Source organism: Salvelinus fontinalis, chromosome 33 (genome assembly GCF_029448725.1).
Source record: "Salvelinus fontinalis isolate EN_2023a chromosome 33, ASM2944872v1, whole genome shotgun sequence".
NCBI lineage: Eukaryota > Metazoa > Chordata > Actinopteri > Salmoniformes > Salmonidae > Salvelinus > Salvelinus fontinalis.
This window is the reverse complement of record NC_074697.1, coordinates 42,705,325-42,839,723: the sequence shown is the minus strand read 5'-3', so window position 1 is coordinate 42,839,723 and position 134,399 is coordinate 42,705,325. Positions and strand designations below refer to the sequence as shown.

Genomic DNA, 134,399 nt, shown 5'->3' with positions numbered 1-134,399 from the left:
CACATATTGAAGGAGAATGTGGGCTACTGTAGGAAGATCTGTAGTAATGAAACTATGGAAGAAATGTTATCGTATTATTTTATGTAGTAGAAAGCGATGAGTTAGAAGAAGCCTACATAACCAATACATAAAGTAAAATTTAACATCCATATATGGCCAGCTATGTAAACTTTAACATTGATTTATCCTGCAATACATGTCTTTTAATTGGTAATATACATTTTTGTCTTCTTAAGTAATCTAAAAGTAACGGAATATAATCAGATTACTTTACTGAGTTTGGGTAATCCAAAAGTTACGTAACTGATTACAATTTTGGACAGGTAACTTGTAACTGTAACGGATTACATTTAGAAAGTAACCTACCCAGCCCTGTGTATTAAGGGCTGTATATTGTCTAAAACATGCTCAGTATTTCACTGTGACACTGATGTTTTGAGGGAGGAGGACAGGGAGATTCCTGGGTCTCAGTCGCTCACTTGATAGACTCTAGGTTCTGTGCTCACTGCTCTCCTGACGTACTGCCAAACTCATGGCTGCCCTCCTGTGGCCTGGCGCTGACCACCTATAACACAAAACGACACACAGTCAAAGAACAGTCAGGCAGAATTACAACAGGTTAAAAATATTAGTCACCTTTTACCATATCATATTACGCTTGGTCTTAATAACCAATGTCTTACTTTATCAAGTGTAATTTTTTTACCTATATTGAACTAGGCAAGTGATTTCAGAACAAATTCTTATTTTCAATGACAGCCTAGGAACAGTGCGTTCACTGCCTTGTTCAGGGGCAGAACGACAGATTTTTACCTTGTCAGATCAGGGATTCGATCTTGCCAACTTTCGGTCACTAGTCCAACACTCTAACCACTAGGCTATCTGAATGTCTGTTGTGTTGTCATATGTAGACGCCAGAGTCAAAGATCAGGAATCCTATTGTGATTGCTCCTTAACCTGAATCAGGTGATAAGAGCGAGAGCCATAAGGATGTATAATGGTGCAGTTATTATTTAATTGAGCGTTTCCATGGAACAATCTAGATTACATATTAATTGTAGGAGGGAAGCCACCTGAATCTGACAAACAGTTCTCAATGTCTGAATTTGGTTGTTGTACTTTGACTTTTATGTTCAACGTATCACCAAAACGATTCTGAAATTCTAGACATTAACAAAAAATAACATGTTTATTTGTTTTACCAGGCGTCAGGATCAGTAGTTCGGAAGCCCTTTGCATATGGGTTACTGGCTATCTTCAGCTGGGTGATCTGAGAGAGTGAGTGAGTAAGTGAGAGAGAGAGAGAGAGATTTTTGATTTTAACAGGATCCCTATTAGCTGACGCCAATGGCGACAGCTAATCTTACTGGGGTCCGACACATAACGAAAAATACATTACAAATACTTAACAATTTACATACATTTGAAAACATTGGCATGTAGTGTGCGTGTGTGTGTGTGTGTGTGTGTGTGTGTGTGTGTGTGTATCTATCAGTTACACATACATGTCAGCATATACACACAAAAAACAAAAAAAAACAGGTATGAAACCAGGTGTGCTGTTCTCTTGCTCTGTATGAGATGGAAGGGAGATCCATGCACTCATGACTCTGTATAATACTGTATGTTTCCTTGAATTTGTTCTGGACCTGGGGACTGTGAAAAGACCCCTGGTGGCATGTCTGGTGGGGTAAGTGTGTGTGTCAGCGCTGTATATAAGTTGACAATGAAAACAGTTTGGAATTTCCAATACATTGTTTCTTATAAAAACTAGAAGTGATATGATCCGTCTTTCCTTAACTCTTACTATGCATGGCATGCATAGTATTGATATTAGCCCTCTGATTACAATGAAGAGCAAAATGTGCTTCTCTGTTCTGGGCCAGCTGCAGCTTAACTAGGTCCTTCTTTGCGGCACTTGACCATATGACTAGACAATAATCAAGATAAGATAAAACTAAAGCCTGCAGGATTTTCTTTGTGAGAAAAGCAGAGCATCTCTTTTTCACGGACAGACCTCTCCCCATCTTTACAACCATTGAATCAATATGTTTTGACCATGACAGTTTACAATCTAAGGTAAAACCAAACAATTTAGTCTACTCAACTTGCTCAACAGCCACACCATTCAGATTCATCTAGGTCTAGAACTTTGGGAATCATTTGTACCAAATACAATGCTCTTAGTTTCGCCCGGTTGCACTCACTTCTGTCATCATGAAGTGCTTTGAGAGACTAGTCAAGGATCATATCACCTCCACCCTACCTGATACCCTAGACCCACTCCAATTTGCTTACCGCCCCAATAGATCCACAGATGATGCAATCACCATCACAATGCACACGGCCCTATCCCATCTGGAAAAGAGAAATCCCTATGTAAGAATGCTGTTCATTGACTACAGCTCAGCATTTAACACCATAGTACCCTCCAAACTCATCATTAAGCTCGAGACCCTGGGTCTCGACCCCGCCCTGTGCAACTGGGTCCTGGACTTTCTGACAGGCCGCCCCCAGGTGGTGACGGTAGGAAACAACATCTCCACCCCGCTGATCCTCAACACTGGGGCCCCACAAGGGTGCATTCTCAGTCCTCTCCTGTACTCTCTGTTCACCCATGACTACGTGGCCATACACGCTTCCAACTCAATCATCAAGTTTGCAGACGACACTACAGTGGTAGGCTTGATTACCAACAACGACGACACGGCCTACAGGGAGGGGGTGAGGGTCCTCGGAGTGTGGTGTCAGGAAAATAACCTCTCACTCAATGTCAACAAAACAAAGAAGATGATCGTGGACTTCAGGAAACAGCAGAGGGAGCACGAACCCATCCACATCAATGGGACATTAGTGGAGAAGGTGGAAAGTTTTAAGTTCCTCTGCGTACACATCATGGACAAACTGAAATGGTCCACCCACACAGCCACTGTGGTGAAGAAGGCGCAATAGCGCCTCTTCAACCTCAGCAGGCTGAAGAAGTTTGGCTTGTCACCTAAAACACTCACAAACTTTTACAGGTGCACAATCGAGAGTATCCTGTCGGGCTGTATCACCGCCTGGTACGGCAACTGCACCGCCCTCAACCGCAAGGCTCTCCAGAGGGTAGTGCGGTCTCACCCGATGTCACAGGAAGGCCTAAAAGCTCATCAAGGACAACAACCACACAAGCCACTGCCTGTTCACCCTGCTATCATCCAGAAGGCGAGGTCAGTACAGGTGCATCAAAGCTGGGACCGAGAGACTGAAAAACAGCTTCTATCTCAAGGCCATCAGACTGTTAAACAGCCATCACTAAATCTCTGGCCATTTTAATAAATGGACTTAATAACGATATCACTAGTCAATTTAAATAACGCCACTTTAATAATGTTTACATATCCTACATTACTCATCTCATATGTATATACTGTTCTATACCATCTACTGCATCTTGCCTATGCCGCACAGCCATCGCTCATCCATATATTTATATGTACTTATTCTTATTCATCCGTTTACATTTGTGTATATAAGGTAGTTGTTGTGAATGTGTTAGATTACTTGTTAGATATTACTGCATTGTCAGAACTAGAAGAACAAGAATTTTGCTACACTCGCATGACCATCAGCTAACCATGTGCATGTGACCAATAAAATTTGATTCGATTCGATTTGATTGATTTGATTTTAGAGATGTTCAGGACCAGTTTATTACTGGCCACCCATTTTAAACTGACTGCAACTCTTTGTTTAGGGTTGCAGTGAATTCACTCGATGTGGTTGCTGACACGTATAGGGTTGAATCATCAGCGCACATGGTCACAGAGGCTTTGTTTAATGCCAGCGGAAAGTCATTGGTAAAAATGTTAAACACTTTACATGTTTCACATTAGAGAAGCTTCCATGAAAGAAAACCTCTTCGTGTTCTATTTGGTAAATAGCTCTGAATCCACGGTATGGCAGAGGTTGCAAAGCCATACCACAAACGTTATGGTCAATCATTTCAAAGGCTGCACTGAAATCTAACAGTACAGCTCCAACAATCTTCTTATTATCAATTTCTTTTAACCAGCAACCAGTCATTTGTGAGCACCCTTCTATATAAGCATACTGAAAGTCTGTTGTTAATTTGTTTACAGAGAAATAACATTGGATTTGGTCAAACACAGTATTTCCTACAGTTTGCTGAGAGCTGGCAGCAAGCTGATAGGTCGGCTGTTAGAACCAGTAAAGACCACTTTACCATTCTTTGGTTGCGGAATGACTTTGGTTTCCCTCCAGGCCTGAGGACAAACACTTTACTCTAGGCTCAGATTAAATATATGACAGATAGGAGGTTTGTCATTATTGCTTGATAGAAATTATTTTTCCACCTATCCCACACTTTTTCTCCACAATTTTGTGATATCCAATTAGTAGTTCCTTTGAAACACAACCCAACCAGGCTGCACTGCATCTTGACACAATTCCCACTTAACCTGGAAGCCAGCCAATGTGTCGGAGGAAACACTGTACACCTGGCAACCGTGTCAGCGTGCACTGCGCCCGGCCTGCCACAGGAGTCTCTAGTGCACGATGAGACAAGGACACCTCTGCCAGCCAAACCCTCCCCTAACCCGGACGACGCTGGGCTAATTGTACGCCGCCCCATGGGTCTCCCGATCGCGGCCAGCTGCGACAGAGCCTGGACTCATCCACAGGGATGAAGTCCATGAGCAGCACATACTCCACTGCAGGTTCCATCCCTGAGATACTCACCTGGAAGGTAGGGAACATCCTTCTACAAGGACCATGCAGGACACAGCAGCAACGCAGTGATTAGTTCAACCATAGTGAGTGTGTGTGTGTGTTTATGTGTGTGTGTGTGTGTGTGTGTGTGTGTGTGTGTGTGTCTGTGTCCATATGCGTCAACATGTTCCTACCTCCCAAGCCTTGGTGACGATCATCTCTGTGCCCAGCTGGTCAAACTGTTGACACAGCGTGTGCATCTCCAGCTGAACTGTGACACCCGTAACCTGGGGGGCTTTGGCACAGGTGACCTCAAAAAGCTTCTGCACAGCAGGGCAGCGTGAGGGCACACCTGTGAGACAACTGAGGAACTGGGGAGAAGAGGAGGAGAAAACACATGAAAAACAGGATTTCACAAGAAAAGAGGTAGGAACCATGAATTCAAACTAATGCAATGAAGCTCCAGTACCATCCATACTGTTCGTGTTACAGTCAGATTCTCCAGTGGTGGGCAACGCTTCAGATTTGTCCACTTTCAACTTCCCCCAGTTGGTTGTACTGCTCTGCTGTTCCACTGTTTACTGACCAGTCTGCTGTCCAATTTAGAGTAGCTCTTTGACCACAGCAAAGCTCCCTGATTTAGTCTCAGACCGTTAGCTGTCCTTGGAGAAGCAGAGTGTCTGTGTGGTTGAGGGTACCACTGACTGGGTCTGGGACAGAGGACTGGAACACCAAGCAGGCTTTCTACAGGCTTGGACACTCAAGGGACCCTGGATCCCACTTCATACATCACACTGTAATGAAGCCACGGACATGTAATAATCACACACACACACACACACACACACACACACACACACACACACACACACACACACACACACACACACACACACACACACACACACACACACACACACACACACACACACACACACACACACACACACACACACACATACACACACACACACACACATATAAACTCAGCAAAAAAAGAAACGTCCTCCCACTGTCAACTGCGTTTATTTTCAGCAAACTTAACATGTGTAAATACTTGTATGAACATAACAAGATTCAACAACTGAGACATAAACTGAACAAGTTCCACAGACGTGTGACTAACATAAATGGAATAATGTGTCCCTGAACAAAGGGGGGGATCAAAAGCAAAAGTAACAGTCAGTATCTGGTGTGGCCACCAGCTGCATTAAGTACTGCAGTGCATCTCCTCCTCATGGACTGCACCAGATTTGCCAGTTCTTGCTGTGAGATGTGACCCCACTCTTCTACAAAGGCACCTGCAGGTTCCCAGACATTTCCGGTGGGAATGGCCCTAACCCTCACCCTCCGATCCAACAGGTCCCAGACGTGCTAAATTGGATTGACATCCGGGCTCTTCGCTGGCCATGGCAGAACACTGACATTCCTGTCTTGCAGGAAATCACGCACAGATCGAGCAGTATGGCTGGTGGCATTGTCATGCTGGAGGGTCATGTCAGGATGAGCCTGCAGGAAGGGTACCACATGAGGGAGGAGGATGTCTTCCCTGTAACGCACAGCATTGAGATTGCCTGCAATGACAACAAGCTCAGTCCGATGATGTTGTGACACACCGCCCCAGACCATGACGGACTCTCCACCTCCAAATCGATCCCGCTCCAGAGTACAGGCCTCGGTGTAACGCTCATTCCTTTGACGATAAACGTGAATCCGACCATCACCCCTGGTGAGACAAAACCGCAACTCGTCAGTGAAGAGCACTTTTTGCCAGTCCTGTCTGGTCCAGCGACGGTGGGTTTGTGCCGATAGGCGACGCTGCTGCCGGTGATGTCTGGTGAGGACCTGCCTTACAACAGGCCTACAAGCCCTCAGTCCAGCCTCTCTCAGCCTATTGCGGACAGTCTAAGCACTGATGGAGGGATTGTGCATTCCTGGTGCAACTCGGGTAGTTGTTGTTGCCATCCTGTACCTGTCCCGCAGGTGTGATTGATGTTCGGATGTACCGATCATGTGCAGGTGTTGATACACGTGGTCTGCCACTGCGAGGACGATTAGCTGTCTGTCCTGTCTCCCTGTAGCTCTGTCTTAGGCGTCTCACAGTACGGACATTGCGATTTATTGCACTGGCCACATCTGCAGTCCTCATGCCTACTTGCAGCATGCCAAAGGCACATTCACACAGATGAGCAGGGACCCTGGACATCTTTCTTTTGGTGTTTTTCAGAGTCAGTACAAAGGCCTCTTTAGTGTCCTAAGTTTTCATAACTGTGACCTTAACTGCCTACCGTCTGTAAGCTATTAGTATCTTAACGACCGTTCCACAGGTGCATGTTCATTAATTGTTTATGGTTCATTGAACAAGCATGGGAAACAGTGTTTAAACACTTTACAATGAAGATCTGTGAAGTTATTTGGATTTTTAAGAATTATCTTTGATAGACAGGGCCCTGAAAAATAAATGCCATTTAGAAGACACTTTTCTCCCAAGCAACTCACATAATTAAAGACAAACCAAAAAACAATAAGAGGATCATGTTTCAAAACACATTACAAACAAACCACAACCAAATAGCAGCAGATACAAGTTTATAGTACAGTTAGTACAGGTTTATTATCAAAACTATTGCAATTTAGCAGTAGATAGCAGCAGATATGATTTCATAACACTGTTAGTGCAGATAACAGTACCCACAATCCTGACGTTGCAAACATCATGCTCTACCAACTGAGCCGTTGAAGGCCTCACCCATCACTACCCTCTTGCTTAATATCTAGTAATGTTACATGTGAAGGGACAGAAGTTGGTATTGGTGGAAGTCTACTCTACAGAGAACCAACTTATGTCTAGACGGCATGATTGTTAAACAACCTTATAACTCAAGAAGCATAAACTCATAATGTACAGTTTTTTTTTTACCAACAGCCCTACCCCCTCCTAGTGCTTCAGTGTGTGTGTGTGTGTGTGTGTGTGTGTGTGCGTGCACATACTCGGTGATGGGACGGTGTTAGCTCCCCATCAACACCATCTCTAACGAAATAATAAAAAAAAGTTAATATGTTTTTGTTTTGATCAGTTATCATTTTTAGATGAACCATTCTTTCAAACGAATGCGAAGAAACACTGTTACGGTGACATGATATCCGTGGAAGAGACATGTGTTTGTTTCATTGTCATAAGTCTATATTGCTTATGAAGTTACATTTTGAGAGAGGAGACTTTAAAGAAGAACGACATTATTTTGTGGTTTGAAATCCTGTCATCGAACACATATTGGTAGAACACATAAACCCAACATGGCTATTTTGTCACAGAGCGCCATGTTAGTTGTGAGAGCCACATGTAAAAGCTTGTTCTAAACAATCCAATACAAAGAAGTCAAACTCAGAGAATGAAATAGTATGAAACAGTATGGTGTTTATTGAGCTGTTTCGAAGCACACAGCTATCTTGAACAAGCAGAAACACAAGAATATTCACACTTGATGTTCATAGTACAGTCAAGATTGTGCAGGCCTAGGATTGTGCACACAGGCCCTGAACACAGTTCAAAACTGAATGTATGCAATAGTGTGTTAGTGTCTGCGCTTGCAGGTGCTTGAGCGCAAGTGGTGGTGGTTAGAGAGAGTAAGAGTGCTGCCATGTCGCTGCAGAGGAAGTGCATCAGTTTGGCATTCGCTTGGTACGTATGGTGCGTGAGTCAGTGTGAGTGAGAAGGGAGGGAGAGAGGGAGGGGTCCGGTTGAGGGCGCGTTTATGCCTTCATGGCCTGGCTGATGGTCTCGTAGAAAGCCATGAGCTTTTCCTTGGCCTGCTCGGCGGCGGGGCCCACCTGGCCCTTGAAGTCGTTGGTCAGGGGCATCACCTTCTCGCGCACCTCTCCAACAGCCTTGAACATCTGCTCCTTGTACTCCTCAGCGTAGGGGGCGGCCAGGGTCCTCAGCTCTTCCAGACGATCGGTCAGCTTGGCACGGATGGTCTCCACGATGGGCATGAGCTTGGCCTTGGTCTCTTCCACGTTGGTGGACACCTTGACGCGCATCTCCTCCACAACAGGCTCCATCTTAACCCTGAAGGCCTCCAGCTCGGTGCGTCGCTGCTCGACGATGTCCTTGATCAGGGGCTCCAGCTTCTTACGGTACTCTTCTATGTGCTTGTCCAGGACTTCCTTGAGCTCGGCGCGCTTGGGCGCCAGCTGGGAGCGCAGCTCCTCTACGTCCTTCATGACCTCAGCGCGCACGGCGGCGGTGGCATCAGTCAACTGAACGCCAATGGCCTCGCTGTAGGGGGCCAGGGACTGGGAGGCGGTCTGGGCATACTGCTGGAGGTTGTCAAGGCTCTGGGACAGCTGCACCCTGAGAGGAACACCAAGAAGAGGAGGGAGAGAGAGAGAGAGATTGTTTTAGTTATCTGTGGAGTTTGGGCACCATTGAAGATAGAGAAGATGAAATGCAACATGTTCTTACTTGTAATCTTTGTACTCTGTGTCATCCAGAAGGTCGATGGACCTCTGTGCGGTCTCCTTCACCTGAGACATGTACTCCATCATGGCTACCTTCACATGCTCCAGCTGAGAGGGAGCATCAGCCTGCATGGGAACAGCCTGGGTAGCTGGGAGAGGAGAGAGAGGGGAGAGGGTCAGACATTGGTTGGGCAACAGTGGTGAATGGCCCGGCACTTTAATGGAATTTGGTACGATTAAATTTGGAATTTTTCAATATACCAGAGCATGGGATACTAACCTGCGGCCAGCAGGATGGTGAGTGCAAGAGCCAGGAATTTCATGATGGTGGTCTGAGGGGGGAAAAGAGAACAGGTGATGAACAATGAGCAAGACAAGAATTCAAATAGTCACAATTGAAACTGTAAACCATGGGAAGTCAACATTGAATGGTTAAAAATAGATTTAGAGTTGAACAATACTTGAACGGTGTAACAAATCACTAATTGCAAAACACTCTAAATCAAACTTTAAATGTCACCAAAAGCAAACTAGACAATGATTCACTTGGAGAAGCACAAGGAGCAAACCCCCAAAGACACGCAACTCCAGGCTGCCCTCAATCAGTTTACGCTTTGCCATATGTCAGCCTATTGAAAGAACCTCTAATCTGGTCAGATTACACAGAGCTGGATAGAGTTATACTGTTCCTTCAACGAGATTAACCCTCAACTCCTACCACCTAATCCCCAATCCCTGCACTAAAACAGACACATCGCTGGAATACTGTGGCCCTAGACAGAGGTTACACTTAAGCAGTTGTTCAGAGTAATAAAGATGCACTGAAAGTTATTGGCATAGGAAGAAAATGAGCTTATCTTTTTTTCTAGGACATTTAATACAATTATTTCTCCATTGTTCCCTCGCATCTCTTTAGTAAATTATCGCAAACTGTCTGGAAGACGTATTGCTAAAGTGATAACTGCTGCCCAATGTATTTGTAACAGTTCATATCAAAGTGGTAATAAGCGTTCAAAATAAGAGGCAAACAAAGTTCGCAGGAAAGTTCTAGTCTGCCTTTCTCTCTGCTAGTTCCTCAGTCGTCCTCTGCGTATCCTTGGCCTCTAGCCCCAGCCCTTAGCTCTCCCAGTCGTTCTCTTACCTGGTGGGTGATTGGTCGTTATGAGACTGGGGAACAGGAGGGCCAGCTCTGTTTTTTTATAGGGCTGGAGCAGCAGGAGGGGGGAGAGGTGTGAGAGGTTGTGTGCCTCCGTGGAGGTGGACCTCACCCCCACACCATCTCACAGGGAGGAGCCGGGTACAATGGTCACCTGCAGAGTGCATTCAGGGGGAGTCAGCAAAGTGAAACGCTGTGGACACACACTAGTGTATGCGCACACACACACTCGCATGCACACACACTTGTCTGTGTGTGTATTATCATGGATAATCAAATGTTCTCGATCCTATTTTGTGTCTTTCTAAATGGCTATCTATTCTAATTGTGATATGATTTCATTTTCAGGTGAATAATTACAATCTCCACTCTGACTGTGCTCCCAATGCCACAATCAACTCAATCACCTTGCGATGGTAAAACATTCACACACAATACAACCACCATGTGCTCCATGATTGCCCGGGGCATTTGGCTTCCAGGACAATGGCCATTCTTGCCTGGCCTTGCTGGACTATCTGAGCTGCTATCTCCTGTGGCATTACCATGAGACATGAAAGGGCCGGAACAAGGGAGATGGGCCAGACAGCAGGGGAGAGAGAGGTGACAGAAGCACCCTGAGGATGCATTAGCATCTTGATGCTACCAAAGACCTTTCACCAAGGAGGAACATCTGCTAGGCTGAAGTTATCTTGTTCATTTATTCACAACATTGTTCACTAAGAAGAGAATGGATTATACATTGTTGGAGGGATTGGGGTTACCAAATGAGGGCCACATGAGATTTGTCCCCGATTCAGCAATGAGATTAAGCAAAAAGAAACATCCTCGTATATAACAAGATTCTAAAGAGGTCAAAAGTGACAGTTAAATACTGGGTTATCACTATTGGTTGGCCCCATTGTTTGATTTGTGGAGACCTACAGCATGTCAGAGGGTATATGTATCTCTTTCTTCATTTTTTATGTACAACTTATATACATCTGGTGGAACTTTGGGAACACAGTCAAAGAGAAGACAGTAAGTTGAATGCAATCAACCTAATAACATTCTGCTATCAATTCTGACTCCTTCTCTTGTGTGTTGACTGTTGCTTTGGAGCCTGTGTGGGGGTTGGACAGCGTTTGCTGGCTTGATTGAGATCACTGATAAGACACAAAGAGAGGACATCAGGTCCAGGGCCATAAACCCCAGTGTCATAGAGCATGTTGTAATTTCCAATGGGACACAGTGTTTCTATATTTGTATTTATTTATTTTATTTAACCTTTATTTAACTAGGCAAGTCAGTTAAGCCCGAATTCTTATTTACAATGACGGCCTAACCCGGCCAAACCCTAACCCAGACGACGCTGGGCCAATTGTGCGCCGCCCTATGGGGCTCCCAATCACGGCCGTTTGTGATACAGCACTGAGCATTAGACCGGTGCGCCACTCGGGAGCCCCGACTTGTGTGAGTGGGTGAGTGAGTGAGTGAGAGAGAGAGAGAGAGAGAGAGAGAGAGAGAGAGAGAGAGAGAGAGAGAGAGAGAGAGAAAGAGGGAGAGGGAGAGGGAGAGAGTGTGTGTGTGTGTTTGTATGTGTGTGCCGCATGTTCCATGGTGATTAATAGGTTAAAGGGTCAGTGTTGAGCTGTAACTTGTTCCGTCATCGACGGACTTTGTCAATGTGGCTCCATGTCAATCGGCGGAATTGGAATTTCCTTGGGATAGAGGGTTGAGTGTCTGTCATCATAGTGTTTGTGTGTTATTAGAAATCCATTGACATATTGTAAGCGAACTTGTATATAGTTTGACTATATATGGCTTCATTATTGTTTTTATTGTGTAACTATTTCCTTTCTATTTAGCAAACATTTGTCTCACTTTTTTAAGTCTACATTGTTGGAAATGGGCTCGTAAGTAAGCAATTCACTGTAAAGTCTACACCTGTCGTATTCTGTGCATGTGACCAATACATTTGACTTAATTTGAACTTCTAGTTTTCCTCACTGGATTAGTGAGCTCCGTAGAACTTGTTAATTTATTAATGGGACATCCTTGCAGACCCATGGGCTTGAGTTCTAGCTGAAATTTGAGCATTCTGTTGTATGAAAACTGTTAATGTAGAACATGAATTCTAAATAAATTTGACTGGCATTGTACAGCGCATTCGGAAAGTATTCAGACCCCTTGACTTTGTCCACATTTTGCTACCTTACAGCCTTGTTCTAAAATTGATGAAATTTAGTTTTTCCCTCATCAATCTACACACACTACCCCATAATGACAAAGCAAAAACAGGTTTGTAGACATTTTTGCAAATTATAATTTTTTTAAACCCAGACCGATCACATTTACATATGTATTCAAACCCTTTACTCAGTACTTTTTTGAAGCACCTTTGGCAGCGATTACAGCCTCAAGTCTTCTTGGGTATGATGCTACAAGCTTGGCACATCTGTATTTGGGCAGTTTCTCCCATTCTTCTCAGCAGATCCTCTCAAGCTGTGTCAGGTTGGATGGGGAGTGTCGCTGCACAGCCCTTTTCAGGTCTCTCCCGAGATGTTTGAACGGGTTCAAGTCCGGGCTCTGGCTGGGCCACTCAAGGACATTCAGAGACTTGTCCCAAAGCCACTTCTGCGTTGTCTTGGCTTTGTGCTTAGAGTCATTGTTCTGTTGGAAGGTTTTTATCAAGGATCTCTCTGTGCTTTGCTCCATTAATCTTTCCCTCGATCCTGACTAGTCTCCCAGTCCCTGCTGCTGAAAAACATCCCCACAGCATAGTAAAATTGTTCAAATCAAATCAAATGTTATTTGTGACATGTGCCAAATACAACAGGTGTAGCCCTTACAGTGAAATACTTACTTATAAGCCAATGTAAATAGTCCGGTGGCCATTTGATTACTTGAGTTGTTCAGCAGTCTTATGGGTTGGGGGTAGAAGCTGTTAAGGAGCCTTTAGGTCCTAAACTTGGCGCTCCGGTACCGCTTGCCATTCAGTAGCAGAGAGAACAGTCTATGACTTGGGTGACTGGAGTCTTTGACAATTTTTGGGGCCTTCCTCTGACACCGCCTAGTATGGATATAGTATAGGTCCTGAATGTCACGAAGCTTGGCCCCAGTGATGTACTGTGTCGTACACACTGCCCTCTGTAGCGTCTTACAGTCAGATGCCGAGCAGTAGCCTTACCAGGCGGTAATGCAACCGGTCAGGATGCTCTCGATGGTGCACCTGTAGAACTTTTTGAGGATCTGAGGACCCATGCCAAATCTATTCAGTCTCCTGAGGGGAAAAAGGTGTTGTCGTGCCCTCTTCACAACTGTCTTGGTGTGTTGGACCCGCTACATTTCAGTACCGTCGATGTTAATGGGGGCCTGTTCCCACGCTCAGCTCCTTTGTCTTGTTCACATTGAGAGAGAGGTTGTTGTCCTGGCACCAATCTGCCAGGTCTCTGACCTCCTCCCTATAGGCTGTCTCAGCGTTGTCGGCGATCAGGCCTATCACTGTTGAGTCGTCAGCAAACTTAATGATGGTGTTGGAATCGTGATTGCCCACGCAGTTGTAGGTGAACAGGGAGTACGGGAGGGGACTAAGCACGCATCCCTGAGGGGCCCCAGTGTTGAGGATCAACGTGGCAGATGTGTTGTTGCCTACCCTTACCACCTGAGGGCGGCCCTTCAGGAAGTCCAGGATCCAGTTGCAGAGGGAGGTGTTGAGTCCCAGCATCCTTAGCTTAGTGATGAGCTTTGGGGGCACTATGGTGTTGAAGTAGTCAATGAACAGCATTCTCATATAGTTTTGTCCAGGTGGGAAAGGGCAGTGTGGATTGCGATTGAGATTGTGTCATCTGTGGATCTGTTGGGGCAGTATGGAGTGGGTCTAGGGTTTCTGGCATGGTGATGTTGATGTGAGCCATGACCAGCTTTTCAAAGCACTTCATGGCTACCGACGTGAGTGCTACGGGGCGGTAATCATTTAGGCAGGTTACCTTCACTTCCTTGGGCACAGGGACTATGGTAGTCTGTTTGAAACATGTAGGTATTACAGACTTGGCCAGGGAGAGGTTGAAAATGTCAGTGAGGTCTTGCTCACATCGGCTACGGAGAACGTGATCACACAGTTGTCCGGAACAGCTGGTGCTCTCATGCATGCTTTAGTGTTGCTTGCCTAAAAGCGAGCATAAAAGGCATTTAGCTTGTCTGGTAGGCTCATGTCACTGGACAGCTCATGGCTGGGCTGGGTTTTCCTTTGTAGTCCGTAATAGTTTTTAAGCCATGCCACATCCGACGAGCGTCAGAGCCGGTGTAGTTAGGATTCAATCTTAGCGCTCCTACTTATGAATCTGATAGAGCACTTTCATGAAAATTAAGTATAATTAATAATACAATCCCCCCCCTGGGGAAAAAACGGTTGAATGAACATTATTTCCATGTCATTTCAACACAAATAATCAATGTGATTTTATTCAATCAATGTGGAAAACTTATTGGATTTAGCAAAAGTCATCAACGTAAGAGCATTTTGTCCTTTCACCTAACTTTTAACCTAAATCCAATGACATGGTGATTTTATGTTGTTGATTTCACATTGAATTCACGTTAGTTGACAAGTGAATCAAATGTAAATCAAACTAGACATTGAACTGACTAGACATTGGATGTCATCCCACTATTTCCCTCAAAACAACTCATAAGTATATAGAGAGATAGCTACTGCAGCACAGCTCCCCATGCAACATGCAATGTATTTCAACAGGGGCTGTCAAACAATGAAAAAAAAAATTGAGTTAATCGCAGGATTTGCTGTGATTAATCAAGATTAATCGCAAATTCAGAAATTGCACAAATTGAGCTATAATTGTTTTTTTAATTATACAAAAAGCGTTACAAGAATATTGATGTCTTGATTTTGTCCAAAAGTAACGGTTATCAAAGTTACGTAAATTGACATCAATGTCTTGACATCACTTTAACATCAATGTCAACTTGTTTTGACATCACATTGTTGTGATTGTTTTAGCTGTATAGATGTACTTTTAATGTTTTCAGTGTATTTTGAATGCTTTCAGACAATGCGATTAAGTCACAATAAAAAAAAATGTGTGCAAAAATTACAAAAAGTTAACTTGAGTTATCTGACTAACTCTGACAGCCCTATTTTCAACACAGTGTCATTGTTGAGTTGCATGGATTTACACTGCCTTGGACAATCATTACTCTCAGTACCTACTGTGCAATACAAAATCAGTGAGATTACTTTCATCTGCATGTAACGGTATATTTGAATGTGTTTCCTTCCCAACTTCTGTATTGTTAATTATTGTTATTTTATTTTATCTAGGCAAGTCAGTTAATTAAGAACAAATTCTTATTTACAATGACAGCCTACCGGGGAACAGTGGTTTAACTGCCTTGTTCAGGGGTAGAACGACATATTTTTACAATGTCAGCTCGGGGATTCGCTCTAACCACTATGTTACCAGCCAACCCCTGCCTAGGCATCTATTCTTTCTCAGCATATTCAAATGCCCTATTTCCTGTTCTCTTTTCTTATTTTTTCTGCATATTTTCACACTCCCGTGTCTTCTTCTACCCCCAACTCTCCCTCCTCCAATCTATTCTTCCTGGATCCCTCCCCCCTGTTGGTGCACTGAAACCCAATTGAGCTTTATGAGCGGCTGAAGACAGAGTGACTGATGGGGCCTGTCTCCTGTCCTGTCACCTGACCCAGCCTGCATGACTCCACCCAGGAAACTTGCCATTTGTTACCTGATATGAGATTAAATAAAAGAGGAAATAACAATATTAGTATCAAAACCTTCCCACGGGGCAAAAACTGGTTGAATTAACGTTGTTTCCACGTCATTTCAACAAAAAATTATCAATGTGATGACGTTGAATCAATGTGGGAAACTAATTGGATTTGCAAAAAAAGTAATCACTGTAAGGGATTTTTTTTTTTTTTTTTCACCCAATGTTTAACCTAAATCCAATGTCATGGTGACAGTTTTTGTTGATTTCACATTGAATTCACATTAGTTGACAACTTAACCAAATTGATATAATAAATGTATTAAACTAGTCTAAAGAAGGCCAGTTCTATTGCTTCTTTAATCATCACAACAGTTTTCAGCTGTGCTAACATAATTGCAAAAGGGTTTTCTAATGATCAATTAGCCTTTTACAATGATAAACTTGGATTAGATAACACAACGTGTCATTGGATGATTGCTGATAATGGGCCTCTGTACGTCTATGTAGATATTCAATAAAAAATCTGCAGTTAAAAATCTGCAGTTTCCAGCTACAATAGCCATTTACAACATTAACAATGTCTACACTGTATTGGGCTCGTAAGTAAGCATTTCACGGAAAAGTCTACACCTGTTGTATTCGGGAACAAGTGACCCATACATTTTATTTTAATTTACACAGATTTTTTAAAGTAATCTGTGACTTTTTCAATTCCTTGAAGTCTGAGTACTCGAGATAAAAGAACTCAAATGTATAAGCAAGAGATGTTGTGTGTTTAGCTGTGTAGATGTTATTATTTAAGTTCCAAGGCCTATGTTTGTGTACTAGTGCCTATCACTGCCGGGAATTAAGGGGTCATTCACCTAGAACCTCGGCCAAACCACCTACACATTATGTAAAAGAAAAGAAAGATAAAGCAGTGCCCAAAAAGGTGCTATCTAGAACCTTGAAGGGTTCTTCAGCTGTCTCCATAGGAGAACCCTATAAAGACCCCTTTTTAGTTGCAGGTAGAACCCCTTTTGTACAGAAGGTTCTACATGGAACCCAAAAGGGTTCTGCCTGGAAATAAAAATGGTTCTACCTGGAACCAAAAATGGTTCTCCTATGGGGACAGCTGAAGAACCCTTTTGGGAACCCTTTTTTCTAAGAATGTAGATGCCATCTATCCATTTTGGAAAGAATTCTGCAAACTTTGCCACAGATCTTACACAACTGTGACAATGACCATCAGTCAATTACCTTCAGATTTGGCGGCCACTAGATCAAGGATTTGCTGAAAATACTAGTGCCGGGATAGCGGAGGGTTAACATGAACAGAAACATATATGAATTTTTTTTTTTTTACAGCCATTTAAACAAATAAACATCTACACACAAACTGAACCAGCCATGCCAACTGGGTGTGAGGCTTTCATTCCATCAGAGTGATCTAGACTATTTCTAGATTTCAAGATCTTTATCTATTTCTCACAGCAGAGGACTGCAAAGCCAAGTATTGAATTACTGTGTAGATTGGACTACTGTGTAGAAATCTCATGTTCAAGTTCATGGAGGTCATGTTCAAAGACAGCGACAATAAGCATAATATTTCACGAAATTTGATTTGCTGTCTTGCACAAGCCCAATAAACAATTAGTTCCTTGATTTTTTATTCTGCAGTTTTAGGAGGATCCCACAGTAGAAATGGCTGGTGGGTGTTTTTTTTGCAGAGAAACTGGGCGATGATGCAGTGATGATGAGACACAGGAGTATCTTTCAGATTTTTATTAGGAGCAAAGCCAATGAACAAAGTCACTGCTCAGTGGCGAAAGCAGAGGATTTCTCTGACTGATTTGCTGCCACCCTATGGTAGATGTGTGTGTGGATTTATGGGCCAAACAAACTGCTTACACTGTAGCAATACCCTGCTTAAAAAAGCAGCATAGACCAGCATTAATTTCAATCTGGTCCATGCTGGTCAAATTGGTTATGATGCTGGTCAAGTTGGTCGGACCAGCATGGTCTAGCTGGTCAAGCTGGTCTTGGTTGGTCAAGCATATGCTGGTCTATGCTGTTTTTTTTACAGCAGGTATTGTTACAATGTTTTTGAAATCAGATAGATACTTTTAAACTATATCATTGTTAGGCTTGAGCCTACTGAAAAGGAAGCCTCAATTAATGGATTCAGAAAAGACAAACCAATCTATAGTGTTGCAATGCAGGATATAATTACAGTAAAAAAGCCATAATTTTGGTGAATAATTAATGGTGGCTAAAACCGAACTGAGTACATATATACCTTTTGGTTGCTGTCAATAACATCACTTTGCCCACAATAAAGCAGGATACATTCGTCAAGGAACCAGTTCATTGAGAAGACGTTTTATGACAACCGTTTGACACCTCCTCATACTGGAAGGCTCCTAATTTTGTTGATGTCATGTGGAAGTGGCTCTGCAATACTTTATTAATTGCATGCAAAATTGGAGTCTTCAATTTGACCTAATTTGACCTGTGTTTAAGGGAGAAACACTGACGCTACCTCACTCTCCAACCAAGGTGCATGAATTGAGGAGCAAACTGAAGTGAAGCAGAACTAACTCTTGGAAGACAGTGGAAGTGGAGAAAGGTAGGGCTTTACAGAAAGAGAAAATACATTTTAGAGTTGCCTCCTATGGGCTCAGGGACCAATTACAGAGGAAAAAACAAAACAAAACCTGATGTGATTGGTTCAATTGCAGAAACCCGACGAATCATTTTTGACAGACTGATCGTGGTTACATGTATTTTGCTAAATGTATTCATGTAAATTGTCTGCGAAATGCATTCACGTTTCCAATGAGAATGTGGACATATGAAAGCACTGCCATATTGAACTATGTGTGTTACCTGCTAAAGGGATTATACTGTACTAGCTGTGAATTACAGTACTGTAAATAATTTGTTGGGCAGTGATTAGGTCCAATGAGAGGTGTCCTCTGCATCACTTTTGTCCAATCTACCGCGATATGTCTGAGTGGTAGGTGGGTGCTACATGGTTGCTAGGGGTGTTGGAACCGGAAACGGACCAAAGCGTCTGTGGACGCTCCATCAGCGGATTCTGTTTTGATATGTTGTTGTTTAGCTAGCAGACCCAGTGAAACCATTCTACTCTTTTGTAATGGAAAATGTCGATAATAATCGCGCTTGACTGATCTTTCCCTTGCTGGGATAGGATAATAACTTGTAGTTAGGTAGGTAAATCGTACGTTTTTTGTACAAATTGAAGTTTCTATCTAATATGCCAATGTTAGCGAATTAACTAGTTACTGTAACGTTTTCCTCTGAGATGTGGCGCCACCCCGCATTGGTCTGTCACTGGAAACCTACGGTTAACCAGCTAACGTTACTGTAGCTAGCTATGAAACCATGTTAACAACATTATGGGAGTTATTATTCTAATTTAATGGCCAACTAATGTAGCTAGCTCGTTAGCTAACTGACGTAGCTAAAGCCGCGAAGATAGTTTTAACTACAGTAGCTACGTTAGTTAACTAGTTCGTTTTTGAAAAGGTTTCCTCTTTTAACTGTGGTAAAGGTTTGATCATTGTGGCTAGTTACACTTAGCTAGCTAGCCAACTAGCTACGCGGATAGAGTTTGCATGACTTAATAGCATATATGTATATGACTGTACACAGAGGTTAAATCGTACGTTTTTTGTACAAATTTAAGTTTCTATCTAATGTGCCAGAGGTCCCATATGGGGTTTGTTTTGTAGTGATGCATGCGCTACTTAAAATACAATAGAATATAGTTACAATTTTGAAATGGCATCTACGACATTACTATTTTCCCCTCTAAGTAACCATGACAGCAGCTGCTGCTCTGCAGATTGGAGACCAGCTGATCCTGGAAGAGGACTACGATGAGAACTATATCCCCTCTCAACAAGGTAGAGCAGAAGGATACAGAAGGGGCAGTATGGCTCCCTTTCTAGTTGACAGATCAGTAGACTGTAAGCTACATTGCTGAAACAACTACACGAGCATGGTGCAAAGTGTTGTAGTGGGTATCAAACACATAGGCACATCTCAAAACCAAGCAATGCTCTGTTTTACATAGATAAGCCACATATGACACATTCACTAACTTATTTTGGTTGTGTGAGAAGTCATGTAATGTTATCTGGAGATTTTCTTCACTGCTTCTTCCCCTCCCCTGTCAGAGATCCATGAGTACGCACGAGAGATTGGCATTGATCCCAATCGGGAGCCCGAGCTCCTATGGCTGGCCAGAGAGGGCATTGTTGCCCCACTGCCTCCCGAATGGAAACCCTGGTAAGCAGGCAGGCAGGCATCTGCCACTGTGCCAGAGATGGAGTCCGAACCTGGTGGTATTGGTCAGTAACATCCAATCAAGTGAATTTGAAACCGAACACAAATATTCTCACCTGTGTATGGATGGTCAACACATTTGTAGATGGGGGATGCTTTTTGTGCTCCCCCAAAATTGACTTCCATAAATGCATGTTTTTTTAATTGCAGTAAAACAGTACTTTAAATGTAATTTTTAACAGTACTTTTTTGATAGTGATTCATTCACCACAAATGACTACTGACTGGTCACAATGTCACCCTTCTCTTGCATGGATCAGTTTTGTCTCGGTCGTGGTCTCGATACACAGTATTTTTTACTGTGATCTGAGTTTGAAGACGCCTGACATTGACTCCATCTCTGGCCCCTAGTAGTGTGTCAACACTGGTAGACTTCCCAGTATTCCCAGACAACATATGTTCACTGGTCTCTTCTCCCTTCTCTGAGTTCTGAGGTGCTGAAGTGACTCTCCCCCCTCTCGCAGTCAAGATGTGACGGGGGACGTGTACTACTTCAACTTCTCCTCGGGCCAGTCCACCTGGGACCACCCATGTGACGAGCAATACCGCAGCCTGGTAAATCAGGAGCGAGAACGAGCCGGCACCCAGCCACACGGGTCCCCCACCACCGCCGCTAAAAAGGAGAAGAAAAATAAAAAAGACAAGAAGGAGAAAAAGAAGAAGGCAAAAGACCAAGAGCTCCTGAAGCCACCGGGAGTGAGTGGGCGTTGTTATGTTCTGAAATACACCAAGCGCATGAAGTGACTCACAGATGTTTCAGAACACTGCAGTGCTGTTGTGTGTAGATGTATTGGTCTGGAAATAACTTCAACTCTAAATAATGTCAAAGAAGCACGGCTATTCCGCTTAGTCACTGAGGCGTAGCAGAAAATAGAAAGGAAACAAAGTACAAAGATGAGGCGTTTAGAGTGGCTTGGCTGAACCAATACATTCTTATTTTATATTGTCTTGGTCATCAACACAATAGTCACATACTTATGCTTGGTTGCTTCATGCCCCCCAGTTGCTAAGTGATACAGTTATACCGATATAGTGATTATCGTAGTGATTATAGAGTTATAAGTCATTGTCCTAAGTCATTCTCCATTTCCTATGTGTATCCTTTCTTAGCAGTCTGTAAACAAAGGGGAAAGGCCTGCATTGAAGGAGAGCCAGACAGAAACACCCCTGGGAACAGTGAAAGGTTCCCTGGTAGGGGGTTCAAACTGACATGGGGGGTTAGCACCATACAATGAGGAATGAGACAGGGCAGTGGGGTTTGGCCTAGGGCCCACTGATGAAACACAGAGTCAAGCTGATGCAGTTAGTCATGGTAGTCTCGAGAGGGGAGCAGAGGGCTTTGTCACTGAGGAGGTGGTGGAATGGAGGGAGGCAGCAGAAGAGGGCAGGGAGAGCAGTAGTGATTTCAGCGACAAGGTGGTCTGTTTAGAAGTGGAGGTAGAGGAAGGAAAGGCTATTGAACCCCAAATGCCTTCATATGGTCATTCTACACCTGGGGCAGTGATGACGGAAACATATGAGGGAAGAGAAGGCCAAGCAGAAGGGAAAGATCATCCTAGGAGTTCACTTACTTGATGCTAGGGACTGTGAGCAGGGCCTCGTCCCCTACCTGGCCCCTCTCTGTCTCTCCCCTGGCCCCATGTCCCCCTACCTACCTCTCAGCCGAGAGACGGGATGGGAGAGAGCATGCCCGATCCAGCAGGGCAGTGCAGGGATTCTGCAGGTAGGACCACAGATTACAGACAGGAAATGGTAAGACAGCCTCAGAGCGTAAAGGAACTTGTAATTATAGGAGAAGGATTGGTAGAAGCAGGTGAATGATAGGAGCAGTATACCAGTTTCGATAAGATCCTTGAATATCATGATGATTACTATTAACCTGAACCCTCTCTACACAACATATTTGTTCACGTGTGTCTCTCTCTGTCTCTCAGCCATTAAGCTTGACCTTTGGGCCCCTGCAGGCCCCGTTGGGGAGCCTGGGGAGCCTTGCTCCTCTACGGGGTTTTGATGGCCCGGCCTTGAGGGGGTCCCTGAGCAGCTCTGGAGGGCTGGAGCCCCTGAAGACTCCCCTTGGGGTAAGAGTTTTCACCTTGATGAAAAATGATGATAGTTCATTACCTTATGTACTGTATTACCCTTATTCTTATGGTGTGCTGTTGAAAGTCTCTAACCTTTTATCTCTCACTCTCTGTCTCTCCTCCTTCCTTCCCTCCCCTAAGGGTCCTCTCTCAAGCCTCGGGTCCAGTCTACTGGGAGGGCGACAGGAGGAGCGTGTGGCTTTCTCTCCGCCTGGGTTCGAGGATGAAGAGGATAACATCTCAGAGGATGAGCAGCCGGTATGACTTTCAACTGGCAAAGTGCATACCTATCCTTTCTGGGCACTGTGAAACAGAATATTTGGAGAATAGAAGTGTCTAATTTGTGGAGTATAAGTTAGATGTATGACTGTGATGCTGTTTGCAGAGTCGTCGTGGCTCGACCAGACTGCTACAGAACCTGCACCTGGACTTGGATGCGTTGGGAGGAGGGCTGCAGTATGAGGTACACTTCCTTTTTCACAATGCACAACAACACCATGTCTATTTTATGGCATAGCCCCTTTAGGACTTTTCACCTACTTTCAACTCTGTCAGTGTATGATACCAATGCAGATAAGCACAGTCCCATGTCATTATTACATTAGAAAACCTCTCTGTATAATGGATTTAGGCTCTGCCGTGTGTGTTGTATGGCTAACAGGACAGCGAGGCCAGTGGACTGGCCCCACCAGAGGAAAAGACAGAAGCAGAGCTACAGGACCTGGCCCTGTCTGGAGAGCACAGCCCTGAGTCCCCCTCTCAGCAGGTAACTCACACACTACTGATGTGGCTCAATCTATTGCTTCTCTCCCTGTCTCTTTCTCTCTTTTCATCCCACTGTCAATCCTGTGGTGTATGTTAGTTTTAGGACTTTCTAGTAGTTTAAACCCTACAGTGCATTCGGAAAGTGTTCAGACCCCTTGACTTTTTCCACATTTTGTTACGTTACAACCTTATTTAAAAATGTATGACATTTTTTCCCCCTCATCAATCTATACACAATACCCCATAATGACAAAGTTAAAACACTTAAAAAAAAATCATTTTTGCAAATGTATACATTTTTTAAAACACTAAATACCTTATTTACATAAGTATTCAGACCCTTTGCTATGAGACTCGAAATTGAGCTCAGGTGCATCCTGTTTCCATTGATCATCCTTGAGCTGTTTCTACAACTTGATTGGAGTCCACCTGTGGTAAATTCAATTGATTGGACATGATTTGGAAAGGCACCTGTCTATATAAGATTTCCATGTTTTTTTTTTATATAAATTTGCTAACATTTCTAAAAACCTGATTTTGCTTTGTCATTATGGGGTATTGTGTATAGATTGATGAGATGATAAAAAAAACGATTTAATCAATTTTAGAACAAGGCTGTAACGTAACAAAATGTGGAAAAGTCAAGGGGTCTGAATACTTTCCGAATGCACTGTATACTTAGATCCGATAACATAGTCATGGGTTTGTTCAATATATCTATCTGAAGAGAGATCACAAGATGCAGACCTAGATAGAACTGCTCTTGTTTACTAGATTGCCTTTAACCAAAATCAACACTTTGAGGGATGGGAAGTGTAAGCTATCGTTGGGAAAATGTGTAGGCCTATTCATTCATTCAGACATAACATCTTTGTCATTTATCAACTCTCATAAGTGTGTGTGTGTGTGTGACTTTAAACATGTGTTTCGGTTCTTGTGTGTCTATCTCTTCCTGGTTGTCTAGCTGCTGTGTCAGTGGGAGCTGTGCTATGGTCACGGCTGCCACTGTTTCTTTCTGTTAGTCCTCTTGTCCTCATACTGTCACTGTTATTGCTTTGCCATCTGAGTCTTTCATTTGATCACTCTACGTTGGTGTTATAGGTCTTTCTGTGTGTGTGTGTGTTTAACTGTGCACTTCCTGTGATTTTGTCACACTTCTCTGTGTTTGTTGTTGACATGACTGTTCTCTTTCGATGAGCTCTACCTACGGAATGCGTGAGTGGTTTGCATGCTGCTCAGGTCCCTGTGTCTTCTCCTTGTCATATTATCCCCAACCCCTCCCCCTACTTTCTTTATTTTTGTGTTTGTGTCTATGCACGTCTTCCCTCTCTTTCTCTCTGGTGGCCACCATCCTCCCCTTCCAACCAAGGACTCCCTTCGTGGACGCCACCTCCTCTCCTCCCCACCACACGGAGGCAGCAGGGACTGCAGTAGTGCTGCTGGGGTCTGCCCCCCTACCCCAGACCCCCAGCCTGGTAAAACTAGAGACAGTGGAGAGGAGGAAGAAGATTATGAGGAGGGGTGGGGAGAGGACAGAGAGAGTGTGGCTGGGGAGGGAGGAGGTGAAGAGGAGAACCAGAGAGAAGTAGGGCAAGCGAGTGAGAAGAAGAAAGAAGAGGAGGGGGAGGGCAAGGACGTTGAGGCTGAGGTCAGTGAGGAGGTAGAGTGTGAAGCAAAGTTGGAGGAGGGAGAGGAGGAAAGTGATGAGGTCATAAAGAGGTGTGTAAAAAGTGAGGATGGGGAGGAAGACGAGACTGGTGACGTAGTTGAGGAAAATGTCAACAAAAATGAGGAAGAAGGAGGAAGTGATGAAATGATGGAGAGATATCTTGGAGAGCAAGAAGAGCGTGATGAGGTAGTAGAGCGGTGTGTTACAAATGAAGAACTAGAGGTAGGTCATGACAAACAGGTGGAGGACTGCAATGAGCTAGTTGAGAGCAGTGTTAAAAGTGAAGAAGAACCAAAAGCAGATGAGAGAGACACTAAAAGTGAGGAAGCAGGAGAGGAAAAAGAGTGGGAACAGGAGGAAGAGAGTGATGAGGTAGTAGAGAGATATATGAAAGAGATGGAGGGAGGAGATGTAGAGGAAAGTGAGCTAGTGGGCGAGAGATATTTCAAAAGGAAGCATGTGGAAAGGAAGGAAGAGACTGTCAGAGACAGTGTAGAGGAGGAAGATGAGGCAAAGGGAGATGATGAAGTGGTTGAGACGTGGTTGAAAGAGGAGGCTGAGGAGGGGGAGAGGGAGGTGGTGGAGAGGTGTGTGAAAAGTGTTGAAGAGGAGGGTAAAGAGGAGGCTGAGGAGGGAGAGAGTGAAGTGGTGGAGAGGTCTGTGAAAAGTGAGGAAGAGGTGGAAGATGAGGGTAAAGAGGAGGCTGAGGAGGGGGAGAGGGAGGTGGTGGAGAGGTGTGTGAAAAGTGTTGAAGAGGAGGGTAAAGAGGAGGCTGAGGAGGGAGAGAGTGAAGTGGTGGAGAGGTGTGTGAAAAGTGTTGAAGAGGAGGGTAAAGAGGAGGCTGAGGAGGGAGAGAGTGAAGTGGTGGAGAGGTGTGTGAAAAGTGTTGAAGAGGAGGGTAAAGAGGAGGCTGAGGAGGGAGAGAGTGAAGTGGTGGAGAGGTGTGTGAAAAGTGAGGAAGGGGAGGAAAGTGATAAAGTCTTCGAGAGATGCTCGCTGAGTGAAAAACAGGCTAGGGAAGGAGAGGAGAGCAGTGAGGAGGAGGTGGAGGGGTGCGTCAAAAGCGAACGAAAAGAAAAGGAAGGAGACAGACTTGAAGAAGACCGTGATGAGGTGGTGGAAAACTGCATTCAGATCGTGCAAGCCTCACCGAAACCCAAAACATCCACAAGCTCAGAGGAAGTAATCGAGAGACTCGAGCAACAAACGGTCCAAGCTAAGTCACTGGGGAAGAAGAAGTTAGCAGACCTTAAACGAAGTGACAAAATGGAGGTGTATGTGGGGAAGAAGAAGAATGTGCCCAAACAAAGCCCTCTACCAGCAGAGGTAGGGGTTTGGTGTGCTTTGACCATGTCGTGGCCCCTGCCCTGTGTGCTCCCCCTCTGCATGCACCTCCGCCCCTCTCTCAGCCACTCCCTGAGGGGCTGTGTTGGCTCAAGTCCCAACCCTGGTGAATCCAGCCCCCCATGGTCTCCCTCACATCACATTGGTGTCTTTGGTAATATGTGTATATGCAGTCAGCTCTGAGGACTGGATTGGAACATTCTGGTCCCCTTGTTGCCAGTTTTGCCTCCATCCCTCCTCTAGAGCTGAGCACTGCAGCCCCATCCTATCAACCAGCCCCCTAGGCGGCCCCATCCTCTCAGACAACCCCATCCTCTCAGGCAGCCCCATTCCCCCAAGGCAGCCCCATCCACTCAGACAGCCCCCAAGGCAGCCCCATCCGCTCAGACAGCCCCCAAGGCAGCCCCATCCGCTCAGACAGCCCCCAAGGCAGCCCCATCCGCTCAGACAGCCCCCAAGGCAGCCCCATCCGCTCAGACAGCCCCCAAGGCAGCCCCATCCGCTCAGACAGCCCCCAAGGCAGCCCCATCCGCTCAGCCAGCCCCCAAGGCAGCTCCATCCGCTCAGCCAGCCCCCAAGGCAGCCCCATTCTCTCAGCCAGCCCCATCCTCTCAGCCAGACCTCGAGGCGGCCCCATCCTCTCACCAGCCCCCAAGGCAGCCCCATCCTCGTATACAGCCCCCAAGGCAGCCGGTCCTCTCAATCCAAAATTGCAGTACTGTAGCCTGTGTTTCTCTGTCTATACTGCCTGCTTGACCAGCCCTGTGCTTGTGTGGTAGAGTCTCACTATTTGCCTCTTGTCTGCCCAAGCTTTGCTGATCAAACCAATGGGATGGCTGCTCTGTGCTGTTGACTAGTGTATTGTCCCTTTTCTGCTGTACTTGCTTTGTCCTGCTACGAGAGCCTTCATAATCGCTGTGTGTCGCTGAGAATGGCAGTATGCATCCATGTTTTCTATCTGTCTGTATGTGAGTGCATGTGTGTGTCTGTGTGTGTGTGTACGGTGTTGAGGTGATACGGTGGCACTATGCTTCATGTCAGTGACTGAGTGTGTTTACATCAGCAGTCGGAGGCCAGCGAGCACATGGAGGTGGCATCCTCCTCCACTGAGGACCTCAAGGTACTTTATTATGGATTAAGATCATGTCCCAGTAGATAGGCCTGTAGAATAGAGGCTTTATAATGTGACATTTAAACAGATATTATCAAGGGGTATGTTGAGTAAAGGCAAACAATGTTGTGTTCCATTTTCCCTTTAGTCTGGTTTTGGCTCCAAGTTGTCAGAGAAAGTCCTGGACCTGAAGGATCTCTTCCCTGCTGTTATTCCACTCCTGCAGGTACCACGCTCTCTCCATCTCTTCCTCACCTTTCTTTTTCTCCCTCGCTCGCCCCTCTTCACCTCCTTCCTCCTCAGCTACACTCTCTCTCCTCAGTCACAGTGGTTCTCTGGCTGTAGAGTCTGTAGGCACTGTTTGTACCGTTGTTTTATTTTGAGAGTGAACACTCACATCATGCCATGTAGAGTTATGTTAGCCTTTGCTATTCACCTTTTTAAAAAGTCTGTATTTTCCCCAGGACAAAGTGGGGATGGTGAAAGTCAGTGCGGAGGAGGAGAAGGAACGGAGGAAGAGGGCAGAAGCTGCAGAGAGGTTGGCAGACAAGCCTTTCTGATAAATGCCCATATTTCAGTGAAATGTCCTCTCTGAACTCACACACGTTGTGATACAAGCATATTGTCAGTCATTGGTGCAGTGGTCTGTTTCTCACAAAGATCTGCAAGTCTAGAGCTGAGCCAAATCATTTATCTGACTCCTCTTACTCTTCCTCTCTCTCCCTCTCCCCTCCTTCCCTCCTCCTCTCTCTCTCTCCTCTCCTTCCCTCTCTCTCTCTTCCTCTCTCGCTCTCTCTCTCTCTCTCTCTCACCTCTCTCTCTCTCAACCCTCTCTCTCTCTCTCTCCCCTCATTCCCTCTTCTCCACTCTCTCTTCCCTCCTTCCCTCCTCCCAAACACTGCAGGCGTCTCCATGGTGCAGGCAGGGAGGATCTAGTGATGGAGGACAGGCCCCCCAGCCAGCCCAGTGAATCCCAGCAGACCACAGGGTCCTCCCACTGTGAGCCGGAACCCCGGCCGCGGGCCGAGGGGGTCAGCGCCAGCACCAGCCTAGGGGTGCCGGGGGTCCAGCGGCCTGACACCTCCAGAGGCCGCCTAGTTAGGAGCCCCCACACCCAGTACAAAGAGGAAGCCCCCAGACAGGGGGAGGACAGCAGAAGGGCCCAGGAGGAGGAGAGGGAGAAGGAGAGGAGGGAGACTGAGAGGGAGATAGAGAAGGAGCGTGCGCTGTGGGAGAGGCAGGAGAAGGTGCGCCTCCTTCAGGAGGAGCTGAGGCGGGAGGAGGAGGAGGAGGAACGGAGGCTGAAGGAGGAGAGCGAGGAGAGGGTCAGGTAGGCAGCAGGCCACAGAGTGGTCAACCTCCCTCTCCACTTATGTCCACTGTTATAGTAGAATTTGTGAGCTGTGACGTGTGAGTATGTGACTCAGTGTTGATGCTTAGGGCTGTGTGACAGTGCTGGTTATCTCACCCGCTGCTGTGTGTGTGTTCTTGTCCTGACCGGTCTTCCAGGAGCCTGAGGGAGAAGCTCCAGAGTAAGGGGAGGGAAGAGGAGAGCAGGCCGAGTGTGGAGTCTGAAAGCAGGCTACTGGAGCTGAGGGAGATGGCCCGGAGGGAGAGAGAGAACCAGCAACGCAACATCAGGTGACTCATCTCTCTACTATTCATCCATCTGCATAAGCACACACACACACACACATTCATATGACAGCAATCTCCCTGGAGTGCTCCACTGACCATTAGAGCACATGCTCAGCGACCCTAGCTGTATTAATATGACACTGCTTCACATAACTGTTCTGTGCTTAGGCGATACTGTTCTTTCTACACATACAGTAGGTATAGAAATACCGCTCGGTCACTGGGAAAAAAACAAGACAAAAAAAGATTTGCGCTAGAAATGATTGTGTGTGCTTGCTATGTTCGTGTGTGTGTTGTTTTCATCAGGGAGGAGGGCGAGGCGATGCTGAGAGAGCTGCGTGCCACCCTGGAGGCGGAGACAGAGGCGGAGCGAGAGAGGATAGAGGCCCAGGGGAGGCGGGACCTGGAGCGACTGAGGGAGGAGTCAGAGGAGAAGCTCCATGCGGAGAAGCGGAGACTGCTTGGGGAGCGGGAGGAGCAACTCAGCTCCCTCAAACAGGAGGTGAGAGAGAGGGAGGTAGGAGAGGAGCTGGGAGAGTGGGAGGGGGGAGATATAGGAGAGGGGCCTTCCAATACACACGTGTACTCGAAATAACTGAAATTGTTTTTGTGAGGGAAATACATGGAGTGAGTCTAGGATAGGGTGTGTGTCACACAGGTGATGGTTGAAGACAGTGTGTTGTTGTGTTCCTTAGGGGAGAAGCAGTGCCAGTGAGAGGGGGAGGGAGTTGAAGAGCCCTCGTAGCCCAGAGCAGCATCTAGCAGAGTACCAAAGAGAGGTGATAGAACACACACATACACACACACACTACTTCCCACCTTTAAAACACAAAACCATAGCCCTCATCTCCCTGACTGCAGATACACATATTACCAGTATGTCAGTCTAAACCCTATAGAGCGTTGTGACATTATGAATCCCTCCCACTGACTGTGACTTGGTCCAGTTGGGAGACGTGCTCCAGGAAGTGAGGGAGGAAGTGCAGCGTGACCACGCCAGGAAGCTGGGGCAGCTCAAAGACGACCACCACAGAGAACTCAGCTCTATCAGAGAGAGTCATCTGGACCAGGTGAGACACAGTTCAAAGGTCACAGCTTCTCGTAACCTGCCTGCTGCTACTGTCATTGTTGCTTTGGCTGTTGCCTCTGCACTGTTGTCCCTACATGTAATGCTGCGGTTAAATATTGTGGAAATTAACTCCTGATCTATTTGTGTGTCTGTCTGTGTGTGCTTTTGTCCTCCAGGAGGCTGTCCAAAAGGAACAGTTGCTGTGTGTCCTGCAGGAGGAGAGGGATCGCCTGCTGGCCGCACACAGCGCCCAGCTGGAAAGACTCCGTACACAGCTAGACTCCCAGCTCTGCAAGACCCGCCAGACACACACACGCAAGGTGAGGACAGAGAGGCACACACACACACGAACACACACGTGTATCATCTCTAAACACCTGTCATCCCTCAGGAGGCAGAGATTCAGGAGCTGGGGGACAGGCTGGAGCTGAAGGCCAGGGAACTGAAGAGCCAGGAGACAATACTGAAGACCCAGGTAATCAGTCACTGTTGCACTGATATGTGTCTGCATCACTATCTGGAACACTTAGGGATGGCTTTGGAAAGGAATGAACTGTGTATGTGTGTGGTTGGCCGCTGTTGATTAAAGGACATATCCACTTGCCAATGTTCAGGCAGCGAATTTGAAGAAGAGGAGGCAGCAGCTTGGGGATGAAGAGGATGAGATAGACAGAGGAATTGAGGTGAGGATTCATCGTCATCACCACCACCACCACGGTCTTCATCGTGCTGTAGATGTTAAGCCTGTGTTGTTTTCAGGCTCTGCCTGGAGTCATGCAGGAGAGAGATGGACTGAGAGGGGATCTGGAGCGGGTGGAAGGACAGAGGGACAGGGCGAGGCAGGAGGCGGAGAGAGGGCGGGAGGAGAGGACCAAAGCGAGAGAGGAGTTGGAGAGAATGAGGGAGGAGAGGGACAAAGCAAGAGAGGAGAGCAGGAGGATGAAGGAGGAGCGGGACCGGCTGGAGAGCAAGGTGGAGCTGCTGCAGGAGCGCTGTGATCGGCTGGGCCGCAGAGTCAGGTACACAGACACACCAGTTGAGGCTGCTGCTGGGAGGAGTACGGTTCATAATAGTGGCCGGAATCGAATGAATGCAGTGGTATCAAACACATGGTTTTCAGCCATTATTATGAGCCGTCCTCCCCTCAGCAGCCTCCACTGAAACACACACACACACCTGGCCCGTTAGTTGGGGTCAACCTCCGTTCACACTTTCATTGACACCTTGCAGCTGACAGCAGCATGTCTTCCAGACTTAGTGGGAGACTTCAATTGTAGCTTGCCAGACTATTGAGCTCTTTCTCAAGCGGTACTTTCTCAGGGACAAACACATGATTATATTGCAGTGATCTGGAGCAGAGTGAGATCAAGAGGCCTTCTACTAGACTGGACAGAACAGAGGAGGAGGAGAGGAAGAAGGAGAAGGATAGCGAGGCAGCACCCTCTGCTGGACGGGAGAAAGTGCTGCATGTGGAACACCTGAAAGAACCTCCTCTCTCCCCCATCTCCAGAGACAGCGAGAGCAGCTTGGACGAGTATGTGTGTGTGTGTGTGTGTGAGAGAGAACATGCATGCATGTTGCACCTTTCTATCCTGACTAACTTCTTCATTCTAGTTAAATTTGTCTTTTGTTTCTGTTAGTCTTTAGTGACATGGATAGAAGTACAGTCTGCTGTCATTCTGATCTAAGAATATTACTCCTGCTTATTATGTAGAAAAAATACATCTGTTTAACTTTGTAAAGTAAAGGTGTGTTTAGAATAATTTTTGTTGTATTAATGCTATTTAATCTCTCCTCAGACTAATATTATTCTGTTTGTCCTGTGGGTACCTTTGCCACTGTTCCATCCCTTATGTATTGCGCTGTCATGGTGTATTTGTATTTGTGTGTGTTTCTCTCTTCCTCTCCTTCTCCCAGCTTGCATCAGTATATCTCCTCTGAGGGCCTGTCCCTGCAGAAGGCCCGGCGCTTCCTGGAGAGGGAGAGTGGTCGTCTGAGTGAGAGACAGGCAGCGCTGCAGGCAGCTCAGGCCCAGTCCAGCTCCTCTCAGTACCCCAACACCACCATGCACGCCCAGGCCACACAGGAGATGTACAGGAACCTGCAGCAGGTACGTGTAAGTGTGACTCCCTTCCATATCCCTTATAGACTCCTACACTCGGCCCTAGTGCCCTTGTGTTGAACATTCATGAAGTGAGAGAGTATGCTTGACCTCTGTGTGTAACTGTCCCTGGATCGTCTCTCGCTCTCTTTCCCTCCCTCTCTCTGTCGCTCTCTTTCGTTTCCGCTCGTCTTCCTCAGGAGGCCAGTGACGTGGAGGAGTTGAGGGTGACTGTGCAGAGGGGGAACTCGCTGCTACGCAGGAAAGAGGAGAGACTGCAACAGCTAGAGAGCTCCGTAGCTGAAGAGGTACTGAAGAGTACTACACCATAACACGTTTATATACCACGTATCCTGCCCCCTGTACACCACCTGTACTACATACCATGCCCATAACGTTATACATACTTCAGTAGATTGCTAATAAACAACACACTATACAATGAGGGGACAAAACATTTAAGAACACCTGCTCTTTCCACGACACAGACTGGTCAGGTGAATCCAGGTGAAAGCTATGATCCCTTGTTGATGTCACCTGTTAAGTCCACTTTAATGAAGGGGAGGAGACGGGTTAAAGAAGGATTTTTAAGCCTTGAGACATGAGTTGTGTGTGTGCCATTCAGAGGGTGAATGGGCAAGACTAAAGATTTAAGTTCCTTTGAATGGGGTCTGGTGGTAGGTGCCAGGCGCACCAGTTTGAGTGTGTCAAGAATTGGGCTCCCGATTGGCGCAGCGGTCTAAGGCATGGTATCTCGGTACAAGAGGCGTGCGTCACTACAGTCTCTGGTTCGAATCCAGGCTGTATCACATCTGGCCGTGATTGGGAGTCCCATTGGCACAGCATCGTCCAGGTTTGGCCGGGGTAGGCCGTCATTGTAAATAAGAATTTGTTTTTAATTGACTAGCCTAGTTAAATAAAGGTTAAATAAAAAGAACTGTAACGCTGCTGGGTTTTTCACGCTCAACAGTTTTCTTTGTGTACTAAGAATGGTCCACCACCCAAAGGACATCCAGCCAACTTGACAACTGTGAGAATCATTGGAGTCAACGTGGGCCAACATCCTTGTGGAACGTTTTCGACACTTTGTGGAGTCCATACTCCGACGAACTGAGACTGTTTTCAAGTAAAAGGGGGATGCGACTCAATATTAGGAAGGTGTTCCTAATGTTTTGTACACATACATATTTTTGTATGCATTTACATGGCGTTTTGGTCATTTAGCAGACAGTCCTATCCAGAGCGACTTACAGTCAGTGTGTTCAACTTAAGGTAGCTAGCTAAGCCAATCGTTGTAAGTAAAACGTTCCTCAATAAAGCAGTTATCAGCTAAATCATTGTAAATCAAGTGTTCGTGTTAGAAAGTACGGAGTTTTTTAAAAATTTTCTCTTGCTTTCCCTTGCCCAGGTCTCCCATCATCACTACTATAATGACCAGGGCAGACTGGCTGCTGATAGGAAGGTGACCTTTGATGTGACTGAATCGGATATGAGCAGCGTCAGCAACAGCCATGATGGCCCAGGTGAGAGAGACACACATACGTGAATATCCATTCCTTACACACTCATAATAGGCCTCGGCCGCTGCCATGTTATTTATACTCTCTCTCCCCCTTCATCGTTTCTCCTTTTTTCCCCTTTCCCCCTCCTTCCTTCCCTCTCTTTCACACCTCGTCCCTTGCTTTTCTACCTATGTCTTCTTCTTTTCCGACATTCGCTCTCTTCCTCTCTCTTCCCCTCTCTCCTCTCCAGGTGGGGAGCCCACAGTGCCAGCTAAGGTGCAGCACTTAGCCGAGTCGCTCCAGCACATCTCTGGCCAGCTCAACACAGTCCTGGGGGCTCTGGGCTCTCTGACTCAACGCCAGACCCCTTACCAGCCTCTCCCACTACCTCTGCCCCTCTCCCTGCCCCGAACCCCCACCTCAATGCCTCTTTCACAGCTCTCCATGACTCTGTCTGGGCCCTCCTGGGCGTGGGCCCCTCACAGCACCTCCACCCAACCACGGGATTCTGAGGACCTGCTCAACAGCCGCTGGGCCAAGCTCTTCCCTGGTACATTTCAACCAAAGAGATCCAATATCATATATGTTATATTAAATATGTGTTCTATTTAGTTCTGTGGACTGAAGAACTCTCCGCTCAGGGTTGTCTGTGTACTTTCAGGTAGGGGAAGTTGTTGGTTTAACGAGACTACACTTCTCTTTGTCCCTTCTATAGGGGCTTCTATTGAGTCCATAGCCACCAGTTCCTTGAGGACCAATGCACTTTATTCAGGGTACAGTCCTGCAAGGTAAATATGAAAATAACAAACATGAAAATGTTTAAAAAAATATATAGACTGTCACTCATCCCTTTCACAGTAGTCTTATCTTGTAGAAGGAAGGTACTACAGAAATGTGTGTTTGTGTGTGTTAGTGAGCAGGCTCGTAGTCTGTCCTCCATGCAGCCTAAGGCAGTGGAGATGGATGGCCAGAGGCTTCAAGGTCTGATCGACGGCAACAAGAGATGGCTGGAGACACGCAGGAAAGACCCCAGTGTGTATCCTTCTGTTAACATGCTCACACGCCACCACTTATAATGGAGCTTGGTTCAATCTTGTACATTTCCTTAACAGGCTTTCATCAGACCTCTGTTCACACGTTATCGGACCCCCCCCACTATGAGTGGACTGGTCCAACTGAGCCTGGATGACAACAACCAGATTAAAGTGTACCATTACTAAAGGGGGGTGGGGAAGGGAGAAGTTACATACGGAGCAAGGATCAACACAAGCAGATAAAGCTGTATTGTTACTGAAAAAGGGCTAAGGACAGGGGTGCGTTTTAAAAATTCACTTTTAATGCAGGGATCCCTCTAGCTCTGGTCCAGGGCGTTACTAGAGGAACTGCCCTCGGCTGTGTGTGGACCAAAGGACCAGAGCTAGGATTCTCCAACAACCAAATTTCCATATCAGATTACTGTAAGAAACATTTTTAAGACATCTGACCTCCAGTGAACTCTTCGTCCTCAGGTTTAGCTGTGATTGTGTGACAGAAGAGAGGACACTAGGGCTGTTTCAGTGGTCTCTGTAATTTCATTCCATTGGCTTGCAAGGTTGAATAGCTTGGGATTATGGAGACAATAGCGTAGTCAACAAATCACTTTGTTTCCCAATTTCTTTGCCTCTAGCTATTTAAATGTTTCTAAAGCAGAATGCATAGCTGTTACATATTCAATAGGTGCTTCACTTTATTGGCAGAGACATCTCAAGGTTTATGAGAGCGATACCGTTGATATCTTAAATTTATAAGCGACTAAAGATCATGGTATCAGGTTGTATAAGAGATGTTGTAATTCTGCTGTATGAGAAGTTCAAGCCATACCATAATAACCACTACAAGGGCAGGACAACTTGTGAAGCATTGTCTGTATGAAATTCTGGTAAGAGAGACCCTCTTCCAGTGTGTTTACTGTGCAGATAGATGTGTGGAATTTTTACAGTATTTTTATAAATATAAAGTGGTGTATAATGTCCATGTCAAGCTTTCATTCTTTTTCATGCAACAGCTTTTCAATATTTCATTTGTCTACATTAAAAGAATCACCAGGGTTGTATTCATTGGGGCACCCAACGGAAAGTGTTAACTTTTGCAACGAAAATGTGAATTTTAGACAAGTTCAGGTAGGCTTTCCCCGATTGTCAATTATCTTCCATTTGGTGCCTAATGAACACAACCCAAGTTTGGATTTCCTTTTCCTCCTGCTTGTCAGTGACTTAAAATACAAAACCTAGAGACAGATTATACCTTTATCATTGTGGACAAACTTTATTCAGTAACTGTTCCATCACATAGTCCCAAGTTTTCTTATCCTACAGTGCAAAATATATTTTCCTCACCAGCTAAGGACATAGTTAGTAATTACTACACCATCATTGATCTCTCTGGGACAGATCCATCTGGTGTACATTATCCGACTGAGCCATAGAAATAAATACAGACCACATGATTAGAACATTAAAGGCCACCGACAGACTGGACATGAGGTGTGTTCTCACAGGCACACAGACTATACATGTTTAAATGCATTGATGGAGTTGCAAGTCAGTAATGATGCAATATAAAATAAATTACATTCGAACTGTTAACATCTTTATCCGCAATAAGAAAACACGACGACCACAGTAATATCGGATGGCAGTAAGGAGAAATGTCAGCATGTCTTGGTGAACCAGACTCATTGATTGGCACGCCAAGTGTCCATACAGATTCCAACTTGGGGGAGGGCGCACCATCCTTCCCCAACTCTTTGATTGGCTGAGAGATGCCCAGCCCGCCTGCAGTCAGGGAGACAAAGCCATTGGGTGTGTCAGTTGCCACCGTGTCACTATTGGCCAGCGAGAAACGTTAAGGCGGAGCCAGTGAGTTGCTTTCTCAGAAGACGAAAATCTTGTCTCTCTGGACGTTGTCCAAGTCATCGTCCATGGTGAGGAGAACCTGGCAGAAAGCAGAGGAGTCAGTCACTATCTGAGATGTTACTATCTGGGTATGTATGGGTCAGGAATGGGAGGTCTTCATCAATGCTCAGCCACTAATGATTTCCTATTGCTGAATGACGTGCGCAATAACCATGTCCATGGTGTGAAATCTGTGTATTCCCCTCCATTTTATAACACAGTCGTGGCAAAAAGTTGAGAATGACACAAATATTAATTTTCACAAAGTCTGCTGCCTCAGTGTCTTTAGATATTTTTGTCAGATGTTACTATGGAATACTGAAGTATAATTACAAGCATTTCATAAGTGTCAAAGGCTTTTATTGACAATTACATGAAGTTGATGCAAAGAGTCAATATTTGCAGTGTTGACCCTTCTTTTTCAAGTCCTCTGCAATCCGCCCTGGCATGCTGTCAATTAACTTCTGGGCCACATCCTGACTGGTGGCAGCCCATTCTTGCATAATCAATGCTTGGAGTTTGTCAGAATTTGTGGGGTTTTGTTTGTCCACCAGCCTCTTGAGGATTGACTACAAGATTAAGGCCTGAGGAGTTTCCTAGCCATGGACCCAAAATATCAATGTTTTGTTGCCCGAGCCACTTAGTTATCACTTCTGCCTTATGGCAAGGTGCTCCATCATGCTGGAAAAGGCATTGTTCGTCACCAAACTGTTCCTGGATGGTGGGGAGAAGTTGCTCTCAGAGGATGTGTTGGTACCATTCTTTATTCATGGTTGTGTTCTTAGGCAAAATTGTGAGTGAGCACACTCCCTTGGCTGAAAAGCAACCCCACACATGAAGTCTCAGGATGCTTTACTGTTGGCATGACACAGGACTGATGGTAGCGCTCACCTTGTCTTCTCCGATGCCCCAAACAATCAGAAAGGGGATTCATCAGAGAAAATGACTTTACCCCAGTCTTCAGCAGTCCAATCCCTGTACCTTTTGCAGAATATCAGTCTGTCCCTGGTGTTTTTCCTGGAAAGAAGTGGCTTCTTTGCTGCCCTTCTTGACACCAGGCCATCCTCCAAAAGTCTTCACCTCACTGTGCGTGCAGATGCACTGACACCTGCCTGCCGCCATTCCAGAGCAAGCTCTGTACTGGTGGTGCCCCGATCCCGCAGCTGAATCAACTTTAGGAGACGGTCCTGGCGTTTGCTAGACTTTCTTGGGCGCCCTGAAGCCTTCACAACAATTGAACCGCTCTCCTTGAAGTTCTTGATGATCCGATAAATGGTTGATTTAGGTGCAATCTTACTGTCAGCAATATCCTTGCTTGTGAAGCCCTTTTTGTGCAAAGCAATGATGACGGCACGTGTTTCCTTGCAGGTAACCATGGTTGACAGAGGAAGAACAATGATTCCAAGCACCACCCTCCTTTTGAAGCTTCCAGTCTGTTATTCAAACTCAATCAGCATGACAGAGTGATCTCTAGCCTTGTCCTCGTCAACACTCACACCTGTGTTAACCAGAGAATCACTAACATAATGTCAGCTGGTCCTTTTGTGGCAGGGCTGAAAGGCGGTGGAAATGTTTTTTGGGGATTCACTTCATTTGCATGGCAAAGAGGGACTTTGCAATTCATCTGATCACTCTTCATAACATTCTGGAGTATATGCAAATTGCCATCATACAAACTGATGCAGCAGACTTTGTGAAAATTAATATTTGTGTCATTCTCAAAACTTTTGGCCACGACTGTACTATGAAATGAGTGTCGCATGGCCCTCCCCAGAGGCGTGCACACACACACCAAACACACACTCACCAGGAAGGAACCGAACATGGCAATGGAAGACAGGAAGTGCCAAATGTCGTGGTCGTCGAAGAAGGAGAGCACGATGCAATCACGGTTGTGTTCCCGGGACTCGGCGGGGGTTTTCTATGGCAGGAGAGAAGGGACAAAGCCGTCAGTTCCACAGTGACCGGTGACTGTTGGGGTTATGTGACCAAGACATGTGATGTGTAAATATGTAGTGTGCGAGCGTGTGATGTTTTCAAGTGTGGTACTACAGAAACCATGAGCCCCATAAGACAGGGGTTCCCAAACCTCTCCTCAGGGACCCCCAGAACATTCACAATTGTGTTGTACACCTGAACTAGCATACCTGATTCAACTTACCTACACAGACAAGTGTTTGATTAATCAGGTGTGCTAGCTCCGGAACCGTTTGAATACATGGAACGGCCGGGGGCCCCCGAAGAGGGGCGTGTAAGGCTGACGTGTGGTGGAAGCCACTGATCTGTAAGGCTGTGCTGACCTGCCAGGTACTGAGGCCCTGGAAGAAGAAGAAGAGAGCGAAGCCCCACACCACGGCTGTGAAGAGGATACACACCATGGCCATGCACTGGATCCTCTCACCGCTACGGAGCTACACACACATTCACAGAAACACAACATCTGTGATTGTACACCCGGAACATGTTCCACGTTGTTTCATGTGTCAGATGTGCACTTTCTATATATACACAATACTGTTAGAATATGGCAACAGTCAAACAAAGCACATTTAAGTAGAATGTCTGTTGCTAAGAGCCAGAGTCATTGATGATTTAAAATCATTCTTTCATTCCCATGGTGAGTCTAAAACCATACAAATACATTGGCATTTTATCATAATTGAATAGAGCATGTTTCGAACTGAGAATGTTTGGTTGTTAGGTGCCAATGTTGATTTGGAACTCAGTTTGTGGCAACAACCTCAAGACTAGAAGTGTGACTGCTTTCGAAGATTGATCCATTTCTCAATAATGAGCGACTACATCCAGAGATTTGTCCAGGCTGTACCATGGATGGCATCATGGACAGCACAGGTGGAGGCGGGCGGCCTGGGTCTGTGGGAGTACGAGCAGTACTGGACAAACCAGCTCAGCCACATGGCCATGCTCGTTGAGCACAGCCAGCAACTGCAGAGCCGTCTGGTCGACTTGTACAGGGAGGTGAGGCGCTGTTTTCTCTTTTACAGAGTGACAGTGAGAGACACCCTGAACATCATACACCCTGAGAGGACTAAGGCGTTGGCATGGTGAGGAGTGACGAGCAGTGGCTCTTTGATGATGAGGAGATGGAGGAAACTGGAAGCTATTCTAAGGGTGTTAGGAGCTGCAGAGATGAACTTATTGTCTGCCTCAATCACACTGACAGATCTTTATTTTGTAGTAGCAGAAGTTAAGATTTATTATCCATTTTTTAAAAACCCTTAGCCTACAATTTCTTAAAACAATTCCATATGCTAGCTTAGACCCCCCACACACACACACCTTCATGATGATGTAGAAGGCAAAGTAGAGTAGCAAGTTGCAGATGGCGATGGCCAGCAGGTAAGAGGCAAAGTCATTGGGCGTCTTTAGTAGCCCATAGGCAGCCCTGGACAGACAGAACACAACAACGCAATGTATGTCAGTGATGAGTTGTCTACTCTACTCAAGTCTCCACCCATGGTTGTGGGTGTGTAATGACTGTTCTACAGAGTAAATGGATACCTTGCCTCATCAGGCGGAGTGAGTCGCAATAAATCACATTGACAGAAAGGCACATACATGAATCACTTAAAGTAGGTGTGAAAGACCTTTGATAAAGAACACTGCATGATGATGTCAAACAATGTACAGACCTGCCATCTTAATCTGACCCCGTTTCTCACAGCAGGGAAAAAAAAAATCATTCAGCAACAGGAAATGTGAATTATTACATCGATTATAATTAATGGACATTTTTGTAGGGGTTGATACATTTCTTGCTAGGGCAAATCAAGTCTGGCATTTTAAATCGGAAATTACAAACTTTAGAAGCCTTTTTAATCCCTAATACACTAGAATTAGCATTTCAAGCTGCGCAGGAAAATTCTCTGCGACAACAGAGTGATCAAATGAAGATACCAGATCTGTACCTTGCAAACCTGACCGAAAAATAAATAATAAAAAAATGTGTCACAAATAAAGAACACTGCAGTAAAGGCAGTCCAGTCAGAATAAGATAGAGTGAATGAAGAAAATACTCACAGAGACCAGTTCACTATGTTTCCCATCACCAGCAGAACCATTCGGTCCTAACACAGCGTGAGAGAGAGAGAAACGTTTACTTGTGGATTTGTGAATCTTTCGTAACATTAGAGTCTCCATACAGTGTGTGTATGTACAGTATACCAATGACTGTATATATGAATGGGACAAAGCCATCGATCACGCGACACCATTCATTCCTATGTAAATACTCAATCGTGTATTGAAGCCAAATGAAGTCGGTTAAGATGGCGTCTCATGGAGACATAAGATACGCAGTTTGAGCTACTCCAGGAAGTGACGTTGCAGCCTAGCTCAGTGCTGCCCCCCCCCTCCTCTCATTGAGTAACTCAAGTTGAAGGCCAACCAGGCGACAGAAGGCTGCAATTAGAAACTAAATTAAACTTATTCTGTGTGGGATTGAAAAATAATCGGTTCAAGGACATACATCTGGTTTGTTAGAAGCAATTATTGGTAGATTGACCACGATGATTGCCATTTTTCCATTCACGATAATGGGGGGTTCCAGTTTTATGCAAACAATGCCTGCAGTATCGCGGTCGGCCTTGAACTTCCGTGTCTTCAATGAGAGGGGGCAGTAGTCCCCCCTGATGTATACTCACAATATACATGGGGCCACTGCACTGGCGGATACAGTCGGTGTAGATCACATACACAATCCTGCGCAGGATGCCAGAATCTGAAACACAAACAAATAGAAGAGACTGACACCTGTCCTTAGCCCTGTAACTTTCCTAGCCCCTACTCCTAGGTTCCTGTCTGTCTTCGGGGTCATTTGTCCTAGCCCCTACTCCTAGGTTCCTGTCGGTCTTCGGGGTAATTTTTCCTAGCCCCTACTCCTAGGTTCCTGTCTGTCTTCGGGGTCATTTTTCCTAGCCCCTACTCCTAGGTTCCTGTCTGTCTTCGGGGTCATTTTTCTTAGCCCCTACTCCTAGGTTCCTGTTTGTCTTTGGGGTCAGTCATTTTTCCTAGCCCCTACTCCTAGGTTCCTGTCTTCGTGGTCATTTTTCCTAGCCACTGTGCTTCTGCCTCTGCATTGCTTGCTCTATGTGGTTTTGGGCTGGGTAAAGTAAGTAAAGCACTTTGTGACAATTGCTAATGTAAAAAAAGGGCTTTTAAAAATAACAAATAAATACATGTGATTGATTGATTCCTTACTCAGTCTCCAGCGACCCATGTAGTAGAGCTGGGTGCTGAGCAGCATGGTGGCCAGGATGTGGAGCACAGAGAAGACGATCCAGAACACCATGTTGCCCTTCCCGAAGACCTGAACACAACACACACAGGTAGACACACCATCATCAGGATGCATCAGGAACTTGACACTTGCTGAATGATGATTCTATAGGTTGTGTATGTCAGAGTCTACAGTTCAAATCAAATCAAAGTTTATTTGTCACGTGCGCCGAATACAACAGGTGTAGTAGACCTTACAGTGAAATGCTTACTTACAGGCCCTAAGCAACAGTGCAATTTTTAAGTAAAAAAAAAAAAGGTATTAGGTGAACAATAGATAAGTAAAGAAATAATAACAGTGAAAAAGAACAGTAGCGAGGCTATATACATATATACAATAGCAAGGCTATATACAGTAGCGAGGCTATATACAGTAGCGAGGCTATATACATATATACAGTAGCGAGGCTATATACAGTAGCGAGGCTATATACATATATACAGTAGCGAGGCTATATACATATATACAGTAGCGAGGCTATATACAGTAGCGAGGCTATATACATATATACAGTAGCGAGGCTATATACAGTAGCGAGGCTATATACATATATACAGTAGCGAGGCTATATACATATATACAGTAGCGAGGCTATATACATATATACAGTAGCGAGGCTATATACATATATACAGTAGCGAGGCTATATACAGTAGCGAGGCTATATACATATATACAGTAGCGAGGCTATATACATATATACAGTAGCGAGGCTATATACATATATACAGTAGCGAGGCTATATACATATATACAGTAGCGAGGCTATATACATATATACAGTAGCGAGGCTATATACATATATACAGTAGCGAGGCTATATACATATATACAGTAGCGAGGCTATATACATATATACAGTAGCGAGGCTATATACATATATACAGTAGCGAGGCTATATACATATATACAGTAGCGAGGCTATATACATATATACAGTAGCGAGGCTATATACATATATACAGTAGCGAGGCTATATACATATATACAGTAGCGAGGCTATATACATATATACAGTAGCGAGGCTATATACATATATACAGTAGCGAGGCTATATACATATATACAGTAGCAAGGCTATATACAGTAGCGAGGCTATATACAGTAGCGAGGCTATATACATATATACAGTAGCGAGGCTATATACAGTAGCGAGGCTATATACATATATACAGTAGCGAGGCTATATACATATATACAGTAGCGAGGCTATATACAGTAGCGAGGCTATATACATATATACAGTAGCGAGGCTATATACAGTAGCGAGGCTATATACATATATACAGTAGCGAGGCTATATACATATATACAGTAGCGAGGCTATATACATATATACAGTAGCGAGGCTATATACATATATACAGTAGCGAGGCTATATACAGTAGCGAGGCTATATACATATATACAGTAGCGAGGCTATATACATATATACAGTAGCGAGGCTATATACAGTAGCGAGGCTAAATACATATATACAGTAGCGAGGCTATATACAGTAGCAAGGCTATATAGAGTAACGAGGCGATATACATATATACAGTAGCGAGGCTATATACAGTAGCGAGGCTATATACATATATAGTAGCGAGGCTATATACATATATACAGTAGCGAGGCTATATACATATATACAGTAGCGAGGCTATATACAGTAGCGAGGCTATATACAGGCATCAGTTAGTCGGGCTGATTGAGGCAGTATGTACATGTAGGTATGGCTAAAGTGTCTATGCATATATGATGAACAGAAAGTAGCAGTAGCGTAAAAGAGGGGTTGGCGGGTGGTGGAAGGCGGGACACAATGCAGATAGCCCGGGTAGTCAATGTGCGGGGGCACCGGTTAGTCGGGCTATTTGAGGTAGTATGTACATGAATGTATAGTTGGGTGTTTGTAGTGTTTTGTCTGTCAGTCTGCCTGTCTGCGCTCCTAGTCACTCACCACTCCTAGCACAGAGAAGAAGATGACAGCAGCCAGACAGGCGTAGGCAGTGTAAGCGCTGGCATTGATATCTGGGTGTCTCTTCTGGTACAGCTTTAACACACACAGCCCAGCGATCATATACATGAAGGAGGTGTCTGACAGACAGGAGACAGAGGAGGAAAGGGAGACATTAATGACGTTTCTTACAGTACAGAATACCTTACAGTACAGTTATTGTGAAGTAGCCTGAGTCCCAGATCTGTTTGTGTTGTCTTGGAGTCACAGCAATCTAGTTGGGCAAGACAGAATGAACCGATCTGGGACTGAGCTGATTGAGAAAGCCATCTATTAAGGATTTGTGTTGCAGTATCTTCCGGATCTCCCAATAATCCAACCGTGACATTAGTCTCTTAGTCTCACCGAACTGGAAGTTGGTGTAGTTGGGGCAGACGTGGTAGCAGGCACTCAGCAGCCCCTCCATCATCAGAGCTGTGCCCATGGCGTAGAACAGCCCAAAGTGCTTAGGGATGCCACACTCCTGCATACAGGGAGGGAGGGAGAGACAGAGGCTCAGAATTACAGTATATCATTGTCACTAGCTTGGTTTCCATCCAATTGGTGACAGATTTTCATGCAAACATACAAAAATGTGCATAAAACAAACAAACAAACAATATGTACATTTTGCCACCAGAGATCTGTTTCCATCAAATGGACTTGTGGATAGAAAGGCTGTGTGATGTTGTAGAGAAAAGAGAAACATATGACCAGCCAATGTTCATTTCTCTAGAGGTTATTTAAGTAGCTGTGTTTCACAGCGGTGTATGACCTGACAAAGATCCAACTCAGATGGAAACGTTGTCTTTATTGTGCTCCTGATTAAATCACCCTGGGAGTATGCGTTTAAATTCCAATGTACAGAATAAAAAAATACAAGTTAAATGGGTTTCCATCACATTTTCAACTCTACTGATGGTTTTGTCACTAAATAAAATACGTTATATAGGGAATTATGCCCATTATGGTCTTGGCACGAGCACTCTAGCCAACAGTGCGGGTATAGCCTACATGAGATTTTATGGACAAAAGAGCGAGAATTTTTACTTGTCAAACGGCAGCCAAGCATCGATCGTCATTTCACCAGAATAAGACATATATTGTAAAGGAACCTCAAGCTAAATCACCACCCGGTGAAATTCATAACTTCTTTAATCTGTAGCCTAATAAACCCCATGCTTTCCCTAATCATAGTGGGAGGACCACACAACATATCACTGCATGACTCGATATGATGGTTATTTAATCAATATTTGCGCAGAAAGGCGTTTCCCCGCAATTTCTCACATAATTCATTTTACCTACACAAAACCCACCTTGTCTAGCGTATTTAGTTTAGTCGCCATTTGGAAAGTTTACTGACAAATTTGCTGTTTCCATCAGGCATGTCGTCAAATATTCTATACGACCTGTACTTTACGCACATAAAAAGTTGGGATGGAAACCTGGTTACTGATATGGAACGTTCCATAGTGTGTAGGAAATCTCATCTGGACAAAACCCTCATGTCAACATCATGAGTGTTCATTTCATGTTCTAATTGTTTATCACACTGCTATAATACCCTACCTGTACCAGGGGTTGGTTTAGAGGCTTGTGTTGCCACCCTTGGAACACATACTGTCCCTAAAGGCAGCGGTTCGATCCCCCAGGTCCACCACTCTCACACTCTGTACTGTATCCCCGTCAGATTTCTACCCGTCACATACTCTAATCTACACCTGTCAATAAAACAATTACAAATACAAAATACCCCCCAAAATATACAAAAGCACCGTCTCAGTTTGATCTCTCACCAGTGCGTTGAGGTCGTTGCGGTCCAGCGCTCTGCTGTGGATGATGTCTCTCTGCAGCACGATGAGCAAGAAGAGGAGGCCCAGCATCACGTAACCAAGGTTACTCAGTATGTTGTTGAAGGCACTGCACACCAGAGGGTAGAGAATGGATGTCATGAATGATACAAGTCATTCATTACATGCACAGCCATATGCGTTTTCCCTTATGACACACACACCTCAGATTCCCCAGGGGGTGTGCACACAGGAAGTTGTAGTAGCAGATGTCCTGATTTCCTGTCACGTTGACAACCTGGAGGAGACAGGAACATGTCAACATCAACACACTAGCCACCCACCACGTGTGGATTCTACAGTCATATCTACTCACTCGAAGGCAATTCCTTGACAAATGCACATGTCATAACTCTGTAATAATGTAGCTATAACTCTGTAATAATGTAGTAAATCTGCAGTTGGAGTGTGAGTGAGAGTAGCACACAGTACCGTTTGATAAGTGATGACCAGCTGGATGACAGGGAGGGCGTAGAACACACCTATGGTGACAATATTCCTGAGGAGAGCAACACTGACATTAACTGCCATGACACTGACAGTTGTACAATTGCTAATCCCACTGATACAAAACAAAGCTACTCTCCTATCCAAAGAGGCAACTGATCACTAGCTAATTGTTATCATGCATTTGACTAGAGTACTGATAGACTGGAGGATGCCATAGGGTCATAAACCCCAGCATTGATGTACAGATTTTGACCAAACTCTCCGTCCCACTCACCAGAAGTAGATCTGGTACTTTTTACTCAGAACCCTCTTGTCTTTGCGAGCGAGGTCCGACACACACAAGTACTTCTGCAAAAGGACAAGCGACCACAAGAGTTTCATTGGGAGGGAAAAAGTAAACAAAAACAACAGAAGATGAGTATAATATTGAGTGATGCACAGGGGAGGAGAGGTAGAGGAGGGAGGGAGGGAGGAGGGCGTGGAGGAGGGGTAGAATAGAGGAGAGGTAGGAGGGGGTGGAGGAGAGGTAGAGGAGGGAGAGAGGGAGGAGGGAGGAGAGGTAGAGGAGGGAGGGAGGAGAGGTAGAGGAGGGAGGGATGAGGGATGGAGGAGAGGTAGAGGGGGAATGGAGGAGGGATGAAGGAGAGGTAGAGGGGGAATGGAGGAGGGATGAAGGAGAGGTAGAGGGGGGAATGGAGGAGGGATGAAGGAGAGGTAGAGGGGGGAATGGAGGGGGGGATGAAGGAGAGGTAGAGGGGGGAATGGAGGAGGGATGGGTCAGACCTTGGTGCGGACGATGTTCTTGTCCGAGTCGATGTCGGCCAACGTGTCATAGTCATCCTCCTCTATAGAGCTCAGAGACTCCTGTCGACTACGACCCGCTACGCTCTCCAATGAACGCTCTGAGAGACAGAGAGAGAGAGATGGAGAGAAAGTGAGAGAGATCAAGAGAGAGAGGAAACAGTAAGTTTGTCAGTGACTCAGGGTTATATTTCTCAATTTGATAGTTTATTGGTTTTACAGCTTAAGATAATTTTTTTATGATTTGGGACGTATTCAATAGATTGGTGATTCTGGCCAATGACGCATTCGTGATAATTACAAAATGTATAATTTAAAGTCATCCTCAACATTCCATCATTATCTCTGCATACAGTCAAACATGATCGTTGACCATATGTGATCGTTTTGGTTGAGGTCTCCATCTGTGGTCATCAGAGCATTAAATTACATCAAAAGGTATATAGATCTTGAACATATTCTGAAGTGATTGACATGTGGCTGATTTATACAGTGAAGGGATGCAATTGGCTGGCTGGCTAAGGCAGTGAGGGTCACCAATGCGGATGGCTACGTGGTGGATGGCAGTTAGGAATGGTCTGCGTTTCAAAGTCTCCTGTCCTGATAAACAAACACAGATAAACCAATAAGAAACAAGAGCACTCCGCAGCCCTCCAATCAAGGGCCAGTTTGGTGGTGAAATGCTGTGCAACATAAATTGAAGACGGATTTTGTGCCATGTTGACCCATTGTGTGTATTTGCACATCGGAGTGTGTGTGTGTATACATCTGTATTTAGTCATCCTGCTCCATACCCATGTATCTGTAGTTGGCATCTGATGCTATGCTGTCTGTGATGGCCTCTGAGCTCAACGTGCTGGCGTTGTCCACTGTAGAAACAATAGCAGAGATAAACAACATTAAAGAGTGCTTGAAGTGGTGTAAGTATTCACTTTGGCTGTGTCCCAATTATCTTTCCTTCCTCCCAAAGTGTGTGCTTGTTCACTTCCCTTCACTGATTTGAAAGGAAATGACTGGTAAAAGAAATATGGAGAAAAGTGCAGCTAGTCTGTGACTCCCCCAATCCAATGCTTTTAGATTCGTGGGAAGTAGTGAAGGAGTGCACATTAACGAGGAGACTCATGTGAAACAAAGCAAAGAGACACACAACAGACCTAGAACAGTGAAAGCCCGGTCATCCTCAGTTAGCTACATTGATTGACAATATTTTCACTCAAAACGTTTCAAATATCGTCACACTTGTAAAGTAAATGAGCACACACACACACACACACACACACACACACACACACACACACACACACACACACACACACACACACACACACACACACACACACACACTCACCAAAGGATCCGTATTCATAGGGGGAGACTGGAGTCACACCTGGCTTTCCTGTGGTAACAGGTAGAGATAATGTCACATAAACACACACCAAACACATGCCACCATAGAAGTTAGTAGTCTACACTCTACCACAGCATCTAGATGAATGGTTAGTTAGGAGAGGACACACCATGCCCTGTGGGTACAGAGGTTGAAAAGTGAGGCAAGGGTTAATGCAAGGGTGCCCTAGGGTGTGAGTCCAATGGGAGATGAAGAGTGACTATTGAAAACAGAAGTCCTTTTCAGTCAGACTCCCATTGGAACCAAACCACCGTAACCATCATTTCATCCAAAGCATGACCATGGACAAGTGTTCGTGACTGCACTGGACAGTGCTGTGTCAGGCAACTCAGGAAGTAAACTGAAATTCCAATTCAATAATTGAAAAAAGGGGCTTCTATTTTCAATGACTTCTCAATAAACTGAGGAGTATATATTTATTTCAAATGTTTTTCCATATTTTAAATTGAAATCACTTCCAGAATGGACCCCGACAGGTAATCCAATTAGCCATGCATGAGGATGATGATTCCTCATCCACCCAGATGATAAGCCGTCATCCCTCCACTGGATGACATCATACTGGTGATAATGACTGTGAGGTGGGTGTAATAATTTATACAGCATGCACGAAGGGTAATAAGAAGTGTGAAACTGTGGGAGAAGCTCAGTCACAGGCAATATATCACTACTCCAACATTCTTACCCAGTAGAGAGGCTGAGCCAAAGTTTAGCATGGGGAGAAAGAAAAACAGACAAATTCAAAAATACAACTTAAAGAGAAATAGACCATTAATCCTTCGTCTGATGGGGCAACTATTAAATGGTACGCATTCCTTCTACAACTCATTTTTCAATCTTAAATACAGAGTTACAGAGTTGGTTCTCTCCCCTCTTCCCTGTACACCCCTCTGAAAAAGAAATAGAACGGAGTGTGCCATTGTAGTGGGTTGCTGGGATACCTGTCTCCGCGGGCGACATGTCCGCTGGGTTCAGAAGCCCCTCCCTCCTCCTGTGCATCCTGACCAGAGAAAAGACCCAGAGAGAGACACTTGAGTTCCAAAGCCTCTATATGACCGTGTATGAAATGATGTACTTACTGTATACGACAGTGGGGCGATCGACAGACCTCTTGTTCTCCACACAGGCCACCAGGAAGGTGAGCAGGTAGAAGGAGAGGAAGATGCCCAGGCAGAATAGCATGCCCATCACGTACACATCCGCTGAGACGGAGAGAGGGGGATAGAGAGAGAGAGAGAGAGAGAGAGAGGGGGATAGAGAGAGAGACAGGGATAGAGCGTGGAAGGAGAGAGGAAGATAGAGAGAAGATGTTAGAGAGAAACAGAGATGAATAGAAAGAGAGAGAGTCAGACAGTAACATTTCTCTCTGCTACATTGATGTACTGTTTGATGGAGCTGAAGTCCTTTGGTCTGCCTGGCTGAGTGACTCACAGCTGATAGCGGGCGAGACGACCACGTCCAGCGTTTTACTGCGGTTGCCGGCATCGATGAGCTCATCTGGACGGAGGGGGTAGAAGCGCAGGGGACCCCCACATGCCTCGTCCTCCGTCTTCACCACCACCACCACATAGAAACTGTTACTAGGGAAGTCCTTCCTCTGGGAGCCACGAGATAAGAAAAGGGGAGAGGGGGAACAAGAGAGAGAGCGAGAGAGAGAGAGAGAGAAACAGACAGACAGAGTTGATGAAATGGTTGTCCATTGTGGCAAGTGAGCTGTAAAAATGTATTTATTGATCAATTACCTGATATCTCCAGTGTGTGTGTGTATTTTACCTGGACAGTGATGGCAGCTGTCTTGGTCATGGTTTGATACATTCCAATGAAGGCCACGTTGTTATCCAAGTCATACACTGGGCACTGATGATAAGGTAGAACACAGAATTTAGCAATCAGAGAGGAGCAAGTGTGTGTGTGTGTGTGTGTGTGTGTGTGTGTGTGTGTGTGTGTGTGTGTGTGTGTGTGTGTCTGCCTGAGCGAAGAACAGGTGCGGCCAGGGCTAATGTGGTTGCCACGGCAACATGCGTCTCTTCACTCCCCATCAAGTGTGTGGAATGCAGATTTCTATATTGGCCTACATTTCAGCAACCCCCCCCCCAGTGTGAGCTGATAACACACCTGACAGAGCTTTACATTGCGTTTTAGTAACGCCTCTCTTTCACAGCTTTAAACTGCTTTCGGGTAAAACCAGTGCATTTCCCAAGTTCATTCACAGCTGTCTAGGGGTTGCTGGGTTGCTCAGAATGAACTCAACACTGCCCTTGTGTGGTGTATCGGAGGCTAGCCTTTGGAGACAATAGGCTGAGGGACCACAGTCATGTCCGTATTTATTAGGGTACACCATAGCAAAACGTTTTGCACAGAAAACTAAAATAAGTGTTTATTTTAGCGTTTCTCAACAGTCCCTCCCTGTTTCAGTTCAGTTACTTCCGAGTTGTGGACTCGAGTCACATGATGACTCGATATAAAATAAAACAACTTGAGACTTGACTTGGAGCCTCAAGACTCAGGACTCAACTTTGACTTGAGACTGATTATTTGAATTTATATGGCCAGATTTTGTAATGTTTTGTCTGTCACTCATTTTGTGGCACAGAGTCTACGTGGATTATTCCACACGCAGCCAAAGGCATTACCCGCAGCACCGCCCTTGCAAAAAAAACTGCAACAGATTGGCTAGTGAAACACACACTCAGCACTCTAATTGGACCAGCAAACTGTCAATCAACACAGGTCGGGTGAGCTAGCAAACAGATTGCTGATTTGCTGTACAAGCTATAGGATCGGGTGCAGCGCAAACCTTAAAATGTAGGAAGAGGATTGCCATAATAAATATGCAGCTCCAAAAATGGTTTGGTTATCAAGAATATTAACTGTTTACTTTGCAAGCTCATCAGCAATGGGCTAACAATGACTAGCATAGGCCTACTGGTCTTTTGGTATGTAACAATTGCTTGAAATTGATCATTTACTCAAGCTTGCATTTGGAATTAAAATGTATTATTACTGTGGTGAAGATACACCATTGGCGTGGCTCTTCACTTGCACTCTTCAAACTCCCGCCGGTGGAGAGTGCTTTTTTCCTCTTGTTGACATGTTTGCTGTTGCTTTCACACGTGCATAGGCCCTGTTGTAAATCTATTTTCCATCTAATACTACACTAATTTCTAGCATTTCATCATTTCATCCCCGTACCGTTTATTGCAACAAGTAGACATTTCTGTTTCATGTTTGATAGGACTACAATACACTGTCATTTAGCCAACCATTTCTTACCGTCTGAGTGGCGTGATGTTTATGGTGCACATGAACATTCAGAAGACTCATGTGGTAGAAGTTCTGTTTATTTAATTAAATGTATGGTTCCCTTTCTTCATATTTCCCTGGTTATGTCAGAGTTCCGTGTCTTCCTATTGCCGCGTTCAAAACAACTGGGAACTCGGAACTGGAAACTCTGAAAACTCAGACTTCCGACTTCAGTGCGTTCAAGATAACTGGGAAATCGAAGAAAAAAACGAGCCCCGACTCAGGATTCCATCTCGGGAACTCGGGCCTCTTTCTAGAGCTCCGACTTCCAGACCTGAAGATCACTGATGTCATGATTTGACCTCGTATTTTTCCTGAGTTCCCAGTTGTCTTGAAAGCACCATTAGTCTCTGTCATTCTGGTTGTGCGTAATAGCGGTGCGTGCGCCTCAGTGCATATAGAAATAGGCTACGTGGCCTGCGCTCCATGCTTTGGAGAACGTAGAATAAGGTAAAAGGATTGTTCCATGTATGCATGGTGTTGAAATATCATTAATAATCATTAAGTCTGATTAAGAGGAATGTACCAATGGATGTGGAAATGGCCTTTTACATTGTAGAATCCGTTTATTGGATGTAATTGCCAATTGGGTAATTGTATGGTCCTGGGGTCCAAGTTTATATTATTTATGCAGGCCTACCTGTTGGAGCTCCTGTTAGACAGATTCCATTTGGTTTCTCAAGGGGAGGCTGTACAGTCTTGCCCTCTACCTGTGTCCATTCCGATTGTATCAGGCTTAACCTGTCCAGGGGCTATTTCTTTTGAGCTATTTCAGGTGTATATTTGGTCAATCTACTTGTATATGTTGTATGATATGGCGCTTTCACCATTGGATCACCAAGACCTGTTAAAAAATGTACACTCCGAGCACGTCAACCTGCCTTGGCTTCTGCTGATGTCATGCCCCTACGACTGCCACAAGGTCCCTATTTTACAATGACATAAAGGTATGTTGTAGACAACATAACGAAAAGGGCTGTCTTGGAGCCTCGATAAATAGACAAAGATATGAAAAAGTCGTTGCATGTACAGATTGTTTTTTTTTTACTTGAAAATGTATAACTCGACACGTTCTTAGAATGCACGACTTGGACTTGACCCGTTCTACTTTGGATTCGATTTGTGACTCAGACCTTGTGACTTAAGACTTGCTTGTGACTGGTATAATAGTGACTTGGTCCCACCTCCGATGCCTAATGAACAGGTTTGGTCAAGTTAGTTTACCTGGATGTCCTGGATGGACATGACAGAGCACGGGAAGGTCATCTCAGAGTTGACCTTGACGATGACCGTGTCCACTCCGTCAGGGAACACATATTTGAAGTACTAAGAGAGAAAAATTGGGAGTTATAATTATACAAAAAGGATCACATATTATCACACATAGAACAAGTCATAATTCAGATTATTATTATTTATTTTTTTAAATGTAATGCATACTTCCTAACAATACTATTCTATTATGTTGATAGATCTACAGTTTTGAAAGGCAAATCTATAGAATACAAAACGCACAACATGTGTGATGTAACAATATGTAACAGTATATATTTCCTCCCGTCTCCGTCTCGACATCTGTTACGCAACACCTCAACAAATCACACACACACATTCCTTCTTTAATCTCAATCACCTTGGCCCTGGCCTTTAGACTTAGACAACCGTCTCCACCCACACACCTCTCATGGCCACAGTATAAGGGTTTTACGGGAAATATCCTGTGCGCGTATGTCTCCCCGTGTGTATGAGTGTGAGTGGCTATGTTTCTCACCTGGGGTTGGGATGGTGAAGCAGTGAAGCTGAACTTCTTGTCTGTACTGTAATGAAGAAGACAAGAGGACAAGAAACACTCAACAATAACATTAGCCAGTCAGGTCACACATACTGTACAGTACGCCATCTCTACTCTATGAGTGATGCTGTTGTGTCTTGGCTTGCTGTAGAAATAGGCAGTCACGATCATGTGTAGGCAAGAAGGCAGTGTTCAATGCAAATTAGACCAGCTCTGCACAGTAGCATAATAGTGATATAAACTATGATGACTCAGAGTATTGACTATGTACTGTTGTGGGAGGCTGTGTAAGGCATGTAGTTCTACAACCAGATATCAGGTATCATGTATTCGCTCGGCTAACTAGCAGGAAGGTAATGATCCCGGATGAAAATTACTCACTGCAGGGTGAAGCTGTCCACACGGCTGATCCTCAGCTGGTAGTGGGTGCCCAAGCTGGACAGGGTGGACACGTCCACAAAGAAGTACTGGGTCTCGGTGAGGGAGCGGGTGGGGGGCTGGCACAGCGTTCGGCCCACATGGGCATAGGGGTACTTCCTCTGGTACCTGTGGCAGGGAGGGGAGCAAAGATATAGCACTTCTCCACTCATTTCTATTCATCCAGGAAGTCCCATTCCATTCCATCGCTCTCTCTCTCTCTCTCTCTCTCTCTCTCTCTCTCTCTCTCACTCTCTCTCTCTCTCTCTCTCTCTCTCTCTCTCTCTCTCTCTCTCTCTCACTCTCTCTCCTTCTCTCTCTCTCTCTCTCTCTCTCTCTCTCTCTCTCTCTCTCTCTCTCTCTCCTCTCTCTCTCTCCTCTCTCTCTCTCTCTCTCTCTCTCTCTCTCTCTCTCTCTCTCTCTCTCTCTCTCTCTCTCTCTCTCTCTCTCTCTCTCTCTCTCTCTCTCTCTCTCTCTCTCTCTCTCTCTCTCCTCTCTCTCTCTCTCTCTCTCTCTCTCTCTCTCTCTCTCTCTCTACTATATATATATATATATATATATTATATATTATATATATAGCTCCAAAAAATAAAGGGAACACTAAAATAACAAATCCTAGATGTGAATGAATGAAATATTATTAAATATTTTTTTCTTTACATAGTTGAATGCCCTGACAACAAAATCACACATAAATTTGATTTCCATTGATAATTTATCAACCCGTGGAGGTCTGGATTTGGAGTCACACTCAAAATTAAAGTGGAAAACCACACTACAGGCTGATCCAACTTTGATGTAATGTCCTTAAAATGAGTCAAAATGAGGCAGAGTAGTGTGTGTGGCCTCCACGTGCCTGTATGACCTCCCTACAACGCCTGGGCATGCTCCTGATGAGGTGGTGGATGGTCTCCTGAGGGATCTTCTCCCAGACCTGGACTAAAGCATCCGCCAACTCCTGGACAGTCTGTGGTGCAACGTGGCGTTGGTGGATGGAGCGAGACATGATGTCCCAGATGTGCTCAATTGGATTCAGGTCTGGGGAACGGGCGGGCCAGTCCATAGCATCAATGCCTTCCTCTTGCAGGAACTGCTGACACACTCCAGCCACATGAGGTCTAGCATTGTCTTGCATTAGGAGGAACCCAGGGCCAACCGCACCAGCATATGGTCTCACAAGGGGTCTGAGGATCTCATCTCAGTACCTAATGGCAGTCAGGCTACCTCTGGCGAGCACATGGAGGGCTGTGCGGCCCCCCAAAGAAAGGCCACCCCACACCATGACTGACCCACCGCCAAACCGGTCATGCTGGAGGATGTTGCAGGCAGCAGAACGTTCTCCACGGCGTCTCCAGACTCTGTCACGTCTGTCACGTGCTCAGTGTGAAACTGCTTTCATCTGTGAAGAGCACAGGGCGCCAGTGGCGAATTTGCCAATCTTGGTGTTCTCTGGCAAATGCCAAACGTCCTGCACGATGTTGGGCTGTAAGCAAAACCCCCACCTGTGGACGTGGGGCCCTCATACCACCCTCATGGAGTCTGTTTCTGACCGTTTGAGCAGACACATGCACATTTGTGGCCTGCTGGAGGTCATTTTGCAGGGCTCTGGCAGTGCTCCTCCTTGCACAAAGGCGGAGGTAGCGGTCCTGCTGCTGGGTTGTTGCCCTCTTACGGCCTCCTCCACGTCTCCTGATGTACTGGCCTGTCTCCTGGTAGCGCCTCCATGCTCTGGACACTACGCTGACAGACACAGCAAACCTTCTTGCTACAGCTCGCATTGATGTGCCATCCTGGTGAGCTGCACTACCTGAGCCACTTGTGTGGGTTGTAGACTCCGTCTCATGCTACCACTAGAGTGAAAGCACCGCCAGCATTCAAAAGTGACCAAAACATCAGCCAGGAAGCATAGGAACTGAGAAGTGGTCTGTGGTCACCACCTGCAGAACCACTCCTTTATTGGGGGTGTCTTGCTAATTGCCTATAATTTCCACCTGTTGTCTATTCCATTTGCACAACAGCATGTGAAATGTATTGTCAATCAGTGTTGCTTCCTAAGTGGACAGTTTGATTTCACAGAAGTGTGATTGACTTGGAGTTACATTGTGTTGTTTAAGTGTTCCCTTTATTTTTTTGAGCAGTGTATATATATATTTTTATTTTATGTCATACTTTTCCCCCCTTTTTTCATGGTACCCAATTGATAGTTACTGTCTTGTCTCATCGCTGCAACTCCCGTAGGGACTCGGGGGAGGCAAATGTCGAGAGCCGTGCGTCCTCCGAAACATGACCCTGCCAAGCTGCACTGCTTCTTGACACACTGCCCGCTTAACCCGGAAGCCAGCCGCACCAATGTGTCGGAGGAAACACCGTACAGCTGGCGACCGAAGTCAGCGTGCATGCACCTGGCCCGCCACAAGGATTTGCTAGAGCGCAATGGGACAAGGACATTCCGGCCGGCCAAACCCTCCCCTAACCCGGACGGCGCTGGGTCGATTGTGCGCCGCCTCATGGGTTTCCCGGTTGCGACACAGCGTGGGATCGAACGTGGGTCTGTAGTGACGCCACTAGCACTGTGATGCAGAGCCTTAGACCACTGCGGCACCTGGGAGGCCCCAGATGACCTCTTTTATAAGGGAGACCTGGCCAAGAGGGTAGCTCAATATACAAATCATGATAACAGACTTGAGCTCATAGAACATAAAAGGCCTTTATTAGACTAGGTCACGTCCAAAATTGCACCCTAATCCCTATGCAGTGCCATAATTGCACTACTTTTGAGCAGGGTCCATAGAGAAAATAGGATGCCAATTCATATTACTAAGCTATTTTAAGGTTGAACTTAACCATGACCATTGCAGACAGCTCATAACAGTGCCTATGGTGGGAAAATGATGATACGAACAGGATGATAAGAACAACCCCTGCTGAGAAAGGAACTGAGAATTGGCCTGTCAAATTGTGTCAACAAAAAACTGTGTGTAAATGACAGAAAAACGCACAAGCTGCAACTTCCCAAAATCCAACAACCCAGCAAGTACTGTAATTATGGCTAGTGTCTATGGGGAAATGAGGCCTATGCTTTATGTTTATGTGGAAGTGAAAGTTCAATGTTCAACGATGACTCGCTCTCAACTAAATTGCTTTACCACATGACACGGGTGTTCTGGTATTGCGCAAGTATTATGTTAAGCCATGAAAGACAGGCTACTGTAGCGTCTCCCAAACTCGGTCCTCGGGACGTTTTGTTTTTTACCCTAACACTACACAGCTAATTCAAATAACCAGAGCATGCTGATGAGTTGGTTATTGGAATCAGCTGTGTAGTGCTCGGGAAAAAAACAAAACGTGCACCCCTTCGAGTCCCGAGGACAGAGTTCGGGAGACCCTGGCCTACTGTATAATAAAAAAACAAGTAGGCTCTGCATGCAGGCTAAACACTTAGACCTATATCATATAATTATTAGGGGGTGCTTATATAGTCCTGTTTCACTGTATGTACAGGTGTGAAATGGAAATGTGCTTTTTGCATATGCCACCCCCCCCTGAGACACCCTCGGAGAGTGGGGTCACAGCCAGGGATCAGCCATTATTGACGGCAACTCTGGAGCAATTAGAGTTAATTGCCTCGCTCAAGGGCAGAATGACAGATTTTACTTTGTCGGCTTGGGGATTCAAACAATAACCTTTCTGTTACTGGCCCAACACTCCTAACTGCCAGACACAGGGTTTTCTTTTTCTTTGTATGTCTTCTTGCCCTGCCACCACTCCCTTCAGTTGACCCATTCAGTACTTCTCCTGCACATCTCTCTGTAATGTTTATAATACAGTGAGCTCCAAAAGTATTGGGACAGTGACATTTTGTTGTTGTTTTGGCACTATACTCCAGCACTTTGAAATGATACAATGACTATGAGCTTAAAGTGCAGACTGTCAGATTTAATTTGAGGGTAATTCCATCCATATCGGGTAAACCGTTTAGAAATTACGGCACTTTTTGTACATAGTTCCTCCATTTTAGGGGACCAACGTATTGGGACAAATTCACTTATATGTGTATTAAAGTAGTCAAAAGTTTAGTATTTGGTCCCATATTCCGAGCACACAATGATGACATCAAACTTGTGACTCACAAGCTTGATGTCATCATTGCGTGCTAGGAATATGGGACCAAATACTAAACTTTTGACTACTTTAAAAATCTTAAGTGAATTTGTCCCAATACTTGTGGTCCCCTAAAATGGGGGGGGGGGGGGGGGACTATGAACAAAAAGTAATGACATTTCTAAACGGTTCACCTGATATGGATAAAAATACCCTCAGATTAAAGTTGACAGTCTGCACTTCATGTATTGTTTCAAATCCAAAGTGCTGGAGAACAGAGCCAAAACAAACAAAAAATGTGTCACTGTTCCAATACTTTTGGAGCTCATTGTATCTTCAACCCATGAATAAGTCAATATATCTAGCCTACATAATGAAGAGAGACGCAGCAAAAATACACTCAGGGAGAAACAAAACCTCTACAACATCTAGGACTAGGCTACACAACTGTATGGCCTGTTGGTTTAGGTTGTTTTCTTTGACAGAACTGAACAATTTAATACCAAAGTATAACCACTTATCGTGCTTCCCCTCCACTCTAGTAGAAAATGCCCAGGTGCATCTCAAATGGATATTGACATAATAAAATGGTTTGGTGATATAACACAGGGAGAGAACCAGGATGTGCCAGGGCTGCAGCCAGTAGGGCACAACGTTGCGGAACGTTACCAATAGAAATGTCTTGATTAGAGCCAACTTGAGTCCTTATTCTACGTGTCAGAGATGCATGTTTGTTTAAAATAACATAACGCTTCTGTCTGAACGTTCCACAACATTGTGCCCTGCTGAACGCACCTCGGGTGTGCCAGTAGGGTAGGCTACTCACAGTCCACGCAGTATGAGGGGGACCTGGAAGGACAGCACGGCCTGCTTCTGTCTGACCACAAACAGGATGGGACTGCTCTCTGCCCCCACTGACAGTACGTCCACAGTCACACGGATCCCCTCCGTCTGCCAGGGCAGGGAGAGAGAGAGGGGGAGAGGGTTAGAGAAACGCAATGTATCTAAGTAAAACGACATACAGTACCAGTCAAAAGTTCTAGGGGTTTTCTGTATTTTTCCTACTCATTCTAGGGGTTTTCTGTATTTGTACAATTTTCTACATTGTTAAATAATAGTGAAGACATCAAAACTATGAAATAACACATGGAATCACGTAGTTACCAAAAATGGAGTTCAACAAATCAAAATATATTTTATATTTGAGATTCTTCAAAGTAGCCACCCTTTGCCTTGCTGACAGCTTTGCACACTCTTGGCATTCTCTCAACCAGCTTCATGAGGTAGTCACCTGGAATGCATTTTAATTAACAGGTCTGCCTTGTTAAAAGTTCATTTGTGGAATTTATTTCCTTCTTATGCGTTTGAGCCAATCAGTTGTATTGTGACAAGGTAAAGGTTGGGGTGGTATACAGAAGATAGCCCTATTTGGTAAAAGACCAAGTCCATATTATGTCCAGAACAGCTCAAATAAAGCAAAGAGAAACGACAGTGCGTCATTACTTTAAGACATGAAGGTCAGTCAATGCGGAAAATGTCAAGAACTTTGAAAGTTTCAAGTGCAGTCGCAAAAACCATCAAGCACTATGATGAAACTGGCTCTCATGAGGAACGCCACAGGAAAGTAAGACCCAGAGTTACCTCTGCTGCAGAGGCCAAATTAATTAGAATTAACTGCATCTCAGATTGCACCCCAAATAAATGCTTCACAGTTCAAGTAACAGACACATCTCAACATCAACTGTTCAGAGTAGACTGCATGAATCAGGCCTTCATGGTCAAATTTCTGTAAAGAAACCACTACAAAAGGACACCAATAAGAAGAAGACACTTTCTTGGGCCAAGAAACACGAGCAATGTACATTAGACCGGTGGAAATATGTCCAAATTTGAGATTTTTTGTTCCAACCTCTGTGTCTTTGTGAGACGCAGAGTAGGTGAACGGATGATCTCCGCATGTGTGGTTCCCACCGTGAAGCATGAAGGAGGTGGTGTGATGGTGCTTTGCTGGTGACACGGTCTGTGATTTATTTAGAGTTCAAGGCACACTTAACCAGCATGGCTACCACACCATTCTCCAGTGATACACCATCCCATCTGGTTTGCACTTAATGGGACTATCATTTGTTCTTCAACAGAACAATGAACAACACACCTTCAGGCTGTGGAAGGGCTATTTGACCAAGAAGGAGAGTGATGGAATGCTACATCATGACCTGGCCGCCACAATCACCTGACCTCAACCCAATTAAGATGGTTTGGGATGAATTGGACCGCAGAGTGAAGGAAAAGCAGTCAACAAGTGCTAAGAATGTGGGAACTCCTTCAAGGCTGTTAGAAAAGCATTCCAGGTGATACTGGTTGAGAGAATGCCAAGAGTGTGTAAAGAACGATGATGGCGCTGACAGATAGGGCAGCCGTGCTTCTAGCTCCTAAGCAACTTGGCATATTTCGTTTTTCATTATTAGCCCAGAAAATGTTTTGTGTTATTACATACAGCCGGAAATAACTTTTGGATATCAGAGTGGCTGTAACTCACCAGCATTACGAACTTCTATGCAAACTGGAAACCACATATCCGGAGGCCGCATTTATTGTAGCCGGGGATTTTAAGAAAGCTAATCTGAGGGAAACACTACCGAAGTTCTACGAACACATTGACTGTTGCACTTGCTCTGAGAAAACATTGGACCACTACTACTTAGCTTTTCAAAATGTCTTCAAGGCCCTCCCACACACTTCCCCCGGCAAATCTGATCACGATTCCATTTTGCTCCTCCCTTCCTATAGGCATTAATTCAAACAGGAGGTACCTGAACTATGGACTACTCAACGCTGGCCTGACGAATCGGAATCCATGCTTCATGTTTGTTTTGATCCCGCGGACTGGGATATGTTCCGGATAGCCTCTGAGAATAACATTGATGAATACACGGATACGGTGACTGAGTTTATCAGGAAATGTATAGGAGACTATTAAAACCTACCCAAACCAGAAACCGTGGATAGATGGCAGCATTCACGCAAAACTGAAAGCGCAAACCACCGCATGTAACCATGGCAAGGTGACTTGGAATATGGCCGAATACAAACAGTGTAGTTAATCGGCAGTTAAGGGTGCTCTCGAGTGGCTAGATGTACTTTACCATTCGGCCATCAGATTTGCCACCAATGCTCCTGATAGGACACTCTATACTAGAGGTCGACCGATTATGATTTTTCAATGCCGATACCGATTATTGGAGGACTAATGAAGGATGAATTATTTATTTATTTATTTGTAATAATGACAATTACAACAATACTGAATGAACACTTTTATTTTAACTTAATATAATAAATCAATCAAATCAATTTAGCCTCAAATAAATAATGAAACATGTTCAATTTGGTTTAAATAATGCAAAAACAAAGTGTTGGAGAAGAAAGTAAAAGGGCAATATGTGCCATGTAAAAAAGCTAACGTTTAAGTTCCTTACACTTTTACCTTGCTCAGAACATGAGAACATATGAAAGCTGGTGGTTCCTTTTAACATGAGTCTTCAATATTCCCAGGTAAGAAGTTTTAGGTTGTAGTTATTATAGGAATTATAGGACTATTTATCTCTATACCATTTGTATTTCATATACCTTTGACTATTGGATGTTCTTATAGGCACTTTAGTATTGCCAGTGTAACAGTATAGCTTCCGTCCCTCTCCTCGCCCCTACCTGGGCTCGAAGCAGGAACACATCGACAACAGCCACCCTCGAAGCATCGTTACCCATCGCTCCACAAAAGCCGCGGCCCTTGCAGAGCAAGGAGAACAACTACTCCAAGTCTCAGAGCGAGTGACGTCACCGATTTAAACGCTATTAGCGCGCACTCCGCTAACTAGCTAGCCATTTCACATCGGTTACACCAGCCTAATCTCGGGAGTTGATAGGCTTGAAGTCATAAACAGCTCAATGCTTGAAGCATTGCGAAAAGCTGCTGGCAAAACGCACGAAATGAATGAATGCGTACGAGCCTGCTGCTGCCTACCACCGCTCAGTCAGACTGCTCTATCAAATCATAGACTTAATTATAACAAAATAACACACAGAAATGCGAGCCTTTGGTCATTCATTTGGTCGAATCCGGAAACTATGATTTCGAAAACGAAACGTTTATTCTTTCAGTGAAATACGGAACCGTTCCGTATTTTATCTAACGGGTGGCATCCATAAGTCTAAATATTCCTGTTACATTGCACAACCTTCAATGTTGTCATAATTACGTAAAATTCTGGCAAATTAATTACGGTCTTTGTTAGGAATAAACAAGCCAGTAGGCCCAAACTGTTGCATATACCCTGACTCGACGTGCAATGAATGCAAGAGAAGTGACACAATTTCACCTGGTTAATATTGCCTGCTAACCTGGATTTCTTTTAGCTAAATATGCAGGTTTAAAAATATGTTTATGGTTAGGTACAGTCGTGCAACGATTGTGCTTTTTTCGCAAATGCACTTTTGTTAAATCATCCCCCGTTTGGTGAAGTTGGCTGTCTTTGTTAGGAAGAAATAGTCTTCACACAGTTCGCAACGAGCCAGGCGGCCCAAACTGCTGCATATACCCTGACTCTGTTGCAAGAGAAGTGACACAAAGAAATTCATGTTAGCAGGCAATATTAACTAAATATGCAGGTTTAAAAATATATACTTCTGTAGTGATTTTAAGAAAGGCATTGATGTTTATGGTTAGGCACCTTTTTCACGAATGCGCACCACATCGATTATATGCAACGCAGGACACGCTAGATAAACTAGTAATATCATCAACCATGTGTAGTTAACTAGTGATTATGATTGATTGATTGTTTTTTATAAGATAAGTTTAATGCTAGCTAGCAACTTACCTTGGCTTCTTACTGCATTCGCGTAAAAATCTGTCGTTCTGCCCCTGAACAAGGCAGTTAACCCACCGTTCCTAGGCCGTCATTGAAAATAAGAATGTGTTCTAATTAACTGACTTGCCTAGTTAAATAAAGGTGTAAAAAAAATATTTTATATATATATATATTTTTAAATTGGGCCAAAAATACCGATTTCCAATTGTTATGAAAACTTGAAATCGGCCATTCCGATTAATCGGTCGACCTCTACTCTATACTCCTCTGTAAACTGGTCAAGTCTGTATACCCATAGCAAGACCAACTGGTTGATGCTTATTTATAAAACCCTCTTAGGCCTCACTCCCCCCATCTGAGATACCTACTGCAGCCCTCATCCTCCATATACAACACCTGTTCTGCCAGTCACATTCTGTTAAATGTCCCCAAGGCACACACATCCTTGGGTCGCTCCTCTTTTCAGTTTGCTGCAGCTAGCGACTGGAACGAGCTGCAAAAAACACTCAAACTGGACAGTTTTATCTCTTCATTCAAAGACTCAATCATGGACACTCTTACTGACAGTTGTGGCTGCTTCGCCTGATGTATTATTGTCTCTACCTTCTTGCCCTTTGTGCTGTTATCTCTGCCCAATAATGTTTGTACCGTGTTTTGTGCTGCTACCATGTTGTGCTGCTGCCATGTTGTGTTGCAACCATGTTGTTGTCATGTTGTGTTACTTGCTACCATGCTGTGTTTCATGTATTGCCGCCACGCTATGTTGTTGTCTTAGGTCTCTAATTATGTAGTGTTGTGGTGTCTCTCTTGTCGTGATGTTTTGTCCTATATATATATTTTTCAATCCCAGCCCCCGTCCCCACAGAAGACATTTTGCCTTCTGGTAGGCCGTCATTGTAAAAAAGAATTTGTTCTTAACTGACTTGCCTAGTTAAATAAAGGTTCAATATTTTTTTTTATAAAACTACAATTCCCTCTAAGGCAATCAAACAGGCAAAACGTCAGTACAGAGACAAAGTGGAGTCGCAATTCAACAGCTCAGACATGAGAAGTATGTGGCAGGGTCGACAGACAATCACGGACTACAAAGGGAATACCAGCCGCGTCGTGGACACAGACGTCTTGCTTCCGGATAAGCTAAACACCTTTTTCGCCCGCTTTGAGAATAACACAGTGTCACCGATGTGGCCAGCTACCGAGGACTGTGGGCTCTCCTTCTCCATGGCAGAAGTGAGTAAGACATTTAAGCGCGTTAACTAGAGGTCGACCGATTACGATTTTTCAACGCCGATACCGATTATTGGAGTGCCAAAAAAAAAGCCAATTCCGAATAATCGGCCGATTTTTATATATATATATATTTTTTAATAATGGCAATTACAACAATACTGAATGAACAATGAACACTTATTTTAACTTAATATAATACATAAATAAAATCAATTTAGTCTCAAATAAATAATGAAACATGTTCAATTTGGTTTAAATAATGCAAAAACAAAGTGTTGGAGAAGAAAGTGAGAGTGCAATATGTGCCATGTAAAAAAGCTAACGTTTAAGTTCCTTGCTCAGAACATCAGAACATATGAAAACTGGTGGTTCCTTTTAACATGAGTCAACAATATTCCCAGGTAAGAAGTTTTAGATTGTAGTTATTACAAGTGCAACGATTGTGCTTTTTTCACAAAAGCGCTTTTGTTAAATCATCCCCCGTTTGGCAAAGTTGGCTGTCTTTGTTAGGAAGAAATAGTCTTCACACAGTTCGCAACGAGCCAGGCGGCCCAAACCGCTGCATATACCCTGACTCTATTGCACAGAACGCAAGATAAGTGACACAATTTCCCTAGTTAAAATAAATTCATGTTAGCAGACAATATTAACTAGATATGCAGGTTTCAAAATATATACTTGTGTATTGATTTTAAAGAAAGGCATTGATGTTTATGGTTAGGTACACATTGGTGCAACGAGTGCTTTTTTCGCGAATGCGCTTGTTAAATCACCCGTTTGGCAAAGTAGGCTGTGATTCAATGATAAATTAACAGGCACCGCATCGATTATATGCAACGCAGGACAAGCTAGATAAACTAGTAATATCAACCATGTGTAGTTAACTAGTGATTATGTTAAGATTGATTGTTTTTTATAAGATACGTTTAATGCTAGCCAGCACCTTACCTTGGCTACTTGCTGCACTCGCATAACAGGTAGTCAGCCTGCCACGCAGTCTCCTTGTGGAGTGCAATGTAATCGACCATGATCGGTGTCCAAAAATGCTGATTACCGATTGTTATAAAAACTTGAAATCGGCCCTAATTAATCAGCCATTCCGATAAATCGGTCAACCTCTAGTATTAACCCTCGCTGCCGCCCCAGACGGCATCCCTATCTGCGTCCTCAGAGCATGTGCAGACCAGCTGGCTGGAGTGTTTCCCGACATATTCAATCTCTCCCTATACCTGTCTGCTGTCCCCACATGCTTCAAGATGTCCACCATTGTTCCTGTACCCAAGAAAGCAAAGGTAACTGAAGTAAATGACTATCGCCCCGTAGTCCTCACTTCTGTCATCATGAAATGCTTTGAGAGACTAGTCAAGCATATCACCTCTACCTTATCTGACATCCTAGACCCACTTCAATTTGCTTACCACCCCAATAGATCCACAGACGATGCAATCGACATCGCACTGCCTTATACCGTCTGGACGAGATAAATACCTATGTATGAATGCTGTTATTTGACTACAGCTCAGCATTCAACACCATAGTATCCTCCAAGCTCATCATTAAGCTCGGGCCCTGGGTCTGAACCCCGCCCATTGCAACTGGGTCCTGGACTTCCTGACGGGCCACCCCCAGGTGGTGATGGTAGGAAACAACACCTCCACTACGCCGATCCTCAATACAGGGGCCCCATAAGGGTGCGTGCTCAGCCCACTCCTGTAATCCCTGTTCACCCATGACCTCGTGGCCAGGCACGCCTCCAACTCAATCATCAATTTTGCAGACGACAAAACAGTAGTAGGCCTGATTACCAACAACGATGAGACAGCCTACAGGGAGGAGTTGAGGGCCCTGGGAGTGTGGTGCCAGGAAAATAACCTCTCACTCAATGTCAACAAAACAAAGGAGCTGATCGTGGACTTCAGGAAACAGCAGAGGGTGCACCCCCCCCATCCACATCGACGGGACCACAGTGGAGAAGGTGGAAAGCTTCAAGTTCCTCGGCGTACACATCACTGATAAACTGAAATTGTCCACCCACACAGACAGCGTGGTGAAGAAGGCGCAACAGGAGGTTGAAGAAATTTGTCTTGGCACCTAAAACCCTCAAACTTTTACAGATGTACAGTTGAGAGCATCTTGTCAAGGTTGTATCACCACCTGGTACGGCAACTGCACCGCTCACAACCGCAAGGCTCTCCAAAGAGTGCTGCGGTCTGCCCAAAGCATCACCGGGGGCAAACTACCTGCCATCCAGGACACCTACAGCACCTGATGTCACAGGAAGGCCAAAAAGATAATCAACGACAACAACCACCTGAGCCACTGCCTGTTCACCACGCTATCACCCAGAAGGCGAGGTCAGTATAGGTGCATCAAAGCTGAGACCGAGAGATTGAAAAACAGCTTCTATCTCAAGGCCATCAGACTGGTAAATAGCCATCACTAGCACCTTAGAGGCTGATGCCCTATATACATAGACTTGAAATCACTGGGCACCTTAAAAATGGAACACTAGTCACTTTAATAATGTTTACATATTTTGCATTACTCATCTCATATGTATATAATGTATTCTACTCTATTGCATTTTAGTCTATGCCGCTCCGACATTGCTCGTCCAATATATATATATATATATATATATATATATATATATATATATATATTTATTTATTTTTTATTTTTTATCCCCTTTTCTCCCCAATTTTCGTGGTATCCAATCGCTAGTAATGACTATCTTCTCATCGCTACAACTCCCGTACGGGCTTGGGAGAGACGAAGGTCGAAAGCCATGCGTCCTCCGAGGCACAACCCAACCAAGCCGCACTGCTTCTTTAACACAGCGCGCCTCCAACCCGGAAGCCAGCCGCACCAATGTGTCGGAGGAAACACCGTGCACCTGGCCCCCTTGGCTAGCGCGCACTGCGCCCAGCCCGCCACAGGAGTCGCTGGAGCGCGATGAGACAAGGAAATCCCTACCGGCCAAACCCTCCCTAACCCGGACGACGCTAGCCCAATTGTGCGTCGCCCCACGGACCTCCCGGTCGCGGCCGGCTGCGACAGAGCCTGGGGGCGAACCCAGAGACTCTGGTGGCGCAGTTAGCACTGCGATGCAGTGCCCTAGACCACTGCGCCACCCGGGAGCAATATTTATATATTTTTAATTCCATTCCTTTAGATGTGTGTGTATTGTTGTGACATTGTTAGATATTACTGCACTGTTGGAGCTAGAAACACTAGCATTTCGCTACACCCGCAATAACATCTGCTAAACATGTGTATGTGACCAATAAAATTTGATTTGAAGCAGTCATCAAGGCAAAGGGTGGCTACTTTGAAGAATCTAAAATATATTTTTATTTGTTTAATACCTTTTTGGTTACTACATGATTCTATTTGTGTTTTCATAGTGTTGATGTCTTTACGATTATTCTACAATTTAGAAAACAGTAAAAAATAAAGAAAATCCTTGAATGAGTATGTGTCCAAACTTTCGACTGGTACTGTACATACGCACACACCCATCAAACATACACCTGCACACTCAAGTTTTGTATTTTTCACTTTTTGCAATCCTATCTTATTATAAAACCAAATGAGGCTACTCATAACAAGACAGTAGTTCTGTGTTCTTCAACCCTAGTACTTGGGGACCGGATGGGCAGGTTTAATTCCAGCCTAGTACTAACATAATTAGTTGAAACAGGTGTGTTAGCACTAGGCAGCCTGTGTAAAAGCAGGATCTAAGAGACCAAAGTGGTATTTGTGACCTGAACTATGTACTCACCTTGTTTCGGGAGACGGTGTGATTGAAGGCATAGATGGTTTGGTTGTCACTGGTAACCGTATCGTTGTAGGTAACGTCAAACTCGGCATCTTTTTGGACCACCGTTTTAGTTTCTGCCCGTGCGCACCGCAAGTGGGTCACACATAACCACAACAGGACCACATAACCAAGTCGGAACCAGACTAAAACTGGGCCAAATTTACAACCGCTCCTCAAAACCATTTCCTTGCGATTTGTCAATAATAGCTGTGCTAGCTGAGCAACAGTTTGTCGACCAAAATGCACTTGACACGTCGGATGACAATAATAGCAATGAATGGCAAACTTACCTAACTAGGCAGCTCAGTTGTAATTTATCATTCACAACAGAACAGTTGATAGCGAACGACTACCTACAGTAGTGTGATAATCTAGCCAGCTAGCTACATTTGCTAGCTAATGATCAATGTATTACATCCACATCGCTCCTCCTGTTTCACCATCGCCAGCTAGCCACTCCTCGGTACTGCGACTTAAACTAACGTTAGCTAGGCGATAACAACACAACTACTACTGTACTAGCTAGCGAGCTAGATCCCGAAAGATTTACTATCCGAGGTTTTTACAGCTAATATCATCCACATTTTATCATTTAGGTTGACATATCAGGTACCGTAAAGTGAACGTTGTTTTTGCATCTGTTGAATCGACTGGCAACGGCGATTGAATCTGTGTCACTCACACCCTCCCAACGCACGCAGTAAACAAACCAAGCACGGCGTAATGACGTCATTCTTTTCAGCACAAACATAGAAATAGAATGCATATGACCAAATGTATTACAGTAAACTCTGACATAAGGAATAGATACAATATTCCTTTGAAATAAAACACGTATTAGATCTATTATTGTTTTGATGGAAAGAGAAACACATTTTACTACATTTTTCCTACTGGACTAAGTGAGGGTATTTCAAGAAAGTGAGGTACGACTCTGGTACATTTAAGGGCTTGTAAGTAAGCATTTCACTGTAAGGTCTACTACACCTGTTGTATTCGGCTCATCTGACAAATACAATTTGATTTGATTTGACTTTGCACCTGGCCCATCTAGCAGAAATAGATCAGTTCTGCCTCCTGTTCATGATTCGTGACAATAAAAGTAAACCTGCCCATGTCTCTCACCTCAACTGCAAAGGCAAGGCGTACCAGTGCACCAAGTCTGGAACCAACAGGACCCTAAACAGCTTCTACCCCCAAGCCATAATACTGCTAAACAAGACTGCTAAATAGCTAATCAAATGTCTACCCAGACTACCTGCGTTTACTCCTTTTTGCACTAACTCTCTTGCACTGATCTATGTACACACACACTGGACTCGGTACTGGTAGTCCCTGTATACACACACACACTCACACATACTTACACTGACACCCCAACACACACACACACACACACACACACACACACACACACACACACACACACACACACTCGCACGCACGCACACACACACAAATTACACACGCTCACATGTATACTGACAACACAAACACTAACACACACACACACTTTCACACTCACTGCATACGCTGCTGCTACTGTCTATTATCCTGTTGCTCACTTTACCCTTACCTATGTACATAGCTACCTGAATTACCTCGTACCCCTGTACATCAACTCGGTACTGGTACTCCATGTATATAGCCATGTTATTTTTACTCGTTATTGTCATACGTGATTCATTGTCTTTTTATTCCTCATATCACTATTTCTATTTTCATTTGTATTTTTAAATCTTTATCTTTAACTATGCATTTTTGGAAAAGGACCCATAAGTAAGCGCTTCACAGTTTCACCAATTCTTTACGAAGCATGTGACAAATAACAATTCATTTGATTTTGATTTGAACATGACAAGGCAGTTCAGTTGGAAACAGTACCTCTGCTGGTGTAAGACCCATCCTGCATGCAGGAAAGGCTTCATTTCTTTCAGGAAAGGCCTGTGTACACAGGCTTCATGTGCTGCATGAACAGAGTTCCAACAATTACAGGATTAGTTCCAGGATTCTGTGAATAATATGAAGGACCTGTAACTTTTCTTGTTCCTGTGATAGTGTGAATGAGTTAGGTAAAATTATTTATCATGGACACAGACTATTAAGTCTATAAATAAGTCAATAAAAAGTTGCATTACGGTTTAGATAATGGCAGATACACCATTTTTTGGTAAATAATTCCACTTCTCGAAGCTTTCACAAATGTAATCATTCCCAGTTTGTCCTTTACCCAGCTTGACACAGCGTATGGACTGGCCAAAAAGAAGGAATCAACTCTTTCCAAAATCTCACTCCCACCAGTCCAAAATCATCTCTGGTAGGACTCTCAGGGCAAACGTTGGAAGACTCTACCACACCTCTCGTCGCAGGTAGGTCCACAATATCCTTGACTGGCTCAACTTTAGAGTGCTCACCACTGCCGACTGACTCCACTTCGAGATTAGCAAGGTCCTCAAGAGAGCAGGAAGACCTATATGTAAGATTACTTGGTTTGCAATCAAGTGATGTAGGTATGTACACCTCGAATGAAGGTGTACTGCATACTCAGGAGACTAATCTCTGATCTTAACATCGCAGTTCTTACGCTTTCACGTCATCGCATTTCCCTGAATCTATTCTCTACCCCTCCCATTGAAGGAGTTCTAGTAACCTGAGCCGCGGTACACCTGTCTATGGCCTGTGACGTGAATGGGTAAAAAAGGGTGAGGGAGCGCCCTTCTCAAATTGAACAGTAATCTGCGCCACTCGGTCATGTTGTCATTAATAATAATAATAATAGATTTATTTTATATAGCGCTTTTCATTACAAGTAGAATCTCAAAATCGTTTTAAAAACAAAATAAACAAAACACTAACACGGCATAGACTAAAAGGCAATAGAGTAAATAGACAGCTATGAAAAATATAGATGAACATTTTCTTGGTAAATAGTGTAGTCTGCAGCGTTTCATGATATACTCTACCTCAGGCGAGCAAATCCTCGAGACTTCCATAATATTAGATTTAATATATTAAATTGGCTATATAATTGATTTTTAAAAAATTGGTTTTTAAGGTTAGGGCTTGGCATTAGGGATGGCAGTGTGGTTAAGGTTACATTTAGGTTTAAAATCAGATTTATGTGACTTTTTGTGTCTGTGCCAGCTAGCAACCACTCTCCAGAGCTGCCTCCAGAACAAGATTCATGACAATAAATGCCAACCTGCGAGATATGGGTCTACTACAGACTTGACTGATCAGCATCCCATGGACACCACGACTAGGTCAACACTTGAAACTGGCGCTAACCAAAACCTTAACCCTAAACAAAAATAAATAGTTAAATTATTAGATAATAACAGTGAAATAGTGCTGTGTCTCTTTTGCAAGGTTTCTCATCAGTTATAATTAATCAGAAAAAAATATGTTTGCGTTCTTTCTTCGCCTCTCAACTCTTATATTTGCTCCCTCTGCAGTTTTACCATCAAAGTAGGAAGTAGACTAGGTCTCCAATTGTCATCAAATTCTTAGTCTTATTATACTAATTCATTTAGTGGTGGGCAAGGAAAATTTTTATAATATTGATAAAGGAAATAGATCAATTTAGATTCAGAAATGTGAATGGCCCTTTTGTGATCTAGATGTCCCATCTGCTCCTGTAACACCCTCTACTGCTCATCCTGTTTCTACTTGACCTGCCGCCACTCTCCCAGTACTCTCTCCCTCTCCCTCTCTCTCTGTGTGTGTGTGTGTGATTGTGTGGGCGGAGACAGGTGTGCTGGAGTCAGAGCAGATCCCCACCAGCTGCAACCTGTTCCATAATCAAGACCTCTACAAATACTCAGCCCTTCCACTTCCATGCTGCCAGATCGTAATCTCTGCTCAGTCAGTCTACGGTTCTAGCCGTTTGTTACTATTCAGATCCTGTTATGCTGTTGTGCCTGTTGCCCTTGCCTGATGCTGTTTTTCTCTCCGCTACAGTTGTGCCTGCTCTGACACTGGTCCCTGTCTCCAGTCCAACGTCTCGTCATCCTGCTACTCTGTCCTGGATTCCTCACTCTACTACTCCCTTGGATTCCCTTCCGGACATGCTTACTGTCTCAACTCCTCTCGCTCCAGCCTCAGCACCTGGTTTCCAGCAACCCGCCTGAGCTTCCCCTGACCTGCACTCCATCTCCCCCTGTATTTCAATAAATTCCTTGGTTACTTAATCCCAGTCTCCTTGTCTGAATCTGCTCTTGGGTTCCCCTGTTCCACTCCGCGTAACACTAGATTCTAGCTAATTCTCTGATATTGAATCTTACAGGCCTGTAAGTCATGTAATCAACATATCCAGTCAAATAAAACCATTACGTTAGCCTACATCTCTTTAATGTACATTTAATGTACATTTTGATCAATGTGGTGCTCCAAGAATACAATTGCATACCCTTACACCAAATCCTTTCTAGTTCACCATAAAGAGCTGTCCTTTCAGGGCCCTAATTTGTCTTCATCATGCCTAACCTATTGCACCCTCCTGATGAAAACAACTTTGATGCATGAGCCTGTTTAGAAGACCCAACAGTTTTTCTCCCAAAAGTCTAAATATAAAGCCAATCATCCAAGATGTGCTTTTGAACATGCCCCCAGTTATGCACTTTACGTTTGCTTCACCCTATGTCACGTTCCTGACCTTATTTCCTTTGTTTAGTCTTTGTTTAGTTGGTCAGGACGTGAGCTGGGTGGGTGTAGTCTATGTTATGTGTCTGATTTGCCTGATATGGTTCTCAATCAGAGGCAGGTGTTTTACGTTGTCTCTGATTGGGAACCATATTTAGGTAGGCTGTGTTCACTGTTTGTTTGTGGGTGATTGTTCCTGTTCGTAAGTTCATGTTTTTATGTTCTCAAGTTCAGGACTGTAGCGTTGTTGGTTTCTTTCTGTTTATTGTTTTTGCTCGTGTTTAAAAGTATTCAAATAAATATGGATACATACCACGCTGCGTTTTGGTCCGATCCTTGCTCCTCCTCAGACGAGGAGGATTACGACATTCGTTACACCCTAAATTTAAAATGTGAACATGTTCAGATATTCTTAAGGCCTTGTTTGATGATTTCTTTCTGTGCTGACTGATATATGTCCGCTGGAGGCAGGGGGGTGCATTCGGTCTTCAACGAGGTCCGGAGGGCCGCAATGAAAATGTGTTATATTTCCTTGTCGTCAAAATATTAGTTTAATTTGTATTACTCCACTTATGCAGGATTAATAGACCTAGTGCAGTATTTTTTTTCTTCTTTCATCATTGCCTCCATCCATAGTTTTTAAAATGTTTGATCATCCCTGTCTGTCTAGTGATTATTTGCCAGCTGGACAGTAAGAAACTGGATGAATATACAGTACCAGTCAAAGGTTTGGACACACCTACTGAGTGTTTTTCTGTTGTTTTTTTTATACAATTTTCTACATTGTAGAGTAATAGTGAAGACATCAAAACTATGAAATAACGCGTATGGAATCATGTAGTTACCAAAAATGAGTTAACAAATAAAAATAGATTTTATATTTGAGATTCTTCAAAGTAGCCACCCTTTGCCTTGATGACAGCTTTGAAAACTCTTGGCATTCTCTCAACCAGCTTCATGAGGTAGTCACCTGGAATGCATTTCAATTAACAGGTCTGCCTTGTTAAAAGTTTATTTGTCGAATTTATTTCCTTCTTATGAGTTTGAGCCAATCAGTTGTGTTGTGACAAGGTAGGGGTGGTATACAGAAGATAGCCCTTTGTGGTAAAAGACCAAGTCCATATTATGTCCAGAACAGCTCAAATAAGCAAAGAGAAATGACAGTGCGTCATTACTTTAAGACATGAAGGTCAGTCAATGCGGAAAATGTCAAGAACTTTGAAAGTTTCTTCAAGTGCAGTCACAAAAAACATCAAGCGCTATGATTAAACTGACTCTCATGAGGACCGCCACAGGAAAGGAAGACCCAGAGTTAACTCTGCTGCAGAGGATAAGTTCATTAGAGTTACCAGCATCAGAAATTGCAGCCCCAAAAAATACTTCACAGAGTTCAAGTAACAGACACATCTCAACATCAACTGTTCAGAGTAGACTGCATGAATCAGGCCTTCATGGTTGATTTGCTGCAAAGAAACCACTACTAAAGGACACCAATAATAATAAGAGACTTGCTTGGGCCAAGAAACATGAGCAATGGACTTTAGACCATTGGAAATCTGTCCTTTGGTCTGAAAAGTCCATATTTGAGATTTTTGGTTCCAACCACTGTGTCTTTGTGGGACGCAGAATAGGTGAACGGATGATCTCTGCATGTGTGGTTCCCACCGTGAAGCATGGAGGAGGTGGTGTGATAGTGTGGGGATGCTTTGCTGGTGACACTGTTGGCGATTTATTTAGAATTCAAGGCACACTTAACCAGCATGGCTACCACAGCATTCTGCAGCGATACGCCATCCAATCTGGTTAGCACTTAGTGGGACTGTCATTTGTTTTTCAACAGGACAATGACCCAACACACCTCCAGGCTGTGTAAGGGCTATTTGACCAAGAAGGAGAGTAATGGAGTGCTGCATCAGATGACCTGGCCCCCACAACCATCCAACCTCAACCCAATTGAGATGGTTGAGATGAGTTGCACTGCAGAGTGAAGGAAAAGCAGCCAACAAGTGCTCAGCATTTGTGGGAACTCCTTCAAGATTGTTGGAAAAGCATTCCAGGTGAATCTGGTTGAGAGAATGCCAAGAGTGTACAAAGCTGTCATCAAGGCAAAGGGTGGCTACTTTGAAGAATCACAAATATAAAATATATTTTGAACACTTTTTTTGGTTACTACATGATTCCATGTGTTATTTCATAGTTTTGATGTCTTCACTGTTATTATACAATGTAGAAAATAGTGAAAATTAAGAAAAACCCTTGAATGAGTAGGTGTGTCCAAACTTTGGTCTGGTACTGTTGGTGAATCATTTCTATACATTTTCAATTGGATTTTGGTCATTTTAAAGTAAATTGAATGAATTCCCCTTGTTTATTTTACTCAAGCGGGATTGGACACCTCACAATATATTTGATAACGCTGCTGTAGATGATGGATGAGACATGACATGACATCAAATCAAATTGTATTTGTCACATGGGCCGAATACAAAGGTGTAGATTTTATAGTGAAATGTTTGCGTTACAAGCCCTTCCCAACAATGCAGATTAAAAAATAACTTCCAATGGGATGTGTGTGGTGTGTTTGTAGGTATATGCCGCCAGATGTAAAATAATAGAATAGAATGGAATAGAACAGAATATAATAACTGTATTTTTTTCAGATGGAACGTCTGAACGAGGTGATGCGTGACATTTTGTAGGCAATAAAGTATTTAGAATGAGTTGAACCAGAGATGTTGAATCCATCCAACCATGTGATGTACACTCGACAGACATGTGAAACTGCATGGCGGTCTTCCCGGTTAAGAAACACACTGACTTGCGCCAGCGCGATAATGCGCAGTTCTGTCGCCAAGGCAACCGTTTCTGTGGATGAAGTCATTGTTACGCTGATAGTTGCTATAGTTACAACCTAGAGAGGGCGCTGCGAAGGGGCTGTGTACGTAATATGACGCAGGGCGGGAGGCGTGCCCGCGATGCGCGCTGCGCAAGGCTGGTTGTTGTTCCCGCAGAGAGGCGAGAAGATGGCGGCCGTGTCAAGCGGAGATGCAGCTGGGTCCGCTGCGGCCGGGATTACGCACTCTACCCGACCGGCCCACGCAGGCATGGGCGCCCAGAACCGAGCACAGCCATCCTCTGGGATCAGCCACTCCAATCGACCTACCCCGGCTGCGGGGTGCATCACCAACCCCGGCCATCCCTTGGCCAGCAGGCCCCCCCCAGCCCGAGTGGGCTACTACGAAATCGAGCGGACCATCGGCAAGGGGAATTTCGCTGTTGTTAAATTGGCAACACACATCATCACCAAAGCAAAGGTACGATGATTAATAAAGGCTTTTTGAACGGGATCAATTACAGGTTGTCAACGATTTGTACTCATTTGGCTGTGTTATCGCTGTCACTCTCATCTAGGCTGAAGATTGGGCCTTCGGGCTTGGGAGCGAGTAACGTTACAACGGCTAGTCCGCTTTTGGTCGCAGTGCTCAGTGCGGGGGTGTAAACATGGGGCATCATAAGCAACCATTCGCTTTGTAGTTTTTCCGATGAGTTTTTCACATGATAAAATCAGTTGTAATGTAACAAGGACAGCGGGGGTCACTTGTCGACGGAGAGAAGGGTACCGCTGGGATGAAAGAGGAGAGGGGGACTTCGAGCATATCGTTTGCTATTTGGCTGCGGTAGTTAACTAACGTTACATTTGTTCTATTTGGGGTTTCCAATCAGCTAGCTATTTTTGGCATTATGTATTAGCTAGGTAGGATCACAAGAATCGTGTAATCTATGTCATCAATAGTTTATACGTATCATTAGCAAGCAAGTATATATATTTGTTAGATTTAAGTGAATGTTCCTTTGGCAATCGTTGACTAGGTAACTAACTGAAAAACAAGCTGGTTTGACAGGCTGTTAACGTATTGCTGGCTGGCCAGAACTCATCCCTAAAAATGTGTTGACTAACAATGTATTTTGTCACTGAAAAAGTTTGACTGTTTAACATTTTTTCATGGTGTATTCATTTAATATAATGGGGGTGTATTCAAGAACTGGTATTTTAGTTTGTGCCAGGTTATGTGGCATTTTCATTTGGGTATAGGCAGGGGCTATTGGCTGCCTCAGATATGTCATAGCTTATTGATATCCCTTTGAGTGTGCGTATGCTGTTGCATAGTGTGGGCGTCTGTAGGCAGATGCATTGCTGGCAGATAGGCACTGGAGACTACAGATCTTTTTGTTTCAATATTGAAACTAAAAAACAATCATAGTAGTCCCAATTTTTACCTACAAATCATTCATCCTTCTTGATGAGAGACCTTAGCATGAACAGTAGGCTACTTTTTCTTTAATCCACGTTTTGCCTTTACACATTATCATTCAGTTATTATTTTCCCAGGTATCTTATTGTGAAGCGGTTTTATTTTTTACTCTCAATAATGACCTAGGTGACCAAGGAGTAGAACAGGGCAAGTGATAGCCTACCCACTCTGACCATGCTTTTAAACTTGTGCCAGTGCCACTAAACCTGTAACAACTCCTACTAATAAGACTGTGGATCTGCAACACGCTCATGGGATCGAACTGAGGCCAGAGTCATTGGAGAGGGATAAACAGAAGGCTACCTGTAAGGGAATCACGATTGTAAAGTGTGTATAAGACAGAAAACTTCTATGTGTGTTGTGTGAGGGAGGCTGACTGTTCTGATTGATTAACTCACATGGTGACATGGAACATGTTCAAAAACATATTAGGCTATAGCCTAAGCAGCTTAAACTAATCTACAGAACTTGTGAAAATGTATTTGTAGAGAACCACATATTAGTGCCTTAAAGTTACATAACGATTCATTGATAAAACACTGACCACTAAAAACTACAATCTCTCAATTGTTAGGCCAAGTTTTTTGTTGAGTGATACTTTTGCACAGGGGGACTCCACACAGGCCATGATATTTTGCATTCTGCTGGTTTGGTAGAATGCATTGCATTAGTGCAATTTGAAAATTACCCTTTCGAGGCAAAGGGCATTGTAATTGCGAGATTGACATTTGAATTCTTTCATTTAATAATTGTGTAATTAAATATGCCACACTGAATCACAGGGTCAGGTCGAAACACACATGAAACATTTGTGGAGATTTAGCTAGCTAGTTTTTCCTGGGTGATGAACATTGGGTTGTTATTTTACCTGACATGCATATGGTCTTCTTTTTAGTTGATTCTTTGTAGAATTTTGACCCAGAGTCATACAAAATCTGGTGTTTTTCTACTACAACGATTAATCCACAGATTTAAAGGGAAACCTTGTTATCTTTAATTCATCTCTCCTTGTTTGTCTTTCAAGCATCCACGTGGGTGTATTTTCCTCATATCCGATAAGGAGAGGACTTGCAGCTTGTGGAGTATCTCAAAAATAACCAAGTTCTATTTTAGCACTTGGCATCGCAGATGCGCAAGAATGGAGTGGGTGAAATGATTGAGTAACATGTATGTGTACAGTTATTTTGCGACGCTCGTGCATGCAACATGGCCAGTGTGGTTTGCATGTAATGTTTGGAGGAAGTAGCTGGTCCAAATATTATTGTTTTAGGTTTGTCATTAAATGTACCACCACCCAAAACATGTTTTGGTCCCCTGTTTTTTACCCCTCCCATTGCATCTTATGAAGGATGATATATTTTTGACATTTGACAGCCAACATGCTTCAGGTTCACCTGGTTTCTTTGTACAATTTAAATGGCACTAATTAATGTTTTTGAAAATAGATGCGCAAGCACATGAAACCAGTGCATTGGTGCTGCCTTCTCACCAACTCAAGGTTACAAATGCTGATATTTCTGGTCATGTTTATGAAATTCAAAGTCCTAACAGGGGCATGTTATGCAACCAAATAGCTGCTGACTGTCCTGATTCAAGAGCAATTGCATGATAATGGAATAATAAACATAAAAAGTTGCCTCTTCTAGCTACATCAACTAATTTCTACTGAATTCAAACAGTAGCCTATCTATTAATATTGCTCATATACATTGACATGACACCCTCCCTAGCAGTCAGTTAGCCTAGGTAGAAGTGAGCCATTTCAGCATATTTGGACTAGTCTTCTCCGCCAGTATTAGTCATGCCTAATCAGTGGTGTGAAAGACCGGAGCTATAGCTCAGTGCTTCTGTCTGCAACAGCAGCCAGGGAGAAGGGGATTGTGGAGCCGGGGTGTTAGACTAAGCCAGGCGTCACAGCTCTGGAAGAGGGACACTCCAAGAGCCGCTAGGCCAGACCTGACACGCTCAGGACGAGGTCAACAACAAAACACACACACACCCCTGAATAAAAAAAAAGTGTTTATAAACCTAAATATGTCTGCCAACTGCCTAGCCCCCCCTCCTTATCAGAAGACTTGGCACCTCCTTTTGGCTCCACTACAGTCAGACAGGTATGGTTAAAGATGACAGCCGGCGTGCTATGGCTTGTCTGCGGTGCATCGCACTGTCTCCTCACATTACACTGTCTCTATCCAGACTTCCTCCCCTACTGCCTCCTCCTCAGTTTAGATTTGCATTGAGGAGGAGGAGCAGTAGCCGCGATGTCCAGGCAACGTTAGATAACGGGCCTAACGCACGTGTCACGCTGTGATTTAATTTGTATGAATAATGGTGTTGCTGCTTGACCAATTGTGGTGTTGCTGCTTGACCTACCTTCATGCCCCATAGTTATTGGGTTATGCACAGAGAGAATCTGTGCGTCAATCCTCTCATGTTCTTGTTGGTGTGCGTTCAGTACTAACCCTAGTAGAATCTGTCCTAGGTCTAATTCGTCATTTTCAAAATCCAATTTCATACTACTTATTTATAGTTTGTAGCTATATGACTTCATATCTGAGTAGGCTCTTTGGTAGTAGGCTAGCTAGATTATAGTGAAAAAACATTATCACACATATACAGTAGACCAGCCATAGTCAACTGGCAACCCGGACCCAGAACAGGGTCAAAGTAAATAGAAATAGGTCGGCCTTCGACCCCTGGTATCATATAAACACACATAAGACATGGGAAAATGTGTGGAATTGCAGGAAATTAGCTTAAATCAGCAAAAATCCCCGACCCACGCAAAATGTGTAGAATTGCGGGAAATTGGCTTTAAAACTGCACAATTTTCTTTCTGCCATGAAATGGGCTGTGAACAGTTTGGGGTTGCAAGGTGTGGGTTTGTTATTACGCCGATAATTGACAATAATCATCCCGATCTTTGCCACCTAGGAAATTTGTATGACCGGACGTTCTCAAATAGTCCTTGAGTACCCCTGCAGTAGACTATCCCTTCAGCTATTTAATTAAAGATTAGGTTTTTCATTTTTGATAGTCACAGAGTTCATACCATTGTCCAAACTTACCCCCTTTTTACCAAAGAATGGTTCCTAGTAGGAGTCCCCTTAATGGTGACTTTCACCTACATTCAGGTCTTACTGAATGTATGGTCTGTGTCCATGCGGTATAACACCGTCTCATCAGCTATATTTAGCCTCTTGACTAATAGGCCCGCATGTGCCAGTCCGGTCAGCCCCCCCGCACCCCCTCGAGTCAGTTGGCAACGTTGACGTACACGTTAGAGTCACTTAACGTTAGTGTGCTATCAACGTCACGCTCCCCGGGAAAGGTAATTCCATTGGAATCTTGTTGGTATCCATAGAGATGGAGGACAACAGAGACTTGATGCTCGTCATGACCTCTCTCCATGTATGGAGCTCAGCTGCCACGAGGGTACCACACTCATTGGCTGATCGCAAGATCCAATGCAAACACTGTCTACAGAAAAACTCTTCTCATTTTTAAATGGAGGTGCCACGTATTATGTGATGGAGGTTTTAGTTTAAGTGGGTGGTTTAATCAGATAAAGGTTTTGGCCTATGTGACCGTGGACATTGAAGCAATAAGGAACTAGAGACTGTGCTATATCGTGAATAGGCTATCATGATTATACCCACAACTGGGACGCGGACTCAGCCAATCAGCATCCAGAACTGGAACTACCCATTTTTATGATCCAGATTGTCCTCTGGGTTGTGTCTGTTAGTGTTTTACGCCTCTTTACTTATCGGTTTTGCTCGTTTGCTTTAATTTTTAGAAAGACTGAGTTGTGTTCTTGATTTTCCCCATTGTCCATTTAGGGTATTGGCTGCCTCGTTGATGAATGAGAACTATTCATGGTTAAAATAGCACATGTACTCCTGATGCGCATGCACATGAGTAGGCTGTTACTTTGGAACACACATACATTGTGGCAGATGTTTGTGTGCATATAGCACATTTTATGTTTAGGTTTACAATATATCACAAACTTTTTCGGCATATTTCAGACGCATGCAGGAATATCTGAACTTGGACCTTATGAGCTGAGTCACCCACATGCGTGACACCCACGCACACACAGAACAGTCTTTCTCTCCCTGGAGGAGTGTGCAAAGCCTTCGGCTCCGCTGTGTGGTTGAAGGGCGGGGTGACCGTTTGTTGGTAGCTAGCACGTGTTGATACGACGAGGCCACAGCCGCCACCATACTGGTTTTCCCCCCAGGTTAAAGTCTGAGTCTCTTGTTACTGGTAACCTTGCACCGAGTCTGGAGATGAATTGAACTTTCACCCTGTGTGGTGACCCAGTCTCCATGATGATGACAGAACGTTGAGCAGCAGGGGTGAAGACCTCCTGCATGCAGCGCTGCGTAGTGTTGCCGCCTTAAGGATCAAGCAAAGGAAACTAACAACATGGGTTGAATAAATGATGCAGGCTTATTTGTGTGATCATGTGATGCTTATGGCACACCTGAATAGAAGGGCAACCCTCTACAGCAGGGAACCCAGCTGGAAAAGCTGATCGAAATAATAAAGTTATTATAACTGGTTTATAGCTTAACCTGTTAAGTGGTTGTGATAACGCCATTTCAACTGACCTTTAGCTGGAAATGTGAATGTTTTTGATGTCACTATTGGCAAAGATTATACTTTTTCCCCCCATACTAGAACAATGTCAAACTGATCATCTCTTGCTCTCAAACAGCAGAATACAAGGACGCGCATGCAACACGGTCACTCGCATGCACACGCTTGGTAGCACTCTGTGTACCCAAACCAACCCTGTCCACAATCCCACTCATCCTGACTGTCATATGTTAAGATGCACAGTGTGTTTCTGTGTGTGTGTGTGTGTGTAGGCTATGTTTGTATGAGTGTGTGTTTTGAGTGTCTCTGTGTGTTTCTGTGTATATATCCAGGCTGTATCACAACCGGCCGTGATTGGGAGTTCCATAGGCCGGCGCACAATTGGCCCAGCGTCGTCCGTGTTTAGCCGGTGTAGGCCGTCATTGTAAATAAGAATTTGTTCTTAACTGACTTGCCTAGTAAAATAAATAAATAAATGTTTGTGTGTAGGGGGAGGGGGAGTCTTGGTCTCCTCTCAGATGAAGACACAGCGCTGGTCTCTGTCGGTTAGCATTGCTCCTGAGTCATGCGGCTTTGGGCCTCACTGACTGACTGACTGCAGTAAAGATGAAATAACTTTGATTATTCTCATTGCAGACAGCTGAGATGGTATCTTCATGGCTGTCTTAAAACGCTCTCACCTGTTAGCCAATGTTCCTTCAAATTTCTTTCAGCACTGAGACAATTTCTAGTCTGCTGAGCGCAAACTTGAACATTGAAAATTCCGTGCAACTTCCAGCGTGCATTTTCTGTGAACACTGAGGCTGTACTTGCTTTAAGTTAGTTTTAACAGTGGCCATGTTGGTGACTGTGGCTATTTGATCATAACGTAGGCCCACCATCAAAAACAATGGAGAAAATTAATCCCATAACATTTTAACATGGAAATAGAACAGCTATCATTCAGCCTACAGTTGCAGCCAATGTGTGGTGTTCAATATAGGCCTACATTCCATGGGACTTTGGTTAAAAAAACATGCAGGGCTTAACATTAACCTGTTTATCCGCTTGTCCTTCAGACTTGGAGGTGATTGAAAATGTTGCTGTTTGATGCAAGAATCCACTTTACAAAATAAAAGGCATTATTATTCCCATACCATTATTAAAGAGAAACGAGAAACTAGCAAAGGATATAAACAAAATGTGCACACGTGGCTACATGCAAAGCTCTCGCTTTCATCTCAAAACAAGCGCATCTACTCAACCGCTCATGCTGTAAGCACAGTCCAGTTCAAAGTAAATGGCACAGATCCATATATGGCAAGGGTCTATTTGCATATAGGCCTACTGCAGCTCTGATTGTTTATGCCGCACAGATCTGTGTACAGTACGGGCTGAGTAGTCCGTGTCAATGCAATAGAATTGTTTTTATTCAGACCCTTTGACCTTTTCCACATTTTGTTACGTTCCAGCCTTAATCTAAAATGTATTAAAACAAAAGATAACTATAACAAGGCTATGTACAGGGGGTACCGGTACCGAGTCAATGTGCAAGGGGACAGATTAGTCGAGGTAATTTGTACACATTGGGGGTTGAAGTGACTATGCATAGATAATAAACAGCGGGGGTGGGGGTCAGTCAATGTAAATAGTCCGGTGGCCATTTTATTAATTGTTCAGCAGTCTTATGGCTTGGTGGTAGAAGCTGTTAAGGAGCCTTTTGGATCTAGACTTAGCTCTCCGGTACCGCTTGCCGTGCGGTAGCAGAGAGAACAGTCTATGATTGGAGTCTTTGACATTTTTGGGGCTTTCCTCTGACACCACCTCTTATATAGGTCCTTGATGGCAGGAAGCTTGGCCCCAGTGATGTACTGGGCCGTACGCATTACCCTCTGTAGCGCCTTATGGTCAGATGCCGAGCAGTTGCCATACCAGCGGTGATGCAACCGGTCAGGATGCTCTCTGGTGCAGCTGTAGAACTTTTTGAGGATCTGGGGACCAATGCCAAATCTTTTCAGTCTTCTGAGAGGTAAAATGGGTTGTTGTGCCCTCTTCACGACTGTCTTGGTGTGTTTGGACCATGATAGTTCGTTGGTGATGTGGACACTAAGGAACTTAACTCTCGACCCGCTCCACTACAGCCACTTCGATGTTAATGGGGGCCTGTTCGGCCCTCCTTTTCCTGTAGTCCACGATCAGCTCCTTTGTCTTGCTCACATTGCGGGAGAGGTTGGCACCATACTGCCAGGTCTCTGACCTCCTCCCTATAAGCTGTCTCATTGTTGTCGGTGATGAGGCCCAACACTGTTGTGTAGTCAGCAAACTTAATGATGGTGTTGGAGTCGTGTTTGCCCACACAGTCGTGGGTGAACAGGGTGAACAGGGAGTACAGGAGTGGACTAAACACACACCCCTGAGGGGCCCCAGTGTTGAGGATCAGCATGGCAGACATGTTATTGCCTATCCTTACCACCGTGGGGCGGCCCGTCAGGAAGTCCAGGATCCAGTTGCAGAGGGAGGTGTTGAGTCCCAGTGTCCTTAGCTTAGTTATGAGCTTTGTGGGCACTATGGTGTTGAACGCTGAGCTGTAGTCAATGAACAGCATTCTCACGTAGGTGTTCCTTTTGCAATTGAGATTTCGTCATCTGTGGATCTTTTGGGGCAATATGCGAATTGGAGTGGGTCTAGGGTATCCGGGAGGATGCTGTTAATGTGAACCATGACCAGCCTCAATGCTTTGAGAAAACATCCTGGTAATCCGTCTGGCCCCGCGGCTTTGTGAATGTTGACCTGTTTAAAGGTCGTGCTCACATCGGCGACTGAGACTGTTAGCACACAGTCGCCCTGAACAGCTGGTGCTCTCATGCATACTTCAGTGTTCCTTGCCTCAAAGCAAACATTAAAAGCGTTTAGCTCGTCTGGTAGGCTCGCGTCACTGGGCAGCTCGCGGCTGGGTTTCCCTTTGTAGTCCGTAATAGTTTACGCCCTGCCACATCTAACGACCGTCAGAGTCGGTGTAGTAGGATTCAATTCAATCCTGTTTTGATGCTTTGCTTGTTTGATGGTTTGTCTGAGGGCATAGTGGGATTTCTTGTAGGATTAGTGTCCCGCTCCTTGAAAGCGGCAGCTCTAGCCTTTATCTCGATGCGGATGTTGCCTGTAATTCATGGGTTCTGGTTGGGATATGTACGTACGGTCACTGTGGTGACGATTTTGTCATTACACTTAACTTCTCTAGGATATGTGGGACGCTAACGTCCCACTTGGCCAAAAGCCAGTAAAAATGCAGAACGCCAAATTCAAATATATTACTATAAAAATCAAACTGTCATGAAATCACACATGAAAGACACCAAATTAAAGCTACACTTTTTGTGAATCCAGCCAACATGTCTGATTTCAAAAAGGATTTACGGCAAAAGCACACCAAACGATTATGTTAGGTCAGTACATAGCCACAGAAAAACACAGCCATTTTTCCAGCCAAAGAGAGGAGTAACAAAAAGCAGAAATAGAGATAAAATGAATCACTAACCTTTGATGATCTTCATCAGATGACACTCATAGGACTTCATGTTACACAATACATGTATGTTTTGTTCGGTAAAGTTCATATTTATATCCAAAAATCTGAGTTTAGGCGGGACGCTACTGTCTCACTTGGCAAAAAGCCAGAGAAAATGCAGAGCGCCAAATTCAAATTAATTACTATAAAAATCATACTTTCATTAAATCACACATGAAATATACCAAATTAAAGCTACACTGGTTGTGAATCCAGCCAACATGTCAGAATTCAAATAGGGTTTTCGGCGAAAGCAAACGATGCTCTTATCTGAGTTCGCGCCATTGTAAACAAAGAGAGATAAGCATATTTCAACTCTGCAGGCGTGACACAAAACGCAGAATTAAAAATATAATTCATGCCTTACCTTTGACGAGCTTCTGTTGTTGGCACTCCAATATGTCCCATAAACATCACAAATGGTCCTTTTGTTCGATTAATTCCGTTGATATATATCCAAAATGTCCATTTATTTGGCGCCTTCGATCCAGAAAAACACTGCTTCCAACTTGCTCAAACGTGACTACAAAATATCTCAAAGGTTACCTGTAAACTTTGCCAAAAAATGTCTAACTACTTTTGTAATACAACTTTAGGTATTTTTTTACGTTAACAATCGATCAAATTGAAGACGGGATGATCTGTGTTCAATACAGGATTAAAACAATCTGTAGCATGCTTTCTGGTTATGCGTTTCTATCTAACAGGACACTTCAAGTGACTTTGATTCAAAATGGCCGTACTTCTTCATTACACAAAGGAAAAACCCTCAACTAATTTCTGAAGACTGTTGACATCCAGTGGAAGCGGTAGGAACTGCAAGAAGGTTAATTAGTCAAAGAAGGTCAAAATCTGTATTCCCAATGAAAATCCATTGAAAAGAGAGTGACCTCAAAAAAAAAAAAAAATCTGAATGGTTTGTCCTCGGGGTTTTGCCTGCTAAATAAGTTCTGTTATACTCACAGACATAATTCAAACAGTTTTAGAAACTTCAGAGTGTGTTCTATCCAAATCTACTAACAATATGCATTCAACTCAGGCAGTTGAATTTGGGTATGCTTTCCATCCAAACGTGAAAATGCTGCCCCCTATCCTAGAGAAGTTAATGATGAAGCCGGTGACTGAGGTGGTATAATCCTCAATGCCATAGGATGAATCCCGGAACATATTCCAGTCTGTGCTAGCAAAACAGTCCTGTAGCTTAGCATCAGCGTCATCTGACCACTTCCTTGTTGAGTGAGTCACTGGTACCTCCTGCTTTAGCTTTTGCTTGTAAGCAGGAATCAGGAGGATAGAATTATGGTCAGATTTGCCAAATGGAGTGTGTGGGGGGGGAGGGGGAGCTTTGTACGTGTCTCTGTGTGTGGAGTAAAGGTGGTCTCAAGTTTTTTTTTTTTTTCCCCTGGTTGCACTTGTGACATGCTGGTAGAAATGAGGTAAAACGGTTTTTAGTTTCCCTGCATTAAAGTCCCCGGCCACTAGGAGCACCGCTTCTGGATGAGCATTTTCTTGTTTGTTTATGGCCTTATACACCTGGTGCGGTCTTAGTGCCATCATTGGTTTGTGGTGGTAAATAGACGGCTACGAGTAATATAGATAGTGTGGTCTACAGCTTATCATAAGGTACTCTACCTCAGGTGAGCAATACCTCGAGACTTCTTTAATATTAAGCTGTTTTTGACAAATAGACACACACCCACGCCCCTCGTCTTACCAAACGTGCTTCTCTGTCCTGCCGGTTCTATATTATCCGTGTCGTCGTTCAGCCACGACTCTGTGAAACATAAGATATTACCGTTTTTAATTTTCCGTTGGTAGGATAATCTTGATGGTAGGTCATCCATTTTATTTGGCAGTGGGGGTACAAATTCTCGCCTACAAATTCTCAGAAGGCAGCCCGACCTCCATCCCCTTTTTCTCCGTCTTTTCTTTACGTAAATGACAGGGATTTGGGCCAGTTTCTGAGAAAGCAGTATATCCTTTGCGTCGGACTTGTTAAAGATAAAACCTTCTTCCAGTACGAGGTGAGTAATTGCTGTTATTTTCGGTCATAAGAGACAGTAGCAGCAAATTTATGTGCAAAATAAGTTAAAATATAAGTTAAACAACGCGAAAAAAACCGAACAAAATAACACAGTTGGTTAGAGCACGTAAAACGTCAGCCATCCCCTCCGGCGCCATTCTACCCACTGTAGCAATGAGGTTTGTGCAGTAAGCTATAGGCCCAATACATTATCACCTCATATTGGCTTTGCTTGAATTGCCCTGCCAATGCATTGTTGTTCTGGACATTTTTTTTTACAATTCTGTTTCAAAATTTGAGCTAGGCTATATGATCACACTGGTTATAGCTCCGTTGTTGTGAAGCACAGCTGAGTGAGCATACATTTAAATAATTGACTGTTTATTTTATTGGGCTGATGGCACCTGCATCTGATGGTCAGTCTCAGCTGATGGGGTGAGCAGCAGACTGAGGGTCCGCCTCAACATCCCTCCGCTCTCCCTGTCCTCCACTGACACTGACCAAAAAGGGACACCGTCTTCCATATGATGGCGAAACTTGGTTTGCACTGCATTATTTCTGCCTCATGCACAAGTTCATGTCGTTACTCCTATGAACAGAGAAAGTGAAATATTCCTTGATATTAAAAAAGACCCAAGATTGGAAATGATGCAGACAATTACATTGGAAGCAACATTCTTTCCGCAATATTAAGCTGATCCACCCCCCCCCCCCCCCAAAAAAAAAGAAAAAAAGAAGAAAAAAAAGACCGAAGATAATAATAATAATAATAATAATAATAACATCAACACAAGCCTATAGATACACTACTTATTCATTACTGCTGCAGTGTTTGCTTGTAGCGCTGAGTGGAAATGGGAAGAATGCTCATTTTCTGGCTTATAAAAGTGTTGAATATAAAGTGTTGACAGTGCTGAGTAAGAACTTAAACATGAAGTCAGTCATATCAACAGCAACTCGTTGCTGTAGTCGTTGACAGTCTCTCTCTCTTCACGGTTTTAAACCTTTTGAAATCTGTCTTAACTTTGCTGTAGCTTTCTTTTATATCTGCCACGTCACTGCAGACAATCATCTGAGCCACCCGATTGGCCAGCGGTAGGCCTATAGTGCACATGATTTGTGTCACTTCTCTTGCGTTCCGTGCAAGCAGTCAAGGGTATATGCAGCAGTTTGGGTCGCCTTGGCGAACTGTGTGAAGACCATTTATTCCTAACAAAGACCGTAATTAATTTGCCAGAATTGTACATAATTATGACAACATTGAAGGTTGTGCAATGTAACAGCAATATTTAGACTTAGGGTTGCCACCCGTTAGATAAAATACGGAACGGTTCCGTATTTCACTGAAAGAATAAACGTTTTGTTTTCAAAATGATAGTTTCCGGATTTGACCATATTATTGACCTAAGGCTCGTATTTCTGTGTGTTATTATGTTATAACTAAGTCTATGATTTGATAGAGCAGTCTGACTGAGTGGTGGTAGGCAGCAGCAGGCTCGTAAGCATTCATTCAAAAGCACTTTCGTGTGCTTCAAGCATTGAGCTGTTTATGACTTCAAGCCTATCAACTCCCGAGATTAGGCTGGTGTAACCGATGTGAAATGGCTAGCTAGTTAGCGGGGTGCGCGCTAATAGTGTTTCAATCGGTGACGGCACTCGCTCTGAGACCTTGAAGTAGTTGTTCCCCTTGCTATGCAAGGGCCGCGGAATTTGTGGAGCAATGGATAACGATGCTTCGAGTGTGGCTGTTTTCGATGTGTTCCTAGTTCGAGCGAGGAGAGGGGCGAAAGCTATACTGTTACACTGGCAATACTAAAGTGCCTATAAGAACATCCAATAGTCAAAGGTATATGAAATACAAATGGTATAGAGATAAATAGTCCTATAATTCCTATATTAACTACAACCTAAAACTTCTTACCTGGGACTATTGAAGACTCATGTTAAAAGGAACCAGCCTCCCGGTTGGCGCAGTGGTCTAAGGCACTGCATCGCAGTGCTAGCTGTGCCACCACAGACTCTGGCTCGAGCCCAGGCTCTGTCGCAGCTGGCCGCAACCGGGAGGTCCATGGGGCGACGCACAATTCGTCCAGCGTCGTCCGGGTTAGGGAGGGTTTGGCCGGTAGGGATATCCTTGTCTCATCGCGCACTAGCGACTCCTGTGACGGGCCGGGCGCAGTGCGCGCTGACCAGGTCGCTAGGTGTATGGTGTTTCCTCCGACACATTGGTGCGGCTGGCTTCCGGGTTGGATGCGCGCTGTGTCAAGAAGCAGTGCGGCTTGGTTGGGTTGTGTTTCGGAGGACGCATGGCTCTCGACCTTTGTCTCTCCCGAGCCCGTACGGGAGTTGTAGCGATGAGACAAGACAGTAACTACTAACAATTGGATACCACGAAATTGGGAAGAAAAAGGGGGTAAAAAATATATATATAAAAAAATAAAATAAAGGATCCACCAGCTTTCATATGTTCTCATGTTCTGAGCAAGGAACTTAAACGTTAGCTTTTTTACATGGCACATATTGCACTTTTACTTTCTTCTCCAACACTTCGTTTTTGCATTATTTATTTATTGATGTATTATAATAAGTTAAAATAAAAGTGTTCATTCAGTATTGTTGTAATTGTCATTATTACAAAAAATAAAAAAATAAAAAGAATCGGCCTTTTTTGGTCCTCCAATAATTGCTATCGGCGTTGAAAAATCATAATCGGTCGACCTCTACCACTACTATCAGTAGCACTGTAAAAGCTGTACAAAACAGTAGCCAAACAAGCACACACCAGGCCACGTATGTGTTTACAATACCGCCAAATAGACCAAATTATTAGGGTGAGGCACATGGGCGAATAGCAGGCTAATGTTAGTGGTTTCTTTGCAACACTTGCAGATTCCTTCCAAACGACTCATTGTTTAACTTGCGATTTCCAACTTGATGGGTAAGCTTTATGGCCGATGAGCACCGATATGTTTTATCTATAATTTCTCCTTGTTATTTCTCTTAATTTGACAAGGATTAAAAAGGATTTGCCAGTAGATTGTCGACTTGATGACTGCTAGCTAAGACTTTGAAAGTTAGATGTTGACATGATCAGTCCAATCAAAGCTACTGTAGATATAATGTGATTTTATGTCATTTTATCTGTGGTCAATGACCTTGAGCCTTCTTGGATGGGCACTAATAATCTAAGTCTATAGCAGAACCCAAGGGGCTCAAATTCTTGATGTCTACCCTTACTAAAGGCGGGTGACATAGTGTCCACATGAGTGACAGAACACTGAGCCAATCACGGTGCAATGTTGAGCCAATCACGGTTCAATGCTCCTATTTTCAGCTGGCCTGCCCCATCACCACAGAAAGCACTGAGCTAGGCTGAAACGCCTGCATTTTGGAGCTGCCTGTTTGCATGCGGCTTTATTAACTCAATTATATATACACAACCGTTCAAAAGTTTGGGCTCACTTAGAAATGTCCTTGTTTTTGTCCATTAAAATAACATCAAATTGATCAGAAATACAGTGTAGACATTGTTAATGTTGTAAATGACTATTGTAGCTGGAAACCTCTGATTTTTAATGGAATATCTACGTAGGCGTACAGAGGCCCATTTATATGCAACCATCACTCCTGTGTTCCAATGGCATGTTGTGTTAGCTAATCCAAGTTAGTCATTTTAAAAGGCTAATTGATCATTAGAAAACCCTTTTGCAATTGTTAGCACAGCTGAAAACTGTTGTGCTAATTAAAGATGCAATAAAACTTGCCTTCTTCAGACTAGTTGAGTATCTGGAGCATCCAGCATTTGTGGGTTCGATTACAGGCTCAAAATGGCCAGAAACAAAGACTTTTCTTCTGAAACTCGTCAGTCTATTCTTGTTCAGAGAAATTAAGGCTATTCCATGCGAGAAATTGCCAAGAAACTGAAGATCTCATACAACGCTGTGTACTACTCCCTTCACAGAACAGCGCAAACTGGCTCTAACCAGAATAGAATGAGGAGTGGGAGGCCCCGGTGCACAACTGAGCAAGAGGACAAGTACATTAGTGTGTCTAGTTTGAGAAACAGACGCTTCACAAGTCCTCAACTGGCAGCTTTATTAAATAGTACCTGAAAAACAGCAGTCTCAACGCCAACAGTGAAGAGGCGACTCCAGGATGCTGGCCTTCTAGGCAGAGTTGCAAAGAAAAAGCCATATCTCAGACTGGCCAATATAAAAAGAAAAGATTAAGATGGGCAAAAGAACACAGACACTGGACAGAGGAAGATTGGAAAAAACTTATGGACAGACAAATCTAAGTTTGAGGGGTTCGGATTACAAAGAAGAACATTCGTGAGATTCAGAAAAAATGGGAAAAAAAGATGCTGGAAGAGTGCTTGACGCCATCTGTCAAGCATGTTGGAGGCAATGTGATGGTCTGGGGATGCTTTGGTGGTGGTAAAGTGGGAGATTTGTACAGGGTAAAAGGGATCTTGAAGAAGGAAGGCTATCACTCCATTTTGCAACGCCATGCCATACCCTGTGGACGGTGCTTAATTGGAGCCAATTTCCTCCTACAACAGGACAATGACCCAAAGCACAGCTCCAAACTATGCAGGGAAGAAGCAGTCAGCTGGTATTCTGTCTATAATGGAGTGGCCAGCACAGTCACCGGATCTCAACCCTATTGAGCTGTTGTGGGAGCAGCTTGACCGGATGGACCGTAAGAAGTGCCCATCAAGCCAATCCAACTGGTGGGAGGTGCTTCAGGAAGCATGGGGTGACATCTCTTCAGATTACCTCAACAAATTGACATCTAGAATGCCAAAGGTCTGCAAGGTTGTAATTGCTGCAAATGGAGGATTCTTTGACGAAAGCAAAGTTTGAAAAACACAATTATTATTTCAATTAAAAATAAATATTTATAACCTTGTCAACGTCTTCACAATATTTCCTATTCATTTTGCAACTCATTTCATCTATGTTTTCCTGGAAAACCCCAGAACTTTTGAATGGTAGTGTATATTTCTTTACATTGTTTACAAACTGATATGTGACGTGTATCCCACATGATATTATTATAGGCAAGGCTAAATCCACAAAACCAGTCTGTTTCATTTAGTTTGTGTTAACCTCCTTGTTCTATTGTAACTTTTTATACATCATTTGTATTCCGTCTTCGATATCCAGATTTACGTTTTTGTTTTTCATATTCGACTCGCTGAGCTCTCCATGGTCATCCGCTGTTATATAAAGCATGAAAGGAATTTCATGATGACAGTCGTCATTTGTATATGAAACTTGAAAATTCCTCTTGTCCGCATTCCGTTGGTGTAATTGTCAGCAGCACAGTCGTGTTGTTTAGAGTGCCTTGCCCCAAATAATCTGGCTGTGTTGTAGGCCTATTTCTCTCTCCTGTTCATTTTGTTCCTGGTTGCTAAGTCTCAGCAGTGGCGCGGTGCTATGGTCAACAGTCTTGTGATCGCGGGGGCTATGTGACACTTCAGCTTAACTGGCTCTCTTCTATATCCATATCTTTCAATGGAAAATTCCAAAGTAATGCAGGCCAGACACGTCACCCCCTCCAAGTAGATTACTGTAACTATAACTGTACATGGCAAGACCCAGCCAGTAGTTCCAACTACAACTGGCTGTTGAATTAAGTGTGTGAGGAAATTAGTTGTGCTAGTCATTATGATAGTGTGTCCAAACTCCTCTATTTGTGCTCAGTTTATCGGGCTTGCCAAATGATGTTCTCTCAAACATCCTGCAGGCGCCAGCTTTTATAGGCCAGCATAGCTCTCTCTTCCAGTTTTGATTTCGGACCGATTTCCTTATTTTGAGTCCATTTGCATGGAGAGGGACTTGATGTTCCCAAAGCATTTGGGTTTGTGGCGTGAGACCGGGAGTGTGAACTCAATGCCTCATGACCTTTCTCCCTCATTTGGGCCTTTCTGTTTTTACTGTGTAATACCAGTTTGTGTGTGTGGTGTTCATTCGGTGTGTGTGGTGTTCATTTTTTTGTGTGTGTGTGTCTGTGGTGTTCATTCTGTGTGTATGTGTGTGTGTGTGTGGTGTTCATTCTGTGTGTGTGTGTGGTCATTCTGTATGTGTGTGTGGTCATTCTGTGTGTAGTGTGTGGTGTTCATTCTGTGTATGTAGTGTGTGGTGGTCATTCTGTGTGTGGTGTTCACTGTGTGTGTAGTGTGGTGGTTATTCTGTGTGCGTGTGTAGTGTGGTGGTCATTCTCTGTGTGTGTGTGGTGTTCGTGTGTGTGCGTGTGGTCATTCTGTGTGTAGTGTGTGGTGTTCATTCTGTGTGTAGTGTGTGGTGTTCATTCTGTGTGTATTGTGTGGTGTTCATTCTGTGTGTAGTGTGTGGTGTTCATTCTGTGTGTAGTGTGGTGTTCATTCTGTGTGTAGTGTGTGGTGTTCATTCTGTGTGTATTGTGTGGTGTTCATTCTGTGTGTAGTGTGTGGTGTTCATTCTGTGTGTAGTGTGTGGTGTTCATTCTGTGTGTAGTGTGTGGTGTTCAATCTGTGTGTAGTGTGTGGTGTTCATTCTGTGTGTATTGTGTGTGTGTTTTTCAAGTGTGTCCCTGCTCCAGACGCTGGGCCTCGTACCCACAGTGGGGTGGAGGGGTGCTAGGACACCGTGTGCCTGGCTCTTCCTTTTCCTCTCCGCTAGCCGGAAATGGGCCCGCAGCTTGCTCTCAGATGGCCACCTTTCTATTATCTCGGCCAAGAACAGAGAGGGGGAAGAGTAGCTTCAGATATTACCACTATTCCCAGAATGTGAAGCCAGCTCACAAGGATGTTTAGCATGCAGCCACCACTATGCTTGAAAATATGGAGAGTGGTACTCAGTAATGTGTTGTGTTGGATTTGCCCCAAACATCATGCTGTGTATTCAGGCCAAAAATGTTATTGCTGTGAAATGTTTTTTTTGCAGTATTACTTTGTGTGTGTGTTTTTTAAACTTTTTAACAATACTAAACATACAAACGACAACATACAGATGCACACAAACATCCACAACATCAACCCTGCCCAGAACCACCTGATAACAGCACCATCTCCAGTACCAGTAACACTCTCCCCCACATGGCCTCAAACTGCACCATGTTGTTCCTCTCTGCCGCCCACACGCACTTTCAACATTTAGATAATAATGCATTTGACCTTTCCATTGTGTTAACGATGGGGAATTGGTTGATTTCCAGTTAGGTATACATTTTTTTCAAGATTATTGATGAGAAACGAATCGCCCTAATGCACCCTCATATGCCAGGGCTTGAAATATGCGGACAGATGGATTGTAGTGCCAGAATATTTGTTATTCTGTACAGGCTTCCTTCTGTTCACTCTGTCATTTAGGTTAGTATTGTGGACTAACTACAATGTTGTTGATCCATCCTCAGTTTTCTTCTATCACAGCCATTAAACTCAAACTGTTTGAAAGTCACCATTGACCTCATGGTGAAATCCCTGAAATCCTCTCCGGCAACTGAGTTGGGAAGGATTCCTGTATCTTTGTGGTAACTGGGTGTATTGGTACAACATCGAAAGTGTAATTAATAACTTCACCATGCTTAAAGGGATATTCAATATCTGCTTAAAAAATTCATTTTTTTTTACCCATCTACCAATTAGGTGCCTAATTGGCATTGGAAAACCTCTCTGGTCTTTGTGGTTGAATCTGTGTTTGAAATTCACTGCTCGACTGAGGGACCTTACAATTATCTGTATGTGTGGGTTACAGAGATGAGGTAGTCGTTCAAAAATCATGTTGCACAAAGAGTGAGTCCATGCAACTTATTATGTGCATTGATAAGGACCTTATTATTCCTGAACTTATTCAGGCTTGCCAGAACAATGTGGTGGAATACTTATTGACTCAAGACATTTCATTTGAAAAACATAATTCCACATTGTGGGGTATTTAATTACATTTAAATTCAGGCTGTAACAAAACAAAATGTGGAAAAGGTCAAGGGGTGTGAATACTTTCTGAAGGTGTTGTAGCCCTCAAGGAATTGAGTTTGAAACCCCGGGCACCCTCATAGATATCATCCTAACCAACTTGCCCTCTAAATACACCTCTGCTGTTTTCAACCAAGATCTCAGCGATCACTGCCTCATTGCCTGCATCCGTAATGGGTCAGCGGTCACCGGACCTCCACTCATCACTGTCAAACGCTCCCTGAAACACTTCAGCGAGCAGGCCTTTCTAATCGACCTGGCCCGGGTATCCTGGAAGGATATTGATCTCATCCCGTCAGTAGAGGATGCCTGGTTATTTTTTTTTAATGCCTTCCTCACCTTCTTAAATAAGCATGCCCCATTCAAGAAATGTAGAACCAGGAACAGATATAGCCCTTGGTTCTCTCCAGACCTGATTGCCCTTAACCAACACAAAAACATCCTATGGCGTTCTGCATTAGCATCGAACAGACCCTGTGATATGCAACTTTTCAGGGAAGCTAGAAACCAATATACACAGGCAGTTAGAAAAGCCAAGGCTAGCTTTTTCAAGCAGAGATTTGCTTCCTGCAACACAAACTCAATAAAGTTCTGGGACACTAAAGTCCATGGAGAATAAGAACACCTCCTCCCAGCTGCCCACTGCACTGAGGACAGAAAACACTGTCACCACCGATAAATCCACTATAATTGAGAATTTCAATAAGCATTTTTCTACGGCTTGCCATGCTTTCCACCTGGCTACCCCTACCCCGGTCAACAGCACTGCACCCCCCACAGCAACTCGCCCAAGCCTTCCCCATTTCTCCTTCTCCCAAATCCAGTCAGCTGATGTTCTGAAAGAGCTGCAAAATCTGGACCCCTACAAATCAGCCGGGCTAGACAATCCGTTTCTTTCTAAAATGATCTGTAAAATGATCTGAAATTGTTGCAACCCCAATTACTAGCCTGTTCAACCTCTCTTTCGTGTCGTCTGAGATTCCCAAAGATTGGAAAGTAGCTGCAGTCATCCCCCTCTTCAAAGGGGGGACACACTCTTGACCCGAACTGCTACAGACCTATATCTATCCTACCCTGTCTTTCTAAGGTTTTCGAAAGCCAAGTCAATAAACAGATTACTGACCATTTCGAATCCCACCATACCTTCTGCGCTATGCAATCTGGTTTCAGAGCTGGTCATGGGTGCACCTCAGCCACGCTCAAGGTCCTAAACGATATCCTAACCGCCATCGATAAGAAACAATACTGTGCAGCCGTATTCATTGACCTGGCCAAGGCTTTCGACTCTTGTCAATCACCACATCCTCATCGGCAGACTCGATAGCCTTGGTTTCTCAAATGATTGGCTCGCCTGGTCACCAACTACTTCTCTGATAGAGTTCAGTGTGTCAAATCGGAGGGCCTGTTGTCCGGGCAGTCTCTATGGGGGTGCTATGGGGGTTCCATTCTTGGACCGACTCTCTTCTCTGTATACATCAATGATGTTGCTCTTGCTGCTGGTGAGTCTCTGATCCACCTCTATGCAGACGACACCATTCTGTATACTTCTGGCCCTTCTTTTGACACTGTGTTAACAACCCTCCAGACGAGCTTCAATGCCATACAACTCTCCTTCCGTGGCCTCCAATTGCTCTTAAATACAAGTAAAACTAAATGCATGCTCTTCAACCGATCGCTGCCTGAACCTGCCTGCCCATCCAGAGTAGTGATGTTGGACTTAGCATATGTGGACAACTACAAATACCTAGGTGTCTGGTTAACTGTAAACTCTCCTTCCAGACTCACATAAAACATCTCCAATCCAAAGTTAAATCTAGAATTGGCTTCCTATTTCGCAACAAAGCATCCTTCACTCATTCTGCTAAACATACCCTCGTAAAACTGACCATCCTACCAATCCTCGACTTCGGCGATGTCATTTACAAAATAGCCTCCAATACCCTACTCAATAAATTGGATGCAGTCTATCACAGTGCCATCCGTTTTGTCACCAAAGCCCCATATACTACCCACCACTGCAACCTGTACGCTCTCGTTGGCTGGCCCTCGCTTCATACTCGTCGCCAAACCCACTGGCTCCAGGTCATCTACAAGACCCTGCTAGGTAAAGTCCCCCCTTCTCAGCTCGCTGGTCACCATAGCAGCACCCATCTGTAGCACGCGCTCCAGGAGGTATATCTCTCTGGTCACCCCAAAACCAATTCCTCCTTTGGCTGCCTCTCCTTCCAGTTCTCTGCTGCCAATGACTGGAATGAACTACAAAAATCTCTGAAACTGGAAACACTTATCTCCCTCACTAGCTTTAAGCACCAGCTGTCAGAGCAGCTCACAGATTACTGCACCTGTACATAGCCCATCTATAATTTAGCCCAAACAACTACCCCTCCCCCTACTGTATTTATTTATTTATTTTGCTCCTTTGCACCCCATTATTTATATTTCTACTTTGCACATTCTTCCACTGCAAATCTACCATTCCATTGTTTTACTTGCTATATTGTATTTACTTCGCCACCATGGCCTTTTTTTGCCTTTGCCTCCCTTATCTCACCTCATTTGCTCACATTGTATATAGACTTATTTTTCTACTCTATTATTGACTGTATGTTTGTTTTACTCCATGTGTAAGCCTGTGTTGTTGTATGTGTCGAACTGCTTTGCTTTATCTTGGCCAGGTCGCAGTTGTAAATGAGAACTTGTTCTCAACTTGCCTACCTGGTTAAATAAAGGTGAAATAAATGTTTAAAAAATACGCTGACCTGTTATTTCAGTGCCATTATGTTAGTTAACCCTCCCCTAAGGTCTTTGACACCTGAAGCGTTGTCTCTGTCAATGTCAGGTCAGCAGGAGGGCTCAGCTTAGTTGTAGGCGGGCGCCCCTCTTTGGGTCTTTGACAGGCGCTAGGCTATTTATAAAATCCATGTCTTATTTATTATATGATGAACATGTTAGGCTAATTCCTAGAACCTAGAAGGCAAATTCCCTGGCTTTTGTGGATGGTGTGAGATGAGAGAGGTGGGAATATTTGCTTTCTTTGTCTCAGTGTTGGTGTTTCTGTGGTTCTTTATCTAAGCCAAAGGAAGTATCTGATTATCTGATATGAATACTCAGGCTGAGTTCCAAATGGCACCCTACTACCTATACAGTGCACTACCTTTAGTGCAGTAAATAGGGAATAGGGTGCCACTGTGTCCATGATCAGTGCTCTGACTTTGACCTCCTGTTGATGAGTCGAGTATGGGCACTCATTGATGAGTCATTTTGCTCAAATGGTTTTGGTTCGCTTGAAATGGTTCAATAGATATCTTGTACTAACTCCCACTCCATTGTCTTTCTGTCTCTGTTCAGGTGGCCATCAAAATAGTGGACAAGACCCAGCTGGACGATGAGAACCTGAAGAAGATCTTCAGGGAGGTGCAGATCATGAAGATGCTGAGGCACCCTCACATCATTCGTCTCTACCAGGTCAGTAGATCACAGCTCCGGGGTGGAGTTTGCCCTAAGTACAGATCTAGGATCCCCTCCCACAACCATAACCTTAACCGTTTGTATGGAGATTGCAAATCTGACCCAAGATCAGTGTCTACAGGCAACTTCACCCTAAACCGGATCCACACTGCTGATGCCGTGTGTTTAGTGATGTTGACTGCAGCGGTTATATTGTCAATGCAAATGTCTGTCTCATCAGGTAATGGAGACCGAGAGGATGATCTACCTGGTAACAGAGTATGCCAGTGGCGGGGAGATTTTTGGTAAGTCTATCTTTCGTAGTAAGCCATTGTCTTTTTGTATGCTCACATAGTCACATTTGACCTCTCCACTTGTTCACAATTGTATGATTTACTACCTATGTCAATGGCTCTGGCTGGTGACTATCTGTTTGTCTGTGATCCTGGGTTTGACGTCGTCATTGTTTCAATGTGATGTGAAGTGGTGGATCTCGGGGAGATGCAGAGTAAAACCCCTGTAAAAGGCAAATGAACTGAATTTGAACTTTGGCCTCTCACCTGTTTGTGTTCAGACCACCTGGTGGCCCACGGCAGGATGGCGGAGAAGGACGCGCGGCGGAAGTTCAAGCAGATCGTGGCGGCCGTCCACTTCTGCCACTGCCGCAACATCGTCCACCGAGACCTGAAGGCCGAAAACCTGCTCCTGGATCACAACCTCAACATCAAGATTGCAGGTATAGTTTTTCTCTTGATTTCTAGGAGTGTGTTGGGGTAGATCACGGGAAGAGAAGGTTGATTTCTAGGAGTGTGTTGGGGTAGATCACGGGAAGAGAAGGTTGATTTCTAGGAGTGTGTTGGGGTAGATCACGGGAAGAGAAGGTTGATTTCTAGGAGTGTGTTGGGGTAGATCACGGGAAGAGAAGGTTGATTTCTAGGAGTGTGTTGGGGTAGATCACGGGAAGAGAAGGTTGATTTCTAGGAGTGTGTTGGGGTAGATCACGGGAAGAGAAGGTTGATTTCTAGGAGTGTGTTGGGGTAGATCACAGGAAGAGAAGGTTGATCCCCCCCTCGCTTATCTCCTTTTTTCCCCCTCTCTTTTTTTGAACTTCCCTCCTCTGCCCATGGTAGACTTTGGCTTCAGTAACCTGTTCTCCAGAGGTCAGCTACTAAAGACCTGGTGTGGGAGTCCTCCCTATGCTGCCCCAGAGCTCTTCGAAGGGAAGGAGTACGACGGACCCAAAGTGGACATCTGGGTCAGTGTCCTAGTCTTAGTAATGCTAGTTCCTATAAGAAACGACCACAGCTACTCCTCATAGCCTACACTGGACCATGGCTACGTCCAAATTCACACTTCCCGACATAGATTTAACAACGGTGGACATTCCTTCCAGCCCATACTTACACCCCAATCCAGTGCTTTCAAATCCAAGATAGGGAGTGTGTCTATGCCCACTTTTGGAAAAGGGTTGAGAATCTCACCTATGAGGGATTACTCCTCCTCATCCTTTTCCTCTTTCTCGCTCTCTTTCTCTCTCGCTCTCTCTCTTTCTCTGTGTAGAGTTTGGGCGTGGTGCTGTATGTTCTGGTGTGCGGTGCCTTGCCGTTTGACGGCAGCACCCTCCAGAACCTGAGGGCCCGGGTGCTGAGCGGGAAGTTCCGCATCCCCTTCTTCATGTCCACAGGTGAGACCCGATGCCAGCACTAGTACCTTGCAAGTTGAAACAATGGTGTCTTCTACGGGGTCTGACTGGCTGCTGTGAGGTGTGTTGCTCTTCTGACGCCGTGTTCTGTCTGACAGACTGTGAGTACCTGATCCGACACATGCTGGTGCTGGAGCCCAGTAGACGCCTCTCCATGGAGCAGATCTGTAAGAACAAGTGGATGAAGCAGGGAGACCCCGACCCAGAGTTTGAGAGGGTGAGTTCCCGAACTCTGGGTCCATCGAGCTGCTTTTGGATGATCTGGCAAGACTGCTCTGAGCCATTGTCTTTGATTTCAATGGACTCAATGAAGAATGGACCCAACGTTTTAATGGATTTTCTGTCTCTGTCTCTCTCAGTTGATAGTGGAATGTGAGCAGGTGAAGTCTGAGCGGGAGACCGAGCTCATTAACGAGCAGGTGCTGATGGCCATGTCTGAGATGGGACTGGACCGCGAGCGCACACTCCAAGTGGGACCAACACACACACACTAGACACACGATTGTTGCAGTAGGCAAACGCTGTTGTGCATATGAAATGCCATTGGCTAACGGTTGTCTTGTTTCACCTCTCTTTCGCCCGTTCTCTCCAGTCTCTGCACACGGATGCGTACGATCACTACAGCGCCATCTACAGCCTGCTCTCTGACCGCCTGAAGAAACACAAGACCCTGCGCGTGGCCCCGCCCACGCCACGCCCCATTGGCTACCCTCTCAACGCTGTACAGGTAACCTTTGCCCCTCGGATCTATAGATTCTAAGGAATTTGATTTGATTGGTTACTAAGATTATATGGAACGGATACCATATCATGGTTAAGTTATACAATTAGGTGTCTTTTTGGGGGTTAGAGGTATATAATGTGTGGAGCAAACTGGCCTAATGTAGTTCACTTTATAAAAAGATAAATAGTATTATTCTTTTTTTCTCCCCCCACCCCCTTCCGTCGGTTCACTCTCGCGCCTTTCTCCGGTAGTCAATACTTTACCTCAGATGCCTTTGTACTTCAGTGAATGATGAAGCCTACAAAAGAGGAATGGAAACGTCTCGTTGCAGCCAAGGACACATCACTAACATCAGAGCCATTCAAAGGAAAGAGCGATGTTTTAGCGAAATTTGCTAGTTGTCTTTGACAACGAAGGAACTGAGTAGAAGGCTTGGGCTCCCAAATTGGCGCAGCGGTCTAAGGCACTGCATCTCAGTGCTTGAAGCGTCACTGCAGACACCCTGGTTCGATTCCAGGCTTTATCACAACCGGCCGTGATTGGGAGTCCCATAAGGCAGCGCACAATTCGCCAAGTGTCGTCCGGGTTTGGCCGGTGTAGGCCGTCATTGTAAATAATTTCTTAACTGACTTGCCTAGTTAAAGGTTAAAAACAATATTAAAAATACTGCGGTTTAATCAAATGCCAACCGGAGAGCGGAACAAGCGGCATTAGCTGCTTTACTACCGACAACGTTACCGGTCAAGCCCAATTGTTTGCCTACTTAACTAAACCTGTGCCATCTGAGGTGAAGAGGGGGATGTGTTTTAGGTTATTATCCTGCTGAAAGGTGAATTTGTAGTGTCTGGTGGAAAGCAGACTGAACCAGGTTTTACTCTAGGATTTTGTCTGTGCTTAGCTCCATTCTTTTTATTACATTTTCTTTTTTTTATCCCCAGTCCTTTACGAATACAAGCATGCCCATAACATAATGCAGCCAGCACTATGCATGAAAATATGTAGAGTGATACTTAGTAATGTGTTGTATTGGTTTTGCCCTTAACATATCACTTTGTATTCAGGACAAAAGGTGAATTGCTTTGCCACATGTTTTGCAGTATTACTTTAGTGCCTTGTTGCAAATACGGTACATGTTTTGGAATATTTTATTCTGCACAGGCTACCTTCCTTTCACTCTGTCAGTTAGGTTAGTATTTTGGAATAACTACAATGTTGTTGATCCATCCTCAGCTTTCTCCTATCACAGCCATTAAACTCTGTAACTGTTTTAAAGTCACCATTGGCATCATGGTGAAATCCCTGAGAGGTTTCCTTCCTCTCCGACAACTGAGTTAGGAAGGATGCCTGTATCTTTGTAGTGACTAGGTGTATTGATACACCATCCAAAGTGTAATTAACTTCACCATGCTCAAACCATCCGTTACGTTGAGGTGAACGGAGTGATCCACATCCCCCTATCAGCAGGCCAGAGCAGATTGCTAGCCAATCAGGTCGATCATTGAGTGACCTTAGCTGTGTGTGTGTGTACGTGTTTGTGTGTACGCATGTCTTTTTCCTGCAGACGGATCAGCAGGGTAATCCCGTTAGCATGAATGTCCCTCACGTCCAGCTGATCAACCCAGAGAACCAGATCGTTGAGGTTAGTGAGTCCACCCACATCCATTTCACAATCCTGCAATGCAGCTGCTCTAGTGACACTGACATGGTGGCCTGTTTGCTATGATCGCTTTAAGCTTAGCCTCCTGGCACACTTCTTTAGAGTCCAAGACAGACGTTTTTTATCTCGATACAAAATCATTTTTGGGTCACAATTTAAGTACCGTACTGCGATTTGTTTTCAATGAAATGGTCAAAAAGAAACACAATTAGCTTTTTTAGCAAAGAGCAATTTCTCAAGCAAGAATTTTGCTTGGACTGTGGTCTAAACTACCTGTTGTTGGTAGTGACGTTTGGGAATCTCTATCTTATTGGTCTATTAGGTAATTTACCAGGCAGGCCAGAACTCCATCCCACCTAAACAGGCAGAAATTCAGGTGGTCTTTTCAAACAGCTCTTACACTAAAAGGACATTATCATAATTTTCACAATTTCACAGTATTATTCCAGCCTCATAATGTGGAAATATATAAAACTGCACTGGGCCTTTTTATGTAGGAATTTAATACCTTTTTTATCTAGACTGCACAGCAATTGTGTTGTTTTGTGGGATCCTACACTAATATAACCCTGTGATTCACATATATCCAACTCTGAATTACACAGATACACAATGGCATACCACATACACAAATGCAGAATCGAATGTATTGTTACACATACAGATATTGTTTGTCGTTTGCTGTGTAGCCGGACGGAAACATGGCCCTGGACAGTGATGACGCGGAGGAGCCGTCTCCAGAGGCCATGGCTCGCTACCTGTCCATGAGGCGTCACACTGTGGGCGTCCCAGACCCCAGGTACTCTATTCACTTTGTCTCTCCTGTCTGTCCGTCCGTCGGTCTGTCTCTCTATCTTGCCGTCTGGCTGGCTGTTTGTCTGGCTGTCTTTTATCAGTGTGTGTACCCTTGTGTGTGTGTGTACGTACGTGTGTTTGTGTGTACGTACGTGTGTGTGTGTACGTACGTGTGTGTGTGTGTGTGCATGCGTGTGTGTGCGTGCGTGCGTGTGTGTGTGTGCGTGCGTGTGTGTGCGTGTGTGTACGTGTGTGCTTGCATCTCCTTGCTGACTGTGTTCTCTATCAGGACGGAGATGCAGGAGGATCTGCAGAAGCTTCCCCCTGGGTTCCCCCGTGTGGCCCCCCAGCCCCCCTTCCCTATGCCCCCCACCATGGGCCACATGCACACACTGATGCCCACCCAGAACCCACACCTGCAGCCCACACAGCAGCTGGAATACAAGGTGAGGGATCAGAAAGTGTGTGTGTGTGGTATGACAGAGTATAGTTACATAGTCCATCTATATTTATATATGTGTGGGCTAAACTGATGTCCCTCCCGCTCTCTGTCCCTCCAGGAGCAGTCCCTGCTGCAGCCCCCCACCCTGCAGCTGCTGAATGGCATGGGACCCCTGGGCCGCAGGGCCTCGGATGGTGGGGCCAACATCCAGCTGCACGCCCAGCTACTGAAGAGGCCACGGGGACAGTCCCCTCTGGTCGCCAACCCTGTGAGTCCCTACCCTCCAAATGTTAGCGTGTGTGTGTGTGTGTGTGTGTGTGTGTGTGTGTGTGTGTGTGTGTGTGTTTAAGAGCCAGAACTGGATTCAAATGCATGTGTATTTGTTATTTAAATACTTATTTTCTGTGTATAATGTAAATATAAATAAATAATGTCGTCCGGATCAACAATTTTCAAATAATTTCATATTAAATGACAACTATTTGAAAATATTTTCAAATACTTATGTACAAATCCACTATTTTAAATACTGGGTTCAAATGCATGGGAGTATTTATTTTGTATTTGAAAATACACTGTATATTTGAGTATTTTCAAATGCATGCCATTACTTTCCCAGTGTATTTCCAAATACATCCCAGTATTCAACTACTAAATGTACTTCCAAATGCCTTTGAAAGTTATTGAGATATCCTAAATAGTATTTAAACCCAGGTCACTTAAGAGTATAGTTTTTGTCTAGTTCAGTCTACTATGCCATGTGCTCTGTCAGTGCCTATGTACCTGCTCTGTCCACTGAGGTGACAGTGGTTTTATACATCCCCCACCTGTTTTCAGTGTCACTGTCCAACATTGCTTTTCCTCATCATGTTCTCTCTCTCTTCTTCTCCCGTTCTCCCTCTCCCTCCCTCTTGCAGCACCCCATCCCGGCTGTGGCTCCGGTGGATGAGGAGGGTTCTGACGGGGAGCCCGACCAGGAGGCGGTGCAGAGGTAAGCCTGGGAGGGTGACGGGGACAGGGGCGCTTTGGAGCGTGACCGTAGAAGCGCTGGTGTTCCTGGGTTACTGGGAGTCGAGATGCAAGTAGGCTGCAGCACTGCTTTCTGCCACCGGGGGACCTGGCCACTGTTGTTCCGGTGCCCCCTTCTCATCACGCAACTGGCTTTCATAAGGCGATCAAGCAACTCCTCTCCAACTTCTACCAAATCTACCTCTCTAAATCTCCTCTTAAAATATCTCTCTCATTTCAAATTATGCCGCCAAATTATCCCGCCACGGCTTCGCTTACACTAAGCTTGCTCAAACAATCCAATCCTCAAATTGGAACGGGGGGTTGTGGGCGTTATCTGATGTGTGATTCGTCCTGCCTGAAGGAAGGGGGAGGGTGTTTTTTTCCCCCCTCCCCCAATGAGGACAGAGAGCTGACCAGTGCTGCTTCCTGTCTCCCTCCCCGCGGCCCAGGTACTTGGCGAACCGCTCCAAGCGGCACACGACGCACGCGCTCATGAGCACGGCGCACGGCGGTGAGCCGCTGGCAGACTCGCAGAGGCCCCAGGGCTCCCGACAGAGGGGGTGGGCCCCGGAGCAGCACTGCCGGTGAGGGGCCCCACACTGAGGCTGACAGACAGACACCCCGCCCCAGGCCAGGGGGGGCATGCATGGGCCCCGACCCACAGCAACGAGGGAGCAGGGACAGTATCTAGAGATAGGGACACAAGCACTAAAGATGCACAGACACACATACACCCCCTTCACTGAGCCAAAAGTCCTCACTGGGGGTGGGGGTGGGGGGGGGGGGGGGTGCATGGGCCCCAGCATTCAGCGAGGCAGGGAAAGGGGCACAGAAACTTATGAGACATCCACAGAGACACATATTCTCACGCTATAATGAGCTGAAAGTCCATACCAGGGGGGGCATGAATGGGCTCCAGCCAGCACACAGGAGCAGGGACCTGGACACCATTGCACCATGCAGGTTACACTATCGTAGTCACCAGCTTGAAGCATACGACATGAGGACTTCTAGTGATCCAGGGGTAGGTTAGGTAACAGAACCAGTTACCAGAGCCTTGCGCCGGGCTCCGAGTTCTCTTGAGCTGCAGGTCAGCCGTTGGACAGTCTGGGTTCTGGAGAAGTTGCCATCTCATTGGCTGAGGACAGATATTATCGAGCGTCTCAGAGTAGGAGTGCTGACCTAGGATCAGCTCCCCATCTAATCTCGTTCATTGGGACCTTATCCGGCAAAACCGATCCTGAATCAGCACTCTGAGACGTTTGATACATGCGGCTGGTCTTCTGATACTGTTTGAACACGTTCAGCTCTGTTTAGAAGAGGCATCTTTATTATAATTATTCCAAGCTGTTCATTCTACAGCCAGTTTGAGTCAGCCTAGCTATTATCTGATTTCTCTAGCTAGCTATTATCTGATTTCTCTAGCTAGCTATTCTCGGTATAGATTTTCTTTTCTTGTTTGACTGCAACTGAAGGACGCTTCAGGTATTGGATTCTCCAAATGATCTTGCCGATGAGGTCTTGGTTTGGACTGGGTATGACGACACAGTGACGCAGTCCTGCTGTGTGTTGCTGTGGATCCTCTGTTCACGGTTCTAGGATCAGCTGTTTGTTTACAGTGACATTATGATCATGCAGAGAGACCAGAGGAGCTCATGGAAATGTGATTTTTCATTCTTTCATTTTTCTGTCTGTATGACTTCGTCTGTATGCGACTTCACCTCTGTATCCATTTCTATGTATGTCTGGCTCCTGTCTATGTGTCTGTTTGTTTGCGGCTCTGCGCTTCTCCCCAGGTCCATCTACAAGGACTGTAACACCCTGCACTTGCCCATGGAGCGTTTCTCCCCTGTGAGGCGCTTCTCCGATGGGGCCACCACCATCCAGGCCTTTAAGACCCACCTGGAGAACAGCAGCCTCATCAGGCAGCTCAAACAGGTACTGTACACCCCCACCTGGTTCTGTGCACCCTCACCTGGTACATACAGTGCATTCGGGAAGTATTCAGACCAGTTGACTTTTCACACATTTTATGTTACAGCCTTATTCTAAAATGTATTAAATGAACACAAATCCTCGTTTATCTACACACTGTACCTCATAATGACCAAGCGAAAACGGGTTTTCACATATCTTTACAAATGTATGACAAATAGAAAACGGATACCTTATTTACGTAAGTATTCAGTCCCTTTGCTATAAGACTTGAAATTGAGCTCAGGTGCATCCTGTTTACTTAATCATCCTTGAGATGTTTCTACAACTTGATTGGAGTCCACCTGTGGTAAATTCAATTGATTGGACATGATTTGGAAAGGCACACACCTGTCTATTTAAGGTCCAAAGTTGACAGTGCATGTCAGAGCAAAAACCAATCCATGAGGTCGTAGGAATTGTCTGTAGAGCTCAGAGACAGGACTGTGTCGAGGTGCAGATCTGGGGAAGGGTAACAAAAAATGTCTGCACCATTGAAGGTCCCCAAGAACACAGTGGCCTCCATCATTCTTAAATGGAAGAAGTTTGGAACCACCAAGACTCTTCCTAGAGCTGGCCGCCCAGCTAAACTGAGCAATCAGGGGAGAATTGCCTTGGTCAGGGAGGTGACCAAGAACCCGATGGTCATTCTGACAAAGATCCAGTGTTTCTCTGGGGAGATGGGAGAACCCTCCAGAATGACAACCATCTCTGCAGCACTCCACCAATCAGGCCTTTATGGTAGAGTGGCACATGACAGCCTGCTTGGAGTTTGCCAAAAGGCACCTAAAGGACTCAAATGATGAGAAACAAGATTCTCTGGTCTGATGAAATCAAGTTCAAAGTATTTCGGGACAAGTCTCTGAATGTCCTTGAGTGACCCAGCCAGAGCCCGGACTTGAATCCAATCGAACATCTCTGGAGAGACCTGAAAATAGCTGTGCAGCAACGCTCCCCATCCAACCTGAAAGAGCTTGAGAGGAAGAAAGGGAGAAAGTCCCCAAATACAGATGTGCCAAGCTTGTAGCATCAAACCCAAGAAGGCTTGAGGCTGCAATCACTTCCAAAGGTTCTTCAACAAAGTACTAAATAAAGGTTCTGAATACTTATGTAAATGTGATATTTCCGTTTTTCTTTTATACATTGGCAAACATTTCTAAAAACCTGTTTTTGCTTTGTCATTATGGGGTATTGTGTGTAGATTGATGAGTGAAAAAAAAACAATTAAATATTTTCGAAACAGTCAAGGGTTCTGAATACTTTCTCAAAGCACTGTATCTCACAGCCTCCCAAAAGACATAGCATTTTTATGTTTTCTTCTTTCACGAGAGACTAGTCCTGATTTACCACTTCCTGCAGCTCCTAAGCATAGTCCTGCCTTACCCCGTACCTGCTCCAATGTATCTACCTGCTGCTCCTACATAGGTGCCCGGACTGCCCACAACCCCTGGTGCGCAAGTGTGCATGCCACACAAGCCTCCCTTGACGTCATCCACTTACTTTCCACCTGCTTTGTTTTCCTACACAGTGAAAGGACAGATTTAGATACTGAGCCTCTTTAGAGGAGATTCAGTGTAGAGTCAGTGTGTACATCTCCACTTTGTACTGTTCTGGTGTTTTAATGACTGACTCCCTGATGTCGTCTATCGTCATACTAAACTGTCTGGCCTCACTGGAAAGTATTTTGTTAATGCATCCGGGGGAAAGAGCGGGTCTTACCGTGATTCAATGAATGCCTTTGTCACAATAGAATCACTTGCATACGCACATAGCTAGATAGCTTGTCAAGTGCTCTACTTTTGCCTCTGGAAGTTCCAGGTAGTATGAAACACAGGAACCGGCTCTCCATTGAGATCCCATCAGTTGAAAGGCCTCTTGTAATTCTCTTTCTCTCAAATCCGCTGGTCCTTATTTCCCCTACCCACCTGCTCCTGCTGATCCTGCCTTAACCCGTACCCACCTGCTCCATTGTATCGACCCGTGTAGAGACACCAAAACACAGGCTTCTTCTTGTTTAGTCTGTATACTTAAATACCCCTTCCATCCATCTTTTTTTCCAGAAACCATACCATTCTACCATTCTCCGAAACCAAGGACATTTTTAATTTTTTGCTTTTCATTCAATATGTTTCCATGTAAAGAACAAGTCATCTATGTACTTTTTTCATCTTTTTTTATCCAGCTTTTTTCGACATTCTGTCACCTGCACCTCTACACAACGCCGAGGCTGGCGTTCAACTATATTGAAATATGTAAAGACTTACCAAAAACAAACTTGTGTTTTTTGTTTTTTGCATTGCTCTGCAGTCTACAATACTTCTTTGGGTAAGCACTGCAACTCCTAAGCATTGTCCTGCCTTACCCCGTACGCTTCTGTTTCATTATATCTTCCTTCTGCACCCAAGTGTGCAGGCACTTGATGTAATCCACTTACTCCCACTTAACCTTCAATTAGTTTGATTCCATACACAAGGACAGATTGTGCAGTGTTGGATTGAAACACTGAACTGCTTTAGCAATACAGTCAGTATGTAATAGACACAGATCCAAGGTGGAGGCATCAAGAGGTTCAGCAGGTTTGAGGATATTGGGATTGGCCTAAGGGTGCCGATGTCACTGGGGTGGTAATTAGGGGTAATCCCACAGACTCAAATTTGGGATGGTGTTATGGTGAGAGTAAACACTAGGCTGTTGGGTCATGGGGGTGAGCGTCAATACAAAACAAGCTGCCATTGATGTCGCCGGCACTTCTGCCCTCGGTCAAAGCTAAAGTCATTACGGCACCCAGAACCAAATCCGCTAGCCTTGTCCCAGATCTGTTGTGCTATCATGTCAACTCTTTGTCATGCCAAAATGATAGCACAAACAGGTCTGGGACCAGGCTAGATATTAGCTAATCGATTTAACAGTTTATGTCGAGCCTGTGATGAGAGACTAGCGCTAGAGAGGTGGCGGAGGGATCTCCAAGGTCATTGTAGCAGTGCACAACAAGGCAATAGGGAAAATTCTATATTGATGATTTCAGAACCGGTCTGTATTATGGAGTTAACAGCCATTTTAGAAGTGTAAGGAAGGACAACATGCCTTGCATACAAACCTCATAGACTCTGAAATGGATTCAATTTAATTCAAAAAGCTTTATTGCTCATCCAATATACATAAGAAGGAAATGGCCTTTTTGACATGCGACAAAGAATTGATTTTAATCTCTTTTATTGTTGCATTCTATTATCGTTGGATGGGGTATTCTGCGTGAAAGTGACCGCAAGTAATGCTATTCATTATATTTCAGGTTCCACTGTCTTTCTTTGTGTGGTCTCTAACAACAATATGTTTGTTGTGTGTTTGTGCGCGTATGTGTACCAGGAGTGTGAGCAGCTGCAGAAGATGTACGCTTTCCCCCAGGACGAGCGGCTGCTTGAGCACACACAACAACAGCATTTCCTGTACCAGCAGGAGCAGCAGATTCTACACCAGCAGATACAGGTCACTGTGACACACACCGACACAGGCGCACATACACACGCACGCGGCGACAGACACACACACAGAGACACACAGAGAAAGACACAGACACACACACTGCATGGTTTGTATCAGCTGGAGCAGTGTCTTCTACACCAGCAGATGCAAGTCACTTTGAGCCTGGGATATTTCTGTCCCCATCTCTGAAAGACACACACACTGGGAAATGCAGGTCGATGTGACACAAACACCGTAAACACATGCCATTATGCGTTCCTAAATAGTTTTTCCATTAGCTAAATCTTTCCCTCCGTTCTGCAGGCCCTGTCTTTGGGACACGGAGACTGCCAGCCCAGTCACCTTACCCACCAGCTCCAGAGGTGAAAACACCACACACACACACCCTGAGTTGTCAACACCCCCACACTCTGAGCAAGAGACAGATGATACTCATTAGTGACTAATAACAAGCATTTATTTTTATGCACACAGGTTCAAAGGAACACACTCTATGGCAATAGTCTGCAAAACACATGTAGTGCAGCTCAGAGAAGCTCCACCAACAAGCCAGGCTTTTGTGGCGCTCTATTGATTTGAAGTGTTATTTACATCCCTGTCTGTTCTCTCCCTTCCCTCAGGTTGCATATCCAGCCCTCCAGCCCACCGCCTACACATGCCAGCAACCACCTTTTCAGACAGCCCAATCAGAGTCCCCCTCCAACAGCGATGATGCAGGGGCATGGTGAGTTCTAACTCCACCCCTTATTCTTACTTGTCTTTTTATTGGACTAAAGGACTGAATGATCAGTAAATATGACAGCATTGTTAATGATCCCTTATTAAGACTAAGTGATGGTTGAAATAACCCGTTTGTAGGTATATTAGCTCTCTCCTGACTGACTGATCTCTCCCTCCTCCCCCCAGGTGTACCATCAGCGGTGCAGTACCAGCACGCCCCCGCCCTCTACCAGCCCTCCAGCGGGAGTCCCCCCCCTTGCGGCCTTTGCCCCGTCACACTGCCCCCCCAGCAGCAGCAGCCCTGCTCCTCTTCCCGTGGGGGGGGCGTCCCCATGCCCCAGCAGCAGGTGACTATCCAGGTGCAGGAGGTGGAGCTAGGAGGGGGCGGGGCCCTGCAGCGCCAGCAGCAGGCTTTCCTTTCCACGCCGTGCTCTCACCGGGTCCTGGGGAAGCAGCTGAGCGCAGACAATGCCGAGACCCACAGGTGACCCTCACGCTGCCTGTATGGCTGACCGTCATGGCTGTCCCCCTTTGCACTTTTTGATTTTAGTTTTTATTTTCCCTCCATCACTTTTCTTAATCTTTCATGTTCTTCAACTCTGTGTTTTGGGCTTTCTCGCATGTCCTCACACTGTAAATACCTCCATTTCATCTATTTTTCCACCCCCCCCCCAAAAAAAATTATTTTGGTTTTTGTCATCTTCAGTTATTGTAGATTTCAGTCTCTCATACCTCCGTCAACCCTAGGAAGCCATGGTCCTGAAACCCAAAACTCACTCATAATACAGTTTTATAAACCGTGTTGCCCGTGGTGTAAATCTTTTTGGGCTTGTATTATTGGGAGGTGGGATTTAGAGGCAGCATGGGATGCATCCTAAATGGCAGCCTATTCCCTATATCCTGAACTCCTTTAGACCATGTGCCCTGGTCAAAAGTACTCTATATAGCAGGGGTGTCAAACAAATGGACCCGTGAGCCGATTCAATCGGGCCCTTTCGAAAACGAAAGCTAGACATTCAGGGAGCATAAAACATCCAAAATGCAGCGGACAGAGGTTATGTTATCTTTTGCACTTTTTGACTGCGAGGAAATATAATCAATATTAAGTGCGGCCCTCGAGACCTCTGTGAAGACCGAATGCAACCTGCGGGGCCAAATTAGTTTTTTTTACGCCCCTGCTATTCAGGTACAACAGGGTCTTACACCTGATCGGTTAGTGGATTTCAGACAAATTCTTGTGGGTTTTTACATTGAGAAATACCACTGTTACCAAAGTGTTTTGATAAACCAAAAAACCTACTTGGCTGAAAAAGAAGACGTCCCGTCACCTCTGATTCCTCCACTGAGATTGGCTGACTAAATGGACTTTGGTGGTGGGATGACTGCTAGTGGTAGGAGTGTCCCTTCCAGCTGGTAGCAACACTGTAGGAACTAGGAATTCCTATACCCAACAGTCTGTGTGTTGTATTTCTCCTCCACCCCAGCTGGTAGTAACACTGTAGGAACTAAACACATATACACCCAACAGTCTGTGTTGTATTTCTATGTTTAGCCCATTGAGAGGGGGTGACAAGCTTGGTGGTTACCTCATCATTTGATTTTCCTGTCATTTCCTCTGGCAAAGCAACAGCATTTGTGTGTATTTGAGGTTGTCACTCAATACCATGACTGCTTGCACACCCTTCAGTGGACTTGTGACCTTTAATCCGGAAGGCTTCTGTGCTAATTATCACCCATAATAGTGGGTCATACTGTTGTATTTAAGATGTAGAATTGTATTGTCATGTCAGAATCACGTAGACATATTTGTGTTTTGTCATACTTCTCTCACCACTCATACTGTTCATAATAACTCATTTCATTTTTGTACTACTACTAATAATAACTGGCATTTATTTCTTGTATACTTCCTTAATCCAAAATACTTCATCTCAATGGTGTATTTGTTTTTTCCCCTCTCAGAAGTATTTGCATTGGATGATACATTTTGTTGCAAGTAGCATATAAGCTGACTATTCCCCCGCTCTTCCCTGGTCCCTCCCCAGTCGCAGCCTCGGACGGTTCAACACGTACGACCAGGCCGCCTTCAACCCCCATCTGTTCGGCGAGGGGTCTCGGCCATCGGGGGTGGTGGGTGGCTACAACCCCTACCTCCAGGGGACCTCCCTCAAGGTTCCAGGGATGGAGGGCTACCAGGGTGGGGTGGTTGGTGGCGCTGGAGGCGGGGGCTACGGGAGCCCCTCTGCCCTGCAGCAGGCTCTCCTCTCCCCCACCCCCCTGGAGTACCGGCCCCAGCAGCACGTCACCCCCACCCTACAGGGTCTCCTCTCCCCCCGCCACTCCCTGACGGGCCACGCCGACCCCCGCCTGCCCCCCCAGGACCTGGCCTCCCTGCTGAAGAGGCAGAGCCCTCGTCCGGCACCCCCCAATTCCCCCAACGTGCCCCAGGACTACACGGAAATGCTGCTGCTGCGCCAGCTCGGCCAAGGGGAGTCTCTGGAGCCGGGAAGCCCCTACCACCACCTCCTCCAGATCAGGCCCCCAGATGTCCAGCCCCCCAGCCTGCCCCACTCAGAGAGCATGGAGGAGGATGACCTGCCACCCGGCTACCATGAGGGTCTCCTGGCCAAGGCCCAAGGCTGTGGGGACGGCCATGACCTGCTGGGCCCCCCCCAGGGAGGGACGCCCCCCTACAACTCCCCCACACACAGACACGGCTACATCAGGAGCACCACCACAACCAGAGGTAAGGGTCAAGCAGGCTCAATCGTAGAAATAGAAGGACAATTTCGATTCTGTACATTCTATTTCTATGGTGTCATGCTTTTTACACATTCCTGCTTCGGTCACACAAGCTACATTCTACATTGTTAACTTAGCAACTTCAGTAATCCCTCCCTCCCTCTCTTCCCCCTTCCAGACAATGAGCATGTTGACTGCAGGACCCAGGGGCAGCAGGTTATGGAGCAGGGCGTGCCTGACCGTAACGGAGTGGGCTACTCTACCAGGGGCCCCCAGGGGGACGGCTATCGGCCCCGGGGCCAGCTACAGCGCCACCACACCATCCAGACCTGCGACGATGCCTATGTGAGTCTCTCACGGTGCTCCGTTTGGGACCACAGAAATAGAATCTACAGAATCTCTCAGCCTCTTGTGTATCTCTCAAAGGATTGGATAGTTTCAATGGATAGGTCTTAGGCTAGGTAAACTATCAGAGGGCACGATGGACCGTGTTGCTCTTACCTATCTTTTCAGATCTGTATGGCATGCCTAGGGGTTGATTTGGAATTGAACATTGTGTGTCTGTGTGCGTGCGTTTATGTACTTAACATGTCTTTCTGCACCGCCTCAGGACCAGGCCGAGCCCATGTCTGGGATGAGCCTATTGGCTGGCAAGGCTCTGAGCTCCGCCCGCATGTCTGACATCCTCAGCCAATCATCTCTGACAGGAAGCCAGCAGCTCCACCAGCGGGAAGAGTCAGGTCAGTGTCACGTACGCGTACTCGCATACTAAACGGGGTAAAGTGAGTGAAACGTGGCAGACTCAGTTTGGTCTAAGTAAAATGTGAACTCTAAAATAATCTCTATCACAGGACAGAGTATAACAATATATGCCTTTTTAGCAGACACTTGCATGCATTTTCTATTGGTGGTCCCAAAGGGAATTGAACCCATAATCCTGCCGTTATAAATAGATATATTATTGTGAAATACACCAGATAGGTGCAGTGACATGTTGTTTTACAGGGTCAGCCATAGTAGTAAGGCGCCCCTGGAACAAATTAGGATTAAGTGCCTTGCTTAATAGCACATCGGCATATTTTCACCGTGACGACTCGGGTATTCGAACCAGCGACCTTTCGGTTACTAGCCCAACGCTCTAACTGCTAGGCTAGCTGCCGCCCAACGGAGACACATGCACATGCGCTCACAATAGCCACCAAATATCTGCCTTGAACATGGAGGAATTCTTCATTCTGTGTGTCTGTGTGTTTTCTCCTGGCAGTATGTGACGTGGAGGGAGAGCTCCACGCTGGAGCCTGCTACCCGTCGTCCTGCACCAGCAACATCCTTCATAGCTACAAACCCCCAGACCTGCAGTACAGCATGGAGCAGGCCGGGGTCTAACACAGGTACGCACATGCACTTAGCCTGCGTCTCAAATGGCACCCTATTCCCTATATAGGGCTCTACTTTTGACCAGTAGTGCACTATATTTGGGGAATCGGGAGCCATTTTGGACCAACCTTACAGTATGACTCCGTTGCCCGAACTCAGTCTACACAGTCAGTGAATGTCCTTTACCAGACTCATGTCAATGGTTGTCCATACTGTTGCCACTGTTTGTTTATTTAAAAAAATGTTTTTACCTTTCTTTAACTAGGCAAGTCAGTTAAGAACAAATTCTTATTTACACTGACACGCTACCAGGGAACAGTGGGTTAACTGCCTTGTTCAGGGGCAGAGCAACAGATTTTTACCTTGTCAGCTCTTGGATTCGATCCAGCAGCCTTTCGGCTACTAGTCCAACGCTCTAACCACTAGGCTACCTGCCGCCCCAAAATGGTAATGCTGTTCTTAGATCAGTTGTCATTTAATTAAACGTTCATTTAGCCAGGCAGGTCATTTAGGATACGATTCTCATTCACAGTACTGACTTGGTTGGTCAAGAGGTGAACAGGACTAGAAGTGTTAGTGCTCCTAGCTAGGGGAAATCCAGAGTGAATCTCAATGGTATTACCTTGATTCCTCACCTCTCTCCTCACTTCCTTCTCTAAGCTCATTGGAAGAGAAGTACTGGGGGGATCCTCAGATATGCTTTTTGAGATGGAGGCAAGGAGAGAGGGCACAAGGAACTAAGGAAAGACAATTGAAATTCACCCCTAGTGTTAACTCTGTCCCTCTGTGTTCTCTCTCTCCTAGGAGCGTCTTCTGTGTATAAAGGTCCACATCAGCCACCTGTGTTGAGCAGCATCACGCCAAACCGCCATTGTCTGTCTGGAGGGGGCGCTGTCCGTCAGTCATGGGGCTTGGGGGAGGGCAGGCAGCCTGCAGGCTGCAGCCCGGGGTGGGTGGGGGGGGATTGGCTGGGCGAGGGGAGTGGGTTCAATGGCAGCATTCTGTTCTGCATAGCCATCTAGCAAGCATTGCCATCATTGGCTCTCTCCATTTCTGCTCTTCCGTCTGATTGGATAGATTGAGCTCTGCTTCCCCCATTCACTTCTTCCTTCCTACCCCCTTGCGGTCCCGCTCTCCTGCCACCCTTACCCCCCCTCCTCCTCCTAACTGTTGCCATAGCAACACACTCATGCGCCTCAATGTCCCAGACATTCATACAGGCAAAACGTAGAGATAACATAAACTTACACATGCACACACTCAGCCACAAACCCAAAGTATTCACACCAAGTCTGTGCGCAGGGATTCCTGTGAGGTTCTGTCCGCTCCTCCCTCTCCCCTCCACTGTATTCCAGTGGACCATTCCGGAGCGGGCTGTGATCTCAGAGCCTATGAGGCTCTCTCTCTCTCTGAGTGACCCATTCCATTGGGCTTGCAGGGGTGGGATTGGGTCAGGCTCAGAGGCGCTAAAAAACATAACAAAGGAGCTCAGTGACATCGAGGATCGCACAGCACAACCAGCTCTCATTTTTTATTTTGTTTTCCTGTTCTGTTCTTTTGATTCATTGTTTTTAAAATTCATTTTTACGGGCTAATGTTCATCTAGAAATTATGATCATTATTGTTATTACTGTTTTCTGTAAAATAATTATTGTTATTATGATTATAATGAGAATTATTATTAAAGGAGAAAAAAAACTGTTCTGTGTTGCAAGGAAGACAACATTTAAGTTTTGATTACTTAAGTAATTCTGCACTTTCGGTTCAAGCTATCTTTAATTCTTTTCCCTGTTTACCCTCCCATACTGCCTTCTCCTTTTCTCACTCCCTTGTTCTCTCTTGTTTTATGCCCTTCTCTGCCCCCCCCCCCCTCCCGTTCTTCATTCCATCCTTCTCTATCCCTCTTTTTCCACTCCCCATCACTCCCCTGCCACCTTTTGTGACAGTGTGGCATTGTGTGTAGTTTTAACAGACATGCTTCCCCTTCCTCCCCTGTACAGCGACACCATGTATAGACCACAATTGCTGTATCCCATTTTTTCGGTGGGGGTGTTGGGGAGGCATTTTTTATATTATTATTATTTGTATTTTTTGGATGTCTTCAGATATCTTCTTTTTTTTCTCTTCTGAATATTGAGATTTTTAGCCAAAAGAGTACAGGGAGAAAATTCTCCTTCGTTGTCATAAAAAAAGATTGTTCTTATTGTTTTATTATCGAGACACTTGAAGAGGAGAGTGGTTATTTGTTACTTTTTATCATTTCAATCATTGATCTCGTCGTCGTTGTTATTGTTCTCTGTTTTTTTGGGGTAGATTTGGTAGGCAATGAGTTGTGGGGTGGTTCGGTGCTGGGAATGCAGTCATTGAAACGGAGGGGAACTGTAATATAGCTGACCTATCATCACCATCATCGTAAAACATTTTAGAGGCGGAGATGGACAGACCCCTTTTCCACTCGTTCCCCCGATCTGCAGTGGTACCCTCCGTCTCGGACCTCATCGCCCCCTTATTGGCCAACACACACTGGACATTGCCTCTTCTCCCGACTCTGGCCCAGCTACGGCCACATCCAAGGAGGAGACTACTACTCTGCACATGTGCTGCCTCCCTTTTCTATCTCTTTCTCACTCTCTCGTTCCCTCCCTTCGTCACATGATCATCAAGTGAGACCTACTCCAGTCCCAATCCTGAATTCAGTCCTTCATCTCTTCAGAGGGAGAGAAATGAGGAACTGACCAGAGACAGCCCGTTTGCTTCAGTTTGACCCCAGCGCAGTATGTACAGTTCAGATAGTGAGCAGAGGGGGTGGGAGAATGATCCGCCTCCCTATCCCCACCTTGTCTGCAGGACTCCCAGTGCATCATGGTCCAGCGAGGGACTGTGAGTGTGTTGCTGATGAGTGACCACCTCGTTGTCTTCTTCCTGGTCTGTTTCTGTCTGACTTCCCTCTCATCATCTGTAAACCGGCTCTTTGCTCGGCACCTGTATCCTATGTTCTCTTTTTCTATTGTTTATTTTGTTTTTGGGAGTACAAAAATACTAAAGTGCAACAACGATGATTAAATAGAATACCAACCAAACTGAGATTAATTAAATACATATATATAAATAAATAATTTAAAAAGACAATGTGTTTGGGTGATCAATAGATTTAAGGAATCTGTATACCACCTGTGAATTGATGCTTGTTTTTTGTCAGTCTGAATGCCATGCTGATTGTAGTTGAGGAGCAGAGTTAATGAAGGTCAAACATGTCCAAACATCTTCATGCACTATAGCAGGGTTGTGTTCCATTCCAATTTAGTCATTTCAGGAAGGCAACTGAAATTCCCACTAGAATTGGAATTTCAGTTTCCTTCCTCAGTTGACTGAATTTAAAAATGATCAACCCTGCCATATACTCCAGATTTCACAGTCTGTGATAGATGAGGCACAAACCTGAAATCCTCCTGGGTAAGAAGAAGAATTCCTCTAGTTTTATTTGTGAGAGTTAAGGAAAGGAACTCTTTGTCCCTGACACGGGAGCACTGTCGGGATGAATGGGGATCATTGGGTAAGCTATTGATCTACATCCCTCTACCTCAGGGCTGCAGTGCTCGGTGATCAGCTTCTTTGGTCTGTCTGTATAGCTGCACTGCAGTGGCTTTTCAGGCAACGGTAGCTGAGCACAGATCTAAGGAGCCCTATAGGATTTAATGGAGGAGGGGCAGGCAGGGATGCTGTGGGGCTGCGATTGGAAGATGGGCAAGATAAGTGGATAACAGCTAGTCCCCCTGTGTCTTAGTAGAATGACCCCCCCCCAATCACTCTCCTTCCAGCCATCCCTTAATTTTTCTCTCTCACACCTTGTAATACGTGGCTACTGTCTCACTGAATGACGGATGCATTGCGTAGCTTGTCCCGTTTTCCTCTCGCTCCCCCTCTCCTCTCCCCTTCTCGTTGTCTGTGTGGCGACAGCATGACTGCCTGCGTCAGCCACTAAATGCTGCTTGCTGCAGTCAGAGGATCCTGTGTGTGTGTGTGTAGTTGAGTGAGCCAGGGGGTGCTGCCTCTCTTCTCTGCTACCCTACCCAGCATGTATGGAGGACCGACAGGCTGAATCATCCCACCACCATCTGCAGACTGTGCCAAGGTAACACACTAACATGGATTTGTGTGTGTGTGTGAGAGAGAAAAATAAAGAATGGGGAAGAAAGGTTAGAACTGGTGTGTGTTGGTATATCTGAGTTTGAAAGACAGTGCTGTGTGCATTGCTCTGTATATTTGTGTATGTGTGCGTTTTGAGGACACTGCATGCATCCCTGCACAGCAGATTTTAGTGTGTTGCGCAGAGTCTAGCCCTCTAGCTCTCACACCTCTTGTCCATTACTCCCTTCAATCCATCGTGCTTGTTATGACAACACGCTTCCAGCCCTCTCTTTACTGGACTGATTGCGCCATTGTTTATTTGGGGAACACTATGGAATACTATTCTCATGCTGTCAGCTTTATGTGTTGATGTCGTGCTTGCATGCCTGCTTTACTGGAAGGCGCTGACACATTGATCATGTGACCATGATAAACCGGGATTGATAGTATCAGGCGTTGGTCATTTCTGGTGCTTTTTCACACATTTGATTTGCACGTATGTGGTGTGAAATGACTGACTTCTCCTTTAAACAGGCCTGTGTTTTTTAATCCACTGGTAGAGATTTACTCAGATGGCGTCTATATCAGCGTATTGCACTGCAGCTCCTTACAAATCAAAGTTAGACAGCCAGCAAATTATTCAATACTCTGGAGTCAGGGTCTATTTGTGAAGAGCACAATCAACTCTTACTCTACCTCTAGTCATCACTGTTCGTTGTGTCTCTATATCCCGTTGCAGTTTGGCTATTTCTTTGTCTTTCATACTGTTGTATCCTTTCGGATTGGCTATTCCTGTGTCTTTTCATGGATTGTCCAGGAAGCTACTGCTCTTCTGTTGACATTGTCTGTTCACACTAGTTGTTTATCTGTGTTCACCTCATTCTCTTTGTCTCTCTTAGGGATCGATCCTCTTTATTCCTATGTGTTGTTACGGTCTTTGTCCCTGTCTTTCTTTATGTCAGTTTTCTTGTTTTTCTTTCTATAGCTAATGCTATTCTTATATGTCCATGTTCTCTCTCTCTCTTTCTCTCTCTTTCTCTCCATAGCTGACACACTGTCCTATTTCCCTGTCTTGTTTCTGTCTGTTTGTCCACCTCTGTTTTGCTTTTCATTCTCTTGTCTGAGTAAACCCTCTATTCAGTCACTGGAGAGCAATCACTTACTGCCAGTCTCTCTATCTCTGTGTGTGTGTGTGTGTGTGTGTGTGTGTGTGTGTGTGTGTGTGTGCGTGCTTGCGAGTGCACATCATGGCAGATAGCAGGTGTGTGTTGGTGGTCCTGTGGATGAGCATGGAGTGTGTGTGTCTGAGGCAGGTGCTGGGCCCCACTGTCCTGCTGCTAAACACCTTGGCCTGGGCATGGACAGGTCAGTAACAAGACTGGATCACAAAAACTAAGAGATGAAAAATATACTACCTCACAGAGTATACTACTCAGTTCTTTATGAGTTACAGTATATTGATAAAGATTCTCATGAGATACCAATGAAAAGTACATTTAAATAGACACTGAGTTTCAAGGGCACATCTTTTTTTTTTTACATCAACTTCTCTGTCCAGGTGCCATCGAACATGCGCCCAAAATTGATGGACGGCATCGAGCTGCACTAACACTGAAAGAGAATGTCACCCACAAGTTCAACTGCCAATCAGAGGGTTGGAATCCTCATGCCCCGCCCCTGCTGACGTGGTACCTCAACGGGGAGCGACAGAGACCGCCGTCGGACAAACGGACACCTGGGCGCCTGGTGGTGACATCACGGGAGGAGTCTGGGCTGCTGACACAGGACTCCAAGCACAACAGCACCTTCTCTCTGAGAGCCAGGAAGTGGGATAGAGAGCTAGTATGTGCCGCCTCCAGCCCCCACAGTGGAGAGAGCTACAACGCCACCGTCACCCTCAATGTGCAGTGTGAGGAGGCTTGTTGAATGATCTACTGATGTGGTGTGGGGAATGTGTTAATATGATTATCTGTTGTGGCTGTTAACGTTTCACTTACTTGTTGAATTAAGGTTACATATCCAAAGGCAGTATTAACCACAGTTCTTCTGCTTACTCAGATATTATCATTGGCTGCAGTGCTAATATCAATATCCAAAATGATCCCACCACTGTAGATTATTAAAACCCAGGAGTACATTGAACTGATGTGATGCTCAGTTTCCCTCTCTTTGTTCTGTTCCCCTTTTCTATCACAGTCCAGCCAGAGATTCTGCGTGTGAACGCTCACTACACTGAGACCTCAGACCCTGGCCTCTCCCTGGTCCTCTTTGCCTTGGTACGGTCAAACCCCCCTGCCCACATCACCTGGTTGGACCAGTCCGGTCAGCTGGTGGCCAACACTTCGGACTTCCTCATCCTGGACTCGCGGAGCTACCCCTGGCTGACCAATCACACGCTGCAGGTCGCCCCGAGCAGCCTATCAGGGAACGTCTCCGTAAACGCCAGCAACAGTGTCGGTGCAGCTCAGAGCAACCTAGCTCTGGCAGGTCTGACAGGTCAATATCACTCTGACCCTTTTCTTACTATCATGCCGACACGAACCAACTGTCTTGCATATTTACTTTTCAGCGAGGGGTGGATGCATAACCAGGCCAGCTGAGCATAGCTTGGTTTGGCCCAGCTCGGTTCGGCTCAATAGTGTGAAAAGCCCTTTTTTCCACTACAGCCCAGATCATAGGCCCCCTGTTTCTGTATTCTCCAGAGTTCCTCCAGTCCAGGGTGGAGGTGCCGGTGCTGGGCATCCTGACAGGGGGCGCTGTGGGCTTCGTTACCTTCCTCATCCTCAGCCTTCTGGTGCTCTGCCTTCTGCACAAGAACAAGGGCAAGGCCATCATCGGTGAGACAAGGGAGCAAGGAGGGTGGGAGGAACTGTTGTATTTTGATGATACAGTGAATTAAGTGCTTTAAGTCTCTGAATAATGTCTGTGCCTGTTCTTTTTCAGATGAGCCAGTCGAGATTATAATGGCGAAAAAATGGTAACGTATATTATTTAGTTAGTCCGTCTGTTGTTTGTGTCAGTTGTCAGCATAGGTATGTGTCTAAATGTGCCTTTCTTTAAATACGAAAAAAAGGGAATAGTTTGAAAATGTATGAACTCACTGCTACGCTAAGTCGCTCTGGAAAAGAGTGTCTGCTAAAACGTAATACCTATCAGTGGCGATATTAACATGTACTAAGTCTTGGTGGGGGAAAAAATCAATAAAAGTGTGATGCATGCCAGCAAAGCCACTACACAGCACAACACTAAACAATACATTAATTGCACTGTAATGGTGACATACGGTGCCCACAAACTGTTAGGGCCTACGTAAAGCTATCCGAACAGGAGTCCCAACAGCTTACCACTGATACACCTGGCTATCAGCGGAGCCTTGTCTGGCAGCGAAACAGTTCATTCAGCCTCATTTAAAAAAAAACATAGCTGATATGGCTGACTTGCTTAAATAAATGTGGTTTCTACTAACAATTGAGACGAAAAGCGGATAAAAGGAAATCCTTAACTTCGATTAAGACATTAATGAGCGAGCTAGGACGGACATAACGTTAGTCAATATAATTATTTGTTTACCACTTTTGAAATGTACAGCAACAGACTTCAGAATATGGGCCGTTCTTACAGTGTTCTCTCTGTACACCAAGATAGAACCGTAGGTTAAATAAAGGGGGCATATAAGCAGACAATGAAAGCTTTTACAATATTCAATGATTACATTTCTCTAGAACAGGTTATAGGCTACAGTAGAGCAGTCAGAACAATTGGCAAAATTAAGAAGGGTAAATAGACCAAATGATTAGGGTGAGGCACATGGGCTACTAACATCATACTACACAACATACACTTAGTATTACTTTCTTAGCTACTGTATACATATCTCCCTTGCATATTACATAATTTATGCCGCAGCATACAATACATTTTTGGACTCACCTTGTTGTTTTGTGCTCACTTGAACAGGAAAGTGGAGTGGCGCTCCTTCGTGGGCAAATTTTGTCATCAAATTCTGGATTTATGGTGCTTTCAAAACAAGTTGGATGACCGTTCAAAACGTGTTTTCCCAGTCGGAGCTCATTTATTCCCGACTTCCCAGTTGTCTTGAACTCACTAAAGTCAAGTTTTCGCAATTCCGAGTTAACAGTTGTTTTGAGCATGACCCAAATCATGCTTCATTGACGGCATGGCCAATGTTGAATGTTTATCATTTTAAACTTGGAAAAGATCCCCTTAATCCCATATTTGGGACCACACAGCCACTGTCACCGATTCCTTCCAAACCACTTTTGTGATTTCCAACTTGTGTAATATTTATGTGCATTGGCCGATGAGCACCAATACGTTTTACCTTTAATTTCTCCTCATTATTTCTCTTCATATGACAAGGATTAAAAAGTTTTTGTCAGTAGATTGTCGACTTTATTCATGATGATGACTGCTAGCTCAGATTGTGAAAGTAAGATGTCGACATGATCAGTCCAGTCAAAGCTACTGTACATGTAACGTGATTTGACGTCATTTTATCAGTGGCCAATGACCTTGAGCCTTCTTGGATGGACACTCATAATGTGACTATATGGCAGCACCCAAAGTGCTAGAATTTTCTAGGTCTCCTCTTACACTTGGCAGTGACGTAGTGTCCCCACAAGTGACAGAACACTGAGCAACGCTCCGTATTTTCCGTTGGATTGCCCCACCACCACAGAAAGCACTGAGCTAGGCTGAAACACCTGCATTTTGGAGCTGTCTTACTCAAGAAAACAAAAAAAGAGACCATGTTTGAATGCAGCTTTATTAACGCAATGATATACATAATTTTTTACATTGTTTGAAAACTGATATCTGACATGTATTAATGCCAAAATAACATGCAAAACAGGCAAGCCCCCCTCCCCCTCTGCCCCACCTGTCCAGAATTACGGGTTGCCACTGTTTCCTATGTATTGTATTCATGCTCCTCTAAGTATTTACAGGATTTACAGTACAGTACACAAGGCAAGTGTCTGTATAATAATATACTTTACATGGGTGTATTCATTAGGAAACAAACAGAAGCAAACAGGCCAAAACGGGGATGGGTATACCTGAACTTATCCAATAAGAAACGTTTTGCTACGGTGTGCACTAATAAATACACGCCATGACTCTTGTTTCAGTATGGAATCACCTAGTGTGAAGGTAGACAAGATATCCCTACCCAGAGAGAACATGTCTCTACCTTCCAACATGCAACTCAACGACCTCAGCACCCTGCTTAAAGGTAAGACACTACTGCTGAGAGACAGATATCTCTTTAGAACCGAGGCAGAAGTCTCATCAATGGTGCAAAGCAATTACAGAACAGGAAACAGAGTGGCCATTTTGGTGCCCTGGGCACTGGCATCTGTCCCTGTGGTCTTCTCCATGACTCTGTCCCATCTGTTACTCTACTTCCTCATTCCCATGCTGTCTCTCTGTAGCACGAGAGACCGCCAAACACCACCTTGGGGAGAAGATGGAAGAGGAGGATCTGTCTGCTGCCTACGCTGCCAGGGGTAAGACAGGGTTCAGATGTTAAAGGTTAGCTTGCCTGTTGAATGGGAATGAGTTGGCCCAGTCTACACTTTCCACACGAATGTAATGTGTAACATATTTTCAGGCGTGTTACGGAGGGTGTGGATGTGTTTATATAGACTATTGGATGTGTGTGAGCCTATAATTCTAGTTTGTGTGTCTGTATACTGTGCACCACATATGTCCGTACATTGTCCTAAAGGTTGTTGTTGACACCCCCTCCAGGCTTCGCCCTGTACCCCATGGTGGGCTACATCTATAAGGTGAACAGCAAGAGCAGTGATGAGATCTGGCTCTGACTACTACGCCCCAGTTCCACCACTGGGTGGTCAAACCACAGTGCAACCGGCCAAAAGGAACCTGTGAACGACTGCCAGTCAGCCAATCAGCCGATCCCATCTTCAAAAAGGACCAATAGAGATGCTGAGAGGATTACAGGCGCAGAGCAGCTAGAGGAGCCTGTTAGGAAGATACTGTAGTTAGCGATCTCACTCTGAGGTTGGCCAGATGAACCTATTACAGCAGGTAATCACATTCCAACTTGATTCAGTGAAAATCAGAAACTCAGAATATCAGGTCCTATGTTGATTGGTTCGTGTCTTTCAAGCTGACAGGTATAAATCTGTAGCCTGGTCCTATATCTGTTTGTGCTGTCTGTCTGTTTGGTGTGACAATATGTCACAAACATATCTGGGACCAGGCTAATAACTCTGACTGCCATGGACTGAGTTATCAAAGGGTGCAGTTGTGGTATCAAGTTAATACATTTAGATGGCTCTAAACACCTAAACCGATACTCAGTGTGGGAAGTATACTGTACCTGTGTTTTACATGGTTTACACTGATTGACACCTACCACTCCTCCATATACTACAGTCTGTTGATCGCATACCATAACCATGAACTCTTGTTGGATTACGGAATGCTTCATGTTCTTTGTATATCATAAGAATGTCCAAGACAATGTATGTGAACTGACATACTTCTATGGCTATATACATAAACAAAAGATATTCATCTACAAGTATAAAATATGTTTATATGTATATTTGTATTCATATGTATATGTGTATAAAATAAATCTAATAAAGATTAATATGACTGGATTTGACTATGGATGGTAAATTCTGCTTTTTGTTTATATTCAACCAGCAGGGGGCACTAATCTTACCCTGGCAATTACCGTAGTTAAGATGGAGACTAAGGGATCCAACCGTCTATTGATTTACACATAATGGTCTGTCTGGCTTGTCATATTAATGTTGTCGCCAGAGGTCATCGGGGCTTTGCAGGGCATCATCGGGGGACAGTGCAGGGCTGGTTCTGCTGTAATGGAGCCCGGACTAGTGTTGGCCCATTTCAGTGTGCTGAGCCAGTGGGAGGAAATGCAGCCTTTAGTCTGATGGAAATTGCAATGACATTTACATATGACAATTATATCTCAGATTGTATTCATTGGACACTGCTGAGAGGGGTGATACTGTCCTATATTTTATGGTTCTGACACTGCTGACTTGGTAGATGTGATTGTGTGTAGATTTGAACAGAAAGACGATGTTATGACCCCCAAAATCAACATTTTGTGTTCTGGAATTCTTCCAAGAAAAGTGTTTTCTGTCTTACCTTTTGGTTAGTGCGTTGTTGTTTTTGTTGACATAGGGGTGGTAGTGTTTGAGGCATTGTGTCTTCGTGACTGGGTGAGAGTGTGACTGGGTGAGAGTGTGATTGTGTTCCAGGTGCCAGTTGTAGGTTACAGGGTGTTGTGGTCTACCGTAGCCAAGCAGGAAGCTGCGTAGAGGGATCATCTCTTTGTCTTCCTCACATGGCTCCTTTGCAGAGCAGTAGGGATTGTAGGTTTTCTACAGAATCATTGGGACGAAACTTTCTTAAAGACATTTGAGTATGATCATAATCATGTTTTACTACTTGCTAAAATCATATTCCATACTAAAACCATTAGACTCATTTAAATAATGTTTTGTAATTTACTGTAGGCCCATATGTAATATGGTATTACACATTGGGACATTGTTGTATCAAAAGTGACAATACTTGCTAAGCAGCATGTTGAAGATATTTTGAGCTGTGTCCTCACCCATAACCCAACCCAGACTAATTTCAGAGAAATTACAGAGGTACCAGATAGAGACAGCCCCCGGTGTATCGGAAGATAAACCAATCATACACACTTCCTCCTCATAGACATAGAGACAGACAGACCTACTGAGAAGGTGACATTTTGAAGACTTTTTGGAAACATACAGGGGGAAGTATTCAATATTAAGGTATGTTTTTATTGTTGAACTCCTATTCTAAAGAGTTGATAGAGACGCTTAAAGAGTTGGCATCACTGGCATTAGAAAGGTTTACAATTTAAAACGTTTGTTGGAGCCTAAGGCTGTGTAAAATTACACAAGAGACACAAAACAACAATAAATCAATATATTTGTGTAAAGGTGTTTTTTTGTAATATGTCATGTCTCAATTCAGTAAATAAAGATGTATGTATCTTTCTATTATGATACAAAATAGAAGTTTGAGTAAAACTAAAATGGCTGACTAGGGACAGAAATGGTGTCTCCTACAATGGCAGTGTATGAAATGATACACCAGTTTAATTTCCCCAGGAGAATCAAGAGAAGAGTAAGTAGAATGAAGTGGACCATACTCTTGGCTCATCTTTTGGTGATTTGGACCATGACTGGTACGTTTTGGGATATCTACAAAAAAAAATACATTGACAGACTGCATAAAAAAAATATGTCAGAAATTATTCAACACCAATTTATTCTGATCACTTTTTTTATTATTCCTGACTAGATTAATCAGCTGGATGACATTTAAAAAGTACAAGATCACTGATGTCAAGGTCACAAATGCTTTCTGATCTATTTACTGTGACCCTAACTGTTGCTTCCCCCATTCTTTTTACAGTAGCTGAAGATACAGTCCCAAGTAAGTGACCAGATTAATCCAGGTCCTGTTTCGATCTAACTATGAATCTTAGAGCATTGTCTGGGCATAGATCAGGTTTTCTCCTAATTTAATTTAGTATTCAAAACTATCTGACTGAACTGACTAAAACCCACCATAAGTATTGGCATCCTTGATAGAGATGAGCAAAAAATACTGTATAAAATAAATAATACAAAAACTGAGCTATATTATATGCAACAAAAAAAGGGGAAGTTACGTTAATTTATACTAATGCAATTGCTGAGAAAAAAATATGATTTTGTCATCTGACCATAGCATCGCCTGGAGTTTGATACATGACGTTGGCACTTGGATTGGAAACCGGTGCTATGGTCAGATTACACGAAAATTGAGCTCTTCGGCCACGGACATCAGTGGTGGGTTTGGTGTTGAAAAACAGAAGCATATGTAGAAAAGTATCTCATACCTACTGTAAAATACTGTAAAATATGGCGGTGGATCTTTTTGATGTTATGGGGCTATTTTGCTTCTACTGGTTCTGTGGCCCTTGTTAAGGGCAAAAGCATCAAGTATCAGGACATTGTAGACAAAAACCTGGTTGCTTCTGCCAGGATCTCCTAGCAAGACCATAAAACCAAGCACTAATCAAAATCCACAAAGAATAAGCATTTTGCAATGGCCCTCTTCGGCTCTGGACTTGAACTCCATTGAAAACCTGTAGTTTGAATTGAAGAGGGCAGTCCATAAGTGCTGACGAAGGATATCAAGGATCTGGAAAGATTCTGTATGGAGAAATGGTCTAAGATCAAATCAAATAGTATTTGTCACATGCTTCGTAAACAACAGGTGTAGACTAACAGTGAAATGCTTACTTACGGGCCGTTCCCAACAATGCAGAGAGAAAGAAAGAGAAATAATAACACAAGGAATAAATACACCATGAGTAACGATAACTTGGCTATATATACGGGGTATTAGTACCGAGTCCATGTGCAGGGGTACGAGGTAATTGAGGAAGATAAGTACATATAGGTAGGGATAAAGAGACTAGGCAACAGGATAGATAATAAACAGTAACAGCAGCGCATGTGATGAGTCAAAAGTGTGGATCGACGTGTCGTACACGTGTCGTACACAGCATCCCAAATATCTTCAATGGGTGACATGTCTGGTGAATATGAAGGTCATGGAAGAACTGGGACGTTTTCAGCTTCCAGGAATTGTGTAGAGATCCTTGCGACATGGGGCCATGCATTATCATGCTGAAACATGAGGTGATGGCGGCAGATGAATGCCAAGACAATGGGCCTCAGGATCTAGTCATGGTATCTCTGTACATTCAAATTGTCATTGATAAAAATGCAATTGTGTTCGTTGTCCGAAGCTTATGTCTGCCCATACCATAACCCCACCGCCACCATGGGGCACTCTGTTCACAATGTTGACATCAGCAAACTGCTCGCCCACACGACACCATAGACGTGGTCTGCGGTTGTGAGGCTGGTTCAACATACTGCCAAATTCTCTAAAACGTTGTTGGAGGTGGCTTATGGTAGAGAAATAAACATTAAATTCTCTGGCAACAGCTCTGGTGGTCAGCATGCCAATTGCTCGCTCCCTCAAAACTTGAGACATCTGTGGCATTATGTTGTGTGACAAAACTTCACATTTTAGAGTGGCCTTTTACTCTCCCCAACAAAAGGTGCACCTGTGTTATGATCATGCTGTTGAATCGGCTTCATGATATGCCACACCTGTCAGGTGGATGGATTATCTTGGCAAATGAGAAATGCTCACTAACAGGGATGTGCACAACATTTGAGATAAATATGCTTGTGTGTATGGAACATTTCTGGGATCTTTTATTACAGCCCATTAAACATGGGACCAACACTTTAAATGTTGCGTTTATATTTTTGTTCAGTGTTTTTAGCTGTCTTATGCCTTAGGGTTAAAGCTGTTCAGGGTCCTGTTGGTTCCAGACTTGGTCCATTGGCACTGCTTGCCGTGCGGTAGCAGAGAGAATTAGCTATGACTAGGGTGACTGGAGTCTTTGAGAATTTTTAGGGCCTTCCTCTGACACCGCCTAATACAGAGGTCCTGGATGGCAGGAAGCTCGGCCCAAGTGATGTACTGGGACGTACGCATTACCCTCTGTAGCGCTTTGTGGTCAGATGCAAACAGTTGCCATACCAAGCCGTGATGCAGCCCGTCAAAATGCTCTCAATTATCAAACTTTTTTAGGATCTGAGGGCCCATGCCGAATCTTTTCAGAGGGGGAAGAGACGTTGTTGTGCCCTCTTCACGACTCTGTTGGTGTGTGTGGACCATGATAATTCCTTAGTGATGTGGACACCAAGGAATTTGAAGCTCTCGACCTGCTCCACTATACCCCCATCTATTTGGATGGGGGCTTGCTCGGCCCTCCGTTTCCTATAGTTCAGAATCAGCACCTTTTTTCTTGCTGATGTTAAGGGAGAAATTGTTGTCCTGGCACCACGCTGCCAGGTCTCTATTCTGCCAACGTGCTCTCCAAACGCATAAAACATTTTACAAAAAGGGTGTGTAATTATCCTCGGAAGGGGATGGTGCTAGATTATTGAAAAAGGGAGAGCCAATCATTTTGAACCTTCTCTTTTGTATCTTTTTTTGTATTACTTTTTAAATAAAATCTCTTTCTCTGAGCAATTGTATTAGTATTAAATAATCATAAATATTTGAGCCTACAGTATAGCTCAGTATTTTGTATTCTTTTTTTCATACAGCCTTTTTTGTTTATCTTTATCAAGGGTGCCAATAATTATAGACCTGCCTGTATGTCTGCCTATATGCATTTGCTTAAATAACAGAAACAGAGCATGAGGAAAAAGTAGATGGAGAGAAACATCAATATCCCGAAAGGGCTTATCAATCTATCTTATCTAATGCTGGTCTGTTTATTTCTTTAGAACTTATAATAGAAGTGAAAGAATTATCCTCGGACAAGATCACAGTATCATGTCTTGATGGTTATCAATTTCCATCTACTAATACAACAACTCAAACGTTGGAATACAAGGATGAGAACACAAAAGAGTATGTATGCAAGAAAGACGATGTCCAGGCCAAAATCTATGTGAAATTTCGGTGTAAGTACTGTACTGACATTTCCCTCAATCGATAATTATACGGCACAATAATATAAGTCAATGTTTCTTTTGTGTATGCCATTATAACACATATCATTATAACGTACGTGTGTGTGTATGTGTGGCATGCATGTGTGTGTGTGTGTGTTCCCAGCCTGTGATAACTGCATCGAGCTGGATACAACTGCGGCTGTAGGGATGGTTGTGGGAGACCTGGTGGCCACTGTCCTGATTGGAGTAGCTGTCTACAGCATCGCCTCACAGCCCAAAGCAAAACTGATCACCGGCAAGAAAAGTGAGTGACCACACAAAGGAGAAAAACATAAGATATGTGAACTTGAAATTTGAATGATACCTGACGAGCCCCTACTTTGTATGTTGTGCATAAAATTTAGAAAACTCAGAAGTGAACACTTCTGATTGAGATATTCTTAAAAATGAAATGTTTTACAGTAAACATTCAAAAATAATACACATGAAGACCATAATCAATAATGTGATGCAATATTTCATTTCTGTCTTTCACGCCTAGCATCTAGCAAAATGGGGCTCATCAACAATGAGGCGAGTGCAAACGAAGACCCCATTGGCAACTATCAGGTAGGTGTTTCCTGGCTTTTTTGAGCCACGATCTTGACATGAACAAAATAACTAGTCCAAGTCATTAAGTTATAGCGATGGGTTGATCCATTTGTGTCTGTCTGACTTTCTTTCTTTCTTTCTTTCTCACAGCCCCTGAATAAAAGGCGCATGGACAAATCTGAGTACAGCACTCTGCCAGAAAGGAGATAAAGAGAAAAATAAAATGTAAAGCAAACTCTTTAAGCTCCGTTCGAAGATCCGTTTCGGATTGAAACGTAGTCAATAAAGAGGTGAATTGTGAGCTTCAATGTTGTGCGGGCCATCTTGTTCTTTACTAGTATTCTTTATCAGCCCAGCACCTATGTTTTTTAAGGTTGTGCGGGCCATCTTGTTCTTTACTAGTATTCTTTATCAGCCCAGCACCTATGTTTTTAAGGTTGTGCGGGCCATCTTGTTCTTTACTAGTATTCTTTATCAGCCCAGCACCTATGTTTTTTAAGGTTGTGCGGGCCATCTTGTTCTTTACTAGTATTCTTTATCAGCCCAGCACCTATGTTTTTAAGGTTGTGCGGGCCATCTTGTTCTTTACTAGTATTCTTTATCAGCCCAGCACCTATGTTTTTTAAGGTTGTGCGGGCCATCTTGTTCTTTACTAGTATTCTTTATCAGCCCAGCACCTATGTTTTTAAGGTTGTGCGGGCCATCTTGTTCTTTACTAGTATTCTTTATCAGCCCAGCACCTATGTTTTTTAAGGTTGTGCGGGCCATCTTGTTCTTTACTAGTATTCTTTATCAGCCCAGCACCTATGTTTTTAAGGTTGTGCGTATGACCACACATTGTTCTACAAATAAAATGTGCTCAGTGCTACATTACTTTTACAAACCACAAAATAATTGTTGTAATGCATTGAGTGAAGGCAGAAATCAGGTCCACAATAAGTCCCTCAACTGTCCATTTGATGTACAGAGTCATTAACTGTTTGCTCTGTTGCTTTGTTTAGTTTGATCTACTGCTTTGCACGAACTAAGATTTCCTTTTGGTACCATAAACTGTATTTGTCCAACTTCACACATGTTTGTTGATTTCCCCAATTGTTTTATTGAGAATTTGTTTGGCATGATGCATCATGGGGTTAATATTACTGTATATAGACATATATACATTTTCCTTGTATTTATATTTGTTTTCATTTAGGCTGTTTTGTCATTCCATGACGTAACATAATTTGTTATTTGCTTTTATAGTCCTAGCTGATATCTTTTTTCAACCTGTGTACAGAAAATGTTTGACGAATTCAGGTGTACCATGGGGAGCGGAGGTTTGTTGTGAATTCAGGTGTACCATGGGGAGCGGAGGTTTGTTGTGAATTCAGGTGTACCATGGGGAGCGGAGGTTTGTTGTGAATTCAGGTGTACCATGGGGAGCGGAGGTTTGTTGTGAATTCAGGTGTACCATGGGGAGCGGAGGTTTGTTATGAATTCAGGTGTACCATGGGAGCGGAGGTTTGTTGTGAATTCAGGTGTACCATGGGGAGCGGAGGTTTGTTGTGAATTCAGGTGTACCATGGGGAGCGGAGGTTTGTTATGAATTCAGGTGTACCATGGGAGCGGAGGTTTGTTGTGAATTCAGGTGTACCATGGGGAGCGGAGGTTTGTTGTGAATTCAGGTGTACCATGGGGAGCGGAGGATTGTTGTGAATTCAGGTGTACCATGGGGAGCGGAGGTTTGTTGTGAATTCAGGTGTACCATGGGAGCGGAGGTTTGTTATGAATTCCAAAGCTCTCCCTCATCACTGTACCCTCTAAATGAGAGTGGGCTGGCCTTCCTTAGCTTGTCGGAGACCTAGTCATTGGTTACGTCTTCATTGATCAGGCCATACTGAGACAGCTCCCTTTTTACCTGTGTACCTACATTGTCCAGCAGACAAATGACAACAATTGGCTACGCTCACTGTATCTTGTTGACTGTGCCCGTACAGAGTTTGGTAAAAAAAAAAAAAAACATTCCAGTTTTCTTGCCCATCCACTTGGAACGAGATACAAAAGGACATTAAATTGCAGGAGCTCGTGTGCTTGAATTAGTTTAAGGCTCGGGTCAAATCTATGGTGGACAATAAAGTGTGTGTGTGTGTGTGTAGGGGGGGGATTCTGTGTGCTTCTATTTTGGCCAGGTGTCTCTTGGAAAATAGTTTTTTAATCTCAACGAGACTAACCTGGTGAAAAGAATACAAATAACATAAATAATGAAATGCAAATTAAATGGGAAGTTGGTCACAAAATATATGTTCACTGATTGTGACTTGTTATTTCTGGTTTCATCCTACTTTTTATGAGATCTTTAAGTGAGTCGTTTAGTTCGATCTGACTATTCCACTTATTTACTACCACACAGAGAGCAGCTTTAGTGGAGGGTTTGCTCTACAGGAAGCCTGAATGTGTCAGATATTCTAATGGAACAGAGCACATGATATATGAGATGCTTCTCGAGTGTGGTTATGGGGATTTACTTCTGCTAGTCTACAAAGTGCGGTTTCCTAACGAAGCTTAGAGAGGAGATCAAACGGAAGAGCTCAAACAACACAGAGCTCACAGCGTACACAACCAACACCCACATATCCATGCTCACATCACACACACACCGACAGACACACTCACACAAATCAACCAAACAGACACATTTAACACAACACTCAAATTCTCCAAATGAACCACTGTTGATCAGATCTAACAGATCCCATTCACTCCAGTGTTCCAGGTGTGCACGCTCCATGTTCATGGTCTTCACTCTGGACCATAATTTGATTAATCAGCTGTGCAGGGCTGGATTGATCTATCCAGTCACTCATTGATACAAAATGGTAGGAAGCAACTATAGACACCTACACTTGAATGTCGTAAGGTCTTTATTCTTGTCAAAATATATTTTTTTAAATACATCCAGTAGACATTATTTCCACTACAT

General features: G+C 44.5%; 6 protein-coding genes across 19 annotated transcripts; 4 read left to right on the top strand and 2 right to left on the bottom strand.

Moving 5' to 3' along the window:
* Positions 1-8,108: 8,108 nt before the first annotated feature.
* On the bottom strand, positions 8,109-10,345 carry LOC129832322 (apolipoprotein A-I). The gene is made up of 4 exons (XM_055896308.1): positions 10,313-10,345; positions 9,452-9,503; positions 9,176-9,320; positions 8,109-9,064 (listed from the first exon to the last, which is right to left on the bottom strand). The coding sequence occupies exons 2-4, from the start codon at positions 9,492-9,494 to the stop codon at positions 8,464-8,466; spliced, it is 789 nt and encodes a 262-aa protein (XP_055752283.1). The 5' UTR covers positions 9,495-9,503; positions 10,313-10,345; the 3' UTR covers positions 8,109-8,463.
* An 8,753-nt stretch (positions 10,346-19,098) lies between these two features.
* Positions 19,099-35,704, top strand: LOC129832320 (centrosomal protein of 164 kDa-like). Of its 6 annotated transcripts, none has more exons than XM_055896299.1 (29): positions 19,099-19,272; positions 19,882-19,971; positions 20,245-20,356; positions 20,878-21,109; positions 22,378-22,491; positions 22,636-22,752; positions 22,880-22,957; positions 23,156-23,260; positions 24,629-26,254; positions 27,336-27,392; positions 27,532-27,609; positions 27,848-27,921; positions 28,288-28,713; positions 28,893-29,024; positions 29,328-29,523; positions 29,717-29,800; positions 29,969-30,091; positions 30,267-30,410; positions 30,482-30,565; positions 30,705-30,773; positions 30,850-31,109; positions 31,436-31,624; positions 32,008-32,206; positions 32,392-32,499; positions 33,600-33,714; positions 33,944-34,243; positions 34,409-34,481; positions 34,607-34,729; positions 34,817-35,704. In XM_055896299.1, the coding sequence occupies exons 2-29, from the start codon at positions 19,887-19,889 to the stop codon at positions 34,911-34,913; spliced, it is 5,400 nt and encodes a 1,799-aa protein (XP_055752274.1). In that variant the 5' UTR covers positions 19,099-19,272; positions 19,882-19,886; the 3' UTR covers positions 34,914-35,704. The 6 variants fall into 6 exon arrangements, with proteins under 6 accessions (XP_055752274.1, XP_055752272.1, XP_055752273.1 ...); XM_055896297.1 differs by having other exon boundaries at positions 22,348-22,491; positions 27,339-27,392; XM_055896298.1 differs by having other exon boundaries at positions 22,348-22,491; positions 32,008-32,200.
* A 266-nt stretch (positions 35,705-35,970) lies between these two features.
* On the bottom strand, positions 35,971-68,654 carry sidt2 (SID1 transmembrane family, member 2). 5 transcript variants are annotated; one of them, XM_055896302.1, is made up of 27 exons: positions 67,914-68,654; positions 58,855-58,979; positions 53,892-54,056; positions 53,490-53,535; positions 52,943-53,044; positions 50,189-50,272; positions 49,847-50,012; positions 49,524-49,617; positions 49,357-49,415; positions 49,101-49,112; positions 48,356-48,403; positions 47,802-47,876; positions 47,545-47,607; positions 46,990-47,108; positions 46,481-46,554; positions 46,189-46,255; positions 45,921-45,994; positions 45,703-45,826; positions 44,270-44,387; positions 43,868-44,004; positions 41,847-41,955; positions 41,291-41,367; positions 40,668-40,714; positions 39,927-40,032; positions 38,927-39,037; positions 38,434-38,547; positions 35,971-36,666 (listed from the first exon to the last, which is right to left on the bottom strand). In XM_055896302.1, the coding sequence occupies exons 1-27, from the start codon at positions 68,133-68,135 to the stop codon at positions 36,604-36,606; spliced, it is 2,601 nt and encodes an 866-aa protein (XP_055752277.1). In that variant the 5' UTR covers positions 68,136-68,654; the 3' UTR covers positions 35,971-36,603. The 5 variants fall into 5 exon arrangements, with proteins under 5 accessions (XP_055752277.1, XP_055752279.1, XP_055752278.1 ...); XM_055896304.1 differs by lacking the exon at positions 47,545-47,607; XM_055896303.1 differs by lacking the exon at positions 49,101-49,112.
* A 6,893-nt stretch (positions 68,655-75,547) lies between these two features.
* Positions 75,548-118,244, top strand: sik3 (SIK family kinase 3). Of its 4 annotated transcripts, none has more exons than XM_055896290.1 (25): positions 75,548-75,907; positions 98,390-98,506; positions 98,730-98,793; positions 99,063-99,224; positions 99,619-99,743; positions 100,049-100,172; positions 100,289-100,407; positions 100,550-100,660; positions 100,783-100,917; positions 102,476-102,553; positions 103,261-103,370; positions 103,656-103,812; positions 103,927-104,076; positions 104,726-104,799; positions 105,269-105,403; positions 106,616-106,757; positions 110,160-110,279; positions 110,580-110,638; positions 110,897-111,000; positions 111,183-111,480; positions 113,042-113,742; positions 113,917-114,083; positions 114,349-114,478; positions 115,003-115,129; positions 115,920-118,244. In XM_055896290.1, exons 1-24 carry the CDS (start codon positions 75,569-75,571, stop codon positions 115,122-115,124), a joined length of 3,843 nt encoding a protein of 1,280 aa, XP_055752265.1. In that variant the 5' UTR covers positions 75,548-75,568; the 3' UTR covers positions 115,125-115,129; positions 115,920-118,244. The 4 variants fall into 4 exon arrangements, with proteins under 4 accessions (XP_055752265.1, XP_055752264.1, XP_055752267.1 ...); XM_055896289.1 differs by having other exon boundaries at positions 75,581-75,907; positions 106,616-106,759; positions 110,153-110,279; XM_055896292.1 differs by lacking the exon at positions 105,269-105,403 and having other exon boundaries at positions 75,581-75,907.
* Positions 118,245-118,810: 566 nt separating this feature from the next.
* Positions 118,811-125,896, top strand: LOC129832319 (transmembrane protein 25). 2 transcript variants are annotated; one of them, XM_055896294.1, is made up of 9 exons: positions 118,811-119,247; positions 120,498-120,608; positions 120,802-121,152; positions 121,440-121,739; positions 121,946-122,080; positions 122,187-122,220; positions 124,394-124,497; positions 124,697-124,771; positions 125,016-125,896. In XM_055896294.1, the coding sequence occupies exons 2-9, from the start codon at positions 120,527-120,529 to the stop codon at positions 125,087-125,089; spliced, it is 1,155 nt and encodes a 384-aa protein (XP_055752269.1). In that variant the 5' UTR covers positions 118,811-119,247; positions 120,498-120,526; the 3' UTR covers positions 125,090-125,896. The 2 variants fall into 2 exon arrangements, with proteins under 2 accessions (XP_055752269.1, XP_055752268.1); XM_055896293.1 differs by lacking the exon at positions 118,811-119,247 and having other exon boundaries at positions 120,491-120,608.
* Positions 125,897-126,972: 1,076 nt separating this feature from the next.
* Positions 126,973-133,718, top strand: LOC129832317 (T-cell surface glycoprotein CD3 delta chain-like). Its single transcript, XM_055896288.1, has 7 exons — positions 126,973-127,075; positions 127,418-127,494; positions 127,725-127,745; positions 130,676-130,855; positions 131,010-131,150; positions 131,388-131,455; positions 131,588-133,718. The coding sequence occupies exons 2-7, from the start codon at positions 127,443-127,445 to the stop codon at positions 131,645-131,647; spliced, it is 522 nt and encodes a 173-aa protein (XP_055752263.1). The 5' UTR covers positions 126,973-127,075; positions 127,418-127,442; the 3' UTR covers positions 131,648-133,718.
* Positions 133,719-134,399: the final 681 nt, after the last annotated feature.

Excerpts from the sequence above, each read along its gene's own strand:
- LOC129832322 (XM_055896308.1), bottom strand. The coding sequence starts at position 9,494 with ATGAAATTCCTGGCTCTTGCACTCACCATCCTGCTGGCCGCAG. Across the intron at positions 9,321-9,451 it reads CACCATCCTGCTGGCCGCAG|CTACCCAGGCTGTTCCCATG; the intron begins GTTAGTATCCCA and ends CTCCTCTCCCAG. Across the intron at positions 9,065-9,175 it reads ACAGAGTACAAAGATTACAA|GGTGCAGCTGTCCCAGAGCC; the intron begins GTAAGAACATGT and ends TGTTCCTCTCAG.
- LOC129832320 (XM_055896296.1), top strand. The coding sequence starts at position 19,887 with ATGACAGCAGCTGCTGCTCTGCAGATTGGAGACCAGCTGATCCTGGAA. Across the intron at positions 21,110-22,347 it reads AGCTCCTGAAGCCACCGGGA|CCATTAAGCTTGACCTTTGG; the intron begins GTGAGTGGGCGT and ends TCTGTCTCTCAG. Across the intron at positions 30,092-30,266 it reads GAGAGAGTCATCTGGACCAG|GAGGCTGTCCAAAAGGAACA; the intron begins GTGAGACACAGT and ends TTTGTCCTCCAG.
- sidt2 (XM_055896302.1), bottom strand. The coding sequence starts at position 68,135 with ATGGTTTTGAGGAGCGGTTGTAAATTTGGCCCAGTTTTAGTCTGGTTC. Across the intron at positions 49,416-49,523 it reads GCCTGTGTGGAGAACAAGAG|GATGCACAGGAGGAGGGAGG; the intron begins GTCTGTCGATCG and ends TTCTCTGGTCAG. Across the intron at positions 44,388-45,702 it reads GCAACGACCTCAACGCACTG|GAGTGTGGCATCCCTAAGCA; the intron begins GTGAGAGATCAA and ends CCCTGTATGCAG.
- sik3 (XM_055896290.1), top strand. The coding sequence starts at position 75,569 with ATGCGCGCTGCGCAAGGCTGGTTGTTGTTCCCGCAGAGAGGCGAGAAG. Across the intron at positions 103,813-103,926 it reads CACAGCAGCTGGAATACAAG|GAGCAGTCCCTGCTGCAGCC; the intron begins GTGAGGGATCAG and ends CTGTCCCTCCAG. Across the intron at positions 110,280-110,579 it reads TTCTACACCAGCAGATACAG|GCCCTGTCTTTGGGACACGG; the intron begins GTCACTGTGACA and ends TCCGTTCTGCAG.
- LOC129832319 (XM_055896293.1), top strand. The coding sequence starts at position 120,491 with ATGGCAGATAGCAGGTGTGTGTTGGTGGTCCTGTGGATGAGCATGGAG. Across the intron at positions 124,498-124,696 it reads CCTCAGCACCCTGCTTAAAG|CACGAGAGACCGCCAAACAC; the intron begins GTAAGACACTAC and ends GTCTCTCTGTAG. Across the intron at positions 124,772-125,015 it reads TGCTGCCTACGCTGCCAGGG|GCTTCGCCCTGTACCCCATG; the intron begins GTAAGACAGGGT and ends CACCCCCTCCAG.
- LOC129832317 (XM_055896288.1), top strand. The coding sequence starts at position 127,443 with ATGAAGTGGACCATACTCTTGGCTCATCTTTTGGTGATTTGGACCATG. Across the intron at positions 127,495-127,724 it reads GGTGATTTGGACCATGACTG|TAGCTGAAGATACAGTCCCA; the intron begins GTACGTTTTGGG and ends TTCTTTTTACAG. Across the intron at positions 131,456-131,587 it reads ACCCCATTGGCAACTATCAG|CCCCTGAATAAAAGGCGCAT; the intron begins GTAGGTGTTTCC and ends TCTTTCTCACAG.